The 101,948-nt window shown below is 39.8% G+C and overlaps 4 protein-coding genes and 1 pseudogene across 6 annotated transcripts in view; 2 read left to right on the top strand and 3 right to left on the bottom strand.

The window, feature by feature from the left end:
* Positions 1-21,117: 21,117 nt before the first annotated feature.
* Positions 21,118-53,075, bottom strand: DNAJC21 (DnaJ heat shock protein family (Hsp40) member C21). 2 transcript variants are annotated; one of them, XM_060295705.1, is made up of 13 exons: positions 52,818-53,075; positions 45,389-45,482; positions 41,293-41,416; positions 40,858-40,980; positions 40,178-40,482; positions 38,798-38,949; positions 36,752-36,839; positions 34,406-34,564; positions 33,955-33,997; positions 29,361-29,533; positions 26,480-26,555; positions 25,557-25,952; positions 21,118-22,410 (listed from the first exon to the last, which is right to left on the bottom strand). In XM_060295705.1, the coding sequence occupies exons 1-12, from the start codon at positions 52,912-52,914 to the stop codon at positions 25,788-25,790; spliced, it is 1,599 nt and encodes a 532-aa protein (XP_060151688.1). In that variant the 5' UTR covers positions 52,915-53,075; the 3' UTR covers positions 21,118-22,410; positions 25,557-25,787. The 2 variants fall into 2 exon arrangements, with proteins under 2 accessions (XP_060151688.1, XP_060151689.1); XM_060295706.1 differs by lacking the exon at positions 25,557-25,952.
* Positions 42,537-43,071, top strand: LOC115845580 (riboflavin kinase pseudogene; annotated as a pseudogene).
* A 3,571-nt stretch (positions 53,076-56,646) lies between the features above and the next one.
* Positions 56,647-65,049, bottom strand: BRIX1 (biogenesis of ribosomes BRX1). Its single transcript, XM_030843688.3, has 10 exons — positions 64,767-65,049; positions 62,512-62,623; positions 61,100-61,143; positions 59,508-59,578; positions 59,320-59,369; positions 59,142-59,215; positions 58,932-58,982; positions 58,701-58,802; positions 57,302-57,430; positions 56,647-57,057 (listed from the first exon to the last, which is right to left on the bottom strand). Exons 1-10 carry the CDS (start codon positions 64,923-64,925, stop codon positions 56,788-56,790), a joined length of 1,062 nt encoding a protein of 353 aa, XP_030699548.1. The 5' UTR covers positions 64,926-65,049; the 3' UTR covers positions 56,647-56,787.
* On the top strand, positions 64,730-72,769 carry RAD1 (RAD1 checkpoint DNA exonuclease). Of its 2 annotated transcripts, none has more exons than XM_060295704.1 (6): positions 64,730-65,199; positions 65,665-65,930; positions 66,819-66,927; positions 68,294-68,552; positions 70,424-70,514; positions 70,860-71,045. In XM_060295704.1, exons 2-6 carry the CDS (start codon positions 65,736-65,738, stop codon positions 70,911-70,913), a joined length of 708 nt encoding a protein of 235 aa, XP_060151687.1. In that variant the 5' UTR covers positions 64,730-65,199; positions 65,665-65,735; the 3' UTR covers positions 70,914-71,045. The 2 variants fall into 2 exon arrangements, with proteins under 2 accessions (XP_060151687.1, XP_030699549.1); XM_030843689.3 differs by having other exon boundaries at positions 64,732-65,199; positions 70,424-70,522; positions 70,860-72,769.
* A 12,852-nt stretch (positions 72,770-85,621) lies between these two features.
* TTC23L (tetratricopeptide repeat domain 23 like) overlaps positions 85,622-101,948 on the bottom strand; it is a 50,115-nt gene continuing 33,788 nt past the window's right edge. The window contains exons 10-11 of the mRNA XM_060295404.1: positions 92,961-93,088; positions 85,622-85,757 (exon numbers count right to left, since the gene is read on the bottom strand). Of these exons, the coding sequence (XP_060151387.1) occupies positions 85,671-85,757; positions 92,961-93,088 (215 nt within the window). The 3' untranslated portion in view covers positions 85,622-85,670. The remainder of the gene's footprint in view (positions 85,758-92,960; positions 93,089-101,948) is intronic.

Genomic DNA, 101,948 nt, shown 5'->3' with positions numbered 1-101,948 from the left:
CTCCAGAAGAGATGTGTTCGTCCTGCATTGAAGCATCAGATGTCAGGATAGGACTGCTCCAACCACCGTCAGCCACTTTGTGGCCCTGAGAACAAAGCTTATTTGCTGAGGTTGGAAGGTGGAGCGAAGCTGAGTCCTTAGTGATGTCAAAGGGCCACTGATTTAACCAATCCTGGGGCCCCCTTACCTTGGGGCTTCTTGTTAGAAAATAAGTTCAATGCATCACACAAGCCTTTTTCATTTAAGTTTTCTCTTACTGCAGCCATAAGCATCCTGGGAAATTATGCAGACAATACCCCACGTAGATAACTGTCCTCTCCTCTAACTCCCCTAAAATGTCTATCAGAGCCTCCTTTGTTTCCACTGCCATCATCTCACCCTGGACTAAATTCTCGTTACTCCTATTATAATAGTCTCCAAGACCAGAAGTTCCCCAACTTTATAGTCATTAGAATGCACATTCATAGTGCTTCTTTCCCATATGTATGCACTATTTGTCTTAAAATTGACTTAATATTTTTCCTTAATCTGACTTTTTTTACTTAGATGTATTTGATAGTAATGTTTCTATCATTATAATAGATGAGAAATCAGTACTACTTGTCACAACTGGAAAGTGCTCATAAAATAGAGTGAACGCAAAACGATGTAATTCAGGTCTAGCAAAATACAGTTTCTTGAAGACGTTCTCAGCCTGAGGCTTGTCCTCTCTTTGTTCAAAAGGGAATTTAGGGGGCTTCCCTGGTGGCGCAGTGGTTGAGTGTCCGCCTGCCGATGCAGGGGACACGGGTTCGTGCCCCGGTCCGGGAAGATCCCACATGCCGCGGAGCGGCTGGGCCCGTGAGCCATGGCCGCTGAGCCTGCGCGTCCGTAGTCTGTGCTCCGCAACGGGAGAGGCCACAACAGTGAGAGGCCCGTGTAAAAAAAAAATTTTTAAAAAAGGGAATTTAGGGGGGAAAAAAGAGCTTACAGAGTGTTTGAGGGGTGTAAAAGGATACTGGCAAGCTGAGTCCCTCTCCTTAACACAAACAGAAGATCCACAGAACTGAATGGGAAGTAACTTTCTCAGCACCGTAATTTGATGTTTATTTAAGCTGTGTCCCAGTTTGAAGCCACGTCCTAATGATTTACCCCTGAGGTGTCTGTTCCGCTAAGATAACCTACACCTCACTGCCAGATTTGTCTCCCTCGGACATTGACTTAAACATGTCCTTCTCTTGCACAAAACCTTCCAGTGGCCCCCCATTACCCCCCAGATAAGATCAGAACCCCTGTAAGAAGGAGCTTAATGCCCTCTAGTATCCAATATCCAAATAGAGCAAACACTTTAGAAAAGCTCTGTTTGGGCGCAGTGGAAAGATGATTGTATTACAAGCCAAATAACCTGAATTCTAAATTCAGCTCTCCCATTTATTTGCTACAGATGACCTTGGGCAAGACTTTTGATCTCTTTTTAACCTCATCTTGTTCCCAGGCAGATCAGTACTTGCCCTTCCTTCCTCCTGAGTTGTACTGGGAATCAAGTAGTCTAACAGACAGAAAAGTGCTTAAAAACTAGAGAACTATGCAAATAGCAATTTTTTCCTTTCAAGCCACATTTCCCTTCTTTCCTTCACTACGGAGTCTCCCAAGAGCAGCCTTTGTGCTCCTGTATGCTTCCTTCCTTCCCGTTCGTGCCTCAACAACTAAGACCCCGTTCTGGCCTCTCGTTCCTTGACAAGTGCCTTCTCAAAAGGCCACCAGTGACTTCCTTACGGCCAAAACTTAACACTTCCTTTGAATGTGCTTTCTCAACAACTGCTCCTTCTTGAGTTGATTCCCTCGGCTTCTGCAGTGTGGTCCTTTTATCTCAGATGTACCTTCTTAGTCTCCCCTGGAAACTCCTCCACGACAGGGTTCTGTCCTGGGCCATCTCTTCCTCCATGCTAGACCCCCTCCCTATGGGCAACCTCATCCACTTAGGAGATTTCCCTTATCTCGACTATACCGAGGACTTGCAAATATTCATCTTCAGTCTCAACGTTTTTGCTGAACCCCAACTCCAAGGTTCTAACTGTCTGGACACCTTCATTTGGATGTCACAAGGACACTTCAAATTCAACATTTCTAACACAAAACACACTAAATTTCTCTCCTACGACGAATCCCTTCTTGATTAATGAGCCTTTTGTCTCAGGCTCATCATTTAGGGCATTATTTTTCTCCAAGTTATCTTTTTGCCTCTCATATGACTAAGTGTCATAAATACTTTCTCCAACATAATTTTTCCAATATGGCTCATTTATACCAAAACCGCCTTAATTTGTGCCGTCATCTTCTTTCCTGAACTATTTCAGCCACCTCCTAACTGGTATTCTGGACGCCTTCCCAATCCATTCTCTACACTGATTCCAAAGCCAGTTAATTAAAGGATAAGTATGATCCCATCTCCCATCTTTTGAAGGCTTTGAGGGCTCCCTATTACTCATGGAACAAAGTCCAAATTCCAACTATTATGGCATTCAAGACCCTTCACAACTTGTCCCCAGACCAAGTTTTCATGTTTTACTCCCTTTGTTCCTTTCGTGTCATGTATATTGGTTCTTAGCTCCTATAATTCACTCTACCTGGTACGTTCTTCTGCTCTTCTTTGTGAATGAAAATTATGGGATCAGGGAGATTGGACAAGAAAGGCAACACTTCTTTGTTATTCTTCAAGGCCTTCCCATTCTCAGTATTTCTTTCCTTTCAAGATAAAGAAAAAGGGGGAGGGATTTCCCTGGTGGCTCAGTGCCTAAGACTCCACACTCCCAGTGCAGGGGGCCCAGGTTCGATCCCTGGTCAGGGAACTAGATCCCACATGCATGCTGCAACTAAGAGTTCACATACTATAACTAAGGAGCCCGCTGGCCACAACTAAGGAGCACATGTGCCACAACTAAGGAGTATGCCTGCTGCAACTAAGACTCGGTGTAACCAAATAAATAAATTTTAAAAAAGAAAAAGGGGGAAACATTGAAAATAATGTTTATAATAACCGTTTAGAAATTTAATAAAATATGAAGGGAAAACAACAAAATATAAATTTAAAATAAAAAAAAAAGGTTTCATGCTTAGGCCAAGATCCCTGCCAGGACACCCTCTCCTGGAGGAAGGATGCTGAGGGATTTAATTGTTCAGATAAATTCATCGGACATATTCCTTGTGGCTTCCTGAGTCCTACAGGATCTTGTATACACCTAGGAGTACACCCTGTTAGTCTCCCACCTCCTGGAATCTTTGTAGAGTAAAAGCCAGCAATGGAATTCTGAAATGTAGCCAGGTTCTAGGTCTCATTTCTTGACTATGAAGTTTGTATAACTCTATCTAAGTGCTTTGACCAGGATAAACTGCTCCTCTTTCTTGAAGAGCATTTGGGGATTTAAAATGTGTAAGCCATCGGAGGTATGGAGCAGAAAGGGCAAACATTGTGGCCTTGGAGCATGTATTCATTTCTTTCACTAGTTTATAAACATGATGGATTCCTACTTCTTTCCATCTGGAACCATGGGTAGGAGTTTAGCACCACCATTTCTTGCCCTTCCATTTTCTGCTCTACCCACAGGAGGTGGGATGTAAGCCAGCTTACATAAGACAAGAAGCCCACATGCTTGCCAAGCTCTTCTTTATTTCCTTTCTTGTTGAAACTGCCTGAAGTGAAGATAATGAACACTCAGCTCACGTAAACTTTTTCCACACAAGGAACACATTGGCAGTTAATCATGTGATGAGAATATAATATTAAAATGTTAGCAACTGTTTAAAAACCCTTGACATGACAATCCACTCAGGAGGGAGTAATTAAAAAAAAAATCAAACTTTGATTATACCATTAATAATAATAATTATAAAGAGATGTAAAATAACACTGATAAACTGGTAATACAGTAATAAACTACACTCTTATTTGTGTTTTAAAGCTCCATCTTTTACATCAGTGTCGTTTTTAACTTTCCAGTAATTCAAAGTAACCTCAAAGGTATCTCTAAACTATGGGAGGACTTGATCCTTCTTCCACCTTTAAATTCCACTTAAATCTCAACAACATTGTCCACTTCATCATCACTTAATTCCAGAGCATCACAGTCAAGTTTCAAAGGTAGGTTTGAAGACTCTGGTCAGTGCAGCCGCAGATTGCTCGGGTTAATTAAAGCTGAAGCCTCATTTCCAGCTGAGGCACAAACAGTAAAAATGGTGCAGCTTTGCCCATTAGAAACAGGAAAACTAGAACAAGACACCACAAAGCATCTCAACAAAAACAAAAGGACCGCCTAACTTAGCAAGAGTGAAGACACAGAACCAAAGGCTCAATTATGTCAATACCTTTAGGTTTATTCAGATAAAGGTAGGTCAGCTTGGTCTGACTGGTGACAGACGTAAGGAGTGTTGGCAGAACCAGCAGTGCTAGTAATCCAGGATGGAGAACATAGAGAGACATCAAAAACACAATTTAATCAAGAACTGGCTGGGGGGAGGGGGTCCTTGCAGACAGCAACTAATGAAAACACAACATGCCACAGAGGGAGCCTGCACAAGCTCTCCACCTGATTTGTTTTGGGCAAATTAACCTCTCTGAGCTGAAGCTTCCTTGGGTCCAAAAAAGAGGATAATATAATCCCATGGATCCCTTGGGAGGATTTAAATAAGCAAATACACTGACAGCTGCTCAATTAATATTAACTCTTTCCTTAGTGTCACTTTCCTTTTGAACTAAGAACTTCCTTATTTGCACTTGGCTCTCACCATCTTGGGATAATGTTGATTCCTGTGGATACATCTTATCTCCTAACCAAACTCTAAACTCCTGGCAAGGTGACCTTGTCTTCTCCATCCTCATATACATCAGGCCTAACACAGTGTCCCTCACTGAAAGGCAAAGACTAACTCCTGATGGTGCTGTATGCATTTTACCCGTAGGTGGTACAGTGCCACCAACAGCTTAAGGCAGCAATTACCCATCTGAAATAAACAGTTAGCCATTTGGGAGCTGAGATTGGAAAGGACTCTATGTTTGCAGCCGGGTGGTTGACAGGGTCTTGGTGCTCTGGCCGGGTGTCAGGCCTGAGATTCTGAGGTGGGAGAGCTGACTTCAGGACATTGGTCCACCAAACACCTCCCAGCCCCATGTAACATCAAACGGCAAAAGCTCTCCCAGAGATCTCCATCTCAACCCTAAGATCCAGCTCCACTCAACGACCAGCAAGCTACAGTGCTGGACACCTCATGCCAAACAACTACCAAGACAGGAACACAGACCCACCCATTAGCAGAGAGGCTGCCTAAAATCATATTAAATTCACAGACACCCCAAAACACACCACCAGACATGGTCCTGACCACCAGAAAGACAAGATCCAGCCACATCCACCAGAATACAGTCACCAGTCCCCTCCACCAGGAAGCCTACAAAACCCACTGAACCAACCTTTGCCACTGGGGGCAGACACCCAAAACAACGGGAACTACAAACCTGCAGCCTGCGAAACGGACACCCCAAACACAGTAAGTTAAGCAAAATGAGAAGACAGAGAAACACACAGCAGATGAAGGAGCAAGGTAAAAACCCACCAGACCAAACATATAAAGAGGAAATAGGCAGTCTACCTGAAAAAGAATTCAGAGTAATGATAGTAAAGATGATCTAAAATCTTGAAAATAGAATGGAGAAAATACAAGAAATGTTTAACATGGACTTAGAAGAACTAAACAGCAAACAAACAATGATGAACAACACTATAAATGAAATTAAAAATTCTCTTGAAGGAATCAATAGCAGAATAACTGAGGCAGAAGAACGGATAAGTGACCTGGAAGATAAAATAGTGGAAATAACTACTGCAGAGCAGAATAAAGAAAAAAAGAATGAAAAGAATTGAGGACAATCTCAGAGACCTCTGGGACAACATTAAACACACCAACATTCAAATTATAGGGGTCCCAGAAGAAGAAGAGAAAAAGAAAGGGACTGAGAAAATATTTGAAGAGATTATACTTGAAAACCTTCCTAATATGCGTAAGGAAATAGTCAATCAAGTCCAGGGAGCGCAGAGAGTCCCATACAGGATAAATCCAAGGAGAAACACACCGAGACACATGTTAATCAAACTATCAAAAGTTAAATACAAAGAAAAAATATTAAAAGCAGAAAGGGAAAAGCAACAAATAACATAAAAGGGAATCCCCATAAGGTTAACAGCTGATCTTTCAGCAGAAACTCTGCAAGCCAGAAGGGAGTGGCAAAACCTATTTAAAGTGATGAAAAGGCAAAACCTACAACCAAGATTACTCTACCAAGCAAGGATCTCATTCAGATTTGATGGAGAAATTAAAACCTTTACAGATAAGCAAAAGCTAAGAGAATTCAGCACCACCAAACCAGCTCTACAACAAATGCTAAAGGAACTTCTCCAGGCAGGAAACATAAGAAAGGAAAAGACCTACAATAACAAACCCAAAACAATTAAGAAAATGGCAACAGGAACATACATAACGATAACTACCTTAAATGTAAATGGATTAAATGCTCCAATTAAAAGACGTAGACTAGCTAAATGGATACAAAAACAAGACCCGTACACAGGCTGTCTACAAGAGACCCACTTCAGACCTAGGGACACATACAGTCTGAAAGTGAGGGGATGGAAAAAGATATTCCATGCAAATGGAAATCAACAGAAAGCTGGAGTAGCAATTCTCATATCAGACAAAATAGACTTTAAAATAAAAACTATTACAAGAGACAAAGAAGGACACTACATAATGATCAAGGGATCAATCCAAGAAGAAGGTATAACAATTGTAAATATTTATGCACCTAATATAGGAGCATCTTAATACATAAGGCAAATGCTAACAGCCATAAAAGGGGAAATCAACAGTAACACAATCATAGTAGGAGACTTTAAGACCTCACTTTCACCAATTGACAGATCATCCAAAATGAAAATAAATAAGGAAACACAAGCTTTAAATGATATTTTAAACAAGATGGACTTAATTGATATTTATAGGACACTCCATCCAAAAACAGTAGATTACACTTACTTCTCAAGTGCTCATAGAACATTCCCAGGATAGATCATACCTTAGATCACAAATGAAGCCTCAGTAAATTTAAGAAAATTGAAATTGTATCAAGTAACTTTTCTGACCACAATGCTATGAGACTAGATATCAATTACAGGAAAAAATCTGTAAAAAATACAAACACATGGAGGCTAAACAATACACTACTAAATAACCAAGAGATCACTGAAGAAATCAAACAGGAAATCAAAAAATACTGAGAAACAAATGGCAATGAAGACATGATAACCCAAAACCTATGGGATGCAGCAAAAGCAGTTCTAAGAGGGAAGTTTATAACAATACAGTCCTACCTCAAAAGAGAAGAAACATCTCAGATAAACAACATAATCTTACACCTAAAGCAATTAGAGAAAGAACAACAGAAGAACCACAGAGTTAGCAGAAGGAAAGAAATCATAAAGATCAGATCAGAAATAAATGAAAAAGAAATGAAGGAAACGATAGCAAAGATCAATAAAACTAAAAGTTGGTTCTTTGAGAAGATAAACAAAATTGATAAACCATTAGCCAGACTCATCAAGAACAAAAGGGAGAAGACTCAAATCAATAGAATTAGAAATGAAAAAGGAGAAGTGACAACTGACACTGCAGAAATACAAAGGATCATAAGAGATTACAACAAGCAACTATATGCCAATAAAATGACAACCTGGAAGAAACGGACAAATTCTTAGAAAGCACAACCTCCTGAGACTGAACCAGGAAGAAATAGAAAATATAAACAGACCAATCACAAGCACTGAAGTTGAAACTGTGATTAAAAATCTTCCAACAAACAAAAGCCCAGGACCAGATGGATTCACAGGTGAATTCCATCAAACATTTAGAAGAGAGCTAACACCTATCCTTCTCAAAATCTTCCAAAATATAGCAGAGGGAGGAACCTTCCTAAACTCATTCTATGAGGCCACCATCACCCTGAGACCAAAACCAGACAAAGATGTCACAAAAAAAGAAAACTACAGGTCAATATCATTGATGAACATAGATGCAAAAATCCTCAACATAATACTAGCAAACAGAATCCAACAGCACATTAAAAGGATCATACGACATGATCAAGTGGGGTTTATTCCAGGAATGCAAGGATTCTTCAATATATGCAAATCAATCAATGTGATATACCATATTAACAAACTAAAGGGGAAAAACCATAAGATCATCTCAGTAGATGCAGAAAAATCTTTCAACAAAATCAATACCCATTATGATAAAAACCCTCCAGAAAGTAGGCATAGAGGGAACTTACCTCAACATAATAAAGGCCATATATGACAAATCCACAGCCAACATCATTTCCAATGGTGAAAAACTGAAACCATTTCTTCTAAGATCAGGAACAAGACAAGGTTGCCCACTCTCACCACTCTTATTCAACACAGTTTTGGAAGTTTTAGCCACAGCAATCAGAGAAGAAAAAGAAATAAACGGAATCCAAACCGGAAGAGAAGAAGTAAAACTCTCACTGTTTGCAGATGACATGATACTATACATACATAATCCCAAAGGTGCTACCAGAAAACTACTAGAGCTAATCAATGAATTTGGTAAAGCAGCAGGATATAAAATTATTCCACAGAAATCTCTTGCATTCCTCTACACTAATGATGAAAAATCTGAAAGAGAAATTAAGGAAACACTCCCATTTACCATTGCAACAAAAAGAATAAAATACCTAGGAATAAACCTACCTAAGGAGACAGAAGACCTGTATGCAGAAAACTATAAGACATTGATGAAAGAAATTAAAGGTGATATAAACAGATGGAGAGATTTACCATGTTCTTGGATTGGAAGAATCAACATTGTGAAACTGTCTATACTACCCAAAGCAATCTACAGATTCAGTGCAATCCCTATCAAACTACAAATGGCATTTTTCACAGAACTAGAACAAAACATTTCACAATTTGTATGGAAACACAAAAGACCCCAAATAGCCAAAGAAAAACGAAGCTGGAGGAATCAGGCTCCCTGACTTCAGACTATACTATAAAGCTACAGTAATCAAGACAATATGGTACTGGCACAAAAACAGAAACATAGATCAATGGAACAAGATAGAAAGCCCAGAGATAAACCCACTCACCTACAGTCAACTAATCTACAACAAAGGAGGCAAGGATATACAATCGAGAAAAGACAGTCTCTTCAAAAAGTGGTGCTGGGAAAACTGGACAGCTACATGTAAAAGAATGAAATTAGAACACTCCCTAACACTGTACACAAAAATAAACTCAAAATGGATTAGAGACCTAAATGTAAGAGCAGACACTATAAAACTCTTAGAGGAAAACATAGGAAGAACACTCTTTGACATAAATCACAGGAAGATCCTTTTTGTTCCACCTCCTAGAGTAATGGAAATGAAAACAAAAATAAACAAATGGGATCTAATGAAGCTTCAAAGCTTTTGCACAGCAAAGGAATTCATAAACAAGATGAAAAGACGACCCTCAGAATGGGAGAAAGTATTTGCAAACGAATCAATGGGCAAAGGATTAATCTCCAAAATATATAAACAGCTCATGCAGCTCAATATTAAAAAAAACAAACAACCCAATCCAAAAATGGGCAGAAGACCTAAATAGACATTTCTCCAAAGAAGATGTACAGATTGCCAAAAAACACATGAAAGGATGCTCAACATCACTAATCATTAGAGAAATGCAAATCAAAACTGCAATGTGGTATCACCTCACACCGGCCAGAATGGCCATTATCAAAAAGTCTACAAACAATAAATGCTGGAGAGGGTGTGGAGAAAAGGGAACCCTCCTACAAGGTTGGTGGGAATGTAAATTGATACAGCCACTATGGAGAACAGTATGGAGGTTCCTTAAAAAACTAAAAATGGTACTAGCATACGACCCAGCAATCCCACTACTGGGCATATACCCTGAGAAAACCATAAATCAAAAAGAGTCATGTACCACAATGTTCATTGCAGGTCTGTTTACAATAGCCAGAATATGGAAGCAATCCAAGTGTCCACTGACATATGAATGGATAAAGAAGATGTGGCACATATATACAATGGAATATTACTCAGCCATAAAAGGAAATGAAACTGAGTTATTTGTAGCAAGGTGGATGGACCTACAGACTGTCAGAGTGAAGTAAGTCAGAAAGAGAAAAACAAATACCGTATGCTAACAGATATATGGAATGTAAAAAAAAAAAAAAGGTTCTGAAGAACCTAGGGGCAGGACAGGAATAAAGACGCAGACATAGAGAATGTACTTGAGGACACGGGGAGGGGGAAGGGTAAGCTGGGACAAAGTGAGAGAGTGGCATGGACATATATACACTACCAAATGTAAAACAGATAGCTAGTGGGAAGCAGCCGCATAGTATAGGGAGATCAGCTCGGTGCTTTGTGTCCACCTAGAGGGGTGGCATAGGGAGGGTGGGAGGGAGACGCAAGAGGGAGGAGATATGGGGATATATGTATATGTATAGCTGATTCACTTTGTTATACAGCAGAAACTAACACACCATTGTAAAGCAATTATACCCCAAAACAGATGTTAAAAAAAAAATTTAGTCATCTGACATGCACATGTGTGTGTATTCAGAAATATAAATTTATATATTTAGAAATGTATATATAATTAGAGACATAATATATAAAGAAATCTGTGTTTAGAAATATTATATATATATGTATATATATATATACACATATGTACACATATATATATATATTTAGATTTTGGTAATAAAGTACCAGAGGTAATTTTAGAAAGAAAAGGAAACCACTCTTGGATGAATTGTGAGGTCGTAATATCTGAAGGAGGTATTGAGAGGGCTCCCAGGCGTCTCTTATTCATCCTCCAAGGGGGCTGCAATTCTATGCACTCTTCTCAGGGCCCCAGTTCACACCCCTGCCCTTCTCACTCTCAATAAGTGACTGTTGTTTATCAGAAGAACATTGAAACTATCCAGCAAGGATTCTGATCATATCACTCTCCTGCTTAATACCTGTTTGATGCCTTCCCTCAGGCCTGTCTCTGGCTTGCGTCCTGGCCTGGTGGCCCTGCACCTTTCCCTGGCTTCTGCACGCCTGTCATTGCTGCCCTCCAGCAGCCCCCTACCCCCCTGCCTATCTCAGGGCTGCTGCACTGTGTTCTCTCCTCCCGGAGCCCTCAGACTTCTTCACCTGCTACTTCTTCCTCATCCTTCACAGAGCTGATAATCACATTCATGGTCAGGTTATTATTTTACATAAACCTTCCCCCCAGCACACACATATGCTCCAGGATCTTACAGCTTGAATTGTTCATTCTCTTCTGGATTTTCAGTGTCTATATTCTTCTTTCTTCTTCCTCTCAGCCTAAAAACATGCCTCTCCCTCCATTTAAAAAAAAAAACAAAAAAATAAACAGAAAAAAACTTCTTTCAAATGTATATCCTTTTCCTAAAAGTGATGCTTCTAAGAAAAAAATCCTTGGGGCACTGCCATGCCACTTCCTCACTGCCACTCTCTCAGTACTCCCCAGGCTGGCTTCTGTGAACCTATTCTTGCAAAAGTGACCTACAACTCCTGTGATGGTTAATTTTATGTGGCAACTTGACTGGACCATGGGGTGCCCAGATATCTTATTAACGTTATTTCTGGATATGCCTGTGAGGGGGTTCCTGGAAGAGATTAGCATCTGGATTGGTGGACTGAGTAAAGCAGATGGCCTGCCCAATGTAAGTGGGCATCACACAATGGGCTAAAGACTTGAATAGAACAAAAAGGTGGAGACAGATTGGATTCGCCCTCTCTGGCTGACTGCTTGAGCTGGGACATCCATCTCCTATGCCCTCAGCATCCCTGGTTGTCAGGCCTTCAGACACCCAGTGAAATCTACCCCAGCAGCCCCTGAGGCTCTTGGGTCTTCAAACTACACCACTGGCTCTCCTGGGTCTCCAGCTTGCAGACAACAGACCAGGGCACTTCTGTCTGCATAGTCACATGAGCCAATACCTTATAATAAATATAGATATAGATAACATATGGATATGTAGGTATCGATATATAACTATCTATTTCCATCTACATAGCTGTGCACATCATTATACACTGTATACACATATGTATATCATTATATACATAGCTCTATATACATACCTGTATATATATATATATATATATATATATATATATCTCCTATTGGTTCTGTTTCTCTGAAAAATCCTGACTAATATAACCTTCTAACTGCCAAATTCAGCCCTCACCTCACTTAGCATCTCTGTGGCATCTGAGACTGGTCATCTTCCTCTCCTATTTTTTTTTAATGGCACCATGGTCTTCCAATCTTGTACTACCTCTTTATGTTTTAAGATTTTTTTTTTTTTTTTTTTTTTTTTTTGCAATATGCGGGCCTCTCACTGTTGTGGCCTCTCCCGTTGCAGAGCACAGGCTCTGGACGCACAGGCTCAGTAGCCATGGCTCACGGACGCAGCCACTCCGCGGCATGTGGGATCTTCCTGGACCGGGGCATGAACCCGTGTCCCCTGCATCGGCAGGCGGACTCTCAACCACTGCGCCACCAGGGAAGCCCTAAGATTTTTTTTTTGATGTGGGCCTTTTTTTTTTTTAAGTCTTTATTGAATTTGTTACAATATTGCTTCTGTTTTATGTTTTGGCTTTTTGACCACAAGGCATGTAGGATCTCAGCTCCCCCACCAGGGGTCGAACCTGCACCCCCTGCATTGGAAGGTGAAGTCTTAACCACTGGCCCTCCAGGGAAGTCCCTCGTACTACCATTTTAGTCCTTTTCATTCTCATACATTGGTTTTTGTTTAGTTTGCTCCTTAATGCTGGTGTACCCACAGGATTTTTATCTTGACCTCTTTTTTCCCTTCTCCATATACTTTATCTGGGTGATTTCATCCATGATCCATGATGGCTTTACTATCTAGATGCTGATGATTCCCAAGCACATCTCCAGGGCAACCTCATTCTGGCCTACAGATTCGCATGGTCAGCAGTTCTTTGAACATGTTCCCTGGGTACCTACTGAGTTCTCTTCCTCCCCCCTGGAGCACATATGCTCTCCTGGCCTCAGGAGGTATTGATTGAGCCAACTACCTTCTTGCCGTAGATGCCTGGTGCCAGTAATTCCCCCACTCCCCCAAGCCAGTCTTAACCAAGCTTCTGATTCTTGCGTGCCTCCCTGCTATCCTTTTTTGCTGCCCCATTCCCCCTGATTACAGCTTTCTTGCCTCCTCTAACTGCCCGGACCTGGCTGTCATGGCTGATCGGGAGTCTCATTGCTGGCCCTTGGCACACTTTGGGCCTTCCTTGCCTTACTTATTGCTCTGTTCCCTTCCTTGTCTCATTGCCCAGCCTGAAAGTCATTACCTCATCCTCACTTAGGAGGAGTTAAGCAGCTGGCTGTTCCTGTTATCTAACTCTTTCTCTGCTCCAGCAGAAGTCCCAGATTGCAGGCATTACTGATTGCCACTTGATGCAAACTTTTAAAAAGCAAGGAGGTAGGAGGAGAGAGTGAAAATTATGCCAGAAATAAAATATTTTTAGGAATATTTTTCTTCCTGTGATGGTACTGGGTATGGGGAACATCGATGTAGTGAGTGAACTTTAGCAGAGGTGTCATTAGAAACCACTGTTCCGGCTGAGCTGGTCTCCAACTAGTTTCACTCAGCACTGCCACACACCAGAACCTGGCACAGGGGCCTGACCGATGCTCCTCAGTGGTCCTGTGCCAATTCCACCAACCTGGGCAGGAGGGTCCTCTTTATTCTTGGTAACATCCCTGGAGTTACTCCTAGACCCTGGGAGCCATCTCCAGTAAACCCTCTGCTTCCTTCTTTTTAGCAATATCCTACCCTCCATCCTCTTTTTAGCAGGGAGCTCGTTTCCTTCTCAGGAGCATTGCCTTCCTCTACCTATTCACCTTTTCTCCTGCTTCTTCACGCAGAATCAACTCCTCCCTTACTCCTCTAACACTTCCAAGAGAGATTGTGGGGAGAGGAGGTGGGTTTTGGAACAGGGAAGCAAGATGTATTGTCAGTTAGCCTGTTTAGTGCAGCAAAGAAAGGAAAGAAAACAGTTTAGTCTCTGTATTAAAGTTTTAAAGATTCTGATTTTGCCACTCTTGAAAATACCTTTCAGAAATGCATGCTGTCTAGGTATGCAATTTAAAAAGAATATATTTGAAAAAGAAGAACAAAGTCGGAGAACTAAGATTTCCTAATTCCAAAACTTACTACAAAAGCTACAGTAATCAAAGCAGTGTGGTTCTAGCAGAAAGACAGACATGTAGACCAAAAGAATAAAATAGAGAGCCGAAGATAAACCCTCGCATATATGGTCAGTTAAGTTTTGACAAGGATGCCAAGGCCACTCAATGGAGAAAGGATAATCTTTTCAACAAATGATGTTGGGAAAACTGGTTATCCACATGCAAAAGAATGAAGTTGGAGCCTGCCCTTGCAACATATACAATAATTAACTCAAAATGAGTTAAAGACTTAAACCTAAGAGATAAAACTATAAAACTCTTAGAAGAAAACAGGTACAAATCTTCATGACATCAGATTTGGCAATGATTTCTTAGATAAGGCAAGAAAAGAAAAAAAATAGATAAAATTGGGTCTATTCAAAATTAAAAACTTTTGTGCATCAAAGGGCACTATCAAGAAAGTGAAAAGATAGCCCACAGAATGGGATAATGTGTTTACAAAATCATATATCTGATAAGGGCTAAATTTCCAGAATATATTAAAAAGAACACTTACAATTCAACAACAACAAAACAACTCAATTCAAAAGTGGGCAAAAGATTTAAATAGACATTTCTCCAAAGATGAAATACAAATGGCCAGTAAGCATATGAAAAAATACTCAACATCACTATCCGTCCGTTATGGAAATACTAATCAAAACCACAGTGAGATACCACTTATACCCATTAGGATGGCTATTATATAAAAGAATAAAATACGAAAACATCAGAAAATAACAAATGTTGGCAAGGGTATGTAGAGATTGGAACTCTTGTGCATTGCTGGTGGGAATGTTTTCCATTATGGAAAACAGTATGGCAGTTCCCCAAAAAGTTAAACACAGGGTTACCCCACGATTCAGCAATTCCACTTCAGGGTATAGATCCAAAAGAATTAAAAGCAGGAATTCAAACAGATATTTGCACAACCATGTTCATAGCAGTATAATTTCTAATAGCCAAAAGATGGAAACAACTCAGATGTTATCATTGAATGAATGAATGAACAATATGTGGTATATGGACACAATGGAATGGTATTCTGTCTTGAAAAGGAAGACAATTCCAATACATGCTGTAATATGGATGGATGAACCTTGAAAACATTGCTAACTGAAACAAGCCAGTCACAAAGGATAAATATTGCCAAGAGTTGCGGGTAGGAGGGAATGGGAAATTATTGTTTCATAGGTAGAAAGTTTCTGTTGGGGATGATGAAAAGTTCTGAAAATGGGCCAGTGGTGATAGCTATGCAACATTGTGAGTGTGCTTAATGCTACTGTACACTTAAAAATAGTTAACATGGTAAATTTTACAACAATTTTCCAAAAAAATTTTAAGAATATATCCATGTATGAGAACATTCCTTCCAATGAGGTCAGAGTGAAGGATTAATAGAGAGATTTAGAATGCATAAATGAATGGAACGATAGAGAGATTTGGTTGCATTAAAGCAAATAGGCCTCGCTTCTCCATACCTGGGTGAGAAAAATGTTCACTGTAGCACAGAGAACTCATGCCTTTTCTTCATGTATGGGTTTCTTAATACCAGACGTTTGGTCTCAATCCTTCTTGGAACAAGGAAAGGAACACAGCAAACTCTCTCATCTGTAAAACGAGTAGGTTGAACTAGATAGATAAGCTCGAAGGTCCCTATCAGCTCTAGCGTTTTGCTACTCTCTGAAGTTGTAAAGCAGCAGCATGGCACAGTAAGAGGGCTTCTATAGATTCTTTCCTGGAAACAGAGCGGAAGTGAGTGAGTTCTCAAAAGAGTCTGAGCTGTGTGGCTTCGGGGCTTTGCAGACTCCCGGCAAACAGGCACACTCCTAAGTGACTAAGGATGCTGGAGTGGCGCTAATGACGTGAGAAGTTGGAAAGTGAGTCTCACGGAACTTCATCCTGTAATGAAGTGTTTATGGCACATAAGTTAAACCCCAGACACAAATGATAAATGAGTAAGCTGAAGGGGAAATTTTGCTTAATAACATTACAGTGCATTAAAAATAAATAGTAAAACTTTAGACATTAAGGCTTCCATAGGGGTAATGAATCAATTCCTAAAATTCCAGTAAGTCAATTCCAAAATACATTCATTTAAAAAATGTATAATGGTATTATTAGGGGCCCCTCCCCCATAAGGTGATTACTTTGGGGGAAGGCCTGACTGCATTCTCTCCTGAAGTATGGCTGTGCTAATACTGACAGGATGATAAAGAATTAAACTTGCAGTTAATTAAATTTTAAAGAAAATAAGACACGGGGTCTAAGAAGCTGAAGTTTCCATTGAAAATGGATCATGGGGTCAAAACAGATAGCAGCCTTCACTAAGTATTTCTGTTTGCTTCTTGCCCTCCAGTGCAGAGTGATTTCAGAGCTGGCCCCCAGCAGTAAGGCATGGGGTGCATCCTTCCAAAAGTTCCATTGTTTTGTTCTTGAGGCAGCATATAGTAAGTATCAAATGGTCAAGGAGGTCAGAGGAAGAAACACTTATTGAGAGGAGATATTGGGAAAGCTTCATGGAAAAGGAGTCACTTAAATAACATTGCTTGAAAGCTCAGGTAATAGGGCCCCCTGCTCTGGGCCCCCAGTTTTAGAGGGGTCCCATTCCAGCTTTCCTTTGTCCAGGCCCTTCTCCAGGGAGTAAGGAATCCACAGACCCAGAATTCCAGAAGCCCCTGCCCAAATGGCTCCAAGCTCAAGTGCAGGGCCTACCTTGGTCTCCTGGTGCAGCTGATTGCAGGAGTTTAGATGCTTGGACATGAGAGCTAGGACAGCTACATGGACACACACGAGGCAGGATGGAGCTGAGCGTGGGAAGAGGGGGCGAGGAGAGGTCGGAGGTCAAGTCTTTCCATGCCACCACGTTCTGGTAGGAAATGCAAGGAATCTGAGAACAGAAAGTTTGAACCCGGCCTTTTGGATGCTTATAAGTGATAATGACCACGGTAGGAGGGTAAAGCATATTTAACTCAATAGTTGGTTAGCTTGATATAATTCTGAAACATTTCAACATATGGTGTGTGGGTGTCCGTTTGCTCTCCTCCCCCAGGTCCCAAGAATCCGAGGGGTGCGCCTGCACTTCAAGTATGACTTGAAGGAAGGGTAGGAGTTGGAAAAGCGGAGAGGGGGAGAGGTTTCAGACGGGTGGGATGTAGAGAAGAAAACAGACTCCTAGTTTGACTCCCTCGGGATGTCACTTCTCCAGCTAAATATTGCTAAGTATTTTAATTAATTTCCATTATATTCTAGAATCAGTGTTCCCAAACTTCTCAACTATTCCTGCCATTGCCACTTTCAGTGCTCCTTTCCAAGGCTTCTTTAGGTGCAGCACCCAGAACTGAGCACAGGGTGGGCAGAGCAGGACCTCGTCCTTAGGGCAGCGGGCATTCCTCTTCACCCAGTCTCACATTGATGTTGCCGTCAACTCTAATCCCCACTTCATTTCCATGTCTTGTGGTTGAATCATGTTTTCCCTATTCTATTTTGTTCCAGTTACATTTTTAATGCGAGTCATATATTTTTCATTTATCTTTTATTTTTGTCTAGAACTCATCCATAAGCATTTCTTTTGGATCCTGAGTCTGTCTCCTGTAAAGTAGGAGAGGGTTTGAGAATATTAGGAAGCTGGTAAATTTCAAATTGCCTTTAAAAGAAAACCAAATTGGATGCTTCCGTCATCTCAAAGCTGCATGATTTTGCTTTAGAAGGGTCATGCCAACACTGATGGAGGAACCTATGTTCCATCCCGAGCCTGAGGGAGAACGCTAGCTTCACACAAACCTCGTAGTTTGAATATTCAGGAGGTTTTCGTGGTTCAACTTCTCACCAAGCGTGTATAGAGCAAATGAGGGTCTGTCTTCCATTGGCGGAGACAGGGCACTCTCACTAGATGACCGTGTTGTGCGAGCACAGCCAGGACCTGGCTCCGCTGAGTGGCAGTGACTGTTGGAACCGACCCACCTGCAAGCGGAGCCACTCTAGGATTCTGCACTTAAAATACCCGACAAGCGGCTTGCTGAGGCCGTGCTGTGGTTCTAGCACTATGCTAGGTATGGTAGAGGACAGAAAAGGAGGACAAGCCCCTCTCTGCCCTCAAGAAGTTCACGGTCTACCTGAAGCCCGAGACCTGCCAGCAGGGCAGCCGTACAGCAGGCAGAGCGCCGTGTTCCACAGGCACCGTCACTTCGGTCTCTACAACAACCCCTCGAGTGAGGAGCCTATGGTTGGCAGCAAAATGCACCTCCTGCCCCCAGATGTCTACATTCTCATCCCTGAAATCCGTGAATGTTTTCTCACATGGCAAAAAGGCCTTTGCAGAGTGATTAAGGGTCTTGAGGAGATTATCCTGGGTGATCCAGGTGGGCCCAGTGTGAGTGCAAGGAAAACACTCTGTACAGGGGGAACTGGGTGAAGAGCTGGGCAACTAAGCCCATGTCCCTTGGGGTACTTCACGGGGAAAGGGAACAGAATAGAATGGGAACTAGGATTTAATAGTGTGTGGCACTATTTGGGGCAAGCCTTTGTGTGGCAAGCATTCTACTGGGCTCTTCGTATACGAGTTTCTTATTTGAACCACTAACGTGTGACATGGATACTACCATCCCCATTTAAAGGCAACAGGCTCAAAGCTTTGGTGTGATATGTCCTAGTTAACAAGCTTATAACTTTGGAGCTGGGATTTGAACCTATGTGAATCTAACTTCAAGACCCATACTCTCTCCATACTGATCTCCTGTATAAGTGGAGGAAATACTCTGTCTTTTGGTTTTGACGTACCTCAAAAGGCTCCCTCGCGTGCCTACCTTGATTCTCAAACTGTTGCTGTTATGAGGATTCAGTTGTCCAGGACCTGAGGCGGGTAGGGCCCTTGGGCAGTAGGGCTGGCAAGGCCCCAGGAAGAGTGGCTGGGATTAGGGAACAGAGACTGGATCTCCCTGGGCCCACCTCTGGCCACCGGATTCTGGAAGACAAAGGGGGACTGGTTTAAAGGCACCTACAGAGCGGGTGTGGAGAGCACCAAAGACGTCTCTCTCCAGCTGCACAGCTTTCTCTCAGGTGAGCCCAGATCGCAGAACACACAGCTCAGCTAAAAAGTGCCTGCAGATGGGCCCGCCCACTTGGGATAAGTTTTCTCCTCAATCTCCTTGCAGTGATTAGCCATCTGCACTGGGCCTGCGCTTTCAAAACCCAATTCAAGTTTGGAGAGAAAGCACGTGCACGCAGCACCGGTTTCTGAAGATGTCGTCCAGCGGAGAGTGGTGTGAGCTCACTCGCCAGAGCGCTCATCAAGCTGTTGGGCTTCCCTGGAGCTGCAGGTAGAGAACCCCAGCCCAGGATCCTGCCGTCACTCAGCGAATCCCCCTACCCCCAGGGCAGGCATCCTTCTATGGCATTTCCAGCAGAGAACCCTGACCGGACAGTTACAGAACATCCTAAGAGACGGATTCCACTATTGGATGGAACTGTTGGAAGTTCTGCTTCACATATGCTGAGACTACTGTTACCTCGTACACAAAAGTATGAGTTATTATTAAATTTGAAAATAAGAAAAGTACCTGAAGATATATTAACTACATATCAATTTATCTAAATGCGGAGAGACACCATGACCTTTTTGTTTTAGAAATTGTTAGAAACTTTCTCTAAGTGACATTCAAATAATTTATACTGCGAAGGATAATTTGAACCCTTCCTTGCTTTCAGAAGGCATTTTGTATCCGAAAGGACATCAGTGATGCTGGGGCCCTGTCTCATTTTAATGGCAAAGTAATTCTCTGTACAAATGCACTGAGTCTTCTAACATAATTAGGATCAATGATCGTCAAGACAGTTTCCATTGGTATCACACAACCACGTTGAAATAGCATATTTTCAGCTTTAGCATGTAAAAATTTTGTTCCATTTGAGCCAGAAAGAATTTCAATATATACACTAGTACTTAAAAAAAAAAAAAATAGGGCTTCCCTGGTGGCGCAGTGGTTGGGAGTCTGCCTGCCAATGCAGGGGACACGGGTTTGTGCCCCGGTCCAGGAAGATCCCACGTGCCACGGAGCGGCTGGGCCCGTGAGCCATGGCCGCTGAGCCTGCGCATCCGGAGCCTGTGCTCCGCAACGGGAGAGGCCACAACAGTGAGAGGCCCGCGTACTGCAAAAAAAAAAAAAACAACAATACACCATAGGATCAATATAATCATGGATTTCTCTGCAAATTACCATCCCCATTAGATGATTTCAGAAACCAATCTTGCTTAAATAAAGCAAGAAAATTTATAAGCAGAAGAGATTATTGAAAATAAGTAAAAGCTAATAGCTATCGAGTGCCTATCATGTGCCAGGCAGTGTTCACACTTAAGTTTTCACCTTTACAATTCGGCAAGGTTGATTTCACCCTTATTTTACAGATGAAAAAAAATAGAAGAGGCTTAAAGAGTTTAAACGACTTGCCCAAGATCACATAATTAGTGCTGCCACTGTAACGTGATCCCAGATCTCTCAGAGCTAAGAGTCCACATCCTTGCCACTGTTGAAGCTATACCTCTCATATGGGGAGGGAACAATACACACGGTGAAATAAGAAGCGACTGGCTATATTCAATATCCTGAGATAAACCATAAGGGGAAATAATATTAAAAAGAATGTATATATATGCGTGACTGAATCGCTTTGCTGTACAGCAGAAATTAACACATTATAAACCAACTATACTTCAATTAAAAAAAAAAGCAATCAGGACGTGAGTCACCTGCAACAGGAAATGCAAAACAACAGAGGCTTCAGTAATGCAGGAGTTTTATTTCTCTTGAATGCAGAAGGAGGTTGTCTGGGGCTTATAGGGTCCCTCTACATGTCAAGGATGGAAGCTCCTAGGCTTCAGTTTCTCTGCCCTGTGAGGATTCATGGTCCCAGACAGGGGTAGAGCGCCAACCATTACCTACCCGTTCACTGAAGCTGGCGGAGGAAGGAATAAGGACATCCCACATCTTTCAGGACATGTCCCCAAAGTTGCTCAGATCACTGACCAGAACTTACAGACTCCTAGCTGCAAGGGAGGCTAGGAAGGTAAAATTTTAGGTGGCTTTGTGCCCAATCAAAAATCAGAGTTATAAGGAAGAAGGGGAGAATGAATATTGAGAGAAACAAGTAACAGCCTCTGCCACAGTGAGCTTATGGAATATGCTAGGAATAAAATGTAGACCTGAAAACCTTTATCTCCCCTTTCGTGCAAGTGTATTTTCTATTAACAAAAAATGGAACATTAATTTGTATTTCTCTGGATATTTGAAGTATTTCATGAAAACATGTTAGCAGAGTGATAAACCCTCATTACCCACCACCCAGAATTAATGCTAACATCTTCCTTCAGATCTTAATTAGAAGTCTTGCCTCAGATAAGGCCCCTTTGCTGCCACGCCCCCATTCCACCCCTCTCCCTCCGTTTCCAGAGGCAAATACTTTTCTGAGTGATGTGTTTCCCATTGATGGTTCTATATTTTCTCTCTATAAATAACAACAGTACTTTAAAAAAACTATATATAAGTGGCATACATGTCACCTTCTGACAGCTTGTTTTCATTCAGTATTTTTTTAAGGCTAGCCATTGGTATTACATATCCAGTTCACTCATTTGAACTGCTTGTTTGCCATCTTATTGTCCATTATACAATTTATCCACTTTCTTGTTCATGGAGATTTAGGGTCCATCTCCATCTTTTCCCAGATACAAGCAATTCAGCTGTGATCAGCCACTAAGTCTCCTTGTCCACAGGCGCCTGGATTCCTGAGAGCACTGCTTCTCAAGATGCAAGAAGCATGCGAGTCACCTGAGAAGTCTTGTTAATTGCAAATTCTCACCCAGCAGGTCAGGAGTGGGACCTGGGTGACAGTCCTCAGGTAGAGCCCATGCTGTGCCTCTGCAGACACTGTGAGACTCTAGTATACCCCTGGAGTTGTCAGGTCAGGGGGTACGTCTTCAACTTTCATAGCCACGATCAAACTGAAGCAATTGTTCCCATTTCTCCATTCTCACCAACACTTGATCTTGTGAGACTTTTTGCCTTTTGCCAATCTGAAAACATGAAACAACTAAGTCATATTTCCCTGATTATCAGTGACAATGATCACCTTTTCATACTGTTTTGACTATTCAAGCTTTTTCTGTTCATATATTTTACCCATTTTTCTAATGCAGCGGTTCTGAGCGTGGTCTGAGGACCCTGGGAGATCCACAAGGTCCTTCTTTTTCCAATTTCCTATCCACATGAGGCTCAATTTTCTTCACATACTTTAACCAAAACATACAGCAACAGACTGATTGAAGAAGCAGCTATCAGAATCCAGCTGTCTTCTATTGAGCCAGACATTAAAGAGATTTTCAGAAATGTAAAACAAATGCCTCTCTTCTCATTAAACTTTCATTTTGAAAAAGTTATTTTCATAAATGTTATTATTTTAAATAAGGTAATACTTCAAAAATTCCTCTATTTTCATTTCTAATAGAGTAAATATCAGTAGATATAAACTACATACACAAAACCACTTTGGGGTTCTCAATTTTTGAGACTGTAAAGGGATCTTGATACCAAAAAGTTTGAGAACTGCTTGGTATTAATGCATAACTGTCAATTGCTCACTGATCTATAGGAGGTTCTTTTGTCGTTTAATGTATTCTGGATACTAATCCTTTGTCAGTTACATGTAACAAAACATTTTCTCCCAGTCTGAGGCTTGTCTTTTTACTTATGTTGCCTATTGTTCTGCAAAAGTTTTCATTTTGATGCCATCCTATTTTCCTATAGTGCTATGCTTTTGATAAGGATACTGTTCCTATTTTGAAATAGGGAAGGTCTCACTGGGCTTTACGGAGAACCCTAGCTTTGGTACCACTGCATGAACTGTGGAGGAATAAACGGGATTTCCCCTAACCCTCTCCTTCCAGAACCCTCAAGCTATGCACCTTCTACACTTGAGCTAACTTCAATCAGGATGGTAGTTACCACTGAGCTTCAATGAGATTAACGTAAAATATGCGCTCATGTGTTTTTGAATATTCTGCTCTGCCTCAGACAGACAAAATCGAACGTCTGTGATCCACCAAAAATAACATTCTACCCTTGCCATAACATATGTTTCTGTTTTCCTCTTCAGAAGTAGATTGGAAAGGAAATTCCCATCAAACTTAAAGCGCATTCAATTCAGCACATACAGTTCTATCTGCAAATATTTTAACTGAAAAAGATTTAACTCATCTAAATTCAATAACATTGTGTATAAAGCTTTTGTATTTAAAAAACGTTTTCATATGTACTATTTTGTTTGATCGTCATAATAATCCTGGGTGATAAATGGAGCCAATATTATTATGCTAACAACTGTGTTAGAGATAAGGAAAACGAAGTTCAGAGAAGTTAAATGACTTATCAGCATCACACACAGGATTAGAACTGAAATCTAATTTCTGATCACAACCGATGAAGATCTCTTAAAACGTATGGATGACTTCTGTCAATGAGAATAAAAGTAACAAGAAACCCCAATCAATCCTCACATGTAGCAGGAATAAATTTAAATATGCCTGCATGGTTGGTACAAGGGAAAGCAAGGAAGGTCTGAAGGGCATTTGCAGGACATTCTCTACCTTTCAAGATGACTTCCTATTTTTTACTGAACAATAAATAACATGTGACTAATATGCCCTCCCATTCATTAATATTCCTATTCATAATTATGGCCAATTCATCTAGTTCAAATTAGAGGAAGGTGGTGAGTGTTCAGATGAAGCCTGGGAGGAAAAGACCAAAGACAGAAAACTGGCTGGCATTTCCCCTGAAGGGACCAAGAAAAGGGGGGAAAACAATTAGGAGGAATTAGCAATAGAAGTTAGAAAGGGAAGAAGGTAAAGAAAATAAACATCTATCTAAATGAAAAAGACACAAACTAAAAATTAAGCTACAAATGCATATTTTCAAGTCCATCTCACAGAATGATCCGCATCATCAATACTATCCATGAAGCTTTCAGAAAAGACCTTGCCCTCGGGGACCCTGTGTTTTAGAACTTATGCATAACTGAAGATTGTTTCATTTGAAGATCAAGGATATAAGGAGAGAAATAACTTCACTGAACAGCAAGTACTTATTTCAAGCTAGTGAGTTCAAAGTTACTTTCAAGACCAACAAAAGCATTGCCTATTTAATCCACCCTAAAACCTGACTCATCACTGATCCATATACTTGACCACACTCACTTATAAAGATTCTCTGTATTTCTTTTTTCATCTTTGCTACAGAGTAGACAATCTAGGGCATAAATATCAGCCCTAGTGAAAAATCTTTCATTAAAAAAGTTTCTCTCTTGGGGCTTCCCTGGTGATGCAGTGGTTGAGAGTCCACCTGCCAATGCAGGGGACACGGGTTCGTGCCCCGGTCCGGGAAGATCCCACATGCCGCGGAGCGGCTGGGCCCATGAGCCTGAGCGTCTGAAGCCTGTGCTCCGCAACGGGAGAGGCCACAACAGTGAGAGGCCCGCATACAGCAAAAAAAAAAAAAGGAAAAGTTTCTCTCCACTGAATGATGGAAAAAACAAAAGAACTTCTGAAAATAGTGAAAAAAACCCAAGGCAGAATACCCCTTGTTAAATAGAATAAATTCTGAACCATCTGCTACCTTGATCAATCATGCTTTACAGCTGTCCCTATGCCTAAGGAGGACACACCCTATAAATTTGTTCCATCTCCATGAGCCAAATCAGAGTGAAAAACCAAAAGATATATCTTATTGATAATTACCAGTAAAATCTCAAGTTAAATCAATATAATTATACCTTGAAGAGATACTATTCTTGAAAAACAATCATATATGTTCAATTAGTTTCTACTTATCATTGTCCTTGAGGGGAAAAAAAATGCAGTAATTAACAACAGGTTATTTAGAAGTAGTTTTAAAATCAGAACTGGAATCATGGTATCAGGTGGAAAAAATCCATGACGATTTTAAAATGATCTGAGTCTTCAACAGATCATGAAGCATAACCAAACACAAAACCACTGAATCATATAAAAATGCTTATCATATAAAAATACTTTCACTTAATGTGAAATTCACAAAATAAAACAGAAGGGAGCATTTGTACGTGTTAAAATAATTTAATTCTCTCTGTACATTTCTGTCCACATGAGCCAAGAGAAGTCAAGAATGCATACTTTACAGTATTTACCTGTTCTGAGACATTCAAGTCAATTCAGATGGCAAAAGTAGAATTCAATCACCAATGAAATGTTTAAAAAATATATATTAAACAAAAAAAACGTTTCTACAAGATAAAAATAATCTCCCACAATGCAATAAATTGCAGATGACTGAAATTTTAACTCTTTAGATGATTTCAGTTCAGTTTTTGGTGTCAAAATCTAGAGACAATCAAAAAGAAAAAGCACTGGCAGGATTTCTATCTGTTTTTACGTTTCTCTTTTTTGCTTCGACTATCTGTTACACTGTTTAAAGATGATGATGAAGGTGCTCTTGCATGACCTGTGGCCTTTAGATGGTCAAAAAGTTTATTCCGGGATGGAAATTCACTATGGCAGGTTGTACAGCTGATAAGAACATCACTCTGAGAAGGGGAAAAAAAACAAGAAAAAACAACATAAAAAAAATAAACAAAAGCAAGTATTATTATCTGAGATCAGTGTTTTCACGTTGAGATTAAATATCAAACAACTGCAAAATAAAGACCTTGTAACACAATGGACAGCTACTAAGACAGGCTCAACAGAGGCAGTTGTTCTTGGAAGTCGAGTTCCATTAACCAACACCATCAACTTTAAGGGTCCTGAGACATTCAACAGGACATACCACATGGATAAGGCTTTGGATTTCAGAGTAATGGAAAATAGAACAATAACTGTTCTGGTACAATCTGATATGTCCAGTGTGCTTCTGCTTACTTTAAAGAAAAAAATGTCAGCGGCACATACATAAATTCTACGTTCAAGGAAAACTGTTGATGGATCCACATCTATGCAGCAGGTGCAGAAGGGCTCACCAAATACACACGTAACATCTTCAGAATTAGAATTAAGATTATACTGCTTAAACAACAAGGTCCACTGAAGAGTCGTCAATATTATTTTGACCTACCACTGTCTGTAGTTCAGCAGGTACTCTGACAGATTTTTTAGTATCTTTGGCTTTCTTTCCTTTGGGTTTAGAAACACTGGAAAATAAATGAAAGGATTCAGTATAATCCAATAATAATGTACCCCTTTTAACTGTCACCTTGCTCCCAAGAAGACTCAAAAGAGTGACATGCATTTTAAAGGCTAATTCATTCATTTTAATGGCCAAGTAAATTAATTTTCACATCTCAAATGAACAGCTTTAAAAAACAACTTTAGAGATCATCAGATATCAAATTTGACACAAAAACGAAGGAATTTACTTAAAAGTTGAAACACAAGCTAAAACAAGAATACTAAAATAGCTCCGAACTTTTATATGGTGTATTTTTGTAAAAAAGCTAATTAATACTCCATTTACTGAAGCAAACCATCTTCACGGCCAACCAGTAGTACTCACAAATAATCTATGACATTAAGTGTGTGTTTCCCCAAAGACACAACTTGTTAAACCTGATCCAGTTGATGACAAACATTTCATCAGTTCCACAGTGAAATGAGAAAAACACTGTAATGCATTTTTTATAGAATTACATTTGTTAAATGTAAAGAATTTTCTTTTATTAAGATTTTGTCCTTTCTGCTGATCTGTGGGGTTTTCTCCCCTGTATTCTATAACGCAGAAATTGCCAGCCAGTATAGTCAGTTTCCTCCTGTTCTGCTTTAACTCCACAACATCCCTCTGGCTTAATCTGTATGAATTTTCATTTTCCTTCGTCCTCTCATACTTTTTCCCTCATTTGTGCTGACCAAATTCTTAGGGTAAAATCTGAGCACAACCGAATTTACAGACCAGAGGGAATGGGTTATAACCAACGAGTTATAATGCTGCCAAGCACTTGAGTATTCCATTCTTCGAGCGGAACCCAGGAGTCTGTTTTAAGTTAAATGGCCTACACATTCACCCGATGCTGATTAGGAGTACAGCACAGCATTATGCAGTATTCAGCCAGGTTTGAAAGCATCAAGAAAAAGACACCATGACATAAAAGGCAACAGATTAACATTTACTAATTTACAGAATATCATCACAGATAGGCCACAAATATATCCAAGAAAATTCAGGATAATATTCCCAAAGAACAATCCACCTTATTATGAAAGGCAGCAGCTACATCTCTGAAGCTAATATCTAAGACGTTATCTTTAAAAAGTTCTCTAGAGAGGATATAACGTACAGCATATGAATATACTCGACAAGACTGCCCTAACTTTGTATGGCGACAGGCGGTTCCTAGACCTGCTGTGGTGACCAGTTAATGTAATGTATATAAATGTCAAATCACTATGTTGTATACCTGACACTAAAATAACATTGTATGTTAACTATATTTCAATAAAACAATAAAAAGGAAAAAAAATAAAAATAAAAATGTGCCCTAGATACACACACGTTCTAGGTAGCTAGTAGCATCCACGCACTGCAGAGCAGCAGCAGAGGGGTCCCGCAGAAAGGGAGTCTGGACACCTGCCGGTGGGGGCGGGCTATCTATCCCAGCCCCGTCACTCCTCAGCAGTGAAGACACCATTTGAATTCTCTGACTCTTTTTCTCACATCATTAAGTGAGAAAGCTGAACTTCACTACTTCACTAGTAGTCACGAAAGTCTGAGTTTGAGCAATAACCCTTTTTCCTCCCCCAAATGAATCCCACGTGGAGGTACTGTGGAAAATGAATGAAAATACTTTAGCTCTATGTGACGGAGGTGTTCAGGGGCCTGGAGCCCCACTTCTGGCCCATCCCTCATACACCCAAGCAGCCTCTGAGGGACCGTCACAGGATGCTTGGGCCCCATGGAGCTAGCTGAACTGGGTCCTTCAAGTAGTCAGGCAGATGGGATTAAATGCCGACTTTCCCACTTACCAGCTTTTGTTCTGGGGCAAGTCATTTAACCCAGACTCAGTTTCCTCATGTTTAACATGGGAACACACACCAAGCATCAGAGTAGTGTGTAACCTCCCCTTCCAGCTTTCCACTGTCCAAAGTCTTCCAAGGCAGGCATCCAGGTTACCCGTTTATGGAGCTCCTTGTTCTCCTTTTCCTACAGCTCCAGGCCTACTCTAGGCTTCCATGGCATTTCTCTCCTCATTTATGGCACCTAAATCCCACACCCCTCACTGTTACTCCAGCGTTGAGCATTTTCAACTCAGGCTTCCACCTCACTCTGTCATTTGAACTCTTTTTTCATGGTCCTGTGACAGGAACCTGCGGTTGCCTACCGTTCAGATCTTTCCTCAAGGAATAAGAAATTATTCCGCTCCAGAGGAACAGAGGAGGATGGGAGCGAGAAAGTCAGACAAGGAGAGGAGGGGAAAAGGAATGCCACCTGCCCTGAGCGAGACCTTCCCCTGGCCAGCCGCTGTGGCCTGTGCAGCACCAGGACTCCTGGGCCTCTAGAGCACGAGGGTCCCAAGCTGTGCACATATGCCCTGACGACCTGCACGGGGGCTGAAGGCAGGATGCCTGGCCCGAGCATGGAGGTTTGGTCAGTGATACTCAGGCGAATGGGGCACAGTCTGGTCTGTAGTCTTGTTCTCAGGCAAGTGCCAAGGATTACTGACCCTGGGCAAAATAAGAACCTGAGCAGGATAAAGGGAACAAAAACTGGGTCCACGTGACTCCTTTCTGCTTTGGGCCATGTTGCTGCAATGTCTGAGCACACTGTCTAGCATTCTCCCTCCAACACCATCCTCTGTAAACGTACGTGTGTAGGTGTAAATCACAGATACATCTGACTCGTGGCGTCCATCATGGGAAAGGGGGTTTTATTTGATAGATGAAAAGCCATCCTCACCACCAGCATTAAGTAATTAGAAAACAACAAGCAACTCTGACTTACTTACCTTTTAGCTTCACTTTTGGGGTCATCACACCGTTCCACAGTCTCTGTAACACTGACATTTTCCTGGGGAATATCTTCCAATCCTTTGGCACTGCCTTGATTTAGGCTGTTATCTTCTGGATCAACCTTTACTGCTTCTCCAGTTCCATTTTCATTGAAATTATCATCATAATTCTAGGTAAGAAAACATGTGTGCCATTACAAAACAAATAATATACTACTACTGGCTTTTTATGTTATGTTGCCAAATAGTTACAATAAACAATGGTAATGTGCTGTACACTCTGGTAGGAGGATATCCTCAGGAAATAAAAAGGAGAGGCAGGGGCTTCCCTGGTGGCGCAGTGGTTGAGAGTCCGCCTGCAGATGCAGGGGACGCGGGTTCGTACCCCAGTCCGGGAGGATCCCACATGCTGCGGAGCGGCTGGGCCTGTGAGCCATGGCCGCTGAGCCTGCGCGTCTGGAGCCTGTGCTCCGCAATGGGAGCGGCCACAACAGTGAGAGGCCCGTGTACCGCAAGAAAAGAAAAGAAAAAAAAAAAAAAGGAGAGGCAGACAATAACTTAAGAACATGAATGCCCATTACAGAAATATTAAATTAGGGAAAATTGGAAACAATCCAAATATTCAATAAGTGAATGGTTGAATATATGAAGGAAAATTATAGAGCTCTTAAAAATCATGTTTCCAAAGATATTGATTCAATTATGTGAAAAAATAGAACATATTAGCAAAAACGGTAGAGAGAAAATTATATATGACCTCTGATCACAACTCAATTCAACATTAAGTAATATCTATAGACAGAATTAGGGATGATATTTATACTCTTCCGTATTTTCCAAATGATCTGCAACGAGCAACTATTTTACAATCGGGAAAAAAAGAAAACACCACCAAACAGGCATGATAAAAGAAAAAACACCTGACTAACACATCTTCGCTAAATACAACTGATTTGTTTTTGTCTCAGGTAACATTTTGCCATGTCTGCTTTCTCCCTCTCTTCTTCCCATGTTCCTTCTCTCTGCACCCACCCTCCAACTATGAAAGCAAGCTGCAGGTAGATCTCACGTATCTCCTAAGAACAGAAACACTCTCCTACATAACCACAATTCCCTCTTCACACTCAAGAATTTAACACTGACATTATCTGTTACACAATCCATATCCACATTCCGGTAATGTCCTTTTTTGTAACCCCTGCATTATAGTAGATATAATCCAGGACCAATGTTGCATTTAGTTGTCAGATCTCTTTAATCACCTTTATTCCAGAACAGTACCCCCCCTCCATTTTTTTGGTCTTTCATGATATTGACAATTTGATGGCTGCTTTGTAGCACGTCCCATAGTTTGATTTTAATTACTTCCTCGTGATTAGATTCAGGTTAAACATTTCTAGCAGGAATATCATAAAGATAATTCTGTGTCCTCAATACATTATATCAGGAAGCAAAATGTCAGTTCCCATTTTTCAGTGATTAAAGTTTCATCATTTGATTAAGATGGTATTGCCAGATTTTTCTACTGTTAGTACATTTTTCTTTTTTTAATATGTGCAGAGTGTTACTTTGAGATTGTGTCAATATCCTGTTCCCTAATAACTATTCACCCAATGGATCTGGCATCTACTGATGATTCTTATGTGAACCATTTATTACACTGGTGGATACAGAACAGTGATGTTTTCTGCTTCTATTAGTCCTGCCATTTGCATTTGTGTTAATTCATATTCTTGGAATGAAGCATTCCCATCTGCTTCCTTTCTCCAACTCTCTCTTTTTCTAGGCTCAATATAGATACACGATTTTTTTTTAATAAAATAAATGTCTAAAAATCTATGACCACTATTCTTTTTGATGACTCAAATTTTCCCATATTCGGCAAGCCCTTAAGCTGACTCCTGGGTACTTCTGACTTATCCCCGTCAATTTTTGAATACCCCTTATATTTCTAGCATAGATAATGCAGGCTCACCTTGTATTTTCCCTGTTTCAGCCCTAGAATCAGCCATTTCTCCAAGGACCAAACCCTGACTCCTTTTACTGGGGAAGGGGATTTAGAGACAAAGATGTGTGAACTACATATGCTCATTGCTACTGGGTATCACTGCTTCTGGGCCCTCAGTGTATACTGCTCATGCATGTATTATTTATTTTTTTACATCACGAGCTCATACTGATACCCCCAATTCCAGTCCAACATTAGTGTTCTTCCTCTCTCTTTCCCTCAATTGATACCTGTATTTCCCTTCTCCCACAAGAGAATATGGTTCCCAACAACATTAGTATATTTGCTCTATCCTACAATACACATAAGATAGTTTCAGAAATACCACACCAATACCACCAAAATATCCCCTAAGTAAAGCTCAAGATTTCTTCTTTTAGAGTTAATTCTGTCTTTAGAGCATGTCCCAAGGATGGTGTTCAGAGCAGCACATTCTAAACTTTTTTGCGTTAATTCTTCCTTGCTGTCAACAAGGGGGTTTTGTTTGTTTACGTTCAATTTCAGCTTTGGGGGTTTTCTTTTACAATCCTTGCTGGCTTATGCAAATTTTTCTGACAACACAGAAACCTCCCAATCTGAAGTTTCATGAGTCTCAGTATCTGCTGTTTCCGGCTCTTTTACCTACCCGTACATGTCTCCACACTACCCTCCCCTTCAAAAAGAGCTTAGAAAATATCCAGGGAAAGTGCTACATAAAACTTGACCTGAATTGGGGCTGTCTCCCTGATATAATTAGAAACCATAAACAAGAGGTATCATCAAGGAATACATATAGCTTTGGAGGGAAAAAATGGGCTGGTAAACAGAAGCATTTTCCTTGGTAAGAGAATACAAATACATGTGCTTATTGTTGCAATCTTTAGGACCTATCAGGTATAAGTCCCTCTCCATTCCATTTTGTCTTCACTCCAGTGGTTCTGACACACAAGAGAGAAAGTGTTCTAAACAAATGACTACAGATTCTTTGGGTGGAAGATGATATGAGTCATTTTATAAAAGGAACATATAATTTGCTATGTGGTTTTGTAACTGAGACAAAAAGTTCCAAGTCACAATTTTAATAGTGATTAACTCATGTGTCATGTATCATTTTGGAATATGAAAGACAAAATTATCAAACATATTATAGACATTTGGATAAATAAGCCAAATCTAAAGATTTATGAAAAATTATTAGTGTATTACCTAAGTTTTCTTAAAAACATTTCCAATTTTTAAAAAGAGCTACATTTAACATTTAATACTTAATATAAGCAAATACAATTAGATTATATTAAAATAGCACAGAAATCAATTCCATTCCCTGTAGAACTACCAAATACCCTTAGTAAAATGGGCAAGTTCATTTTGTTTTTATAGATTCAAAAAATCCACAAGACTGTGTTATACATATAACAACACAATACCCTTTTATTTAATAATAATTCTTAAGATTAGAGGTTAAGTTTGGACCCCCCCAGTATGAAATATTTAAACTTGAAAAAACATTTTTTTTCAAGAATCACAATCATTACAAGTTTCTAAGCAAATGCTCCTTTTTTTAACCACTTTTTTCAATGAAGTATAGTTAATTTACAATGTTGTATTAGTTTCAGGTGTGCAGTAAAGTGATTCAGTTACACACATATATATATATTATTTTTCAGATTCTTTTCCATTATACGTTATTACAAGATATTGAATATAGTTCCCCATGCTATACAGTAGGTCCCTGTTGGCTATCTGTTTTATATATAGTACTGTGTACATGTTAATCCCAAACTCCTAATTTGCCTCACCCCCACCACCACTATCCCCTTTGGTAACCATAAGTTTGTTCTCTATGTCTGTGACTCTATTTCTGTTTTGTAATTAAGTTCATTTGTATCATTTTTTTCGATTCCACAAATAGGTGGTTTTTTATGATATTTGTCCTTGTCCGACTTACTTCACTTAATATGATAATCTCTAAGTTCATTCTTGTTGCCGCAAATGGCATTATTTCACTCCTTTTTTATGGCTGAGTAATATTTCACTGTGTATATATACTGCACCTTCTTTATCCACTCATCTGCTGATGGACAATTAGGCTGCTTCCATGTCTTGGCTATTGTAAACAGTGCTTCTATGAACACTGGGGTGTATGTTGTATGTATCTTTTCAAATTAGAGTTTTCTCCAGACACATGCCCAGGAGTGGGTAAGCAAATGTTCCCTTTCCGAAATTTCATGCATTATTACAATGATCAATCCCCAGATTTTCATATATTTCTGAGTTGAACTGTTATATTGATTTAAAAATCTTGTCATCACATGTGTCCAAATATTTTTTTTAATATGGTCCCCTCAGCTAATCTGTATTATGGGAATTCCACATGCCAAATTTTTAAACACACAGACAACAATAACTAGGTAAATTGGCCACATATATATGAGGTAAAGCACTGAAAAACCAAAATATTTTCGACTCCTTTTAATCTGTTTTACAATCAACATGAACTTAGGGAGCGACAGTCCCTCTCCTTAACACAGATTATACTGAATAAACAAGAGCACTCCAACTTTACATCTGATATTAAATGTTAATAAAACTTTTTCAACATACCTGTGCTGGTTTCTGTTTCTTTTTCTTCTGTTTTTTAGAAAGTCTAAGAACAAATATAAATCAAAACGTCAAATACTTGACTAAGTGGAAAGAAAAAATACTGAAATACTAGTGATACAAACAGAAATAAGATATTAAAACATATTTAATATCATAAAGCATTAAAATAAAAATATCCACATTGTCATTTTAGAAAAATGTAACAGTGGTTCAATTGATAGTAGTTAGCATATCAATTACCCAGTTATAAAACCGATTTTAATAGTCATAATATAGTCTATAAAAATTATATCTGACATCATGTCTTTAACCATTTCAATACTATAAAGTTCTCTTAAGTAGAAGAAACACAGAAAATATTAGCATAACAGAATAACTTCTTTGAGATAAAACAGCACTTAAATGCAATCTCTAGTGTGCTAAGTAGGTGTAGTGACATTTTTAGAAGTACTTTTGTTTTGGTGCATCCTCCGTTTCTTCCTCAGAATTGGCATCCAGACTGTTTTCATCAGTTTGAGGTCCTGAAAAATTTGCTTCCTCCTCCTCCAACTGTTGTTTTAACAAGGCAACCATTTCCCGATGCTTCTTTGATTTTTCATGATTCCTCATGCTGAAAGAACAAGCTGGTATGAGTGACTGCAATGGGATTAATTCACAAGAGTAGTTTACCTCCTTTTGCTTTTTTCCAGAGGGGTCTCCCTTCTCACTGCCACTACCCTAAATGTAAACTAAGACACACCTCTACCCTTCTGTGTGAAATTCCATAAGCAATGTCTAGTTCAGTGCCCCCATGGGCAACTAAATAACACTTCACAAAATAGAACTGACAACACTTAAGCTATGAGAGTTATATAAACTAAAAAGTAGAAAACTCGTGTCACCACTTTATCTCATCCTGTTCAGATCTGGATTTTTCTAGTTGGGGTTGCCTACTTTTCATTCCTACTAAAATTCTCTCCTTAAGACCGAGGTTCCTTAGAGAAATTGGAACATCTTGTGCCAGAAAGTGAGTGCTCAAAAATATGGCTGGGACATGTCAGAAGGACACAGGAGCCACGTTGAAGGAATTCTCACTAACCACATCTGGGAAATTTGAGCATGAGAAGGGCAACAATGAATTTTAAAGCACTGAAAAGAAATTCATACTGACAACAGACAGGTAAATGTTCTTGTGCACAGCAGAAGGTCAAATGATGACTTATGATGTAGGAGCACTGGCACTGGAAAAGCCTCGTTTCGAAATGATTATAGATAAGATTGGTACAAGCTGAAACCATCAGTGGGTGCTAAATCCAGGAAGGAAATTTTGATGAAGAGAAAGATATCTGCATGGCTTTAAAGTGTCTCCCCGCATATTAAACACGCTGCAAGGGAAAAAATACCAACTATACAGTGGAAAAACAAGACAACACCTTGACTGGATGATCAAAATGATCACCACCAATGAGGGGCAGACAGACTTCTGTCCTTCCAGATAGAAACCCTGAGAGCAACACATGCTTACACAGTACTCCAGCTAGGAATGCACAACCTGAATCTAATCATGAGGAAATGGACACACCCAAATGAGAAATAGTCTGTTTTTAAAAAACATTTTAAAGGTCAGTTCTCTTCCAAAATGTCAATGGCACAGAAACGGGAACTGGTCCAGATTAAATGAGACTAAATAAATAAATGCAATACATGATCCTAGACGAGATCCTGTATTGAAGTTGGGAAAATGCTACATAGGACATTAATACAGGATCAACTGACAAAAGCGAAATATAGGCAGCAAATGGAATAAAAGTACTACATCAACGTTATAAATTTCCTGAAGTTGACGGCTGTGATTATGTAGAAGAATGTCCTTATTCTTAAGGAATATATACTGAAGTGTTCAGAGGTAAAGGAGCACTATGTATGTAACTTACTCTCAGATTATTCAGAAAGAACCTTGTCTGTGTGTGTGGAGAGAGAACGAGCACGTGCAAATGGGGCAAAACGTGAGCAACAGGTGAACCGGGCGCTCTACAGTCTATTCATGCAACTTGTCGGTAAGTTTGACGTCCTTTCCAAATACAAAAACTACTTTTAAAGCCTCCTTCATCGTTGCTTTTGTTTCCTTGCTTGTTTCTGCCCGCCTTGCGCCACCCCTCTGGCTACGCTATCGCTCTTCCCTGGGGTTACACAGTGATGCCACTCAGAACTCCCAAGCTCCATTTCCATCCTTTGCCTCCTCCTTCTTTACTGCACGTGTTTTGCTTCTTTTCCCCTTGCTAATTCTACTCTCATCTTTTCCCAGATTCTAGCCGGCCCCTCCCCGCCTGCCTTATGATAGTATCCTTTCTAATACTGCTCTCTTCGTGACTGTTCCCCTAAGATAAAGTTCTTCGACTTCAGCAACTATACTACAGGCAGGACACATCTGAAGTTCTCGGGCTGGTGGCAACGGTCCTCACGGGAGCGTGACGGCTGGAAGTGAGTTTGCACCAACTGTGGAGAAAGATGACCGGCCTCAGTTTAGCCCCCTTGCCTGTGTGACTCTGCCTTCCTCACCAAAGCAAGCAACGTTTCTTTCTGGAGATAGCGTACACGTTTAAAAAGCAGCTATTACACAGGAACATCACATGAGTGAGAATCAGTCCAACAGGCTTACCTGCTGGTACAAATCCTTCTTCCTCCCCTGCTGGGAAGATATCCCCCAAGATGACAGGTGAGGGCTAGTGACCAACTGCTATAAGCATTTTTTTTAGGACTTTCAAAGTGCTACACTTCACCTCAAAAGAGGAGGTGAGTTCAAAGATATTAAACTTACGCCTTTTCCGTCTTGAAAGATTTGTCACATGCTGGGCAGTAAAGGCTATCATAAAGTTCTGCATCCTCAGCCTCGTCACCATCTTTACCTATGAGAGGGAAGCCTACAGTTAAGAGTCCTGTTTGATTAGAACATAAATCTAAAACATGTTAACAAGTAACATCTCTTCAGTAAGTATCTAGAGTTGCACACATATCAGAAACTAAAATTTGTTGCTTCCTCACCAAGAAAATACAATGTTACCGAGATTTGAGTTGGCCTTTTAAAAGCAGCACTGAATTATACGGGAAGGCTTCCAAACAGATCACTTTACCTTTCAAGTTCTTTTCATAAGCCTACTTAGAAGAAAATTCAAAAAATTCTCAGAGTCCTAGGTATGGGCTAATTTCAAAAAATCAAATGTCATTTTCATAGTTCTATAACAAAGCAGTTTTTTCAACAAAGGTGTTTTAGTTTATCTCTTGAGCAAGATTTGGTGTGAACACATGTATAATTGTAATCTACTCTTCAATGCTTAAATAAGCTTAGTTTATGACATTCCATCATTATTAGAAAGACAGGTCATAAAATAGTGTATTACACGTAAAGTTTAACATTATCTTTACGGACTTTTATAAACTTGAAGCTTTATTACAACGGAATAATTATTATCAATATAGACCACAAAATCTAAGCTCAGTTGAAAGTCTTTGCACAATCCCATAGTCTATCTTTATAAGAAATAAACAAGTAAACTGATTGCCATTTTGGATTTACTATGGGATCGATAAAGAACCCAAGGTATCTCTTCTATATTCTACATTTTTTTTAATAATAAGTAATGGTAATATGATTCTGAAGGACATTCTCACTGCAATCATAAATGATCAAAATACCTCCAATGTTTCGTATAAGATACTTTCTAATTATGTGTACACTTTCAAATAGTTTGATTATTCAAATAGTTAATAAAGAATGCTGGATTTGAAGTCAAAATCTGGATGTAAGAATGTTCTCATATGTTCTCAGACATATGCCAGAGCTTCTCAGTAACAAAGAGATAACTACATGAGCAAAACCTACATATAAGGGACATAGTGTGAGGATCAAGCAAGACCTTATATGTGAAAGCACCTTATAAACTGTAAAACTCTACATAATTATGCCACCTCACATTTACACAGTGCTTCATAACTATCAAGGCACTTTCACACATACTACTTGCAATTCATTAAGAAAACATTTAATTTCCTGATCACGTGGAATAAATAAAAGTCTGTCATTTTATCATTTGAGCTATTAGTCTGAAAACCAACATTTGTAAGTAAGGTAAAATTAAGTAAACCATGTTTAGATCAGTTACTTTTATTTCTCATGGAACAGCCAGAGACAGTGGAGAAAGTCAGGTATAGCAATCACTATTCTCAACAATGCCCAATCCTCTCCTTGTAAGGTAGTCACATGCCTGTGCTTTAATGATAGAGGAAGAGAAAAGACACATTTCAGGACACGAAGAGAAGCCCCTCTACAAGTCAGAAATGAGACAATTTATATATGCCAGATAGATTCGTGCACAGTATCAGCTCTTCTGGAAAGAGTTACTATTAAAACTTGACCTACTGCTTAACTGCATTTTTTAAAAATAACCAGTTACACCTGACAATATGCCCATTTCTCAATATATTTATGCAGCCAAATGGTTCAAAACATGGTCAGAAAAGAGTTCGTTAATGAAATTACTGCAATTATACTACTTCCATAGTCTACCTTCACTTGGCCATGCCAAATTATTTTTCATTTCAATTATCTGCCATATTTAAAAACTGGGAGATGGCACATAAAAATCCAGTTTTCCAGCCTCACTTTAAAAACAAACAAACCAAACAAACATGAAACTGGCAACAATCGGCCAGAACCCAGGTGTTCTCCAGATTTTCATCTGCCCTCCCATTCGTTGTTGTCTCACACCTGAGCCCTTTATGGACATCTGTGAGCATCCTGAGTGCACAACCCCTGAACACAAAAACATTTATTTTCTACAGTTTCTTAGTGAATGGAGGAAGTTACCATCCTGTCCGTCTTGGAGTTCCCGTTCTTCCGCTTCATCTTCACCTGATCCATCTCCAAACTCCTTTTCATACTGCGCCTCCATCTCCCTGAGCTCCTTCTCCAAATCGGCCACCGTCATCCAGCTCTGCTCTTTGTACTGCTCTGCCAGTCTAGACACACACAGCACAGTCTCTGCATTGGTTTTATTTATTTTGGGGGCTTAAAACCCATCCCCTGGAGAGCTTCTTCCTCCCAAATTGTCAGCGCCTACAAACTTAAAACCTGTGCTTGGCTGAAACAGGCAAAGTCACTTAAATCTGTTATCTGTTATGTGGTTGATTTTAATTGCTCCACTAGATAATGGGTTTTGAAACATATAACTCTTCGCAACTTAATAAAAGTCTTCAGGTGGGGACTTCCCTGGTGGCACAGTGGTTAAGAATCCGCCTGCCAACGCAGGGGACACAGGTTCAAGCCCTGGTCCGGGAAGATCCCACATGCCACGGAGCAACTAAGCCCGTGCGCCACAATTACGGACCCTGCGCTCTAGAGCCCATGAGCCACAACTACTGGAGCCCATGGGCCTAGAGCCCGTGCTCTGCAACAAGAGAAGCCACCGCAATGAGAAGCCCACACACTGCAATGAAGAGTAGCCCCCGCTCGCCGCAACTAGAGAAAGCCCGCGCACAGCGACAAGACCCAACGCAGCCAAAAATAAATAAATAAATAAAATTTATTTTTTAAAAAAAGTCTTCAGGTGGTTTTAAACCGTAAGTGTCATGTAAAGTGCTAATTTTTCAAAAGATGAGGTGGGTAGAACTTTCAAGAAGTGAATAGTTTTTTAAAGAATGCTATAATGCTCTGGACACAACGCCTTTACAGTGACTCAAAACAACAAAACTTTAAAGGCACTGAGATGAACTAAATATCTAAGCGTATACGGACAGAGTATTGTGTGGTACTTAAAAGCAGCTCACTGGACTGACTTCTAGGGTCCAGTTCCCACCTCTGCAATTTATTAGCTATGTGATCTTGGGCCTCATTTCCTCAAAAGAAAGGATAAAAACCCGAACTTACTTCACAGAATTGTTGCAAGAAAAGCACTTACAACACGGCCTTGTACAGAATGAGAATTCGATTAACGTCAGTTATTATTAAACGTTACAAGAGTCTGAAAAGAATCTCAAGTATAAAGGGCCTCTGAAGGAAAACATCCAACTCAAAAGAAAAATTTTTTCACAGCAGATGAAAAGACATCGTCCAATGCCAGAATGTAAAAGAAAGGGATGTAGGCAGAATGAGGATTAAACCCCCCATGAAAGCACCACGCCAGGTATCCACTGATGCTTGCTGGGACCAGCACCTACTCATAGACAGGGTCCAGCCAGCACCACATACTTGGCCTGCTTTAGCTTCTGCTGCCGCCTCATTGCTTCGGCTTTCCTCGCCTTCTCTGCGTTCTGTTCTTCCACAAGTTTTCGATGAGCCTGCACTCTTCTATCTCTTTTACGGATGAAAGCTACGAGCTGACGGACAAGCTCATTCTTCTCTTTCCTTGCTTTGTCTCGAATCTTTTTGTTCTCTTTTTCCATGGCTCGTTTCTCCCAGTGGTTTGAAGCCTGTCGTGTATCATATTCTTCTTTCCAAGCAAAGTTCTTCTGAGTGCAGAAACTCTGCCAATAAGCGTAGAAAGGATGGACTACCTAGTGACAAAGAAAACAGGTAAAATGCTAGATTTTTATTTGGATTTCTTTTTCAGTAAGGTAGCAAATATTGCTGATGCAAAACATCTAACCTCCTTTCTTCGTATATACAACTTTACTATTAATCAACAGAGAAGACAGTCCTTTGAAGGCTTTACAAAATAACTCTTCAGAATGAATTTGATGAGGAAATTAATGGAATGGGACCAAGATCACTAAATAGTGAAAAGACGGGAGGCGATCAGGAAAAGAAAGAGAGGAAGAGAGTCACAGTAAAAGACTGAGAACTAGAACCCTTCTTCTTAAAATAAAAAAATAGGGAAAAGATACACTGACAAATGCTAATTACAAAATGGCAATGAATTTTTCTTCTACCGTATCATAGTCACTCTGGGAGTCTCCAAAAGTTGGGAAATCCTCAACATCCTCTTCTAAAGAAGATTCTAGTTCTTCCTTGGCAATCATTTCAAAAACATTACGATACACTGTATAAAAGCCCTAAAAAACAGTAACAGAAACACAAATTCTTAACACTCTTGTAGTTTAATTATAGAGTAAGATTTTAAAATGCAACATGAAAAACTTTAATGTTACAGAATTACAGTCCCAAGCTCGGTCACTGAAAGTACATTTAGTTTTCAACTGAAGGTCTTTATATGCTGACAGTTTAAATATGAAAGCTCTGTTTTTCAGTTTCCAAAATGAACATTCCTTCACCTTCTATTGTAGAATAATGTTAGGAATTCTCTTTGCATTTGAGAGTCTTACTTAAGTACTTGATAAGAAATTATCAGTGAGTTCATTTCTTACCTTTTCATCATCTCCATAACCAGAGTAACAGGTCACAGTGAAATAGTGAAGCAAATCTAAGCTGTCATCTTGATACTCTCCAGCAAGCCCACCTTTAAGCAGAGCCTCTCTATGATTATCATACCTAAACCAAAAAAATTAGCGACATCAGTGAAGGCTGAATAAATAAGAATTCAAAAGGATTCCTTCCTCTGAAACAGTCAAAATATAATTATTGTACATTTTAACATGGTCAACCCACAACCAAAAAATCTGAAGGAAAATATCAACAGGCAAAGACTTAATAATCTTTCACAGAAGTGCTGATTAAAACTATGACTGCAACTCCCAGTACGTTACAGGCAGTATACGGTACTAGCCAATACGAAGAGGGGAATTTAATGAGCCAGGGAATGTCCGTGACTCTCCCAGAAACGTAGCTGCACTTTCACACGAAAGAGACCTTACTAAATAAGACAGCAGTGGACATCATCTGGCCCACAGGCTAACTACACATTTGGGATCTGGGAATTTACCAACATGGACCAGAATAAAACTCTTCTAATGTTTATGTAAACAATCTAGGAGCTTCACACACATACAACTGCCCCTCACTCTGTAAAGCTGGTTATTACCCTCATTTGATATAACAGGAAACTGAAGCTCAGCAATATTACATAACATTGTCTACAGTCATAAAGCCAATGAGCAGCAGAGCCAGAATTCAAAACCACGTGTCCTGCACCAGAGGCCCATGCTCCTCGCCACCGTGCAGTACTGCCTCCAGATGACAGGAGAGTTAATAGGCAGGGCCTTCAAACAAAAAGACAAGGGGATCCTCGGGACAAGAAAACAGCCTAAGATCTAGAGAAGAGCTAGAGTAAAAGGAAGGCAGGAAAGAATTTCAAAGTTTCCAAAGGAAGGCAAAAGCATTTCTTAAGGCCAGATTTCCAAATTCCTCAGGAGGAGAAAAATTTAGGATTCTCTGATTTTTATATAAAAGATAATTTAATAAGAATTTTCCTCCAGACGCAGCCTCTGAGTCGCCCGGCACCTTCTGTTTGGTCAGCGGCGTAAGGGTCTCGCCGAGGCGTGTCGTCCGCGCCGCTCGGCCCGTTGTACGCCCGTGCGCTCGCCCGCCCACCCGGCCCGCAGAGTTCCTGCCCGTGTCCCCCGGCTGGCCCGGGGGTCCGGGCACCGCCTCGATGGCGGCTCTGCCTGACGCGCGGACTGGACCGCAGCCCGCAACCCGAACGGACGGCGTCATGAGGCACCTGCCGTACTTCTGCCGCGGCCAGGTGGTGCGGTTCGGTCGCGGCCCCAAGCACCTGGGCATTCCTACAGCTAACTTTCCTGAACAAGTAGTAGATAATCTTCCGGCTGATGCATCCACTGGCGTATATCATGGTTGGGCCAGTGATGGAAGTGTAGACGTCCATAAGATGGTGGTGAGCATAGGATGGAACCCATACTACAAGAATACAAAAAAGTCCATGGAAGCTCATATCATGCATACTTTCAAAGAGGACTTCCATGGGGAAATTCTTGCTACCTCAGATCAGAAAAGAACTGATTCTTTAGAGTCACTTATTTCAGCAATTCAAGGTGATACTGAGGAAGCTAAGAAACGACTAGATTTACCGGAACATTTGAAACTCAAAGAAGACAATTTCTTCCAGGTTCCTAAAAGCAAAACAATGAACGGCCACTGATGGAAAAGCATCTTATTTATTCATTCACTGTTTTCTAATATTTTACTGCTCATAACTCTACAGTCTCATCTTGGTTATATTTTAAAAATCAAACATTTTCCTATAGCTGTGAATTAAACAGTCCAATGTAGTTACCATATTATGTTCCAGCTGTTCAACTAAACCCACCATGTTACAGGACTAAAAAGGTTCATTTTAAAAATCAAGATGCTTTTTTATGTAATATGTTGATTAAAATGTACCACTAGAAAGGCCTTAAGTGTTTTACAATGGGAATGAAATATATATAAATATGGGTAACAGGCAAGTAACTAGCTTGAGATGAGAACTGTAACTCTCACGGTAAAGTTCTAGCATGCGTGTGCCCGTATAGCATGCTCTGCTAGTCAGAAGGCTTAGAAAAGTAACTATATTAAGCAGAGGCTAGACAGTTTACTACAAACTTAAGGGGAAAAAATCCAGACTTTGTATTTTTGATATTTTGCACATTTATTTATTATTATAGACATGAAGACTTGAGAAATTTCATTTTAGTCAGTCATTTCCTTTAAGGGCTCAAATCACTGTACTGTGTTCCATTTTTGTTACAGCTGCCTCAGTTCTAATTGGTCTAGACTCTCTCCCTATTATTTTTTTGTTTTTCTTTTAAAACAGTAAAATGAGTGTTTTTGGAATCTCTAGCTCTCATTTTTGTCTTGTAAAACACTTCTCTCTTTCTAAGGGTAGATATTCTTCAACATTTTTCTTCACCTTTGTTTCCTGTAAACAATTGTCAGGGTCAGTTCTTCCATTTAGAATATCCAACTCTACATTTACAAAATGTAGAGTTTCATCTGCGTCTGTATCTGCCATCCCATCCCTTCACTATATGAACAGTGATTAAGCGCATATCTCTTGCATTTTAGAAAAAACGCCCAAAAGTTCATCTGTAGGTTTCCTCAAAGTTTAAATGAACACCTAGCATTTCATTTATCTGTATCAGTTTCTTAAACAACACAAAATACTTGTTTCCCCCCCAAGGAAACTATTTAAGAGCCAACTAAACTATGAACTACAAAGTCATTTGTTTTTAATGTGATTATATGCTCCTGAGCAAATGCAAACTGTTGTAGTTGTGTGTACACAATGTAATTTAAGGCTAAAGAGTGTTATCTAGAATTTTAAAGATAACTCATTATAAAACCATTTTTCCCTAATGTGCATAAATGAGAGAACTGATTTTAACAAAACTGTTTATATAATATTTAGAAGAACATCTAAAGCTAATGTTGGAGAAGGGGGAAGCAGGAATAAATTCAGTTGGATTGTTTGAGTTTTTGGTGTATGAATTTATGGTAAACAATGTAGTATGTGTCTTTTTCATTTCTTCTTTATAGAAATACTTCGAAAATGTAATTTAATGTTAGAAATCCTATACTTGAAAGAAGCCTCAATTATCAGTGGTTCTATGAAACAAAGTTAAAAACAAACATGGAAAGTGTAAAAAAGATTTGTGTTTGTGTGAGTAGCTTGTGACAGATTGTGTCCTCATTAAGTGTGAAAATTCTTTGATATTTTCACCTTACATTTTGTTAAATAACTATTGCTTTTGAAAAGCCTACAGTGTGTGGTTTAGGAGTTAGTTAATAGTGTCTACATTTTTTTAAGTTTTATATTATTTATATATTATAAGAAATAGCAGTAGGGCCATTTTCGATTAGTTGGTGTTTTCAGGCCTTGAAATAAAATCTTGACCAAGTGAAAAAAAAAAAAGAATTTTCTTTACAGCCTTTCTCTCTTGACAGCTGGCCGTGCTTGTATGCCATCACACAGAAGACTTGCACGGGTGAACTGAACACCCACCTGCTCTGCGGGATCTTGCACAGTTATGTCAGGACTTTGTAGCAAAAAGTTCACTGAGAATCTGGAAACCCAGAACTTCAAACGGAGAAATTTTTGTTTGGAAATGGCATTAAATGATTGGGTCATCATGAGTTAAAGAATCTGTCATAGATGTAGAAGCTTAACTCAATTTCTTATATAAAGTAGTTCTTGGGAAAATATTACAATTCTTGATGAAAACACTGTATCTGTTTTTTAAGGAAAAGTCAACATTCTTCCTTTTCTGACATCAGTAAATTTGTCAGACATCAAAAAGACCTTATTCAAAGAGAAGGCACTTCATAAGTATCAAAGTTATAACTATCTACGATTGCCAAGCTTTGTGTTTCATCATCTATAGTATCAGAGTTGGAGTAATCATCTCTAAGGTTCCTTCCTATCAACACACTGCATTTTATATAATGAACAGGTGACTGGTGCTTTAGAACACACCCCAAACCATTTAATATATTAAATTTTTTAAAAACCCTCTGTTGACCATTCTTCCCAACAAGATACACAAGGAGGGACAGCGTGATGCTCACCATGCTCTTTCCTGAGGGTCGCTTAGCACATCATACGCTGCTTGGATTAGTTTAAATTGTTCAGCTGCTTCTGCGGCATTATCCAGATTTTTATCTGTTAAAATAAAGGCACAGAAATTCAGTCATCAAAAAAGTAAAGGACAGACTCTAAAAGGGACCTCTTCCATCAGAAATGCCATACATAGATGAGTGTACAAAAATGAAGAAAAACAACTAAGGAAAACCAGAAAATGGATGACAGCTGATAATCAGGATCTGTTATAAGTGGGAACTTGAGTAGAAATTTCATGCTTTTCTCTAACTCTCAGTGCGTCACTGAGCACTCAACCTGGATATCCACAAACAGAAAATGCTGAGTAGTACACATTTTATTTTTAGAAGGAATAAAATACATAAATCAATCATTTATAGAAAGGCTGTTACTATTCAGTGCTAGATTATGTTTAATCCACCTTTACCACCATCCTTAAGGTTTTCTTTCTTACCAGCATATACCAAAATAAATCTCATAAACTTTACAAAGGATGTGCTAACTAATTACTTTTCCCCTAATTAGTTGTGCTTCCTTAACTGCGGAATTCAGAAAGCATCTTTGCCTCAGGGTGGTAGCCAGCTTCCAAGATGGCCCCCAAGGACCCCCACCTCCTGGCACTCATGCCCTGTGTGGTCCCCTCCCATGTCACCGGGGTTGGTCTCTGTGACCAAAAGCAGGTGGCAGGAGTGATGACGGTACAGGATATTACTTCCAAGATTAGATCATGAAAGACTGCAGTTTGCATCTTGGGTGCTCACTCTCTCTTGGATCGCTGGGAGTAGCCAGCTGCCACAGACACTCCAGTGGTCCATGAGAAGCCCACGTGGTGAAGAATGGAGGCCTCCGGCCCACAGCCAACAAGGAACTGAGGCCCGCCATTACTGTGGGGGTGAGCTTGAAAGTGGGTTTTCCCAGACAATGGTGATTCAACCTGGTGAGAAAGCTTGAGCCAAACCACCCAGCTACACCATTCTGATTCTGATCCCCAGAAACCGTGTGAGTCCGTATTATGAAAATATTTGCTAAAAAAAAAGAAAGTATTTGCTGTTTGTTGTTTTAAGCCCTAAGTTTTCAGTAATTTGTTACACAGCAGTAGATAACTAATACACTCAGAAAGTAAAATATTTTGAACCTACCGTGGAGTACATCAATGTTCTTTAAGCTACAACTCAATATCTGCCTCTAAGAAAAAAATATGACAGAAGTAGTCTTAAAACAAGGCCCTCAAGGGTATCCTACCTCCTCTTTTCAGATACCATTACACAATCCCAAGTCCTTCAAGCGGCCTTCTGCTCAACAACTGACACAGACAACACTCTCTCAAGTGCAGCAATTTGCCATAGCTCTTTTTACTAAGATGCTTTAACACAAAAAGCTTTAGATATAGAATCATGCTCCCCTGGAATTAAAAAAAAAAGTAATAAACAGAAACAAAAAAAACTGCATCACAGGAGCCTAGCTGTATAAGTAATACAACGCTGGTCTAACTCCCCTTCCACAGAGCAGCCCATGGGTCATCTCCTAGCCTACCTCTTCTCTGGACTAAATCTCCCATTTCTTATGCACACTATAATACCCTCTACTTCAAATGCTGTCAAAGACAGTGATCATCAAGGAGCCATTCATTAATTCCTTAACATTCTACTTCTAGTCACTATAGCTAATTATATTAGCTTTTAGCAACAATATCACAGTAAGTCATATTGAATTTATAGGTGACAAAGTTTCAAGTATTTTTCATATTAATTACTGACAAGAGGGACTTCCTTGGTGGCGCAGTGGTTAAGACTCCATGCTCCCAATACAGGAAGCTGGGGTTTGATCCCTGGTCAGGACCTAGATCCCACATGCATGCCGCAACTAAGAGTTTCCTGCCACAACTAAGACCCGATGCAACTAAATAAATAAATAAATATTTTTTAAAAAAATTCCTGACAAGCCAATATACCTGTATAACAAATATTTTTTTAACTCAAACATAGTACTCAATCCATTCTGTGGTAGATACTGAAGGTTAGATCATCCAACACCTCCCCCTCCTTTATCTCTTGCAGCCTTTACTGTGGAGGCTGGATAAGCTAAAAAATAAGCAAGTATTTTAGCTTATCCAGCCTCGCTTGCTGCTAGGAAGGGTCGTGACATAGTTCTGACCAATGAGATGAAAGCAGAAGTCTGTTAGTGTATTTTCTTTCCTTCCTCTTTTTGTCTTGTACATGGGCATGAGAGCTGGAGCTTCAGCAGCCATCTTGAGACCATGAAGAAAAAGTCAAGAGATTCACTGTGACATTACTTAGCCACTGAAACAATGCCAGCAGGCACCTACCTCCAAAACTCCTTGTGGTGAGAAAAATAAATTCTTAACTTACTAAGCCACTGTGGCTAGGTTTTCCATTACTTCCAATGCATACTATCAAATTCCATCTTGTTGTGGCCTTGCTGCAATTGGATTCTAAACACAGGACACCCAGTATCCTGTTTTGATAATTTTAGATTTAATTATTTTGGATTTTTATTACTACTCTGTGGCAAATACTACTAGTTGCCTACTCGATATCCATTCTCCTCTTCCTCCTAACAAAACCTGATTTTGATCACAGGGGTAATACACACACTTTAAAAATTCACCTCCCCAGACTTTCTTGAAGTTGGGGTTGTCAGGTGACCCAGTTTTAGCCAATCAGATACAAACACAAATCTACTAAGTGAAGCTCCTAGGAGAAGATTGTTTCTCCTGATCAAAGGGATGGGCCTGGGTGGCACTCACCTTATGCCCTTAACTCATCCCCTGTGTCCTGCCCAAAGCCCGGGTATACTGCCTGCCGGCAGATTATGAGGACTGAGGCAGAGACTGCTAGTTCATCCCCTTCTTCCGGTAACAACTGACTCCTGATTTTATGGGGGCACCTGATCCCCCAAATAAAGACTCCATTTCCAGTCTCCCTTGAAGCTTGGCATGACCATGTGACTAAGCTCCGGTCAATAAAATCTATAAAAGTATTCTATGGTGGCTTTAAGACTTCCTTGAAAGGCAACCAGCACACACTCTGTCCCTGCTTTAATCCTTCCTCCTCCACACTGCTGCCTGGGATCCCCTGCTGCCGTTTCAGATGGTGAGTGAGGCCTGATCTGACAGCTGCTGAGCAGAGTCCAAGGACCTCGTGGAGGAGACCTGCTACACTGGGGCTCACCTGCCTCTCTCTGCACCTCCACATGAGTAATGAACTTCTTTGAGGCTTAACTGCTTACACTTGATGAAAGGACTCAAGTCTTATGGTCAGGATGATGGACCAGGTCTTCGATGGCTTCATCAAGCAGCTGGAGCTACCAAGATGGGCCACCTCTGGATTTCTTGCTACATGAAGAAAATAAAATGACTATTTGTTTTGACCACAATTGCCAGTTTCCTGTCACGTGCAGCTGAACACAATCCTGATATGCCTCCAGGGTGACAGTCCAGCTCATGACTTCTGTGTCTTCGTCAAATCATTAATAACATTTTGGTCAGATAAACAAAAAAAGCATAGTTCAAATAGCTAGCTAGTGGGAAGCAGCCACATAGCACAAGAAGATCAGCTCGGTGCTTTGTGACCACCTAGAGGGGTGGGATGGGGAGGGTGGGAAGGAGGGAGACGCAAGAGGGAAGAGATATGGGAACATATGTATACATATAGCTGATTCACTTTGTTATACGGCAGAAACTAACACACCATTGTAGAGCAATTATACTCCAATAAAGATGTTAAATTAAAAAAAAATTAAAGCAGAAAGGCAGAAAAAGCCAGCAACTGAATCTCCTGACATGAGACAAAAAAGGCGGCTGTTTGGGGTGGTACGTGGTGGCTGTCTTCACCTTTTCATCTGTACTTTGTTGTCCTGTTTCTTCCCACTCCCTTCCTTCCTCCCTCAAAGAAGTCTGGTAAGAGCTAAAGCTTTTACACATAAAAACCCACCAGTGTACCATCTGAAAGTAAGATCTAATCACTTGCTGGAGCTTCTTTTTTAACTAGTTTTTTCAATCTGTCATATGGCTTTTTATTTCACTTAAATATACTTGTAACTGGTTGACCAGGAGGTTGAACATGACTGCAGTTGAGTTAACAAGCAATCATAAAAAATGGAAAGCCCACCTTAATTATTAGCCAAATGCAAAAGCCACAGGTATTGCAAATCCAGTCATTAAAGTTTAAAAGGCATTCTCATACTATCCTGTGCTTTTCTCTTGATCCATTCACACCGTCTTCCACTTTGTCCCAAATGTTTTCACACTACCTTCTAGAACATTTCATGGACTGTGCCTTTTAAGTCCTGCCTTGACTGAAGCCAGGTTCCCTGAGAACACCACTTCCCTACAGGCCTCTCGGGCTCTAGCACAGCTGTCACACAGCAGGTTCGGTGGTAAAGCTGACATCCTCCTGGTCACTGATTCTCTATTCACCCCTGAGGACAAACCAGCATTCCATCGAGATTCAGGCCATTTGGCCATCTCTCCGTCTTCCCCTCCTTCTCACTGTCCACTCGCCTCCCAACTACTCCCCCTACTCACTGAGGATTTTAGCATGTGACTCAGGCTCCACCCCCAGGTCCTATCCTCATCCTAGTCATGTCAGTGTCCTGGACCTACTGGTCTCCCTACCTCCAGCCTTGCCCTCTCCAATCCATTCTCCCCACTACAGCCCGAGAGATACAAGAAAAATAAAAACCTATCATTTCTCCTGCTTCCAACCCTTCAATGGCTTCCCAACACCCTTAGGTTAAAACCCAATCTGCCTAATGCAGGTTACCACAACCTTCAAGACCGGGCCCCTGCTCACCTGGGCAGGCTCACCTCTTTCCCTTCCTAGACTCTGCCGTGGCCTCTCTTGCCTTCCACCTCCTGTATTCCCTGTGTTCCCGCTTTAGGTCTCGACCTAGATGTCACTTCTTCAGGGATGCACATCTATCCCACCCACTAGAAAACCCAGTCCAGATTGGTACATGTGCTCATAAGCACCTTGTATTTGCCCTCATACTGCCCTTATCTCACCGGATGAAAAGTGACTGCTTTCCTCTGTGTTTCCCAGAAGACAGCAGGGCCAGCAGGGCAGGGACCACCCCTGTCTCGTTCCACAGTAAGGTGTTCAGGGAACAGTCGTCAGATGAATTACTGAGAGCCTGGCTTTCACAAGGAGTAACCTCACTACGCAGTGCTATTGACCCTACTGGAAATCATTCTCAGTTCCTCAATAACAGAAATAAAGGTAATCTCTTTCTTTTTTAACAATGAAAATGGGCAGCCTTTCTATATGAGGTACGTATTAGTCTTTGAAGCACAGCCCATATGTCTTCTAACATCTAACACAGTACCTTACACACAGAATGAAATTAAACATTTGCTGAGTGTCAAGACTTAACAAATTAATGAGCCAGCAAAGCAAAGCATATCAAAATCATGCATCTCCTGGGACAGTATTTACCCCTTATATGTATAGGCATTTTCAAACCAAGATATTTAGGATGTTACGAATTCTGATGACATTCAAAGAAGCTATTCACATCTAGTTACTAACACATTTGGTTTCAAAATAGTTAACTGATATTTTAGTAACATTTGCCTTCTTCTTTGCACTGATTTCCAACTAGTCACCAAATCTGGTAATTTTTCTTTTGCAACTTCTCTTCATCCCAGGCCTTACCCTTCCCACTGACCCCAAGCCTAGTTTTGGCCCATTGGTGCCCAAGGCGGACTCTACCTGACTTCTGTCTCTACCCCTCCTCATACTACTAAGCTGCCTTCATAGCACCTTCCCAAGACATCTTAATAAAACCAGCCTCAACTCTCCACTATTGGATAAACAAATTTCACAGTCCTTCGCCTAACATTCAAAGCCCCTTACAGTCTAATCTCAAACTTCTACTCAAAAACGTTTTAATACTGTCATCAAAATTATATATGCACTTGGTGACAAGCAGTAATCCTCTTTCCCACCCTTTCCCACCCAGAGTCAACAAATTCTTAACTCGATTTCTAACGGTAACCCCTATTACTCTTACACTAATTTTGGACCTATTAATTTTGGATATAGCTAATGACTTCTTAATGAACATTTAGCTCATTTACCTCTTCCCTTCCAATATACATCAGATTTTTTTTAGTTCCTCTGTTGGTCATCATTACAACTTTAAGCAACAAACCCATACCTTTATTTCCCGTTCCATCAACTATAACCATTACCTTCTGACTTTGGGTCCCGAGCCCTTTCTTCAGCTCTTCTCTCAACCCATATTTTCAGACTTCCGATAAACACTGCCTTCGGTCGAACTGTCCCCTAGGCCATCTTTGGGACACTCAGTGCTCTTTCCCATACTGTTATATTCACTTCTCTCAATCCCATTCCTCCAGCATCCAGCTAATGGCTAGACTCCTCTGCCAAGGGGGAGCCTCACTGCCTTTCAGTACATAGTGGACCCTGAATTCCTGGGGCAGTTATTAGTTGTTCTATCAACACAACTACCAATTATATATGCTATGCTATTTTATTTGCATTTGTATTTAACTTTTCGTGTGTGTAAGGCATGTTTTCCAAACAAGACTCTGAGGTTTCCATCTTAGCATTTTAGAGACTCTAGAAACATGCTTATGGACTAGTACTAATACGAAAGCCTCTTATAAACCTCAAAAAGCTGAGATTCAAATTCTTAGTTCCCCAGTCTAGAAGATCAAATTACTTCACGACAGTCACAAAGGGCTGGACTACAACCAAATAAAACATCCAAAGGAAGCACACTTCTAAGTAAACACATGAACTTCACTAGGGAAGACACTCAAAATCCGAAGTGAAGTACAGGGTCTTTTCTCCGAAAGAGAAAAAAAAAGGCATAGCCATTTAAAAGACATTTCACTACCTCCTTTGTCTTAATTACATTTAAGTAGCTGGGATTCCTTGATGAAGCTAAGGGCCGCCGAGGAGAAGCCCGGGGAAGCCGAGCTGCAGGGGAGTCCAGCAAGGGACTAGCCTGAGGCAGGACTGGGTTAAGAGCTCGCGACTCCTCCCCGCTCGGGGCCGTCTGCGAAGGAGTGGGAGGGGCAGGGAAGTCTCTAGGACATTTATCTTTCCCCAGCCGTTAGCCACGCGGGAACCGGGGGGAGGGGCGTCTAGGAAGGGACAAGGTGCTCGGGGCTCGAGTGAAGCCTGGGGGTGGAGGGCTGCGTCCACCGAGGAGCCGAGGACGCTCATCGCCAGAACTGCGCAGGGGCCACCTGACCGGGCGCCGGCCCGATTTCCAGGGCGAGGGGAGTTACCGAGCGGGCAGCTCCGGGCACAACCAGGTCCCTGGAGTTACCCTAGGGAGAGGGTTGAGAAAGGTCGCGAGGGCCAAGGCTTCTGCGAGGGGCCACGGCGGTTGCGGAGTAGTTACCCGGGTGCCATTTCAGGGCCAGCTTCCGATAGGCCTTCTTGAGCTCCTCCTCGCTGGCGTCGCGCCGCACCCCCAGCGCCTCGTAGTGACACTCCATCGTCCGGCCGGGCGGGGGGCTCAGGCCGGGGCCCGGGGCGGGGCCGGTGCCCGGGCCCGGGCCCGGGCCGAAGTGGTGGTGGTGGCGCTGGTGGTTCTCTCCTGTGGCAGGAGCCCGGCGCCCGCACCGGGCCAGCCAGCGAGCGCGGCGGCAGCGACGGCGGCACGGGGCGACGGCGGCGCGCGGCGGCGAAAGGCGGCGCCGGTTGCGGCACGCGGGAGCGCGGAGGGGGCGTTACCGGAGGCCGCGGCTCCGCATGGGCTGGGGGAGGACCCTGTTCCGGAAATAGCCGCGCAGGAGGGAGGCGGAGCCGCGGAGGGACGGAGGTGGGGCCTTAGGAGAACGGAGGCGGGGCCACGGGAGGCGGGGCCCCGGTGGGTGTTATTGTGAGGGACACAGAGGGCAGTCAGAGTGACACCAACTTGACAGCCGACCTGAGAGCTAAGATAGGAGTCTCATGGGATGATATTCTGGAAAACATCTTGTGGTTCTTTAACGTGAGCCCCAATTTTACAGATGAGGACGACACTCAGGTAAGTGGTTTGCTCAAGCCTCCCCAATCAGTGGCAGGATTCGGTTGGATCGAATCCAGGTTTTTTTAACTCTTCAGATATCTTCGGTTACCACTTAATGAGATCTCTAATATTGCTTGTCCTGACCAATGTGCATGAGAAATAAGAGTAGATGACTTAAACTGAAACAATTTAAGAGGAAGCATCAACACGTTTTGAAGTAACATAGTACTACATGTTTTACCACCAATGTGAATGAAATTGTGCTGGTCCACCCATCCATCACTCTTTAATCCTAACTTTTTGGCCTCTAAACCTACATTTCCAAGATTGGTTTACTTTAAGAATGAAGTTAAGGGAATTCCCTGACAGTCCAGTGGTTAGGACATGGCGCTTTCCCTGCCAAGGGCCGGGTTCCATCCTGGTCAGGGGAACTAAGATCCCACAAGACCAGCGGGCCGCCAAAAAAAACCAAAAAATGCAGTTAAGAGATAGTATTTAACCAATAGGTTTTGGTTGATCTAACTGATACACTGTATTATGGGATGTAAGATCTGAACAACTGTTCCAAGCAATTTGATAAGGTGTCAAAATACTATCCTAATTGTCGTTAAAATGCCTCAGTATAGGGCTTCCCTGGTGGCACAGTAGTTAAGAGTCCTCCTACCAACGCAGGGAACACAGGTTCGAGCCCTGATCCAGGAAGATCCCACATGCCGTGGAGCAACTAAGCCCGTGTGCCACAACTACTGAGCCTGTGCTCCAGAGCCCGTGCTCTGCAACAAGAGAAGCCACCGCAGTGAGAAGCCCACGCACCACAATGACGAGTAGCCCCCACTCATTGCAACTAGAGAAAGCCCGCACACAGCAACAAAGACCCAACACAGCCAAAAATAAATAAATAAAATTTTAAAAGAAATCCATCAGTACACCAGAATATTTCACTGTAATGTGGAATGTTTACATATATCAGCTGTTAGATGTAGGTTGTCTTTGTCAACCACGTATGGTTAGAGAGAAGGGCTGGCTCTGTTGCTAACAAATATCTATTGTACAGGGTTGGGTATCCAAAGTTTAGGAAGCTGTCCCTTTCTTCCTTAATACCCTGCCCCCTGCACAATCAAAACCAACCAACTCTAAACCTCATCAAGTTTCTAGGCACAACACTGTCCAACCCACTACTCAAAATTCATACTTGCCTCTTTTCCAAAGGAATATACTATATGGTCTTGGATTGTAAATTGGTAATAGGTAGGGATTGAGAAATTTGAGTGCAATGAAAAACAGGACCTTTCCCCATCTGAGAATGGAATTAGGGGAGGGGGGGTTGGACAAAAAGTGAAAAAACAAAGTACTTTTTTCTTCCTCCAACTCCATCTGGTTTTGCTACCTCTTTTTTTCCTCCTGAGGGAAAAAGGGATCTATTTTTACTTATAACATTGTATCAAAATTTAAAGATAATTACACTGCATATAAATTTCAGTCTAAAGAAAGATCTCACTAAACAGGCTGACTTCTAAATGAACATGGACTTGGGAGATGCGGAATTCTCATTCAAATGAGTTATCCATATAAATGATTATGAAAGGGAAATATACAGCTAATTTTCAGCCTATATTCTGTCACTTAAATAATGGCCTTTTTTCCCCTGCACTTAACCAGATTTGCCTTTCATTAGCCACATACAAGTATTGAATATTTCAAGTGAACCTCTGACTTGAATTACTTAAATTTCAAGGTTAAGTAGCTTAACTTATACCATTTCAAGATAAAGTAGCCTAATTATACACTCAAGAAGGCCTTTCTTAGCAGAAAATTAGGAAAAAGTGAAATGGAAAAACTGATCATTCTGCCTACACAGATCTAAAATAAAGACAAAATCAAAACCCAAGTGACAAACTAGGAAAGATGCCTAGAAAAACCTCACTATATAAGAGCCCTTACAAATTCATGTAACTACCACACAAAACACCAGTCACAAAAGAAAACCCAGTACATAGCCAAAACACAGTATTCATTTTTTTACCTATCAAATTGACAAAGATTATCTCAGCAAGGGTGTAAGGAAATGAACACTAACCTCTGGTGAGGTACAATATTTAGGGGAATAGGTTCATAATTTTTGACCAGAGTTCTTATAGGAAACCACAAATATTGTACAAAATACCTATAGAAAGTTTGCTGCAAGCACCTATACCAGAAAAAGATAAAATTGAAATACTCAAATATCCAACAAGGGACTGCTTAGATAGGCGTGACAGAGTGGAATACTATGGAATTACTAATCACGCTGCAGAAAAAGACAGGAGAAAATGATTAGCATGAAATTAGTGGGTGACAAAATACCACATGCATGACCCCTATCCCTGGCCACTTGCATCCAGAATCTTGTCTTTCCATTACTAATCGACTTCCAGGGTAGTAAGCCCAGTGCTCTCTTTACTTCAAGTAAAGTTCTTTCTTAACAGGAGAAATTCAAATCTTCTGGTGCCCTCTTAACAACTGTCCTGTTTTTCTTTCTTTTACTGTTAATTTGATAAGTAATTTACAGGCACTGCTTCTAAATTAAATTTGTAATCTACAGAAAGCTTTCAACACATATAAACTCATTTGATTTGCAAAACCTTTGTTTTTTTTTTTTTTTTTTTGTGGTATGTGGGCCTCTCACTGCTGTGGCCTCTCCCGTTGCAGAGCACAGGCTCCGGACGCGCAGGCTCAGCGGCCATGGCTCACAGGCCCAGCCGCTCCGCGGCATGTGGGATCTTCCCGGACCGGGGCACGAACCCGTGCCCCCTGCATCGGCAGGCGGACTCTCAACCACTGCACCACCAGGGAAGCCCAAAACCTAAGTATTTTTAGCATACATTTTCAAGGTAAGAAAACAAGATGAGAGGTTGGCTTTTCCGGGGCCTCACTGATTTGTGACTCAGGGACTCAAACCTCAGTAAGATGTTTTCCCTTCTAGCAGTCTACCCCAACTTTACCATCTGAAACTATGCTCTCAAAGTGCCTAATGCTCTTTTACATGTAATAATGATCCAATAAATCTGTTTGAATTTCAGCTTTGCTAAACTCAAAATTTTAATCCAAGAGAGCAGGCCTAAACCTTAATTGTGCTAAGTTTTTAATAATAAAAACAAGCTTTGAAAAGAAAAACAGAAATTAAGTGATGAGTTCTGGTGATATTTTATTTAGAAAAAAATAGGACCCGCCCCCCCCCCGAAGCCACAAAATCTTAATTTTTCTCTTTTAAATGTCACACTAATTAGATATAAGGTTGTCCCAAATAATAAAAGTATTTTTACACATTGAACATAAAATAAATATAAAACAAATGAGAACAAATTAGTTATCCATTGATTCATTTTGCATTCCCACTGTTCATCTTCTGTTTCATTTTCCTTTGCCTTTTATAAATCCTTTTCTTTCTTGCTTTCAAATCGACTTTTGGCTCTGGTTTTACCCACTGTATTTCTATCGGCTTTTCCTCAGCTGGTATAACAAAAACATCTGCAGTGGGATCATGGGGAAGAATAGTCTTTGGTTCTTTCTTTCTCAGCTTCTGCACGTCTTTCACTTGCTGTTTCTCTCTGTATTTTGCAGCTGTGATGGATCTTATGACACGCCGATGCTAGAAACAAAAAAATATTAAAGGTGCTTTTGAAATAAAAATAAACATTTTATACACGGCAAAGACATTAACTTATGAACCCTACTTCCCTTCACCCTGTGTCATCAAAAAAAAAAGCAATTTGTAAGACTGTACGCAGCAAAAACCAAATTCAGTTTCACAGTTAACACAACAGTTACTTGACCGAATTATTTTGGCCCAAGAGTTCTGGGACATAAAGGACCACTGAACAAAAACAGCTTACCATGTTTGGTGACTGGTAGTGAGGATTTTCATACAAAGTTGGTCCTCCAAAACTTCCCTGGAAAATCTTTATGAGATTTAAGACAAAACGGGGTCCTATTTCTACAAGAGCAGCATCTTCTTCTATGATCTTTAATAAAAAGGAAACATTTCATTTTGGTTTGGATATACTACTCCTCCTAAAATGTATACAGGCTATATCCTCATTACAAATGTGCCTAAAAGAACTGATAACCAATGAAGTTAAGGTGGAAGTGAAACTTGGCAAGTGCCAAATCATCAATACTTTCTGAAATACATTACTGGTTACAGGTAGTTGTCATAGGAAAATATAAATGCTTTTTCAGCGTGTTTTTAAAATTGAGTCACTTCAATTTGGTCTGTATCTTGCTTCTCACAACGCGTGTCTTCTTGAAAAATTGTGGTTAAATGAATATTTAAAACTGCAACCATGGGCTTCCCTGGTGACAGTGGTTGAGGGTCCGCCTGCCGATGCAGGGGACACGGGTTCGTGCCCCAGTCTGGGAAGATCCCACATGCCGTGGAGCGGCTGGGCCCGTGAGCCATGGCCGCTGAGCCTGCACGTCCAGAGCCTGTGTTCCGCAACGGGAAAGGCCACAACAGTGAGAGCCCGCGTACCACAAAAAAAATAAATAAAAAATTTAAAAAAACTGCAACCATTATAACAAAATGGATTAAAGCACCCTATGGAGCACCCTTTCAAAATTTAAATCAACCCCTAAATTGTTTTTATACATTTAATTCAAATTAGATTAAAAGGTAGATAAAAAGACGTTGGCAGAATTTATTTTTGAATGGTTACTGACTGTGGAATTAAGAAACAACTTCTGAACTACAAATATTACTATAGTTGGTTAAGGTATGCCTGCCCTCAGGGGTTACGAAGGGGATATGTTTAACTCACACTGCAAAGTATCCAATATAACAACAACATGCAGAAAAGAGCCCAGTTTACTTCATAAGCTGTCTGAAATTTTGCCTTGCTGCTCTCTTCCACCTCTCCACAGATTTCCAGAATCACCTCTCCTCCTGGATGAATCACTGTATGACTCATCTAATAGTTCTCACTGAATGCTTTCTACAGGGGTTATGTTTTTCAAAGTCTTAAACCCCACCTCACCCCTGGTAGATTCTAACGTCTTGGAAGAGAAACTTATATTTTACTCAATATATAGTGGCTTGTTAGAAAATCCATACACCATATTAGCTGATAGCCATGAACGTAAGTTATGAGATAAAGGTTATTTACTACAAGTCTGTGGGGAAAAGAAAACGATGTAAACGAAAAGAAAAGAATTTATCATTTGCATTTTCCATGTCTATAAAAAAATATATCCTAATTTATTTCAAAGTATAATTAAAAGTTAATTAAAGCTAACCTGAAAGTTCCGAAACCATATCCTATTATCCAAAATAGTGAACGTAAACACGTGGTCCACAAATGGTTGACTTTTGGGATGATACCGTGGTGTACTAAAGATCTAGTGGGAAAAAGGACACATTAGTTCTGTATTCTGTGACATACCATGTGTGCTTCAGATAGCTAAGTTAAAAGGAAGACACTCATTTAGAATATTTTACTAAAAATAGTTTCTAGTAAAGATATTTACCTGAATTAAGAGTTCTTTTAACAAAGCAAAATGTGGTAATTCATCAAAAGCCTATAAAAATAGAGTGAACATATTACTTGACAACATTAGTTTTGTTTAAAAGTGTTTGTGTTTTTATATTAACTAAACTGAATTATACAACTATATCCACCAAAAAACAACCATGCACAGTAAGAAAATTAGACCTCATACACTAAATGAGAAACTTACAGGATCAAAAGACAAGAGGGGCCGAGAACCTTTCAAACAGTTTCCAGTCATCTTTAGCTCAGCTAGGGTATGAACTAGAAAAATTACATCAGCAACAAAAATAGTTATAACTTTGGCACGATTATCCCAAAAGATTATTTTCAATTTTCTCACAAAAACTTAAATTGAGTCAACTTACTATTTTGAACAAGGAATTTAGCAGATGGTCCGTGAGGTGAATTTGAAAGCCTAAAAAATATAAAAGCTTTTTCAACTAATTAAAATTTAGAACGTAGTAAAAGCTTACTACCAATTCAGTTTAAAAGACACCATAATGTGCTAATAATATTCACATATTCTCTAATCTTATTTAATACATTTTCTTACCACATATAGAGATCTTGTTTTTTCTTAGCTTCAAAATAGATACATTTATTGCAGTTTTTCATTTCACAAACCTAAACGGGGCAAAGTATAGAAAAATGAAGTGGATAATAAAAATAAGATCTAAAGTAATTCAATGCAATGAATATTTAGATGCCTTCAAAAATACTTAAGCAGGTTAATAGGCTACAAAGGTCTAAATCGAGGTAAATTTATTCATGGAAACGTTTAAAGTTCCTCTTAGGTGTTCTGTCCAAGGTAAACTGTGCTCTGCCCACCTCTTTGGTGGAAGCAGCTACTCTTTCTGGCCTAGCATTTTTACTGGCCTCCCTTGGGGAACCTCTTCTTCTGACCATGGTCCTGTGTACAAACTACAAAGATTTAAAACAAATGTCCCAGGGATAAAGCACATTACAATTAGCCTCACCAACTGTAGAAAAATACAGTCCTTACAGAACCAAAAATCATCCTTTATAATGGTTACTTTGATTTTTAACTCTCTAGCTTTTCGATTTTAAGCTCAAGAAATTTGTTTTTTCTTCCTCATCTGTACTACCATTCTGTGATTTGGTTCTGTAAAATCACTAAGGAGCTGGCGAAAGGCAAGTATACAAAACCCATTTCAAGCTGAATTAAACTTCAACATCTCAAGGATTTACAAAGTCACAATTGAGAAATATACAAAAGGAATGAAGTCCTATGTTATTGTAGTGTTCATAAACTAATACATATACACTACCTGAGGCTTAAAGAATTCTTCAGTCCAATGCTTTTGTTCCTTACTGGTCTTACAATAAACACATCTACACACTAAGTTGTGAGCTTTAGTTGCTGGCAACCCATATCCTGTTTATTTCTCCTATCTTCACTTGAAATTATACTACTTGTTTACGGCCTGTCTCCTCCATTAGAATGTAAGCTCCATGATGATAGGGGCGTTTTTTTAAACACTGTTTCTATAATGCCATGATAGAGCAGCACTTCAAAAATTTGTGCTAAATAAATAACAGAGGCATTTCTAATAGCTAAAGAGAGTTATCTTAAAACAATTCTAAGTTTTAAAAGAAAATCTGCTCTAAAAACGCAAGTTTACTCTTCAACAATACTTTGAAAATTTAACACATTACTAGTTTGTAATATCTTAAGAGCAAATATCACATGCACCGCTTTTAAAACTGGCAAAATACTTTTCAATGAGTTTTAAAAAATATTTAATGGGCTTTTTATTTACGTTGATAATTTTTATGAGTACCTACTATGAATTTAGCACTGTACTAGACATAATGAGAAAAAAAAAGAATGATTTAATCCTTGTCCTCAGGAAATTTCAGTATGCTTGTTGAGAGAAGACAAATATAAGAATGATCAAGAAATTATATACTGAAGCACTAAACTGTGTGAAATAGACAATGAGTACTATAAAAATTTAAAAGGCAGATAAAGTTCATAAAATTTGCGTATCTTATACAAAACAACTTAAAAGTCACTGAATAACTGACTTATTTTCTAAATGAACTATTTCTAGTGTTCCAAATATTGTGTTCCTAAATACAATGTTGCTAGAATATTTTACTTTAATTAATTTCTAAAATTACCTCGTTAATCACAAATAACTTATCTTTACGATCCATTTTAGTATCTATAAAAAGAAAAACAGGTTAAGTAAACAAAAAATTTCAAAGCTACTTCAATCAAATCACACATACTTTCTAGGAAATTAAATATTAAGTATTTTTTATAATCTTCAGTTTAAATGAGATTTTATTAATCTTCAAAATGATTAGACCTGAAAACACATGACCTCTTTAAAAATCTTGTTCTTTTGAAATGTAAACAAGAGTGATTAAAAATAGTCCTCAAGAATTATCAAGCTCTAAGCAGTGTCTCTTACTTGTGTACAGACATACCTCAGAGATGCTGCCAGTTCAGTTCCAGACTACCGTAACAAAGCGAATATCGCAATAAAGCGAGTCACACAAATTTTTTTGGTTTCCCAGTGCATATAAATGTTACGTTTATACCATACTGTAGTCTGTTAAGTGTACAATAGCATTATGTCTAAAAGAACAATGTACATACCTTAATTTAAAAATATTTTAGTGCTAAAAAATGCTAACCATGAAAAAGTTTGAAATATTCCAAGAATTACCAAAATGTGACACAGACACAAAGTTAGCAAATAAAAGCAACTGAAAAAATGGCACCAAGAAACTCGCTCGACGCAGGGTTGCCGCAAACCTTCAAATGGGGGAAAAAATTGCAATAAAGTGAAGCGCAATAAAAAGAGGTATGCCTGAATTCTATGAATCCCTTTCAAAAATGGGAAAATTCTCACAAACCACATTTAGAGCTCATAAATTAAAATTCTCTCATTAGTTTCAGAGACCTGAAGATGTAACAGCAGACCTCAGTTTGAGAAACACTGGTCTAAAGAACTAAGTTATTACCTAGAATTAAAACCAAAAGCACCTCCCAACACAGGCACAAAAACACCTGCATGAGGGCGCTATCACAGTTATAAACTCCAAACTAGATGTTCTTCATTTGCCTGTAAGATACCCCATTACTAAAAAGAAAAGCTTGGCACTTAGGAGCAGACTGAGTCCCAACTTGAAGGTGCTTGAAATCCTACTCCTGGCCCATTAAGTTTTTTAATAAAAAGTTATTTTAAATACAGAAAGCAATACATGGCAGTCCCAAATCATTCAGAAGGACAAACCAGCTCATGACCTCTGAGAACATTACACTGAAGGCATTCCTGGACCTTTAAGAAATGTTTTGCTAGTTGGGATCTGTTTAAGAAAGGAAAGAGAATGTTTAATGAATTTTGCAAAGAATTTCTAACAAAATATTAATTGGAAAAATCTTGGCACTGAACAGATACACTTCTGAGAAGTCATGGTTCTTTACCTGACATGCTGAACGAACAAAGTGTGACTCAAAGTGAAAACATATAAACAGGCAAGTTTACAAATACAAAATTTTAAAGTATGTGATATAAAGGTACCTGCTTTAGAATGAGGCATCAACATTCTCAAGTCTTGCATTAAATGTCTTGTTCTGAAATTTATTCCTCTAGAAGAAAAGATGAGAATCCGTTCCTTATTTTTCCACTTGCCCTAAAGAAAAAAAAGTGAGATGAATTTTAACATCTCATAATGAGTCTACCTTGTTTGTTTGTTTACAGATAAAGCTTCCAAGTAGCAAGCCAAACAATCTTTAATTCAGAATCTCTGTAGCACTGACCCCAGCTGCTACCCAGAAATCTCCTTGGCTTCCCTTCTTTTTATTTTTTTTCTTCAATCTCTCCAATTCCTCCTCCTGACTCTAAAGATCCTTTCTTAGCCCTTTTTTGTTTCTGATCTCTCCAGGACAGAGTTCTCATAATCATTCTCACAGCTTTGATTGTCAACTAACTCTACAGAAAGGTAAGGAACTCTTTCTAGCCCTAATAATCCAAGTATTGGCTTACCTCAAATTCAACTCTAGAATACCAACCCTTAAAATCCGGTAAATTTCTCTGCTATTTATTTTTCTGATGATGTCACCATCAGTTCAGTCCCCCACACTTTGACTCTTCCATCTGCCCTTGTTCTCTCATATCATAAGCACTAGTAAATGCTATCAATCTCTCTTTGCAACAACTTAGTCCTCTCCTAGTGATACTGCCTTCAAGCTTCAGATTCTTAATCTCAGATCAATTGCAAATCTTCTAAATGCTGGTCTTTCCAGCCAGAAGCTCCTCCAACAGACAAGGCAGACTACCGCCTACATGCTCCAATCACATCTTTACCTTCCAGGGTTTTCTAAACAAAGTCCAAAATGATACAGCTTTAACACTGGATTCTAAAATACACCTATATTTCTACCTTACTATTGCCCCAAATAAACCCTACACTTTAGCCAATTTGGCTGTACTTTTTAAACTGTCAGCATTTCGTCCACTTCAACACCTTTGATTAGTTTTTTTTTCTCTCTCTCACTCTCTCCCTCTTATATTGTTCCCTCTCATTTTTGAATATCGGAATTTTGCCCTTACCTTGGGATCCAGCTCAAAGGCTAAATCCTTCATGATCCCTTACCTGGTTATCCTAAAGTAATCTTTATTTCTTGCACTTCAGTAATATTTTTTATATTGTGACTCAGATCATAGCTACTATCATATTTCTTTCTAGCTCTTAAAGTGAAGAGTGAGAACACTAACATTTACAGAAAATCTACAAGTTCAGCTTATTCTTCACAAAAAGTAAATCACATTTTCTTGCTCTTAATTTACAGGTGAGTGAAGAGTTCGAAACGTCCCTGATAATTAATATCAGGGCTAGAATTCAAGCTCATCTTTCATTACTAAAAGCTAACTCCTTTCCCAGTGCTTGCCACTCCACCACAAAGGGTCATTGATCTATCACTCACTACGTGGTAGACAGAGGTTTACGCTAAGTTTGGGAGCGGGGGAGACAGAAATTAATAAATCAAACACAATTCTTGTCTCCACAGTATCTGATCTAGCTTACGGAGCCCTCAGTTGACTGAAAGTTAAGTCCAACAACTTGTGTTCACCTTCTTTTGAATAAAAACCATCAAGTCATATGAGTTCTTAGTTTTCTTCTAAACGCCAACATGTTAGGAGGAAGTGGTCATGTTCTAGTTTTGCAATCCCAAAGCAGGGGAAACCTAACTTCTTACGTGCCTGCCACGTTAAAACTTTGTCGAATATACATAAAGGTCATAATATCTACTCCAGTTTTCGTTACCCCTTTAGAGTTAAAGATCAAACAAGTCAAAATCATAATCCCAAAGGAGAGCAACTTTTAAACGACAACATAACAAGCTTCAGGATCCCTAACTGACTGCAGCTCAATATGGCAGAATGTGGAATTCTGGAAGGTATTCACTGGAATTCATCACTGGAAGGGATATACTCGAGAGCGAGGAACAACTCTAGGGAAAAAGTACTATCCTTCAACAACAACAAAAAATGGAGTAACTGGAAGACCAAACACTGTTAACTGAGTCCCCGTAAGTCGCTTCCTGTGAGCCGGGTAAGAGCTCAGAAGTAGGCCCTGTTGCTCAGCCCGCAGCCTCCAAGACTGCAGCCACGTGCACGAGGGTTAAATGTAAACGCTGTAGGGGGTCCCGCCGGGACACATGGGACCGAGCTCCCGAAACACCCCTGCAACTCTGCGGAAACCCGCAGAGCCATCATGTGGTAACCAGCCCCAACGAAGGCGCGTGAAACCACGGCCGTAGAGCCTCCCCTACCTTGCAAACCGGGCCTGGGATACGATCTCTCTCTGCCTCCGCCGCCTCCTCTGCTACGTCGCTCGGCTTAGCAGGCGTCTTAGCATCTTTTTCGTTTCTTTTTAGCTTTTTCGCCTGAAACGCCGGGCCTCCACGCCGTTTCCTCTTGGCCACCGCCATCTTGCTCCCCGCCTTCACTCTGGGCCTTTCTTCCGGCTCGGCCGCTCGCTCCGCTTTCTCATCTCTATGGTCCCGAGGCTCGGCCTCGGCAGTCCTCCTCCTGCTCTATGGTGCCTCCTTCCCGTCTCTAGGGTACGGCTCGCTCGGCTCTCTAGGCCTCGTATATCTCTGTGGTGACGGTGGCCGAGCTGGTCGAGCCATCTGAAAAGAGTGGCGGGAGCCTCTCCACTTCTTCCCCAGTTTTCCGGGAGCTGCGTCCTGGCCCGGCGCAAAGGTAAGGTTTGGGTGCTCGGGATCCCGAGACTAGTAAGCGGGTGCCGTGGGCTGGTGAGCCGCGCTGTCTAGGACTCTTCGAGGACCTTCCGAGGACTCAAGCCCGCCCCTCTATCGCCTGTTCTGTTAGGAGTAAGGTTGGAGGTGCGGGACACCTCAAAACCGACCCTGGGGATACGTAGCCCCAGTTTGGTTGAAGCTGGCCCCGAATGACCGTGTTAGTTGGCCTATTTTTATCCTTCGTAACTTTTCGTGTGTTACTGTCTCCTTAGTAAGGACGACGAAACCGTAGCTTACAGGCAGTAATTTCCCCCCAAGTTAGAAACAGTTAAGTGGCAGAGAGGTGGGGTTCAATCCCTGCTCCGCCGAGTTCAACGTCTAGACCTCTTACACTCAGCTCAGCGCCGGTTGAAATCGCCCGCCTCGTCAGCACTGACGCGGAGTTTTATCTGTCGCATCTCCTCAGGTGTTTTGTGACCCCGCGGGAGCGGGTGTTGGCACCTGGAGCATCCCTCGGGGCCGAATGCGTCGTGGACCATGCCCCTCCTAACCCAGCAGATCCCAGATGAGAATGATTACAGCTTAGTGGCTAGCCTTGACAACGTCAGGAATCTCTCCACTATCTTGAAGGCCATTCATTTCCGAGAACATGCCACGTGTTTCGCTACTAAAAATGGAATCAAGGTTACAGTGGAAAACGCAAAGTGTGTGCAAGCAAATGCTTTTATTCAGGTATGGAAGTAGGCACCTTTAAGCCTGTGACATATGATATTCTTCACCCAGCTCAATGAATTCCGAGGGTCTTAATAGACATCATTTCAGTTAGAGAACAAAATATCATTATTTGAATTATTTTTCTCTTCTGGTAACAAATTCTTTCCCCATCGTGTTTTACAGAGATAATGGTTAATAATAATAATGTCTGAAATATATTAAGCTAAACTATAGGCGAGCACTTTTCTGAGTGTTTTATATGCTGCCAACAGTCCTGCAGCTGGCAAGTGGCATAGTTGGGATGAGAACCCAGAACATTTGTTTCCATAGTATATGCTCTTTTGCACTACCTTCCTATTATTAATTTTTTTCCTTGTAGTGGTTATAATCTATTTGTTCTTACAAAGTAATATTTTATGGTTCAGATAGGATTTCAGATTTACTTCAGCATTTTTTTTAGAACACCTAAGTGCACAGTATGACCTCAGGTACAGAGGAATAAATAAGACATGGTTCCTGTTCTCAAAAGAAATTGAAAACCAGTATGACTCATGCGGTGTCTAATTGGCTGTTTTCCAAATGACCTTCGCCAAACTGATGGGCACAAAATGGAGACAAGGGAGAGTCATGTGGAGGATAGTTTAGCTCCAAGAAGCTAGATGAAGGACCTTTCATAAAGTTTCGCACGGGACTGAAATCAGTTACACCTTCAACTGTTGAGTAGCAGTATTCTAATGGATCACAATTGAAAAAGTTAAGGATGTTTTGATTGATAATCAGAAATTATTTTCATGGGGTTAGCACAATATTGTTATTTTAAAAACATATAAAGTGAAATCTAGAACCTTATATGTGAGTTTTCATTCTTTAATATATATACATTTTCACATTTACTTTTTTTCATAGGCTGGAATATTTCAAGAGTTTAGAGTTCAAGAAGAGTCTGTTACTTTTCGAATTAATTTAAACATCCTTTTAGACTGTTTATCTATTTTTGGATCAAGCCCTATGCCAGGTGAACTATTTTATTATCATTATAACAACATAAAAGAATTATATAGAATGCTCAGAAAAATACAAGCAAAGTTATTAGAATATAAGTAATATAAACATTTGTTTAGAAAATTAATTGCCAATTTATTTTTCATTTGCCACAATCATGGATTCTGATTTTTCACAGTGTTAATAGAAAGTATGCTTACGGTTCTTTTCATATTTGCAAAAATATTTACATTCATCTTTTTTTTTAATTTATGAAGATTTTAGGATTTTAAATTTGAACTAATCAAAAGAAGACTTTGAACATGTCTTAAATATCTTTAACATTGAGAAATATGTTTTAATTACTTCTTTTTTCTAACTTGTCTAGAATTACAGTTAGTGGCAGAAAAAATAGATACCAATTGTCCTGACTCCCAGTTTACTGTGTTCGAAATTTGTTTGCTTTTTTCTTTAATCCCTGTTTATAAATTATGTTTATTTTCTTAAATGCTTTCCTTTAAAATATTTATATATTTTTAGGAATAGTGAATTTGGTTGCTCTAGATATAAAACAACAAGGAATCCCTAGAAGAATGATTTTTTATTTCATAGGAAAGGAATCTGGATATTTGCTAGGGAAAATTCAGTTATGGTCTTCTAGAAAATATATTTTAATTTTGTAATGACAATTCCATTATTATTGGAATTGGTTAAAATTATATTTTCTAATGCAGTGTTCCCCAGCTAGTTTTCCATAAAAGCATCTGCCTTCCCCCATTCCTCACCCAGTTCTCCACACAGTAAGGAAAAGGAACTAGAGTGTCCTGTCATATTCCTCCTCCTCTCTAGTGGTTTGCAGACGTAAAACCCTAACTACCAGTAACCATCCTTTTTCTCCCAGTTAGACCTTAAAATTTGAGCAAATGTAAAGACTATCTCCCAACAGAAAAAGTTGGAAGGGTCCTTATCACAGTGAATACACTGATGTTATAGTAAGACAATATCAAAGATATCCATCGTTGCACAAATTGAACGTTCACTAATAGCATAGCCTATTCCACAACAGTTATTACATGAAGTATTGGACCATATAGATTCTCCATCCTGAAGTTGTATATAATCAACTAACTATTTCTGAGGTGTTTTTTGGCAACCTGGAAAACGATTTCAAAGAGTTACATTACATTTTGTTCCCAATTTTTTACAGTTATTTTTGGAATTGTCTACAGACAGCTATCATCAGGGAAGATGTGATCCCTTCCTATAAGGATATACATACATATATGCTAGAAATGGACAGGATAAGATATTCTTGAGGAGTTTTAGGCATCATTTGAGTAGAAGCTGAACCCAGAGCTCAAAAGCTAATAAGCCCCAAGTATGATTTGTTTCCATTGCAGGGACTTTAACTGCACTTAGGATGTGTTACCAAGGTTATGGTTACCCTTTGATGCTATTTCTGGAAGAAGGAGGAGTGGTGACAGTCTGTAAAATCAACACTCAGGAGCCCGAGGAGACTCTGGATTTTGATTTCTGCAGCACCAATGTCATTAATAAAATTATTCTGCAGTCAGAGGGACTCCGTGAAGCATTTTCCGAATTGGATATGACAAGTGAGGTCCTACAGATCACCATGTCTCCAGATAAACCTTATTTCAGGTACTTGAAAGCAGTACAGTTATAGTTAATGTAGTTTACTCCATCTCCCTACTTACACATTTGCTTAGGATGCAGAATTTTTATTATCCAGTTTACTAGAATTTTCAGAACTTTAGAGAGCTTTTACTCTTACTTCATACTTTTTTAGGTCAAGACACTAGGAAGACCCAGGAAGATTAACTCACTATTTAAAGCTTCATAGGTAGTGTTGGTTTCTAGAAGAGTAGTCCAGTCTCCTAGTTCATAACCTAGTGGTCTTTTCATTGCTGTACTACTTAACTGTTGTAGATAGGTTGCATCGTGAGGAAAATTGGGCTTAAACTTTTGGAAAAGGTGTTTGTAGTATACGGCATCTCTTTTTCTTTCCTTTCAAGTTAGTACAGGATGCAAAAGGAAATAGGTGTTTTCTATACATGGTTCATTCACTAAGTATCTATTGATCACCTACTGTGTGCATATTTGCCTTATTAAGCACTACAGGAAGGAACAGCTTAAAATCAAGGTGACAAGGATATATGTGAAACAGCTCAGAGGGGACAAAATTACATGCCATTAAGTTCCAAAATAATAAATACTTCGGGAACCAGCACTTAGGCAGGAATGGTCAAGGTGAGCTTCCTAAGAGAGGGCAATTTTCATCAGGAATACAGTGTCAGAAACTATCAAGCTACTTCCCATGTTTTGACCCAACAAATTATGAAATGGCCAAACTCTTTTCATGATTAGAATCAATTTAGAGAGAGAATTTAAATGTCTTCTCTTTTGAAATATTTCAGACTATTAAAGAGTAAAGGAGTTAAATACATATAGTATGAGAGGTGTAATTGTTCTTTTTGTATCACTTTAGAAGAACTGCAGGCCTCTCTCATAGGTTAGGCAGTTAAAAATTTGGCTCAAGATTGGTTAAAATGTTAATCAAAATGGAAATCAGTGGAACCCTACTTAAGCAATGATACGAATTAAAATTCCAGGCACTTAAACAGAGTATTCCAGAGGCTCCCCATCTAAATGTTCTCTCAGCATGAGTAACTAGATGGATCATGATATCTTTCATCTCCCATATAGGAAATTATTTGATGGTGGGGAACTGGAAGTTGAAATTTTTTTTTTTGGATACGTTGAACTTGAGCCTGTGACACTAGGGAGTAGTTGGATATATAGATCTAGAGCTCAGGAGATCAGTCTAGACTGGAAATTTAGATTTGGGAACCATCAGCGTGGCTGGGCATGGACAACATAGCTGAGAGAAAGAGGTGACGTTAGAAGAGAGAAAAGGTGGGTCCTGAGGAAAGCCAGCACCTAGGTCTTTATCGCTGTGCTCATATAGTGCTCATCCACATGTTAACGCCAAAGCAAATGATCAGTAAGTTCATGCAGATTAAGTAAACTGCTGATATTAGCAAGCAAAGAAAACCATAAAACAGCCTGAAGAACAGTCTGGGATACAGAAAAGCCCTAATTGCTTGGTGGGGCAGTAGAGACAGGGAACAGGACCCCAGGCTTGCAGCTGATGAAGATCAGGGTCTTCTGTCACTCCTCAGCTCTCTCCTGTTATATGGTTCTGATTTCAGGAGGAGGAAAGGACAATATCAGAGTAGAATTCGGGTAATGAAATTGAGGCAAACCCCTATGGATTCCTTTTGTGACTGGCTTTTTTCAAAGCCATTTATTAGTGGCTAGCTCTCCTGTGCTCCCACAGCATCCTACAGGAATCTTTATTATGTACTTGTTATAGTGTCTTGTCACCAGGTGTTTACATACCTGTTTCACTCACGAGAATGAGCTTCTTAAGGGAGTGTTTTCTTATTTGGATCCTAATGTGGCTTATTGTTGGACCAATGAATAAATGAGTTGCTCATTTTCTACTATAGGTTATCTACTTTTGGGAATGCAGGAAGCTCCCACCTTGACTATCCCAAAGATTCTGATTTGATGGAATCATTTCACTGTAATCAGACCCAGGTCAGCAGGTCAGTTCTTAATATAGAGGTTGCCATTGGTGATGAAGGTGAGGTTAAATACCACATTTCTATTAAATAAATTTTTTAAAACTTTCAATGTGTAGATAAAAGTATAGCATTAAGAAAAATAAATAGTAGGTTGCTGGGTTTACTTGGGGATTTTGGATTGCAATAGTGGATGAAATTTTTAAAATGAAGGGAAAATACTAGCAAATTGGACAAGTATTTGATTTTATTCTTATATTTGCTACTTGGTAGTTCTTGGCTAATTTTTGTCCTTTACTTGGAATTATGAGCACTGCTTTAAGTGTGTCCAAATAACAGCTTTTTATTTATTTTTCTACAGATACAAGATTTCTTTACTGAAACCCTCTACAAAGGCATTAGTCCTATCTTGTAAGGTATCTATTCGAACAGATAACCGAGGATTCCTCTCATTACAGTATATGATTAGAAATGAAGATGGACAAATATGTTTTGTGGAATATTACTGCTGTCCTGATGAAGAAGTTCCTGAGTCTTAGTCTTAAGTATGGCAATCCACTGTGCTATTTATGTACACATTCATGATTGGTCATGTTCTCATTCTGAGTGTAGCACTCTCCGTGATTTCTTATTGGATTTTCTAAGGGAAAGAAGCATGGAAGAGATAGAAGCTAAGTCCCCGCCCCCTAATAGTTGCTGTATATTTTATAAGTAATGTTTTCACGTAGTCACAGATTATCCAGTACTGGACTAGCCTGTGGTTCTGTCTTTTGAACTCATGGGAATCGTTATGAGCCAAGATGAGTAAGTTTTATGTTTTATTCTACTTAAGCAGGACATTCAAAGATTCTAAAAATTTAAAGTTTGGTGAAGCCATATCTGAAATGTTCTTTTATTTATTTACTGTTAGAAAAAGCAGTGGCATACGGGCATCACTCCCTATTTGGAATTCTGGATAATCTGTCTTAAAACAGTGGTTCTCAGAGTGTTGTGCCTAGATCACCTGGGAACTTGTCAGTAACTCTGGGGGTGGGCCAGCAATCTGTAGTTTAATAAGCTTCCCGCCAGGAGATTCTGACAAGTGCTCAAGTTTGAGAATCACTGTTTTAAAGGATACTTTTTTAAAAATAGTCTTTAATTGCATTGAAGTGACTGCTTTTAACTGTGATTTGTTCACAAATGTTCTGAAGTTTAGGCTTCGTCAGACAAGTCTGAATAATTATATGATTTATTTTTCAAGTGTACATTTTGAAGACATCTGTGAACAGGCTATAAAACAGTCTTCAGAGTTACAGATTTTCATCTTGTTCTGAAAACTGTTCAGTGTAGTAAGTACTTATTAGATACCTTCTATTTGCCTATAAGAGTTTCTCAATCAAACCAAGGTGTACAAAACCATTTATTAAGTGATTTTATACTTTCGTAGGTAGTTTTCAATGAAATAATTTTTGTGGTATGTAGGTTAAGAAAACATAACACTAAATTATGTAACTTGTTTTCTATTAGAAAAAGTATATAACTAAAATGAAGTTTCTGCACCATGTGACAACAGCTCAGTGTCTCTCAGTGGCCAGGCACTTTTGGCCTTTGGAGAGTGTTTCAGCAAAGCACTTCAGGGAAAAGGTCCTCCAGAACGTTATGTAGGCACTGCTTCCAGGCACGTGTACGATTTGTGCAATTTTGGGTGTCTAGTCCAGGGTGAGTACCTGATAACTAAGAAATCTTCCAGGCAATCTCAGGGTGCCCAGCTGGTACAAAAGAAGTTGTGTAAAGTATAGTATATGTTTGAGAAGGAAATGATTAAATCTACTAAATGTCCAAATATTTTTTTGTCTGGATAAACACAAAATCAAAACAAGTCTAAAACATAATTATGAAAATATTTAATCAGTAAACATTTCAAGGACTACAGTTTTCCTTTAAATTTAAAATAGGGCAATTGTTTTTTCATTGGCATGTCTAGTACCTAGAACAGTACCTAGGATGCAATAATATTTGTTAGGTGAAAGAACCTCCACTTTCAGATTATTAGTCACTATTTAATTCCATTATTTCGGTTTGAATTTATTTTGACCTAATGTATTTTTTTCAAGTTGAACCTGTAAAGAATTTAAAACATGTATCGACTTAAGACTTTTTTGCACATTTAAGACTATTATTTTAGCCGCACGTATCTTGAGTTATTTAGAATTCAGAAACTAATGAATTTAATTCTTTCTAAATCACCCTGACATCAAGGTGTGACTTAATAAAGAATTTTTTTTATGCGCACTCTTATTTGTCTAGTTTAACTTTGTTCAAGTTCCTACGAAAGACCACTAGGGGGAGCACTTCCTCAGGCAGAGCAGGATGCTTTGGTGACTACAAATTCAGTTCATGCGTCACACACATATAGAAGACTGTAATCTTACTTTTAAGATTATCTTTGCCTGTTTGAAGTTTATCTCATATTCTTTCCAGTAAAATTGTGCTTACCAGGAATAGGTAGGTAATATTTTTTCCGTTTTTTAATTCATTTATTCCCTACTTGATGATGATGTGTTTCCACCTAGAATGAATGATTCAAAACAATAAAAATAAAATGATTTGTTAAATTCTATTCTAATAAAAATAAGTCTTGTAACATAATCATTTTTACAAGAAGCCACAGAATTTCTGTGGTGCTATTGAGTAGTCCTGCTAAGAATTAGTTACAGTTGCTGAAAGGGCAGCATTTGGCGTTCCCGATAGCTTAGGGTGAGGGGTTTTCAGAACAGTGTAGACTCCCTTCTCCCCTTCCTGTCTTCACACTGCTGGCCCTTGTCCCCACGTGAAACAAAAGCTGTTGGGTCCTGAGAAATTAGGGAAATTGTATAGTATTTTCTCTTTTCCCAAGTATGCATTAGTACCGTTTTTATCCACGTGTCAGGCTACATGCACCCCTGCGCCAGGCAGTTGGCAGCTGTCCCGTGGGTTTCTCACTCCAGCAGTGGACAGCTCGTGCTCTAATCAGAAATGCCACAGGTGGCTGTTACAGGTGTTTCTGGCATCCATATCTTAGTCATGGCCAGAAGTTTTGGTAATTAGCAGAGTAAATGTTTGAAGTAGGTTTCCTTTTGGAAATTAATAGCTCATTGATCAGTATAATAGCTAATAGTAGTGGCTCTCATTGGTAAAACTAGACGTATTCAGGATATGTGAACTAAATTATTTCAGAGTAGTTCCCCATCCTTGCATGGAAAGGATACAAGAATCTAGTGGGGCCTGCAGCCTGTACCCTTAGGCCTGGTGTATAAGGCTTGACCCCCCTAAATGGTCTTACTTCCTGCCATTTTGTCCAAAGATTTCCGGTTGCTTGTTGCTGAATGGATTAGGACAATCCCATCTCTGGAATATTGTCAGGTTTGCCTTAAGTGGACCTTTCATGGAAGGTGGTGGGTAAACTGCCGAAACAGAGAAGTAAGGCTTTACTGAGCTTATGAAACAGGTTGCATAAACTCTTTGCATGCTTGCTAATGAACGTTCATTAAAATTTGTATGTGGGACAGTTGATCTGGGCTTGATTTTTTTTTCCTACCTTATCTACCTCAAATTTCAGTGGCCAGTAGCTAATTTAAAAGAATGTAAAAGTTGTACATGACCTTATCGACTGGGTCAGCTAGAAACATCGGGTGTTTGATTGGACTGTTACCCAGATTGCTGCTTCCCACTGAATGAGCTTAGAAAGTAGTTTAGTTCTCATCTACAGTCTGCCAAGAGTGAGACTTTGTAGTGAGTTGTGTTGTGCTGAACATTTCCAATGTGGTTTCTTAAGACTTAGGGATTTCACAAAATAGTAAAATTTTAAAACTTTTGGAACCAAAATAGGTGACAACTTTCTATTTTGTCAGATATGAGGATATTAAAACTATAACTACCATTCATTATTACTACCATTTCATAAAACATTTTAAAGTCAAAGTCTCAGAGAGTGGACAGTTAGCAATTTTATACTGTCAATAAAGAAAAACTGGAAATATGACAAATAATTTCAAATGAAACAAGAGGGTTACACCATAACATTTTATTTTACAGTGCTACACTTCGTGCTCTTGTTTTCTGGATATAGGTTTGTCAGTTTGGAGATGTTAAGACTTTGGGGTCTCACGAAATAGTAAAATTTTAAAAATTTTAGTGCCACCCAAAAACGGAGTCTGAATGGCCACTTCTTTCTGATAATTCGTTTTTATCACAGTTAATGTTGAAAATCCATTTTTAACTGGATATGCGAAAATGGAAGCAACTCTCCTGAGGCTGCCTTAGTCAATTCAGAGTATTCTGGGCAAGAACAGCAGCAGTCCCATCTCCAGACAGGGCTAAAATCTGCAGTGACCGACTAGGTGACCAGTTCATAAGCACTGCAGAGAAGGTCAATGGAATATAGGTGCTTTCAGCCAGGGCTGCAACCTGAGACCTCAGTCCTGAGTGCCAAGCGTAAAGCATTCTGGGAATCAGCTGAGGGAGAGTGGCTGCAGCCAGGAAGGAGAGGAAGCCTAGCAGCCCAAGGGCAAGCCACTGGATTAACTGGTGTGTGTGTGTACTCCTGCCACAGCAGAACACTGCTCACTGCTAATACCTTGGGTACTGGCTGATTATTAGGATTTACACACTGGACAAATGACTGAAATGAAAATATACTTTCTTAAATGAAGAACAAAGATGTGGCTCTAGCAGCACTGAGTGAGTGATAGAGATGCTGTCAGAGACAAATTCGGATCCCCAAAGACACAGGTGTTTGAGCTCTATTAAATCAGCTCAGGTAACTGAGGAGCGATGAAAAGGGGAAAATAAAAGCTTTTTATAATATAAACTTGAATCTGACTTCTCCTTTGTCCCTGGGTACACAAAGGAATATGATTCGAGATTGCCTGTTTCCTAGATATACACTTGTTCAGGGGCTCAGGATTTTTTTTAACAACCTTGGTGAGCATTCCTTTCCTAAAACGAGCCTTTTTAATCCAGTTTGGTGGGGGCAGCATAGTGGGATGGAAAGAGTAATCATCTGTGATTCAGGAAGTCTGCTTTATAATCACCAGATTGACCTTGAACAAATCAATTTTTCGTATCCCTGGTTTTTTCATTTATAAGAATCAAAATGGCCTTTCTGACTTCAGTAAACCGGATCAGGCCAGTGTTTCAGAAGATCAAATATTTCCTCACAAAGCAGTTTTAATGACCTCAAACAGGTTATGGCTAAAAATTCTTACAAATGGTATATTTAAATGTTTGCCAATAAACTATAATACTTAGGTATTGCAGAATTTTCTTAAAAAGGACTGAAAAGAATGAAAGTAGAGTTAGAAAAAGGGAAATGGAAGGTAATATGAGTCCTAGTGACATGAAAAACTAACTTAAAGCATGTGTCTAAAGATTTCTTCTCCCAGGTTACAGGATCCTGGTTTCTAATGGCTCTTGGGTGCTTTACCTGTAATGCTAAGTGGATCTTTTTTTTCCCAGAGTCCTTTGTTCTGCTTTTGATCTGCCACTGCTCTCAGTGTTGGTAAATATATTTTGTGGTCCAGAATTTTTTTTATTAATGTTGGCTTTATTGTTGGCTGTCTTGTGTAGAGGTTTTCTCTCTACTGTTAACAGAAGACCTAGAGGAAAGGAGAAAACCCTTTGTGCATTTTTCTTGGTTCTTGCCTTCTCTCCCTCCTGCTAGCACCAATCACTGCCTTATTGACCTAGAAGGCTGACCTCAGTCTGAGACAACTATTTCACCGTGTGACCATCCCCCTAAAATGCTGATTCTGCTAATAGGCCTCCAAAATGGTACTAGAGTCTTGGGTTTTCTCCCTAAAGAACAGGGAACCCTTTGCTTGATTCAGATGGCAGGTCAAGGATATCTAAGATACCTGGATTGCTTTTAATCACAGCTGAAAATTTTTATCAAATGTAGGGCCTTTTATAGTGTTCATGATTTTCAGGTGATTTCTTCTCCTGAGCACAGAGATTTACAGCCCGGAGGCACTGTAAATGCTAAAAAGAGGATCTTATATCCCCATTTCCAGCCATTAAGATTTCCATACTCCATTTTCTTAATACTGGAGAAGTTGGGCAAGAGTTAGAAATAGTCTGGTCCAAAAGACTGATCCAGAAACCCGGTTTCTATTAAGTGTTCTTCAGTTACCTCCTATTTAGACCACAAGCCTGCAACAGTGTGGTTTGCATAGCCCCTGTTTGAAAAATTAAAAAAAAAATTGTTCCACAGAAATATCAGCTACAAAATTTTATGAGCAACTTGAGGTTTTTTTACATGTAAGTCACACTGAAGACTGATTCATTCTCTACTACTGGACCATATAAAATACAGAAAGCTATCTGGCACTTTAACTTTCTTGTCAGTAAACCAAGAGATACTGTGATTCCAAATTTGAAGAAGAAATAGGCACCAATTAAGTCAGTTGCCCAGGGGTCTCATAAAATCAAGGGTGGGCAAAGATCAGAGAGGGATCTCTGCTAGGGACAGCAAGTTGAAAACAGCCTTGGGCCTAGTTCTCTCCCACCACAAGGTGGCACAATTCCCCTTGCCTGAAACCTTTGGTTACTGAAAGAACACTGACTTCCATAGTGTATATATCATCGTCTTTGCATATAAGTAATTATATCGGACTGCCTCGTCTATGATATTATGTTTCCAGGGGCTAAGCTCTAGCTCACTTTTGAGATATTAACCAGCAAAATGTTTTCCACACCAGCGTAGTGGTAGCTTTTCACAGTTACTAGCCCCTATCTCATTTTCCTTCATTGCCAGTGGCGTAGCTGGAAGGTAATGAAGTCAAAGCCCAGGTTTCAGTAAATATGAAAATAACTTATTTATTACATGATAACCACTTTACATACATTATCTCATTTTCGCAGCATCACCAAGAGATAGGTACTATTCTCATCCCCATCCTATGGATGAGAACACCAGGATTACACATAGCCAGAAAGTGGTGGTTCTGGGATTTGAGCAGGCTTGTCTGTCTCCAGAGCTAGAGCTCGTAACCACCATGAATCATAAAGAAAAATTAGTTCATAGGGATGTGTTGAAGTCATGTTTCTATGATCAGATAAAATAGTTCATTGGTGAGATAGTCATTGTTCAGAAAGAACTTATGTCCTAAAGTGGGGCCCAAATCCTTTACCAAACTCCACAAGTATTCCTGTACCCTCAGTTCAAACGTGCTCTACATACCTTTTGCTTTAAATAAAACCAGACCTAAGATATTTTCTCTATGGCTCTAAATAACGTTTTATTTGCCAAAATTTAAATCACTGACGATTTTAAAAAGAATTCAGGTAAATATAAATACAGTGGCTTTTTTAAAATTAATTTGTGGGCTTCCCTGGTGGCGCAGTGGTTGAGAGTCCGCCTGCCGATGCAGGGGACGCGGGGTCGTTCCCCGGTCAGGGAAGATCCCACATGCCACGGGGCGGCTGGGCCCGTGAGCCATGGCCGCTGAGCCTGCGCGTCCGGAGCCTGTGCTCCGCAACGGGAGAGGCCACAACAGTGAGAGGCCTGCGTACCGCAAAAAAAAAAAAAAAGTTCTGAGAAGTCCTTCAGGAAGTAAACCTGTGTCACTTTGTTTAATTCAGTTTGGTTTCTTCCTAAACTCAGTTCTTTCACAGAGCCTTTCTTCCTCCATCCCTTGGACTCAACATTGAAATACCCTTTAGAAAGTGCTGCCTGGTACAGTAGCCTACCATTCTTTCATACACTGCCCTCTGTCATGCCTCTGTGCTTCTGCATAGAGTACCTTCTTCCTGTAATGTCTCCTCCTGCTGGATGAACTGTTATTCGCTCTTCAAGAAACAACTCAGATGTAACCCTGTCTATGAAGTCTTCTCCAGCCTTCTTAGATTCTCTCTCCTTGCTGCTCTGAGTGCATTGAGACTTCTACTAGAGAATCTATATTTCACATTTTCATTATTTTTCATATTTGTCTCTTGCACTAGATTGTTGTCTCCTTAAGAGTAATGGCCGTGTTTTATTTATCGTATTACCACCTGCAGCTCTAACTGCACCTAGCACTTAGTAGGAGCTCACCAGATAAATGTGTTGAAGGAATGTTGAGGAAAGAGGCTCAGAATGTTTAAGCAACTTAAGGTTACATTGCTATTTCATAGCAGAGGTGGGACTCACACACAAGGTGCCTTGACTCAAGGTATACGGCTCTTTGGGCATGAATAGCAAATTTGTGGCAGAAGTTTAGCTCTTCCCCCACCCATGCCCCACGACAGACAATAATAAACCCAGCTCCACCAAACCCAGCCTTTTGCTCTGGAACTTCAAGCATCACTCCAGGAAACCACTAGCAGAGTGGGCCCAGGAGGTAAAATATACTTGTTCTCCTGCTGAAGACCAGGTACCCTGAGCTGGCTCTTTGTGGCTTAGCAGCCTCTGTTCCCCTTCAGTGAGACCCTGGCGGGCGGGGGGGGAGCTAAATGCTCCTAAATGTTCACTCCTCTATCTGCCCCAGTGTTGCCCGCCATTCCTAGAGTCCTGATTTGGAAAAGCCACTGCCCCTTGGCACCTGGATATTAGAGCAGATTTTGCTCCTCACCCACTCATACACGAAGGTTTGGCAAATATTTTCTCTTTCAATTTTGTAGAGGCAGTGTTAGAATATTTACTAGTGATAGGAAAGAATATGAGTGCAGCAGCCTGGAAACAATCTAGCTTACGGGTCATAAATTTCATCACTGAGGTCCTGCCCAAGACTGGTTTGGCTGACACAAAATTTACTGAGTGTATCACCTGTTCTCCTACTTAACTGCAGTTCTCTCTGGAAATAATCACCCCAAATCCTCCTTTTCCACCCTACTTTTCTTTGGCTTTCTCTCCCCAGCCCCTCAGCCCAGAAAAGGCTATTTTTGTTCATATGACTAAGAAGACAGTAGATCACTAATAGGTTAATGGGCATTGAGGCACCTTCCCTCTTCCCCCTCCTGTAAAAAGAAAAGGATGGTTTTCCTTGCTCCTTCTATTGTCTCCTACAGCTTAAGACCTATCAAATGTTATACCAAAATAAGTTTTCAGCATGCAGCTGTCCTAGAGGCGTCTAACAAGGACAAAGACGAAGCTAATGCGCCACGCCTTCATACTTCCCGTAAGTCTGGGTGACTGGCTACAGATGCAAAAATAGCTAATACCTATAGAGCACTTACCATATACCAAATACCATGCGAAGTGCTTTATGTGAACAATCTCATTTACTCTTTATTATCTTTCCACACTATAGACGCTATTCTAATCCTCATTAGAGAAACCTGAGGCTTAGGATAACTTGCCCTACGGCACACAGAAAGTAGAGGAGCCTGGATTCAAACACAGGTCTGTCTGACTCTAAAGTCCATGACCTTGACTACTGTATTCTAACAGCTAGAACTGTCCAGTAATGGAAAGGGCCACCTGGACAGGTAATGAGTGAGTTCCTGATTTGAGGAGGTGTTTAAACAGGTACTGGACAAACAGTAATCTTAAAAATCTGTTCCACCAGTACAGCTCACTCTCATGTCAGTGATGATTTTCTATTTGCCTGTATGGCTTCTTATTAGTCATCATTATCATCATCACTTCTAATTAGCACATACTGTGTGTCAGGCATCTTTCTGAGGAGTTTTACTTACACTAGCTCATTAACTCATTTATGAAGTAGGTATTATTATCCCCATTTTATAGGTGAGAAAACAGAAATAAAGTGACTTGTGACAAGCTCACCCAGCTAATAAATAAACTGATTGTAACTCAGGCATCTGGCTCTAGTCCATTCTCTTAACACTACATTATATTGTCTCAATATTTGACATGTATGTGATACTCTTTTTAAATTTTTATTCTCTTTTATTATCAGAGGTATAATACATATTTGTTGTTTAAAAAAAAAGTCAAATAATATACATTATTTCAACACAAGTTGAAAGGACCCCATAATTCCATACCCCAGAGATTACTGTTACCCTCCTTAATTATATAGTTACATATATTTATGGGTTATACTATATATAATACTAATATCTATTTGTGTGTTTTTACCTCTAATAATATATCTAGAATATTTTTCCATGACTCTTCAAAGCTCTACTTCATGCTTTTGAATGACCATATTATATGGACCATTAACATGTACCAGTTTTCCTACAATAGACAGATCTACAAGGAAGATACATAGATATAGATATACATATATATGTATATAGAGATATATAAAACTCTAGCTGGTCACCTGTGGATATATATATATCAACCAACAGTTCCATACCAGAGTACTGGGAGGGCTGATCTCCCCATACCTTTGACAGAGCTGGGTTTATGTGACCTGTATTTTTCATTAACACAAATACAGTAGGTTGAAAATGGTATTTCAGTTTTTGAATTCGTAAATTCTGTATGAGATTGGAAATCCTGTTTTGTGTTTATTGGACATTTGCATTCCCTCTTTGAACTGCCCCTTCATGTCTTTTGTGACATTGATAATGACCATTCCCTTCTCTGAAACTTTCTCCTCCTATGAGTTCCTTTCTATTTTTTCCTGACTCTTCCAATTCTCTAAAGACTCCTCGTGAGTCTCCTTCCCAGTCCTCCTTCTGAATGACCCCTAGATAATACAATAATAATAATTACAATAATTAACATTTCACAGACGCTTAGTATGTGCCATACATTAAATAAAGCCTTTAAAATAGAATCTTATTGTTTGTATTTCATTAGATGAAGAAAGGAAGATACAGTCTCACTGTAAGTGGAAAAGCTCACACTTGAGCCCTCTCTATTTTGATTCAAAAACACCACATATGTTCTCTCCAAAATAAGTGGAAACGTTCTCCAAAGTTCTTACCTACGTTTTCTTGTTTAACATACACATATTCCATGGATTTCTTATCCATTTCTTTAACTTCTAATGTATCTCGAATTTCTGGTCCATACAGCCTATTAGACATTGCCAAGTGGACGTATTCTGGGTACCTCAAATTTAACATATCCAAAATGTTTTATCTTCCTCAGACCTCCTAGCCATCCTCCAAGATGACCTCCTGTTGCCAGTATGCTCCCATTCACTCAGTTGCTCAAGCTAGAAACTTCAAAGCCACCTTTGAATGGGCCCCTGCCTCCATTACACCTCACATCTAATCAGCTCTAAGGTCTTGCCAATTTGAGACTCCAAATTGTTCTCAATCCAACCTCCATGTGCCTTCTACTATGGTTTTAGATAATTAAGGCTCTCAACATCTCTCCCTTGCACTATTGCATCTGCCTCCTAAGTGGTCTCCCTACTTCTACGGTCTCCTCAGGTCCCATCTATCCTTCCCATGGCTGACAGTTCATGTTTCAAAGCCAGTAACTGATCGTGGCACAACCTGCTCAAAACCCTTTGATAGTTACCTTCTGTCTACTGAATAAATTCTAAACTCACCAGCATAGCACATAAAACATTCCATAATCTGACCCCAATTTATCTTTCCAAACTCATCTCCAGCACGTTCCTACTCAGGTACCTCCAGCTACAACAACTCAAGGCCGCTTGCTTCTCAGAAATACCAAGTCTCTCCAGGCCACTGTGCTGTTGTTTGTGCTGCTTGAAATGCCCTCCTCTGGCTTTTCTACCTGTTGATGTTTTACTTTTCTTTGAAGACCCAGCCACCTGCCTGTTGCGTACACACTGTCTCCCCCTACATTTCCAGCCCTACAATTTATTACTTGTCCTCTGTTTATATTTCTATTAAAGCTTTATTACAGACTAACTTGTAATCTGGTCATGTGTGTCTGTTTTCTTGAAAGGACTATATCTTAAACATCTTAGTATTTCTAGAGTTTGCAGGGAGCTCGATACGTAAATGATTAAAACTGAAGTCCATTTGTGACTTAGGTAAAAGACTAAACAATCTCAAAGTTTACTTCCAAATCTGAGACTTTCTGTGCCTTTTCTTTACACTGAAATCTTATTTGAGGCTCTTGCAACTAACATTTAACCTTGGAAAACAACTCCTATTTCATGGGGCCAGTTCTGCTTTCACTTCTTTGCAGAGGCTTCAAAAGCCAAGAATTTGGGCTCTTGGCAATGAAAGTTCGGAGAATGTTGTCACTGGGTTTCCAGAGGAGGTGGGGTAGAAAGCACAAGAGCACATCAGGAAACTAGCAGAGTTCCAGGACATCTGGGGTTGATTATTCCAGCAAGATGCTCAAGCCAAGAGAACAGTTCCTGTACTGGGTTTTTTGTGGGGTTTTTTGTTTGGTGGTGGTGGTGGTGGTGTTTGACATCTGGGCTTTGGCAGCCACGCCTATGGCTTTGCTCAGCAATTCTTGAGGAATGAGATATGAGCTTGTTTCAGGACTCACATCTTACTGACTGGACTTCTGCTACAGCAGAGTCCTTCAAAAGACTCTTCTTTTCCCCTTACATGTGCTTTCTTGGTAGGTCTACGTCTCACTGTCATTTAGAGAGAAGAATTAGCCTCCAAGAACCAAAAGAAACTCATACTACCTGGGGCCTGAATTGGGTTATACCAATGCTTCCTAATTTCTCCTCCTCCTATCATTCTTTTCAAATCATGGACAAGGAAGCAGGAACAGTAAAAAAAAAAAAAAACTCGAGGGAAAAGCAACCTCAAGCTACTGAGGAAATGGATTCACTCCAGCTATTCTGAAGTTTCTCTTTTTAAATACAAGCTGAGTAGAACTTTGTTCTACTTTGTTTTGAGGACACATGCATTTCTTGTCTGAAGTTACATGTTTTGTACTTTTACTTTCATTATTATTACCTTCAGTGTACAAAATGTACTTTAGATATGTTCAAAGATTCAAATTCTCAATCTAATTCTCAAACATACAAACATATTGTAATACTGCCCAACGATCAATCACAATTAGGATTTCAAATATTCTGACCTATTACCCTGGAAGCAAAAGGCATGTACTGTAGAAGAAGGCGGAAGGAAATGTGTTTTGCTAACATTCATTGAGTACATATTCTGCCAGGCACTGGCCTATGAATGTTATATATGTTATTTTATCGAAAACTCAAAACAACTCTATGTCATATGCTATTATTTGCATTTTAGTGATGGAGAAACCAAGCCTCAGAGGTTAGGTGATTTTTCCAAAGTCATATACTTATTAAGTGGCAGAGGCAGGTTTAAGATGACAGGGCTGACTCCAGTAATATATACTTTTTACCCATCACTCTTAATATAAAATAGTAATAGCGTGATATATAGAAGCTTCTTATCGAAACATTCTATTATCTCCAGCATCTCAGAAAGATAATTCTTCTTATTTTATTCTTATGCCAACATATATTGAGTACTAAAGACCTGTCAGGCCCTGATCTAAGTGCTGTATTATATGTGATCTTATTATTTCTCAGAAAATCCACTTTTTGAGGAAGGTACTGTTATTTCACTGATGAATAAAGGTGCTGAGAGAGGTTAAGTAAGCTCACCTAGGTCAGAGAGCCTGATTTAAAATCCAGACAGCCTGCCGTCAGAGAGTAAGCTACGCTGCCCACGGAGAGCACGTTCCAGAGCTAGAGAGACCTGGGTTCACATCCCAGCTCTGCCTCCTCTGGGGTAATTCAACTTGAACATATCTGTCCTCAGTTCCCCCATATGTAAAACGAGGTTCTGGGGACTTGCCTGCTGATTAGGTGTCCCCATATACAGTCTCAAATTCCTCAAAAGTCAGAATCCCTATTATGTAGTGAAAGGCCGTGTATTTTTGAACTACGACAGTCCTGGGTTCAAATCTTACCACACTTACTGGCTAGATGACTTTAAACAAGATATTCAAACTTTCTGAGTCTCAGTTTCATCACCTGAACGTGTAAGATAAAATACCTACCGAATAGGGTTATTTATGAATCAGAAATAATACATGTATGTTACAATATCAGGGGATTGGAAGAAGTTCTACCTTATAGTTATTATTAATACTGTTATGGTTACTGACTAAGAAAACATACTTTCATGTACACCAGCAGGCAGAGGGCAAAGTTCCCCATATACCCTCCTACCGTGGGCATCACTGAGAGAGGCTAGAGAACATTCTCTCCTGGGTAAGATCAAACAGGAGACAGTCTGCTGTTGGGCCTCCTCTAGGTGTGGCTCTGACTGAGGTGGATGGGGACAGGATGGGCTGATGTATTCTCTGTGCTCATCTGGTCTCCCACCTGGCCAGCGTAGTGAGAAAGTACTAACTGTGAGGCACCTCCAGTGAAGTGCAATCAGAGTCCTAACTCTCACCCCATAATGACACCCCTCTTTGTTAGAGGGCTCTAAGGGGAAAGCACATGGCCTTCAGAGTCACACTTGCTTGGGTCCAAACCTCCAAGACTTAAGTGAATTTAGGCATGTTCTTTTATAGAACATCAGGCCCCCTTCTGTCAAACGAGAGCTATCGTGTAGGGTATTTGTAAAAATTAAATACTTTATGAATAGGAGCTAGCTCAGTTTTAGGGATTTAGTATACACTCAACAAAAGAGAACAGTTCAGGATCAATATCATTCTGAGATGAACAAACAGCGATGATATGCCAAGGGTCAAGAAGGGGGCAGGTCTACACAAAACACTCTTCTTTGGCTGAAACATTTTTTAAGAAGAATCTGAAGAGGCTCTTTTATTTTTAACTTTGGAGACAACTGTTTCCCCCCAAAAGTTGCCTTATGTTTAGGGACTTAGATTTTGTATGTTTAGCAAGAAAAGTAAGTTTAATGTATTCACTTACTTTTTTTTCTGGTCGTGCCCCCGGCTTGTGGGATCTTAGTTCCCCCACCAGGGATGGAACCCAGGCTCTCACCAGTGAAAGCATGGAGTCCTAACCACTGGACTGCCAGGGAATTCCTTCACTTGCTTTGTTATAAACCCAGTTTGTATCTATCACAAGCTGTTAGCTGAAACAGTCTTGTAGGACTTGGTTATAATGCTCAGCATTGAAAGAGACATAAATACTAAATAATATTGCAGCAGACCCCTGTAACATCGGGTTCTGAGAGACTACTAGAAATTGACTAGGTACCTCCAGTTTAGGATTTGGCCAGATGCATAGTACAGGCTGGCATTTTGCCTTACTAACAAGAATAACAAGGTGAATCACCCCTAAATGAATGAACCTGGGTGAGGCCATGCTATCCATATATCCACACTGAAGACCTGGTTGATGATCAGGGTCAGAACTTACCTCTGCATTAGGCTAAGGAGGTTTTCTGTGTCTCTGCTTCTACAGTGCTCTTTTCCATATATGAGGATTTGAATCATCAGACACTGTAGGCGAGTTGAGAAGCCTAACAGTTTAAAGAGAATCAAATAACAAGCACCTTCATTATAAACCAAACTCAGGAGAGCACCAGTGGAACTGAGATGTCACAGGTTGACATTTCAGATGCCTGTACTACTCTTCCTCCTGGTTCCCTTCCAAGGAGGAAGGAGTCTGAATCGAAGGCTCTGTCCCCCTAGTGCTGTACCTGTATCATTCCACTTCACTGAAGCTTCCACTACCATATGTGGCTGTGGAAAACCAAAGTAACAGGCCTGAAAATGGACAGCATGCCTACCTAAAACCCACAGTGGTTTCCACCAGGATTTTCCAAATAGCTGTAACCAAACGGGTAGATATAAATGAAATCAGTGTACGTGTCCCAAACTTGCATTGCATTCTCATGCTACATAACTTTACTCTTAGGCAGTTTTCCATTGTAAATTTTATTGCTGACCTCTCTATCCAATCAAGGTGGAATTATAGGCACCAGATTTGCCCTCCCACGTGAAACAACCAGAAAAGAAAAAGTAGACGAAATATATTTGGAACGATCTTCATGACAATGAACATTAGGCAACAAAGGACAGTGTTCCCTGAGAGAGGGAAAGCAAGTGAAATAAACGCTATGATTGCCCCAGATTACTGCTTTGAGACCATCTCCAGGCTGTGATGCAGGGAAGTGGAGCTCAGCAGACGCCCTGAATTGAGCATACGGAGCTGAGAGTCTCAGGAGACTCTCAGGGCAGAGTAACAGAAGAGAGACAGCTGCACAGAAAGAGAATATCTATATCTGCAGTGCGTCCCCTTCAAGTGCGGTTGGCCCGCAGTCTGGGAACCTGCAGATACAGAGGGCCGACTGTACTACAACATTTTATACTAGGGACTTGAGCACCTGCAGACTTTGGTGTTGGTGAGGGGGGCGGGTGGGAAGTCCTAGAACCAATCCCCCACGGATACCGAGGGACAACTGTATTCAGCAGAGTACTGATTAACACAGAGGTGTAAAAACTGCCCAAGGCTTGAGAAAAGAATCTGAAGGTACTGGAGGGAACAGTGCCCTGTGTTTATACAGGACCAGCTATAGCGGCCTCTTCAAAATGAATCTTCAAAATGAAGTCCCCATTCTTCTGTTATTTACTATTTTCATACTTATTACATTAAGTTAACCTGAAATGAGATAAAATATCTCCACACCTGCCAATATATGTGTGTGTGTGTGTAATGCTTTTTTTTTTTTTTTTGGCCACACTGCACAGCTTGCGGGGTCATAGTTCCCTAACCAGGGACTGAACCTGGGGCCCTGGAGTGAAATCGCAGAGTCCTAACCACTGGACCACCAGGGAATTCCCATGTGTGGATTGCTTTTGACTCTGCCCTCTTGAATATCAGTTGATCTTTACCAACTTTTCCTCTGAAACTGAACTAATTTGGGTTTTATGTAGAGACATCACTACTGATCTTACCTAGTCTTTAGCTTGGGCTGTTAGTATACTGACTGGCTGAACAACTGTTAGGCACACCTCTTGCCACATCCTACTACTAGGCAATGAACTTCTAGGGTTGTCTGAGCTCCCTGGAAGGGGAATCAGTGCTCGGGTAATGATGGCTAGACAAGGTGTTCCTTATTCCAACACAACCTTTGGTGCTTTCACAAGATTCTGCTACTGCCATACCAAGTTTCCAGGATTAGGGTATTACTCTTCTAAAACTCTGGTCCAGGCACAGACACAACAAAAGTTTCTGTAGTCATATTCTCCCTTAGCACATCTAAGAATGTGAAGAATTTTCAAAAGAGAACACTTTACTTAAAAAAAAAAGAAAGAAAGAAAAAGAGAAGGAAGAAAAAAAAGGAAGGAGAGAGAGAGGGAAGGGAAGGGAAAATACACACACACACACACACACACATCTCCCCTCACATTTTGCTTACAGGCCTGGGAGCAAATGTGAAACACCAGCCAGTATTCACCTTCCTTAGCAGCTGAATTGCCTTTCTGAGCTCTCCTTTGGCAAAGCAGATCCTGCCCATGTTATAAAAAGTTTCAGCCACTTTTTTACTACAGTCACCATAGCTAATGACCTGAGACTTCAATAAAGCCTTTAGCAGTCTGTAAGCCTCCCAGGGGATAAAAAAATATGTACCTATTTTTAATTCACCTGGTAATTCTGAAGGAGCATGCTGGTTGTATTCCATGCGCTTTTCAAACCTTCAGAAAAACTGAAAGAATAGTAGAATGAATACACATAATATTTTAATCTAGATTCACCAATTGGCTATCATTTTGCCACATTTGCTTTCTCTTTAAAAAATTATATGTATATGTAATAGATAACATTTTTATATACATATATAAACACATACACATATATACTTTTGTTGAAAATAAGTTGTACTTAAGATACTTTACCCCTAAATACTTAAGCATGTATATTCTTAGAACAAGAAGATTTTCCTACATAACTACATTACATTTTTACTCTCAAAATTTTTTACATTGATATAATATTAATATATGCTCTGTATTCAAATTTCCCAATTGTCCAATAATGTTCTTTATAACTTTCAAAATCTAATATCCAATGAAGAATCACATATTGCATTTAGTTTTCACAATCCTTTAGTCTTCTTTAATCTGTAGCAGTTCTGCCCTTTCATAATACTGGCTTTTTTTTTTTTTAAAGTCCAGGCCAGTTGTCTTTCAGCTCAACTCTCACTCTTAACTACTTACTATACAGCATATGATTTAGAGAAAAATTAAGTACACACTGGAAGTTGTTTATAGAACAACAATGCTTGTACTCATTGGATTTCCCAATGTGCTTTCTTTAGAGGGAGTGAAGAGGTACAGTTATTGCTGTGGCATCCTCAAGAATAGCACATCACCCTCTGCCTGTGTTAACTATGTTGACATTTATAAATAGAACATTTCTTTGGAACTGGGTTGAATATGTAATCAACATCCTCATATGTGGCATGTCAGAACAAACATAAAAAGGATGTCAGTTGTTGCTTTCCAGGAAACATTGACAATAATTTAGGAGTCTCAAGGCTCTATATTATCTTTGCATTTTTCAGAATAGGAAAACATGCATATAAGTAGATTTTCCTATTTTTTCAGTGTACAAGTCTTTCACCTCCTGGGTTAAGTTTATTCCTAAGTATTTTATTCTTTTTGATACTTTTGTAGATGGGAGTGTTCTCTTAATTTCTTTTTCAGATTGTTCATTGTTGGTGTGTAGAAATGCAGCGGATTTTTGTATGTTGATTTTGTATCCTGAAATTCTTTTATATCCTGCAATTTGTTTATTAGTTCTAACACTTCGTGTGTGTGTGTGTGTGTGTGTGTGTGTGTGTGTGTGAAATCTTTAGGGTTTTCTACATATAAGAATATAAGATCATATAATCCACAAATAGAAATAATTCACTTTTTTCTTTCCAATTTGGATGACTTTTATTTCTTTTGCTGGCCTAATTGCTCTGGCTAGTACTTCCAGGACTATATTGAATAGAAGTGGGCAAGAGTAGGCATTCTTGTCCTGTTATTGATCTTAGAAAAAAATGCTTTCAATTTTTCATCACTGAGTATGATGTTACCTGTGAGCTTTTCATATATGACCTTTGTTATTCCTAGTTTGTTGAATGCTTTTATCATAAAAAGATGTTGAATTTTGTCAAATATTTTTTCTGTATTCTTGCAATGATCATGTGATTTTTATCCTTCATTCTGATAATGTAGTGTATCACGTTGATTGTATTTCATGTGTTGAACCATTCTTGCATCCTAGGGATAAATTCCACTTGGTCATGGTGTGTGGTCATTATAATATGCTGGTGAATTCAGTTTGCTAGTATTTTGTTGAAATGTTTGCATCTATATTCATCAAGGATATTGTTCTGTAGTTTTCTTTTCTTGTAGTCTTTTCCTAGCTTTGGTATCGAGGTAATGCTGGCCTCATGAAATGAGTTTGGAAGCATTCCTTCCTCTTCAATTTTTTGGGGAAGAGTTTGAGGGGGATTGGAGTTAATTTTTCTTTAAATGTTTCATAGAATTCACCAGTGAAGCCATTTGATCTTGGGCTTTTCTTGTTGGCACATTTGATCTCCTTACTAGTTAAAGTTCTATTCAGATTTTCTATTTCTTCATGGTTCAGTCTTAGCAGGTTGTAGGTTTCTAGGAATTTACCCATTTCTTCTAGGTTATCCAAGTTGTTGGAATGTAATGGTTCATAGTAGTCTCTTATAACCCTTTTAATTTCTGTGGCATCAGTTGTAATGTTTCTTCTTTCATTTCTGATTTTATTTATTTGAGTCTTCTCTCTGTTTTCTTATTTAGTCTAGCTATTCATTGGGATTGATTCCAGTAGCTCAGGCTCCTGGTGCTCACAAAGTGTGCTTCTCTGTGTAGAGCAGGCTGGCTCTTCAGTTGAACCCGTGTAACTTTCTCTTTGGCTTCCTTCTTTTTCTGATCTTTCATGCATTTCAGGAATTTATCTCGGCCCTTAGAGTGCTTAATATGCTCAATATGTACATTAATCCTCTTGGCAAGAGGATTACCCTTAACTTGTTTGTTTATAACAATGCCAACGGCAAGCTGGGTAACACTGTAGACCCTTCCAATTTTGCCACGGTAACATTCCTTTTTGAACAATGCCCATTCCCTTACTGTATACAAGATCACCTTTCCTGTCGATTCCCAAGGATATGGCCAAAGAAATAACTCCATGTTTTCTAAAAGGCCTAGAGAACATATAGTGGATGCCTCTCCTCTTTCCCTTTGTGTTCACCGTTTTAAGGAATTACTGGAAGATGGCAGTTCTGGCCAATGGATCCTGTTTATTTTTTATCAGTGGCAGATTAAATCTCTGTTTGAAAAATAAATGTTATATTTCATGGGAACACAATTCCCAAATCATCTGAGTTTCTGTTATGGTCCTCTAGAACAGGCTGAGAATCTCATCTCAGGCTTGAGGTGGGGAGAAAAAGCTCCTTTTAAAATGGAATTATCCCACAGGAAATGTGTTATAAAATTCAGCAAAGTAACTCAATAGTTATTGAGCACCTACTATGTGCCAGTTACTGTTTCAGGCACTAGGGACATTGCAGTGAACACAACAGACAAAACCCTTGTCCTCATGGAGCGTGTTTCTTAGTAGTAAAGGTGACCTGTCCACAGTCCTGCTTGTGGTTTAGATTCAGAGCCACCTGGCACTCAAGACTCTTCTGCATCTCTGTCTAGGAGCTTGGTACACTCGGTTAGAAGCAGACAGCTGTCAAGCATTGGTACTGGTGTCTTATCACAGAGTCAAGATGTTCACTGTACCAGAACATAACAAGGATAAGCTATGAGATTCTGGCCAAGTACTTTCTTGGAAACTAAATTAAAATATTAGGTCAATCTGTGGCTTTACATTAATCTTTGGAACCAACAGAAAATATTGCAGCCACTGTAAAAAAAAAAAAAAAAAGTCACAAACCACCACAAGGTTTTTTGCTTCTACAAGTGGCAATTAAAATAGAACTAAAGAAAATGTCATCATTTAAAAAATGTCGGGCTTCCCTGGTGGTGCAGTGGTTGAGAGTCCGCCTGCCGACGCAGGGGACACGGGTTCGTGCCCCGGTCCGGGAAGATCCCACATACCGCGGAGCAGCTGGGCCCGTGAGCCATGGCCGCTGAGCCTGCGTGCCCAGAGCCTGTGCTCCGCAACGGAGAGAGGCCACAACAGTGAGAGGCCCGCGTACCGCAAAAAAAAAAAAAAAAGTTCAAATGTGGAATAAAAAAAGCTTTTTCTTCATTCTTTGAAAAAAAATTCTTACTTATTAAGTGTCTAGAAACTTACTCTTAAGTTGGTTTTCACATGGCCAACAAAACCATGTCAGATCCACACCTGTTTCTCACATGCCTGAGGAAGAATAAAGTTGGCTTGGTCAGGTCAAAGTCACATGGGATCTCATGACGAATAAAGGTCTTCACTGCCTTCATGCTGAACTCAGTACATAAAGTTTTTGAGTTTTTGAGTAACAGTTTAGACTCATGGGACTTCTAAGTAAAAGGTCAGCAATCAAAAGCATTTTCTGTAACTGTTTTTTTAATGTGAAAACAAAAGTTTGATTAATAAAGAATTCAAGACCGGAAACTGAGAAGGAAATAATATATCAAGAGAAAAATGAATTGGTACAGCCACTACGGAGAACAGTATGGAGGTTCCTTAAAAAACTACAAATAGAACTACCATATGACCCAGCAATCCCACTACTGGGCATATACCCTGAGAAAACCGTAATTCAAAAAGAGTCACGTACCAAAATGTTCATTGCAGCTCTATTTACAATAGCCCCGAGATGGAAACAACCTAAGTGTCCATCATCAGATGAATGGATAAAGAAGATGTGGCACATATATACAATGGAATATTATTACTCAGCCATAAAAGGAAACGAAATTGAAGCTATTTGTAATGAGGTGGATAGACCTAGAGTCTGTCATACAGAGTGAAGTAAGTCAGAAAGAGAAAGACAAATACCGTATGCTAACACATATATATGGAATTTAAGAAAAAAAAATGTCATGAAGAACCTAGGGGTAAGACAGGAATAAAGATACAGACCTACTAGAGAATGGACTTGAGGATATGGGGAGGGGGAAGGGTAAGCTGTGACAAAGCGAGAGAGAGGCATGGACATATATACACTACCAAACGTAAGGTAGATAGCTAGTGGGAAGCAGCCGCATAGCACAGGAAAATCTGCTTCGTGCTTTGTGACCGCCTGGAGGGGTGGGATAGGGAGGGTGGGAGGGAGGGAGACGCAAGAGGGAAGAGATATGGGAACATATGTATATGTATAACTGATTCACTTTGTTATAAAGCAGAAACTAACACACCATTGTGAAGCAATTATACTCCAATAAAGACGTAAAAATAAAAAGAAACTATCAGCTATATCCAAAGATAAAAGCCAATTTTGACTTAAAATATTAAATTTACAGGACCAGAGATTATATGTGTCCAGGATTTGAAGGACCTCATGTTTCAAGATACAAGAAAAATACTTCTTTTTCTTTACTAATATCGCAAGCTGCACCAGCCCTATTTTTATTGCTGGCTTTTCCTGAGTCTTCTCTGAGCTCCAGTTTCTGAGTTATGAGATGAAAAAGACTGTCCCAATCTAATAAACAATCTAGCAATTACATTTATTAGTTGATAACATTTACCTGTTTTTCCCCATTTTGAACAAGCCATTTGCAAAATTCTTCAATGGTCGTCAGTGTTTCATAATCCTCTGGGCCCGATGTTGTTTGATATGCAGTGATGCTTTTTATAAAATATATCTCAACAGCATCTGCAAAAAAGGGAAACAATTATTTAAGGCAATAGGCTAGCCTTTACAAGTGTCTAATTTCAGCTTCAGCTAAATTAATTAGACAACTGCATGCTTAAAGCCCATGCCTGTCCTCTTTCCAGCACTCATAAAAGCCTCAAAAAGTCTGAGATATAACTTGATGGCATATCAGATGATGTTCTGATTTTATTCTCTTGATGAAATGCGTGGATTTTCTGTAGGAAAAGAAAGCTTATGTCTGAACTGTCTTATCCTGAGACCTAAAGTAACCATCATATTAAACTCCCAAGTGCAACGCAAGACTATGTTTTTAGCTAAATTAAAATCTGATGGCGATTACTGCTTACTGGGGTTTCTGTTCAGTGTATGTGTGTGTGGAGAGAGAGGGTGAGTTTTGATTTTCAAAGAACTTTAAATATACAGCTTTTATTGTTTAAAAATTTACTCCTCATGTTGTCTTTTATTCCAAACATAATAGATGTTTATGTAATCAATCTAGAAAATGCAGAGAAGCAAAAAGAAAATGAACATTATCTCCATACACATCACTCAGGAACAGGCACTAACATTTTTTTTTAACCACTGTATTAAGGTATAATTTGTATACCACACATTCACCCATTGTAATTATACAGTCTGATAAGGTTTTAGTAAATTTATATAGTTACATAATCATGATACATGATGTGATCACACAATATATAGTCTTTTCAGGCTGGATTCTTTCAAGTAGCATACTGTTTTTGAGGTTCATCCATGTTGTTGCATGAATTAGTTTTACTCCTTTTTATTGATGAGTAGTTTTCTATCATATGGATATATCACATTTTATTTATACATTCACAAGTTGGTGAATATTTGTGTATGTGTATACAGTCTACTATGTTTATCCGCATACTTATTAGTTCCAATTCCATTCCTTTCTGTGGATTTGAGTTACCATCTGCTGTCATTTTCTTTCAGCCTAATGGCTTCCTTTAGTATTTCTTTCAGGGCAAGACTGCTACCAACAAATCCTGTTTCTGTTAATCAGGAAATATCTTTATCTCACCTTCATCTTTGAAGGATAGTTCTGCTGGATGTACAATTCTTGGTTGAATTCTATTGCAGTATTTTGAACATATTATTCCACTGCCTTCTAGCCTTCATTTATCTGATGAAAAATCAACCACTAATCCTATTGTTGTTCCCCTGTACGGAGTTGTTTTTCCACTGCTGCTTTTAAGATTTTCTCTTTGTCATTCAGCAATTTGACTTTGTGTCTAATTATGGTTTTCTTTGTGCTTACCTTACTTGGCACTGAGACTTCTGAATCTGTGGATAACATTTTTATCAAATTTGGGAACTCTGGGGCCATTATTTCTTTAGATGCTTCTCTGCCTCATTCTTTCTCCTCTCCTATTGCAGCTCTCATTACGTGAGTGTTGGTACATCTGCTATTGTCCCACAGACCTCTTATGCTCTGTTCGTTTCTCTTCAATATCTCCTATCTCTGTTCTTTGGATTGGATCATCTCTAGTGACCTACTTTTGAGCTATCTCTATCTTTTCTGCCATCTCAAATCTGATGTGATCATTAACACATTTTTCATTCAGTTACTATATTTTAAATTCTAGAATTTCCATTTTAGCTGATTTTTAAAAGTAGTTTATATTTCTCTATTGAGATTTCCTATTTACTAAGTGATTTTCATAATATTTTCTTTTAATTCTTTGAACATATTTATGATAGCTGCTTTGAAGCTTTTGCTAAATCCAACATCCAGCCCACTTACAGTCAACCTCTTTTTCTTTTTCTTTTTCTTATTTTTATTTCTTTAGTTTTTTTGCCTGTGCTGCTAGGCTTGCAGGATCTTAGTTCCCTGACCAGGGATTGAACCCAGGCCCTCAGCAGTGAAAGCACGGGTCCTAACCAATGGACCGCCACCAGGGAATTCCCCAGAGTCAATTTTTCTGAGTCACAGGTTCCTGCCTCCTTGTATTGTCCCTTTTTTGCTGACAACTGTACATTTTAGATAATATATAGGAGCAATCACAGATTCTGATACATCTTTATGGGATTTTATTTTGTTTTGTTTTTAAACTACAGAATCTGTCTCCCCCATGGAGCTTGGAGGCTAATGTCTTTGCTCTGGTGTTATTTTTGTGTGCGTTTGTTTCTGGGTGTTTTGTTTTTGTTTTTGTTTTTTTTTTTGATTAACAGACTTTTTAGAGCAGTTTTACATTCACAGCAAAATTGAGCGAAAAATACAGAGATTTCCAATATAACCCTGCCCCCAAATATGTACTTACAATGGTTAATTTTGTGTGTCAACCTGACTGCGCTAAGGGATCCCAGATAGGCTGGTAAAGAATAATTTCTGGTGTGTCTGTGAAGATATTTCTGGAAGATATTAGCATTTAAATTAGTATACTGAGTAAAGAAGATCTACCCTTACTAACATAGGCAGGAATTATCCAATCCATTAAGGGTCTGAATAGAATCAAAAAAGGGCAAAGGAAAAGCGATTTGTCTCTTTCTTTTCTTGAGCTGAGAAATCCATCTACTCCTGCCCTTTGGGCGCCAAGACTTACGTCAGAGGTCCCCACGTCCCCCAGTTCTCAGGCCTTTGGCCTCAGACTGAGATTTACACCATCAGCTCCCCTGGTTCTCAGGCCTTCAGACTCAGACTAAATTACACCACCAGCATTCCTGGTTCTTCAGCTTGCAGACGGCAGATTGTGGTACTTCTCATTCTCCATAACCACATATGAGCCAATTTCTATAATAAAGCTCTTCTCTTTTTTTTTTTTTTTTTTTTTTTGCGGTACGTGGGCCTCTCACTGTTGTGGCCTCTCCCGTTGCGGAGCACAGGCTCCGGACGCGCAGGCTCAGTGGCCATGGCTCACGGGCCCAGCCACTCCGCGGCATGTGGGATCTTCCCGGACTGGGGCACAAACCCGTGTCCCCTGCATTGGCAGGCGGACTCTCAACCACTGCGCCACCAGGGAAGCCCAAAGCTCCTCTTTTATATCTCTCTCTATATATACTGTTGGTTATGTTCTTCTGGAGAACTCTAACACAGATTTTGGTACCAGGAGTGGGCTCAACAACTTGGACTCCCACTCACCAAGGCCCGCCTGGTTATGGCCACTGTTGAGTGTCCAATCTGCCAGCACAGAGACCAACACTGAGCTCCCAGTATGGCAGCATTCCCCAGGTGATCAGCTATCTACCTAGTAGCAGGTTGGTTACATTGGACTACTTCCATCATGGAAGGGGCAGTGTTTTGTCCTGCCCCTGCAGGTATCTACGCTGGATGCAGATTTGTATTTCCTGCATGCAACGCTTCTGCCAAAACCACCATCTGTGGACTTATAGGATACCTTATTCACCAGCATGGTATTCCACACAATACTGCTTCAGACCAAGGAGCTCACTTCACAGCAAAGTGTGGCAGTGGGCCCAGGCTCATGGAATTCACCACTTTAGGATGGTTACCCACCATCCTAAAGTAGCTGTCTTCATGGAACAGTGGAATGCCTTTTGAAGACTCAGTTACAGTGTCAGCTAGGTGGCAATACTTTGCAAGGCTGGGTCAAGCTTCTCCAGAACGCTGTATATTCTCTGAATCAGCATCCAGTATATGGTACTGTTTCTCCAGTAGCCAGGATTCACAGGTCTAGGGATCAAGGGGTGGAACTATGAGTAGTGCCACTATAACCCCTAGTGACCCACTAGCAAAATTTTTCTTCCTGTTCCCATAACTTTATGCTCTGCTGGCCTAGAGGTCTTAGTTCTAGAGGGAGGAGTGCTTCCACCAGGAGATACAACAATGATTCCATTGAACTGGAAGTTAAGACTGCTACCTGGCCATTTGGGGTTCCTCATGCCTTTTGAGTCAACAGACAAGGAAAGGAGTTACTGTGCTGACTGGGGTGACTGATCCTGACCACTAAGAAGAACTGGAGTAGTATTCCACAATGGAGGTAAAGAAGAGTATGTCTGGAATACAGGAGATCCCTTAGGGCTTCTCTTAGTATTACTATGTCCTGTGATTAAGGTCAATGGAAAACTGCAACATCCCAATCCAGGCCAGATTAGTTCAGGAATGAAGGTTTGGACCACCCCACCAGGTAAAGAACCATTACCAGCTGAGGTGCTAATAAAACAAGAGGAAAATAGAATGGGTAGCAGAAAAGGGTAGTTATAAATACCAGCTAAGACCACATAACCAGTTACAGAAATGAGGACTATAATTGTAATGAGCATTTCCTCCTTATTTTATAAATATGTTTGTGTGTGTGTGTGTGTGTGTGTGTATTAAACAAATATCTTTGCTTTCTTTGCTATTTTATTTCATCATGTTACATAAGATGTATTAACTTTATATCAGCATTTAAGGACCATTAATTTTACAGCATAGCTTTCAGGTTATGGATACCAGAAGATGAGTAAACATCCTTGAAGGTCTTTACCTCCTCTTCTGGGGAAGGGATTCGTGCGTTTTCAGTTGTACCCAGGATAGTTGTATCATGTCAGGTGGAATTATGACCTTGTTATTGTCTTTATTTGGAGATTATGTTTAAGGAGATGCATACAGGTATCAAGTTGACAAGGAGTGTATTTGTGATGGTTACTTTTGTGTCAACTTGACTGGGCTAACAGATGCCCAAACAGCTGGTAAAACATTATTTCTGAGTGTGTCTGTGAGGGTGTCTCCCGGAGACATTAGCATCTGAATCAGTAGACTGAGTAAAGAAGATCCACCCTCACCAATATGCGCTGACATCACCCAATCCATTGAGGGCCTAGACAGAACAACAACAACCCCCAAAAAGGCAGAGGAAGGGTGAGTTCTCTCTCTGTTTTCTTGAGCTGGGAAATCCATCTCCTGCCCTTGGATAACACATAGTTGTTTTAAATTCCCAGTCTGATAATTCCAGCATCCCTGCCATATCTGAGTATGGCTCTGATGCTTGCCTGCCCTGTCTCTTCAAATTGTGGTCTTTGCCTTTTAGTATGCCCTGTAGTTTTTTCTCGGTAGCTGGGCATGATGTATTGGGTAAAAGGAACTGCTCTAAATAGGTCTTTAGTAATGTGGTAGTACGGTGCTGGGGGAAGGGCAATGTTGTATAATCCTATGACGAGGTCTCAGTCTTTTGGTGGGCCTACACCTCTGCACTGTGAACACAGGTGCTCTTCAGTCGCCCTCTTCCTCAGGTGGGACAGGATGGAGGAGGCTGGAGCTGGATATTTCCATTTTCTCAGGCTGGTTAGGCTCTGAAAAAAACCCGTTAGGGTCTGGTATAAAAGAGTTTCTCCTGAGGATAGGCCTTGTTAGGCAGAATGTTCTGGTATATTTTTAAATGGTGACTTTCCCCCTCTCCCTGCTGCAAGCAAGGGGGGATTTTTCTCCAGTATTCACTTTGAGAACCTGGTCAAGTTCCTGGAGGTAAAACACTAAAGTGTAGGGGCTCCCCTGTGACTGAGTACCCTTAGAAGTTTTAACTCTCAGACTTGTGCACACTGAGCTTCCATAAATTCATCAACTACAGTTCAGGTTTTCCTACCCCAGTACTGGTTCTTGTGAAGATGGGTATCTGTTCTGGTAAATTGTGATTACCTGTATTCACCCGTGTCTCCAATTTCAGGGGCATCAGTCTGCCCTGTGACCTCACTTCTCTGACAGATCTAAGAAGAGTTACTGATTTTTCAGTCTGTTCAGCTTTTTTCTTGCTGTTAGGATGGAGAGACCATTTCCAAGCTCCTACATACTGGACCAGAAACTGAAAGTCTTTGCTCAGGTTTTAACACTTATTTTAATGTTTAGTCTGGATTCCTGGGGGTGACCCCTGTGTCTGCATAGCTTCGTGTTGACCCACTGACTTGGGAAGAGGTTGTGCTCAAATGCCTCCAGACTCTATGTCTTTCATCCTCTGTTGAGTGACCTGTATGTAGACTGGGGGGTACATTTAAAGCTCTGCCACATTTCAAGTCTCCTTTGCTTGTTACTTTCTGCTGGACTCTCCAATGTCCCCTGCATGTGTATGTGGTTTCCCAGTTGGCCAGGGATGCTGGAAAGCTCATCTAGCCTTTCTATGGCTCTCTCATTTCAAGGTTCCTCTGGTAAAATTTATGACTGGCCTGAGACTGACACCAACCACTACAGCAAATTCAGGCTAACAAATATCAGGCGATCCCCAATTCATTTCCTACTAAGTTGGCCACTATTATCTGATAAATCTGTAGGTTTTTGCCCCTTGCTCTAAACTGAGTCAGCAGCCTCCTCTGCCAGCAAAGCTGCTGGTGCTCTTGCCTAGTTCCATGCTGATAAAATTGCTATTCTCAAGGACTAAGCTGGGGCAGTGGATGGATAGGAGTAGCCCCACGCAAGATGCCAGAAAGACTCTCTCTTTATCTAAAGCTCTAACAGTTTTTTGAGAATGATTTGCAATCTGTTTGTTGCTTATCTATTTCCAGTGCCCTGAAATGGGTGTTTTTGATCATTTTATTTAGTTTGTGTCTGTGTGTGTACGTTTGCTGTGTATGTTGAGAGTGTATACAGACCTCTTTACAAAGCCACAGCCAGAAGTCTCTGCCTCTGTTTACATTTTGATGTACACTTTGATGCAGTTCTACTTACTCTGCAGTTCATTTTTCATGTTTACATATATGTAAATATAAACAGTAGTATTTTCTGTGTCCTAAAAATGCAAGTTATTTTTTCCTTAATGCTGTTTTTTAAAATTAACCTTCTCTTTATTTAAAAAGTCTGGTCCTTTTATTTTATTTTATTTTAGCCACGCTGCATGGCTTGCGAGATCTCAGTTCCCCGACCAGGGATTGAACCCGGGCCATGGCAGTAAAGCCTGGAATCCTAACCACTAGGCCAGCAGGAACTCCCCAAATCTAGCCCTTTTAAACATTACAAAATTCGATCTAGTTAATATACCAAATTTTCCTTTCATTTATTGATAAGGTTGTTTCTAATTTTTCACAATTACAAATACTGCCACAGTGAACATCCTTATACATGTTTCCTTTTCAATTTTACTAGATATATCAAATTGGTCCCCCAATTTCATATCAGTTTACACTATCACTCCCACCAGCTATGAATGAGCAGACCTGTTTACCCACTGTCTGGCAAAAGCTAGATATTTTCAGATTTTTAAAATTTTCACATAGGATGGGGGAAAGCTTGATCTCATTACAGTTTTAAAATATATATAGCTGTAAGATGTGTGACATCCTGCCAAATTGCCCTTCAGGGAGTTTGTAATCAAATTGTTCTCATCAATCACAAATGTTACCCTTTTTAAAATGTTGACAATTTGATAGAAGAAAATTGGCATCTTTGCTGTTATATATTATTTCTTGATTATTGTAACGTAAATGTAAATTTTAGCTCTTACATTTAGGACAATGATTCATTTTGAATTAATGTTTATGTACAATATGAGAGTGTTTTGGGGGGTTTTTTGGCATGTGGATACCAATTGTTCCAATACTATCTGCTGAAAAGACTATCATTTACACATTGAATTGCTTTTGCACCTTTGTCAAAAATTAATTGGCCATTAATTAATTAAGTCTATTTCTAGACTCTCCTTGTGTTCCAATGATTCTGATTTCTGTCTATCTCTTCACCAATACCACTCTTGCTAATTGTTGCTTTAGAGGAAGTCTTAAAATCAAGTGGTGTGATTTTCTCCAACTGTACTATTTTTAAAAATTGCTTTAGCTTCTTGGTTTCTTTGCTTTTCCATATAAATTTTAGAGTCGGCTTGTCTATATTTACAAAAATTGCTGCTGAGATTTTGATCATAATTGCATTAAATCCATTGACTGATTTGGGAAGAACTGACCTCTTTACTATATTGAGTCTTCCAATCCAAGAACACAGTGTGTCTCCATTTATTTAGGTCATCTCTGACCTCTTTGATCAGGATTTTGTAGTTTTCAGGACATAGATCCTGTATATATTTTGTTAGATTTATACCTAAGTGTTTCACTTGGGAGGATATCTTTAAAAATTTTGGTTTCCAGTTGTACCTTGCTAATATAGAAATATGACTGGGTTTTGTGTGTTGATCTCGTACCCTATGACCTTGCGAAGCTTAAACTCACTTACTAGATCTAGGAGATTTGTAGATTCCCCGGAATTCTAGATTCCTTGGCCAGTCATGTTATCTACAAATAGAGACCATTTTATTTCTTCTAAGCTGTATGTCTTTTTCTTGCCTATTACACTGGCTAAGACTTCCAGTACTATGTTGAGTAAGAGTAGCGAGTGAACATCTTCCCCTTGTTCTTAATCTTAAGAGGAAAGCATTCACTCTTACCGTTAAACATGATGTGAGCTGTAGGTTTTTTGTACAGGCCTTTTGTCAGATTGAGGAAGTTCCCCTTCCATCATGAAAGGATGTTAAATTCCGTCACATGCTTTTTCTGCATCAATTGGCAAGATTCAGGTTTGAATACTGAACCAGCCTGACATTCTCAAGGAAAAAACCTCACTTGATCATGGTGTATTATTCTTTTTTTATATATTGCTATATATTTTGTTGAGGATTTTTTACATCTATGTGCATGAAAGGTATTGGTCTATAGTTGGTTTTTTTGTTTTGGTTTTGTCTTTTCTTCCAGTGTCTTTGCCTGATTTTGTTATCAGGGTGATGCTGGCCTCATAAGATGAGTTGGGAAGTAATCCCTCTTCCTCAATTTTATGAAAAGATTATGTAGGATGGGTGTTATTTCTTCTTTAAATGTTAAGTAGAATTACCCAGTGAAATCATCTGGGCTTGGAGATTTCCTTCTCAGAAAGTTAAATACAAATCCTTTTTTTCTTTTTTAATAATTAGGGTCTATTTGGGTT

The sequence above is a fragment of the Globicephala melas genome, chromosome 3, assembly GCF_963455315.2.
Source record: "Globicephala melas chromosome 3, mGloMel1.2, whole genome shotgun sequence".
NCBI lineage: Eukaryota > Metazoa > Chordata > Mammalia > Artiodactyla > Delphinidae > Globicephala > Globicephala melas.
This window is presented reverse-complemented; position numbering and strand designations above follow the sequence as displayed.

Bases quoted from the DNA above. Each gene is read 5' to 3' on its own strand.
- RAD1 (XM_030843689.3), top strand. From the start codon at position 65,736: ATGCCCCTCCTAACCCAGCAGATCCCAGATGAGAATGATTACAGCTTA. The intron at 66,928-68,293 runs GTGAACTATTTT...TTTCCATTGCAG, and splicing joins TGGATCAAGCCCTATGCCAG to GGACTTTAACTGCACTTAGG. The intron at 68,553-70,423 runs GTACTTGAAAGC...TTTCTACTATAG, and splicing joins CCAGATAAACCTTATTTCAG to GTTATCTACTTTTGGGAATG.
- BRIX1 (XM_030843688.3), bottom strand. From the start codon at position 64,925: ATGGCGGTGGCCAAGAGGAAACGGCGTGGAGGCCCGGCGTTTCAGGCG. The intron at 62,624-64,766 runs GTAGGGGAGGCT...TTTTTTCTTTAG, and splicing joins TCCCAGGCCCGGTTTGCAAG to GGCAAGTGGAAAAATAAGGA. The intron at 59,370-59,507 runs GTAAGAAAATGT...TATATTTTTTAG, and splicing joins AAACAAGATCTCTATATGTG to GCTTTCAAATTCACCTCACG.
- DNAJC21 (XM_060295705.1), bottom strand. From the start codon at position 52,914: ATGGAGTGTCACTACGAGGCGCTGGGGGTGCGGCGCGACGCCAGCGAG. The intron at 45,483-52,817 runs GTAACTACTCCG...TTATTTTAACAG, and splicing joins GGCCCTGAAATGGCACCCGG to ATAAAAATCTGGATAATGCC. The intron at 41,417-45,388 runs GTGAGCATCACG...TTTTTGGTTTAG, and splicing joins GACCCTCAGGAAAGAGCATG to GTATGATAATCATAGAGAGG.